This window comes from Ixodes scapularis, unplaced genomic scaffold, assembly GCF_016920785.2.
Source record: "Ixodes scapularis isolate PalLabHiFi unplaced genomic scaffold, ASM1692078v2 PGA_scaffold0__279_contigs__length_252992795, whole genome shotgun sequence".
NCBI classification, from domain to species: Eukaryota; Metazoa; Arthropoda; class Arachnida; order Ixodida; family Ixodidae; genus Ixodes; species Ixodes scapularis.
Window position 1 is genome coordinate 62,711,434 of NW_024609835.1, and position 144,179 is coordinate 62,855,612.

At 44.3% G+C, this 144,179-nt stretch overlaps 1 protein-coding gene across 1 annotated transcript; it reads left to right on the top strand.

Annotated features, from left to right (window-relative positions):
- The first annotated feature begins 19,831 nt into the window (after nucleotides 1-19,831).
- LOC8042734 lies at nucleotides 19,832-117,233 on the top strand. The gene is made up of 5 exons (XM_029972220.3): nucleotides 19,832-20,133; nucleotides 88,431-88,468; nucleotides 105,070-105,358; nucleotides 108,132-108,409; nucleotides 116,562-117,233. Exons 1-5 carry the CDS (start codon nucleotides 20,085-20,087, stop codon nucleotides 116,973-116,975), a joined length of 1,068 nt encoding a protein of 355 aa, XP_029828080.3. The 5' UTR covers nucleotides 19,832-20,084; the 3' UTR covers nucleotides 116,976-117,233.
- The last annotated feature ends 26,946 nt before the right edge of the window (nucleotides 117,234-144,179 follow it).

The following is a 144,179-nucleotide window of genomic DNA, read 5'->3' on the forward strand; positions in this document are numbered from 1 at the left end:
CATTGGTTGGACAAACTTTATTTAGATGGGGTGTGTGTCATTGAGCCTTGTGGTTTTTTATTATTTATTTTATTTATTAAACCTCAAATGCCCCAAATAAGGGGTATTACATGAGGGTAGTACGAAGCATCAAAAAATTTCTTCGATGAATGCCTTGAAATGGGCGGGGTTGGAGTGGAGCACGGCGTCGGTGGGCAGATTCTGTTGTTGTGCAGGGGCACAACAACAGAATCTAACCTTCATAAATTACACTTAATGCAAAAGAGAATGATACGCGTTATTGCCAATGTCTCATACACCGAACATACTGACTACCTTTTCAAGAAATATAACATTCCAAAAGTTCATGACATATACCGAAGGAGGCTTATGCGAGATTTTTATTATAGCATTAGGAAAAATACCTCTACACTCTTAGAAAAAAGGCAACCTTCGCATAAAACACGAACTCCAGAACCATGGATAGTTCCTCGTTCTCGGACAAATTATGGTGACCAAATGCTTAAGAATACTTTGCCTCGACTACTAAATTCATTTGAGGAGGCTGGCACCGATATATCCTCTATAACCCCTTCTGAACTGAGATATCTTTTATGTTCATTTTCTGATACCGGTGCCCTTAGAACTGCCTGAGATGAAAACGAGCTATTTCCTAGATGTGTTTTGTGTTCCTTACCCGACCTAATCATGTTAAATTGCAACTGTATACTAATGTGTGGAGCTGTATCGAATGAGTGAATCTGATTGACCAGGAAGTGTTTTGTTACTGTGTGTGAGTGTTTTGTGAGTCCAATGCTGCCATCATTTAAAGGGGGCCGAGGGCCCCACAAGCTGCGTTTGTAGCTTTTTTCCTCGGCCTCCTCCATTCTGTATGAAATGGAAACCAATAAAGAAAGAAAGAAAGAAAGAAAGAAAGATCGTTCCAATCCTTTGCTGTCTGGCAGAAAAATGAAAAAAGATGCGCAGTGCAGCGGGCATCGGGGGGATAGACAGCTTCCTGATGACTGATGCGGCATGAAACGCCGTGAGCTGGTGCGATAACAGAGCTGCCAAGTGATGAGTGATAAAACTTGTGAAAAAGGCAGAGCCTGGAAATTTTGCGCCGTGATTCGAGGTTAAGAAGATTAGCTTGAGATTTAAGCACTGTGACACTGCTATGATAAGAGTAGTCTGAGTAGATGAATCTTGCTGCGCGATTTTGCACGGCTTCGAGCGTTTTAGTAAGATTAGATTGATATAAGTCCCAAACAGCAGATGCATCGTCTAGTTTGGGTCGGACTAGTGAGTGGAAAGATAGTAGCTTTACCGATGGAGGGGCTAAGCGTAGGTCGCGACGTAGAAAGCCAAGGACGCGATTCGCGTCATTAGCTATGTTCGTTATGTGAGATGACCAAGTTAAATCGTTTGAAAAGGTAATGCCTAGGTATTTATATGGTGGTACAGGAGATATGAGTGAACTACAAATGACGTAGTTAGGAGATGGGTAAAATTGCCTACGATGAAAAGAAACAAGAGATGTTTTGTTAGCATTCAAAGACATTAGCCATCTAGCACACCAGGCCTCAATATGGTGAAGATCAGACTGCAGGGCGTGAACGTCAGTGCTGTTATTTATAAGACGATAAACAACGCAGTCGTCTGCGAATAAGCGTATATTAGATGAAATATTAGCAGGTAGGTCATTTATGTAAATTAAGAAAAGTAGGGGACCGAGAACAGTGCCCTGGGGCACTTCACAAGCAACCGGAGATCGGGGCGAAGTGTGGTTATTAGCTTGAACCAATTGTTGTCGGTTTGACAAGAAGTTACGAATCCAGTTACAGACTTGAGGGTCGAGGTTTAAACGCGAAAGTTTTAATAAGAGACGTTGGTGTGGAACTTTATCGAAAGCTTTTCCGAAATCTAGAAAGAGGGCATCCACAGGTATGTTATGATCAGCACTTAAACTTAGATCGTTAGTAAAAAGAGCAAGCTGGGTTTCACAAGAAAATCCCTTTAGGAAACCATGTTGGCTCGGATGAAAAAAATTAACAGATACTAAGAAATTTATAACATGCGAGTAAATTATATGCTCCATTAATTTTGATGAAACACTGGTAATGGAAATAGGACGATAACTGCTGCTTGAGGTTGGTGGACATTTTTTTTTTGGTATGGGAACGATCTTGCCCACCTTCCAGTCCAGTGGTACCACTCCAGATGAGAGAGATTGCTGAAAAATGTGTGACGAAAGGACGCTTGTTGCACTTTTTGTGTTTTTGAGTACCTTTGAATTAATGCCGTCAACACCTGCGGATGATGTTAGTTTCAAAGCTTCGATTGCTTTTAGGACTTCATTAGAATTAAAGACTATGTCGGGCATAGCCGGGTGATCAGAATAAGGAAATTCAGGGAGATCGCCGGCTGGTTCTTGCGTAAAAACAGAACAGAAGAAAGAGTTCAATGTTTGGGGAATGTCATGTTTGGGAATGGGCGAGTTGTTCTGATCACATAGTGATATGGGCTTTGATTGACCGGGGTTGATCATTTCCCAAAATTGCTTGGGATTGCTATGCAACATCGCGGGCAAAGTAGAAGAAAAAAAAACGTGCGTTTGGCTTGAGCAACAGGAGAGTTAAAATTTTTTTCGGTAGCATTGTGTTTATCCCATGCCCGCGTGCTGTTCGACAGTTTAGCTGATCTAAACTGTCGCTTTTTTTGTTGCTGATACGTTTCAGCACGTTATTGAACCACGGAGTTGATGTTTGTTCAATAACAGTGATAGTGGGAATATACGTTGTGATTAGATGTTCCATTTTGTTTTTAAAAAAATAACCATTTTTTTTTCAACAGAACGTTTTGCAAAGTCAGTGAGAAACCAGCTGCAGAAAGTGTCTAGTTCCTCGTTCATGCTTTTGTAGTCACCTTTATCTGACAGTGTTAAAGTTTTCTTCACTTCTTTGGGGTGCGGAAGTTGACACTGAAATGTGGCGTGTATCGTTACGTGATCACTGAAGCCGGGTAAATATGTAATTGACGACATGTTTTCTGGGTGCGAAGCAAGCGCAAGGTCAAGGATGTTTGAAGAATGATCAGTTTGCCTGGTTGGGGAAGAAACAAGTTGCGATAAACCAAATGTGAGGCACGTGTTAACGAAGTCGCTTTCTGTGTTGTGTTTGGATGTAGTATGTGCCAGGTCCGCCCAGGTTATCGCAGGAAAGTTAAAGTCACCGAGCAGAAGAATGGGAGCGTGCTGATATGACGTAGTTATCCATCAAAGGGCTTCATGAATATCAGCAATGAAAAAAGAATCGGCATCTGGTGGGCGGTAACAAGCACCAATAATAATGGGTGGGTAGGAAGCATTACAGGATATAAACATGATTTCTAAAGGGGAGGGGGTGCTAATAGCAACGCATTGCAGGTTGCGATGAGCAGCCAACAAAACGCCTCCGCCGCGTTTGTTCGCACGATCGCGACGAAAGATATCAAAGTTAGGAAAAGAAGATGACAATTCGGTATCACAAATAGATGAATTTAACCACGTTTCGGTGAGCACGACAATATTACACTCAGTGGTATCAATGAGACTGCGAAGTGATTCGCGTTTGGGCAGAATACTTCTAATGTTTGCGTAAATGAGAGATAAGCAGCTGTTGTTTGAACTCGCAGAAAAGTTTGTTGATAGCTATGAGGGACGTGGAATAACCTTTTGTGTAGTGGGATCGAATACGTAAGTCGTGTTGTTAATTATAAGTTTATCATGACGGAGCTTGAAGAGACTTCGTTGGTTTTTACCAAATTCAAGCAAATGCTTTCGAACAGTGCGTGTATTTGGCGAGTAGTCTTCGGAGATACTGTAGCTGGTACTCTTAAGCTTCTTAGCAAATGAAAGAACTTGCTCTCTGATTTTGAAATGTGCAAATTTTATAATAATAGGCCTATTTTTGCTAGGCTGGAAGGTTCCAATCCTGTGGGCTCGCTCGATATCTGTTGGTTGGATGGGCACGTTGAGCACCACGCTGCAATGCTCAATTATTAGGCTTTCTGACTGGGCCCATGTTTCGCGTTGATTATCTGCGTGTCCGAAAAAAATAGGATTTGTTCGACGAGCCCTGTCTTTGAAGTCGTCGAATCTGGCTGTTAAGTGAGCGATTTGTGCAGCGCTGTCCTTGGCGAGAGTCTGAACGCTTTCGACCTGTGACTTTATTGCAACTATAGACGAGCAGTCCTCTTCTATTTTCGTAAGTCTTTTTTTAATGTCGTTAAACGTTCTATCATGTTCTGATAGTTGTGAACAGATCGATTTCAATTCCTCTAAGAGTGACGTTTGCCCAGCTTTGATGTCCTTTAGGGCCGACATTATGTCACTAAAGTTTTCAGTGGTATTCAAACCTGCAGAGCGAGTGTTGGGACCAGGGTTCATTTCAACATCCCCAGATAAAAGCAGTAGTTTCAGTATTACGCATTCACAGTCATGAACAATAATATTACAATAGCCTGGGCTCGGCAGCACGAGCAACGCGGCGTAACTAGTGCGCGATGTGTGTAAAGAATAGCAAGTGATTACCTGCACAAAAAAACATGCGGCGCTGGTGAGCGAAACCCATCGCAGGCGTGCCGCCGAGCCCAGTGAAGTAGGTGCAGATCTCGCGCAGCCTTTTATCACAGAGACGGCGCTCGAGGAATGACGGTGTCGATGCCGTTGCCTCTTGCGACGGGGGCAGGGATACGGGCGATGACAGGCGGGGTGGCAGCTTGTTCAGAGGCATTGTAGAAGGGTTGTAAGTGGACGACCCTTCCGTAGTAGACAGCAGGCCTGACATCAGCACGGGAGCGTCCAGGTGATGCCGGGCCAGTGAGAGCAGACTTCCATCGGTGGCGTACGGGGACCCGTAAAACGGTGACCAAAGGCAAGCCAGGGCAACGGTCTGCACAAGAAACATGCGGCGCTGGTGAGCGAAACCCATCGCAGGCGTGCCGCCGAGCCCAGTGGATCCCCTAGTCCAGGGCCCCGCAGGCTCATGACCGGGCTCGCCTAGTTAAATCTGCCATGCACCGACAGATGTCGGAAGCGTCGAGGGCGCCGACAGTATGGTGCCTGGAACGCGTCTCTGAGTGGTGTTTATCGTGTCCAGAAAAGGTGTTCCCTCAATTTCCGCCTCATGTCGTCATAGAACTGTCATGCTGTCGCCCGTCGCGATCCTGGTGGCGTTCCAGCAGCGGTGAATGATCTGGCAGACGCCTTTTCTGCCGCAGGTCGCTCTCCATTGTGACTGTCCACTGAGACTTCGGCAATGAGAACTTGGGATGCCGTGACGACAGCGACACTTGCGTTCGCTAGTGCTTTTCGTCAGCATTTCGACTACCAACCGCCAGGATCACGACATGCAACAGCTTAACACTCCGGCTTCTGTGACGTCATTTGTTGCCACTTCGGGGCCACTTTTGATGTATGGGCAGCAGAGGACGCTAAACACACCAGTCGGAGACGCGCTCCCGGCACCATGCCGGCAGAGACGCGCGCCGCCACAGTGAAAATTTTCCGAAGATTGTCTGCTAAGCTCGGCGCCGGTGCTCTCGACGCTTCCGACATCTGTTGGCGGCAGATTTAACTAGGCGAGCCCGGTCATGACGTCTGCCAGGGATGGACAAAATACATGCAAATATGTATCGAAATACAAATACAAAATACTTCGTCAAAAAGTATTTAATTACAAATCTAATTACATTTCCAAAAAAGAATTTAAGTACAAGATACAAATACAACCAAAAGTATTTGGTCTCCTCCAAATACTTTTCCAAATACATTGCTCAAAATTTGCGTCAGCGACTTCAGGGCACCTGCAACGGGTTCCTGGGTATCTCATTTTAATTTTGCATCGCACACTCGGGAGTTAGTGTGCGAGGCTTTAGTAACGTAATAGAAATATAATAAAAAAAAATGTAATCAGCTTGGACGTAATAGGTGAAAAAAGTACAGAGCTTCAAGCAGCTTTTTTGTCGATTACATTTTGGTATAGACCAACAAAGAACTGAGACGACCAATACGCGCAGCACTAGCTAGATAATTTTTTATTGTTGCAACTCGCACCAGTTACGAAAATCTGGACGACCCGCGTATTTAGAATGTTCCAGGCAAAAATATGGATGGAAATCAGGCTGGAAAGCATCAAAAGTTGTCACAGGCACTTATTTAGCCCGTCTGCCTGTGAACGTCGATTTCGTCACTATTCTTGCCGTGGACTAGCACCCTAATCACAAAGTCACAACGCTTGTGCTTGATTGAGTGACGCTACATTCGGTGCAGAACGTAGTTTTCTTCCTGCTCTGGACACGTCTTCGGATGAGCAGAATGAGTCTTGACAATACATTTGAGGAATGTATTTTCGCCCACAAAATTGTATTTAATTACAATTGTATTTGAAATACCGACGTTTTAGTATTTAAATACACTTTAAATACATTACCCATTTTGTAATTAAATACAAATGCAAAATACACGAAGTATTTGAAATACTGCCCGTCCCCGACGTCTGCAAATGTAGCGGCAGATAGCCCAAAAAAGGTTTTGTTTCTTCTTTTTGTGAACAAGGCAATTCGTTGATATTTTCATCCCATGATCCTACGACGTGGTTATACCTCTGTAGTAAATCTCAGCACGATATGTTGAGAGTTTGAGCGCCGTTTAAATGCCTTAAAAACGTTAGTTTACATGCTGTACAGCAGTGATGGGACTGCTGCGCCATTTGTGTCAAACTGCGCCAAAGCGCTTACCCTGATACATCCTGCTAGATTGTGGCAATATGTGAGGAATTCGCGCCCACATTGCGCCAAAACGTATTTTTCCTTTATTAATACTGACACTACAAGGTGTTTTTGAGCGATGTTTGAGCGTAAAATGAACCGCGTAAATCAGCCCCTAGTGTGAGCGCAATGAAACTCTTCACAAAGCTGTCTTTAGGTGGTACATTTATCGTACTCAATTTTCGTGATTATAGGCTTCTTGAACTAAAACGGAGGGGAAAAAACATGCTATATCTCAATGCATGGGGAAAAAACGTAAACAAACGGTCTGCTTGATGCTGCCACTCACAGATGGTGCCACTATCGGCGCGGCACTGAGGCAACGCCTACAACATTGCGCCAACACTTACAACGTTTTGCGCGAATAACCTTTTCAGGTATGATGGCAGAAGAGGAAGGCAGACGAACTTTCCGCTGTGCCTTGTAAACCAACGTAGCTGAAGATATTTTCGCAGGAATTGCGACACTTAAATGGGCACTGAAGTCATTTTTGAGAAAAAAAGTCGGTTTTGATCTTATATTGTTTAAAATGTGTTAGTTCCCACATATACCAAGTCCTAAACTACAAAACTGCCTGTTCATATCAGGGCAATAGAAAAATATGTGGACTATTTTTTTCTCGCAGAGTACAGTGTCTGGACCAACGAAAGCCCTACAATACGCGCAGATTCCGAATGATTTTATTATAACTCGTTTCGAAGAGGGTCTGATAGGCACACATTTGGATAAGACTGCTCTTTTTCACCGCGGGCGAAGCCATCGCTTGCAACTCTTCCCAAAAAGGGCGTGCCGCGATCTTTGAACACGTTTTTAACGAAAAGATAAGCTACGCACGTTTGTAATTTCGGGTTTTTTGGGATGCTTAGAGCGTCTAGATTGGGTTGTCACCACAAAAGGACGATCTCAGAATTGACTTCAGTGCCCCTTTAACTGAGTCAAGCCGCCTCAGTGGCTCCGAGGCAAAGCGCCAGCCTGCAGATCCCCAGGTGGCGGGTTCGAATCCCGGCCGAGGTGCCCGCAATCAGAAGGAGGCCTATTGCGAAGAAGGCGCCGGGCTTTCGGTTGCACGTCAAAAGATCTCCAGGACGTCGAAATTAATCCTCAAAACTCCGCTGGGGCGTTCCAGACGCACGTCGTTGGTTTGGCAGGTAAAACCAGTGTTGGAATTAACGCGTTACAAGTAACGACCTTACTGGTAACGCGTTAGTTTTTTGACTAACGTACTCGTTAGAATTACAAATGAACAACGATTACAAGTAATGTTGTTATTTTACCATATCGCTTATCGAATTACGTTACCCGTTACTTCTTACTTTTAAATATAAATGGCCACATGATTGTTTTGAAACAAAATAAGTTTTCTTCTGGACATCAGAGAAAAGTGGCCAAGTGACCCCAACAAAGCTATATATAAATGGCGTCATTTCAAACTCCTTCGGAAGGCATTTTGACGTTCCCACGACCGGGCCTAAAAGGCGCGAGATTATCCCTGCGCCGAACCACTAAGCGTCCTTGGTGCAGTCTTTGTCTTTGTATAGAAGCTGCTAAGATCGCCGTCGTCGTACCCTGAAGGAGTAGCCATTTCGCTGAAGAGAGACATCCTTTCAGAAGGCAACAGTCTGCAGCCGCTCGACGGATTTTCCTTCAGCGTCCCTAGCTACTCCACCTGGTTATTCCTTCTTTTCAAAACATATAAATTCTCGTTCTGTCAACAACGAAAAGGATAAACTCTTAAGTTTGGAAGCGTTGACGTTCTCACGCTTTGAACCAAAACAAGTGGCAAGGTTATCGCAGCATTGAAGGGCAACCGTCTCCAGAAAGGTTATCGCAGCATTGAAGGGCAACCGCCTCCAGAAAGACGTCACCATCTTTGAGAATCCCTACCGCCATGGTACAAGGTACGGTCTCTCGCTGGAGAACGATTCCTCTTCAGAAGGTCGCCTCCCACTAAATCCTCTAGGCATTCTTTCTCCCATAGCGCCTAAGAGATTAGACGAAAGACAGCTGGGTCACCACCACGGACGGCACCTTCCTTGGTGCCGTCCGTGGTGGTGACCTACGGCATAAATACCGTAGTCTTCCACACGAAAGCATGCCCCCTACTCCCTGGCATTCAAAGACCGAATTATCTACGAGGGGCGTTCATAAAATTCGTAATATCAGTATAAAAAATTGAAAAAAGCGAAACGAAATAGGCATCAACGTGAGCGCGCCCCCATCTAGTTTCCGCACAGTATAAACATCGCGTGCTATAGTAGCGCGGAACACCGCTAGGGAGTCAAAAAAAAAAAAAAATGCATCATTTGAAGGGAAGCAATGCCAAGGATATTGATTCCAATCTGGGAGCGTTGTTCGGGGACAACGCCCCAGTTTATGACACTGTGGTTAAATGGCGCAGACGCTTCCAGTGTGGTCAAACAAGAGGAAAGCATTTAGGGACGACGACCAAGTGATTGTTGAAGTGGAGCGATTTTTGAACACTCAAAACGAGCAGTTCTATAACAATGGCTTCCGGCATGTTGTCCATCGCTGGAAAAAATGGGGTAACTTTTGGTGGCGAACATGTATAAAGAAAGTCTGAACTCCTACTTGAGTTTGATTGGTGAACCTATGTTCCTTCGTAACAATGATACGAACTGTATGAACGCCCCTCGTATTGTTGGAGCTGCACCCGCCTTTTTGCTTGTGGCAGTTCCTTGTTGTGTGTGAAGGCTACTGTTTCGTTCTTCTAGAGAGACACATTCGCCCTTACGTTGCTGCTGCCGGTGTGAAAAAAAGAGGAAAGGTTCTTTGCTGTGAAAGAGAAAATTAGGGTGAAGAGCTTATAAACGCTCGCCACCTTTTTTTAGTCATATAGGCACGTAAAGATACTACAAGTATACATGTGATTCTAATCAAAGTATGGCCGGCACTATACTGCGTTATTAATCACCCGTAATCATCTTCGGTTATAATTATTGGTTATAATAAGCGATCGGTGTCCTCCTTTTGTTGCATGTGTAGAATAAACCGGACCGTGACTACAACCGGCTTCGCTATGAGGTGTGTTGCTTGTAAGCAGTTCGTCTAGTGTACAGTTGTCTCTGTCATGCAACCTCTGACTCGAACCAACAAGGCCGTTTTGGAACGCTTGTTATAAAAGCCCCTTTTAATGCCATCCCCCACTCAGTTTTCGTGCAAGATGGCAACGGCTACCGAAATTCCGTTACTATGACCCGGGCTAAGTGTTATGTTTGAACTGAGGGAAACAAAGTCAGACAATTTGCTGTTTATATGTCTGCTCTGTATACCGAAACTCAAGCTGCTGACCACATCCAGGACGTCAAAATCTAATTTGAATAGGCACATCAAGGTAAGTTATTTTTGATTGTCACTGACTTTTCTTTTCCGCTAAAATGTCGTGGTTAAGTGTTGTTAGCCAAAAAAGAACGCACCTTTCTTTCGAGATCGTATTGTTAGTCGCATAGTTCTTCAGCTACATCTTATTACGCTCAATAATGCAAGCTTGCGAAACCTCTTTGAAAACGGCTTAATTTAGTTTACTTGTAGATCAATCATGGCAGTTATATATAAACACGCCTGTTTGCGATTCATATAGACAGTTTTGTCTATAATAATTCGTGATGCAGTTTAGTTAATATTTTGTTGTACCACACCACTGATCACTAAAAATTAACAGCGGCGCTTCAAATCAGTCCTAATTTTTTTTTTCTCTCCCGCCGGTCCCTCTATTCGCAGAATCTATCAGAGTTCGGGGGCTTCTAAGGAAACGAAAGACCGGGACTGCAACCAACTGTCTCGAGGCGTTCTTGCTGAAGCAGATGAGGATCGACCGTATGCATAAAGTTTCCGTTTGTCAAGAACGGTTCGACAAGCATGTGGAGACGTTTGTGGTTGTGACGCTACAGTCATATAACAAGTCATACACTAACAGCTCTCATATACTAACAGTGAAACACAAAATAACGAAAAACTAACGTAAACGTAACGTCCTTAGTCATGTCATGTAAGGACACCAGTATTTCGTCACATTTACAAAATGGTAACAGAGCTCTGTAACGCGTTAGCTTTTTTCCAAGCTAACGAGTAACGCTATTTCGTTGTTTATATTTGGTAACGGGCACAACTGCGTAAAACTCCCAAATTTGACTTGGTTGATCTAAGTCCTATTGTACTATAAACCTGCTGCAGTGTGGCTGTTTTTAATGTGATTCATAAAGTCGTAAGATGATGTAATTGCTTTTGATTTACTTAATTGAATAACAAATGCCAAAGGAAAATGTCCTGCATTTACCCTCCAGCAGGCAGGCAAAAAGTCGCAGGGCGAATGCCCATCGGCATTTGCTTTTCGACTTTTGATCTTTACAAGGCATCCAACACTGATTTTGTTTCCTCTTCAGCCCATGTCAGAAGTCGAAGAGCAACCTCAATTTAACAGTATCTCCTCGGTTCCAAGATTCTGCGACCTCCCCGGGGTTGGTCGCATCCTCCAGCACGATATGTCGAGCAGAGTCTGATATATTGATAAACCTTACCGACGCCAACCCGTCAAATCCGAGGCACCGTGCAACTTCCTTTCCTTTTTTTTTTTTTTTGCTTAAATCAAATCTTGAGCCACAACTTCCTCACTGGTGTATAGATACTGGAAGAGGATCTTGGCGAAGCAGTATAAAGAGAGGGGTCGATCTCGTCTTGGAATTGTGTGCCGGCATCGCTGCTCGAAATGAGCCGTTTCTTTTGAAGATGGCACGGCAGCAGCATCTTGGTCCTGCAGCATCTTGAGAATCCCGTTTTGGGTCGATAGGGGTTTCTATTCCGGGCAAGGTTCGGGCGTCACTCATCCATCGCGCTGAATCAGGGTCGTCCCGAGAGGAGTCCAGGTGCCTTCTCGCAAAGCGACAGATAAGGACGCAATGAAGTCGATCGATGCTCGAATCTCCAACGGCCGCCTTTTTTTTCTTTGTTTCGGCACTGCATCGCTTCCTTTTTGAGATATACTGAATGCTCGCCGATAAAAACTAAAAATAAAAAAAAAGACCGACAACCGTTTCTTGTGCGTTTGTGTAAGGGCATATCATTCGCTCCTAACGTTCTTATCGGGAGGCTGGTCGGTTTGATTGAAACCTAAGCCGTTTTTCCTTTTGGTGTGTGCGTGCTTGTGTGCGTGCGTACACGTGCGTGCGTGCGTGTGTGCGTGCGTCCGTGCGTGTACGCGCGCGCCTTGTCTCGTCGAAGAAAGGAGGGCTTGCGTAGGACCCGGGGCTCACGCAGGTGCACTCGGGTGCGTATGATCAGAAGGATCGCAAGTTTGAATTTAGTGGGCGAAGCGAACATTTGTGTACTCTTAGGCGTTTTTGTTGCTGGTGGCCTGCATTTCCTTCGTACTTTTCGGCGTATCTTTTATGTTTTTTGTTTCTTTTTTGTAGCGTCGGGGATAATCTAGGAATCCGGTCTAAATTACATTTTTGTTCCTTCTTTTCTATTGATGAACTATTTCGACGAGAGAAATTCAGATTATGTGGCAGAAGGAAAAAAAAAAAAAAAAACGAATCTCTCGAAACGTCTGGAGGGAGAAGGAGCAATGTCGTTAGCTGAAAGTATTAGTTGCTTTTGGTTAGGCGCCTAACCAGTTTTGAAGAAAGGAAATCGTGGAGATTGGAGAGTAACGAAGGGACAGGCCAAACGAGAGAAACAGTTAAGGAGAACAAGAGAAAGAAGGAGAGAGAAGTGCGCATGTTCAGGTTGTGCCTAGTTTATCGCGAGCATACAATTGCAGGTTTTTCTCGTTTCTTCACACGACTAAAAAATTTCCCACGCGCGCGGTGGAATGTCCTCATGTTTGGAAAGGAGCTGGGATTGCAACATTTGGTGTTCACCACCACCCTACCCTGTGTCTCAGAGTGGTCGCCAATTTTTCGCCAAAGGACCTATCTCCTGGCCCCGAAGAAGCCAAGTCCATCGGTGAACCCTTCTTTATTTTTTTTTTTTGTAAAATAAAAACGGCGATATAAAAAGACGGATTACTGAAAAGACCAAATGAACTGAACTAAATCTTCATCAGCCATTCTTTCATTCATCATTAGAGAGCAGCGAGCATATTTCCTTGACGCAGAATCTCACCCTCCTTAAGATGCCTGCCCCTTGTACGTGACCTGCCACTTACCTAGCCGCTCTGCATTGCTTTAGCGTGGACATTGAGGAGGCTCGTAATTTCGTTACTGATCTTCGATAAACACATTCCCGTTGGCTTACTTTCTAAACTCAGCTCGGCAACAGTTGTCCCATTTGTTAAAGTCAGCATGCTCATACCCAGACATGCACGCAACGCGTTACTAGTAACAAGTTACTTCTACCTAGCTAGTTTTTTCGGTAACGAGCAGTGTATTTGTTTACTTTTTTTTTTAGAAAATGAAGGAGTAACGTACTTCGTTACTTTTAAGGCCATGTAACGAGTAACGGTATTTCGTTACTTTTTAGGAGTAACATGTACAACACCGAGCCTCGTTTTAATTCTAACCTGAGTATGCGTCTATTGTGACGCAGGCAGATTGACAACCCGGAAAACGACTAAACAGTATGACAGTATAGTAACGTTTATCGCTGAACAGGTCAGTCGAACCCTACAGCTGGGAATGTCCTTCACCCAGCGTACACAATAAGGATCTTTGGCTGAACCTTCTAGAATCCTGTGCAGACCGAATGTAAATACGGAGGTTGCCAACATGGAAAGGCACAGAACCCCTTGTGAATTTCGAACTTTATAAGCATAGAGAACAAAAGAGAGAGGGGAATCCCAGATTCACCAGCTCTTCCTGAAGCACAGCACTACCGTTCCTTCGAGCGCGTCAGTAGAACGACTCTTCATTTTTGCCAGAAATGTATTCTCAAGGAAGCGGGGAAACATAACTATTGAAAGCTTCGAGAGGTAGCTAATGCTTGAGTGCAACGACTACTGAAAAGAAAACAAGAAACCATGAAACAAAAAAGCAGTTGTGTATTTGGTCGTCAAAGTAACGAGAAAAGTAACTCTCTAACTTTGAGGCAAACTAACGCGTTCCTTTTAAAAATCGGTAACGAGTAACCTATTTAGTTACTTTTCGAGCGAGTAACGAGTAGCAATATTTAGTTACTTTTTTGGGTCACGTGTACATATCTGCTCATAGCAAAGCTCCAGGGATACCGGCGCGGATTGTTTATCGCTTCCCGGCAAGTTCAGTCTCTCCGGCCGCTGGTATTATCACAGGTTTTTATCCCGTCACTAAAGCAAAACGTGCTATAAGCAAACTGGAATTCCCAATTAATTTTTATACCTACGTTAGCGGGACCATTAAATAATACGAATCAAAATAAAAACACGCGTACCTGCCTCTGTAATTACTTCTCTCTCAGAACATAGAGGACTGTCCAGGTGGCACCACCACCGCGTCAAACATCGCTTTGAGTTTCACTAAAAAAAATGCGATAGGTTTTGGCGTAGAATATAATGACGCTGGGTGTGGTGTGAAAAATGAAACTGCAGTGGGTAAACTCAGCGTAACGTGTACATAACGTACTTGATTTTAGCGGCTAATATTTGCAATCACTACTCAGATAGGTCACGACCTGGACGTAAATACACCATACTTGTTTCTTTAGGGTTTTAGCGAGACATTTGTTCCAAACCTCTCAGAAAGTGTCGCGCAAGTACTTTGATGCAGAATAGGCACAGCGACCCTTACTGGTTAGAGCCCAGCATGTCCGCAGTTAACGGGCCATATGCGGATAAAAATAAATAAAATTTGGCGAATTGCGGATCGGATGCGAAAGTCTGGGCCTCGGATGCGGATCGAATGCGGATATCCGCAAGTCAGGATCTACATTTTTTGCCACTGCGGCCCACGAACGTGTGCTACCGCACAGTGTAGAGTGAATAAGTGAGTTATACTATGAAGCGCATCATCGAATCTATTGTGGGAGAAAACTACCCTCTTTGATAAAAGGTGCCAATCGGGGACAAAATTGTTCTTTATGTCAAAAAAGATTTGGTTATCCCCGAAGATCGCTTTAAAACATTCTATTTCGCCAAAAAGGATGTCCCTAGAAAAAGTAAAGAATGCATGAGCCTCAGTCGTCCCGCTAATGCGTGTTCTTGTTTGGCAGGGAAAGAGCTGAAAACGTTCTTTGTGCAAATAAAACCCAAAACGTACAACCCACAAGAAAGTAGAAGGTGCCTGCAAGTTGCTTCTTCGCCAAGTAGATTGAGGAGACTGATTTCTATCCTCTGGAGTGGCGGAACTTGCGCCAGCACGAGTTTCTGCACTTCATTCTTGTAGCAGTTCGTGCATGCCACCTTAGCATCAAGCGCACCAACAGAGAGAGACCTCTCATTAGCGGGTATTAGTTTAAGAGGCGAACCAGACTGAATCCGTCCATGTTGACGATATTCTGTTTCTTCTGCAGAGCTACCTCGACAACTGAAACGTTGCGTGTGTGTGTGTGTGTGTTTTTCTCGACAGTTGGCACTGAGTTGTTTTTAAGTATATGGTTCTGAGCATGGAGTTGAGATTCGGTTTTAAAACTGAAACCGATAGGAGGTGTTGCCATTATTGAATATTGTGACATTTTCCCAGCGGTGTGTACTCGCGCCTTACCATATATACTCGAGTGTACTGTGTTGCAGTGAGGGAGCGCCTTTCCTCTCCCACGCTTTTATTGCTTGGCCTAAGTAAATTGCCACAATGTTATTAGACTGTCCTTTGTTAATTTTCATGTTTATAAAATATGCGTCTGCTTGAAGTTCCGGTATTTGAAAAGAAGCGTAGTGATCAATTATCCCGGTTGCGTACTCAAAGTGACGCCATGGGAGTCAGCTTCCCTAGACGTTTGGCTGTTTAAAAGTTTAGCCTTATACTCCAGAAATGAAGTGAACACCATTTACAACTTCCTGTAACGGCGAATTAGAGCGCAGCTCTTGAGGAGGAGGGAAGGGTACTGAGGGGGGTCATGTGACCTCGGGGGGGGGGGGGGGGGTCACGTCGTGACCTCGGGGAGGGGGGGGTCACGCGACCTCGGGAGGGGGGGGTCACGTGACCTCGGGCGGGGGGGGGGGTCACTTGACCTCGGGGGGGGGGGGGTCACTTGACCCCCCCCCCCTCCCCGAAGGCACCCGAGGTCCTCCCGAAGGAACCCGAGATCCTCCCGAGGTCCTCCCGAGGTCCTCGGGGGGGGGGGGGGGGGAGCTCGCGGTTAGCCGACAGCGACGCCGCTCAAGCCGGAAACGGGCGCCTAAGAGCTGCGCTCTGAAACTAACCAACCAACAAATGGCAAAAAAAGAACAACAACAATTTACCAGGTTTTTTGTGTTAAGCATGCCAACATATTAGGCGCTGGAGAAAATCAGTCATCTTCGTTAGGTACTTTTAATCCGTTAGCATTAGTACCCACACGACAGAAGAAAAAAAAATTAGCGCCGTTTGTTTGCGGACAAAACAGTGGAAAGGGATTTGCGCCGCATAGATACAACACCTAGGAGGTGTTGGTAGAGAAGAGGAGAGCAGTGAAAGACAAATGCGGGAGGGAGGCGACGTCACGGGGCGGAAGCCAATGCGCGCGCGGGACGAAGCGAGAGGGAGGTGACATCCTAGGCCGGAAGCTGATGCGTCTGCGGGAAACCGGTGAACAGCGAAAGCAGCGTCAGGCAGCGGATGCCGCTGCTAAGCGTGCAAGGCGGGCGAACGTGACAGACGAGCGGACGGCTGGCCGAAATGCGGCGCAAGAAGCGGCAAGCCGACGCGGGTCTGCGTGCGACAGAGGCTGGGGCAAAACCGCGGCTTGGCGCGTCGGCGGAAAAAAATAAAGGAAGATCCATTGGCGGATCATTGAGTAATGCGTTAGCATCACCGTTGGGAAACGCCACACACGTCCCCCTTTGGGAAACGCTAACACTGACCCCGCAACGAAGCCAGAAAAAGAGGCAGGAAAAAATAGAGGAAGCAAAAAGCGTGTCAGTGTTAGCGTTTCTCTAAGGGCGGCATGTGTGGCGTTTCCCAAGGGTCATGCTTACGTATTCCCTAAAGATACACTAATGGATCTTCTTTTCATTTTTTTTAACTCTTTTTGTTCACGTTGTGCCCATCAGGTGCGCAATTACGCACCTAATCTCGCCACACCAATGTGACCAAAAAAAAAATTCGAAATAAAGACTTAATGCAGATTGCTGATTTTCTCCAGCTCCTAATATATTGATGAGCCTTACATAAAAAGTGTGTATTTAGCTCGGAATTTGGACTACATTTTTTGTACTGCAACATGGGACTAAACTTATGATGTGCCGGCGTTCATGCTTTGCACAAGCGCGGGGCTGCTAGTTAGAGATACAACGTTACTAAAACAATTCAGGCATTCTAGACGTTCGGTAGACAACATGCTGATGCAAAATGTTTCCAACATATTTCCCGGAGTACAACAGAGGACTCATTCAGGCCACCCAGGGATCTCCGACGCGTATCTTAACATCAGCATACGGTGCCTGTTGCAATCAGCGTGTGGTCCAATTCCGGCACCTCGGCGGTTTATGCTCGTACCTGCCGAACCGGTTGGACTTGACACCTGAGTCGTAATCAGGCTGAAACTAAAATCTAACAGCTCGAAAATCACCGCGTTCTTACAAGTAAAATGCCCGTATTCCATTCTGTATTTCTGCCAAAGTTTTGTGCACCAATTGGAAGCTGTAAAGTGCGTGCAGCGAGACGCCGTTATGAAAAATTGAGGTAGCATACATGCAGTTGTAGCCCTGACACGTTTTCTTAATGCGCAGCCATAACGTAGTGTAAGCCTGTTTAGCACGAGCTGAGCAGAGGCACAGTGGTGGTCTGATGACCTGCTTACAGTTGTGATAAGCAGCCATTACATTGAACCACATGTTGCACATCACCCTGAGAATGGCTAGCAAAGTTAATATCGCGAAATAAGCCAAGCTTGTTTTTGGCAGTCTAAAAGTTTTCTAATACAAAAATACTGAAGATTAATTTTGTCTAGCCGCTTTTATTTTTGCTTTACAGTTTGTTTGAAGGAGTAAACAACAATAAAGAGAAAGAAAAATAAAGGAGCGGCAATTACGATGGACTGGTGGAATGGCACCTTATTGTCTTCGTTTTTAGTGCTATACGTATAACTGTCTAATGCCAATATGCGCCCTTGCGCTCGAAATAACTTTAACAGTTTCTTTTATCGTTAAATTGTGAATACAGCTCGATAGTTCATTTGTATTCATTGTTCGATACGTCTGTTCACTTTGCTGTTCACTACATGCCAAGAGCGAGCTTTCAGAATAAGAATTCCACACATATTTAGCTAGCTCGCGTCGATGACCATATACGAACTCCTTATTCTTTTAATACTTTTAATAGTAGTGGAGTTCATTCCAGCTCACGCGTAAATGTGGCGTATAAAAAGAAATACTTAGGGGATTTTAACAGCACGCAGCATACTTCTGGAATCAACTCAGGTCATTACGAATTTGTTGTGCAACTATTTTCAACCCATCATAAAAACAATTACACTATTCTTTACCTAATAGCACATCCTGTACTTTGCTATTTAACCTCAGTCACCTACCATTTCCTTCCTTTAACTATCGAGCCAAAGGGCAAACGTTGGTTCACTGGCAATTTTCAGAAAATCATGTTGGAACCAAGTACAAGATATAGCCATTATTTTGTTGCGTACATACCAGATGCTGCTTGAGTTTTTAAAATTGCTTGCGGTTCTCAGACGTTGCTTCTTCGGGTTAGGGTTATTACAATGGAATTGTCTCTCGAGGACCGAATCGGAAATATCTAATGTTACTTGCATGCCGCCACTCTTATACCACTGATGCTTAGCAGATGTTTAGGAATTCGCACGTTAAGCTTGCCCAAGAAACATTCATGACAGATCGAAGGCTGCCATAAGGTAGCTAACAATTCTTATGGCAGTCTTGATTTTTATATCAATTTAGCTTGTAATTAAACAATTATTTAAAAAATGCATAACTAATAAAGATAATTCGCATTTGCATGTGCCCTTCGATGGTTGCCCAGCGGGAGAATGCAGAAACGGTATGGCTCGATGAATGAATAAATGGATGAGTATATTATACGTTATACCATATCCGTATAGCACGGGGTACCTTCATAATTTTTGCGCTGTCTTTAAAAATGAAATGTTCGAAAATATGCAAAGAAATGAACCACACTTGATTGAATGGAACAAAAGTTACGAAGCCACCCTTTGGTGGCGCCGTGATTCCAACCCAGTGTCTCTTAATATCCGGTCGGGCGACTACACCACATACAGGCGTACAGTTTGTGCGTGTACTATAGCTGCACAGGAAAACCTATATATTTTACGTCACTCTGTGGCAGCGGCACATTTCTTGGAGTTTCACGCGCCAATTGTTGGCATTCGTCGCGCGCATTTTGTTTTTTTCATTCTCTGCCCACGTGCAGTGCCCAAAGTTATCACGTGAACACACGCTTGTTTGTAAGCAATAGGTCATTTGTGGATATAAAAGTCAAACATTAAGGAATAAGCGCGAAATCACCTCGTGCATCTTGCGGGAGTTGATCATGTGCAGGCCACTGAAAGACTTCGGCTGCTGACTTGTTGCGGCTTTGCGATATGCCTGCGCTTCTCAGAACATACCGCACTGAAAGTTCTGTGATGTCACAAGGCATGCCAAGGAAAACTTCGAAGAAGCTCAAGCTTCTATGTATCTCTAAATCGACAATCCGTACTACCAATTTTGTTTCGCTTCAGCCTATACTTCGTCATAAAGTTCGGCATGGAAACCTGAAAAGGCGCTATGCGTTCAGTCACAAAACCTTCGCCGCTATCCCGCGCTGTTGTACGGTGTTTTTGGACTCGGAAGAATTAGAAAACGGCATGTAAACATACCGTTTCACGCATTCAGTACCCTGGATTTTAGGCCTAACCCGGCCGGGCTAACCCTAACGCCGACGGAGTACGAAGAAGCCTGCCGCTGCGCCCATCTGCGCGGGCAGAGAGCGGTTCTGCCCGAAGCCGGAGCGACACGTCCTGCCTGGAAGGAGCAAAAAGTTGCGCTGCGCGCGACTGACGTAGGGGCCTCCCAAGTTTCTTTCCTTCGCTGCAGAAAGCCGTCCTTTTACCGGTCCCTGGAAATAGGTCAGACTCGCCCGCGCGCATGCGCACTGCGGCGTCTGGCCAGTCCGCTGCTGCTGGTACCTCCTCGGTGGCCCGTCAGTTGGCAAGGGTGTTTGTTCCCTTCTTGGCCCTGCTGTGGGTCTCTGCCGCTCACGATGAACATCTGGATAACCCTGCTCGCCCTGATCGCCAGCTTGTACACCGGTGAGTTGTCCGGCCGGTGTGCGTTGGAGACCAGCGTGGCTCTTGTGCACGGGCATCGCACGTGCGCGTGCAGTCCGATTGACCATATGGTGTGTCCGAACTTGGAGGGTGTCGCGTTGGACCGATGCAAATTAGGTCGAAAACCTCGTTCTTCGGATACGCCGTCGTTTTTTCGACTCGCAATCTGCGTGGTTGTTTGCGGAGACTATATGGATGCCCGTGTTTTGTGCAGTACCAGGAGGAAGACCGAGCTATTGTTTTCTAGTTGTTTTTGTGGATACACTTTTCCGCGTAAATAGGTTTCTTGTGCGTCCTGTTTTCCTTTAACGACCGTTTGATGCACGTCCTGGAGTTGAAAATGATGCGGTTACTCATAGTGGAAGTTGAGTTTTAATATAGCGATGGAGTATGTTAAAACAACAACAACAACAACAACAAAAAACAGACTACCGATTTTTGTGTTGTACGCTACTTTATGTATTATACCTTAAAAAAAAAGTAAAGTGTTGATTCGTTTTTAAAACTTCATTTAACCATTTTGCGAACATTGCGAAAGTCGAATGGGGGATTAAAGCAGGGTACTGAGGGGTTAATTCTTTACAGTTTAGTCCCTGCGTAGAATTTGTAGAATTCGGCCGTTGTGCAGGAGTTAGAGCATTTTAAGTGGTTTGAGTGACGACCGCGCAATTTGTAGGTTAGGGTCTGGCACCAACCGTGCTTGCAACTTTGTGGCTGCTGTGTATTGCGGGTCTCGATAGCGGTCACGTTCGTTCCGTAACTCCTTCTGTGTCAGGCTTTGGGGTCGTGCCGTTGCACACACCTCGCAGGTATGCGCAACACCGATAGCCTAACGTTAATCAAGCAAAGAATTTTCGCAGCGGTAAAAAAAAAAAGAAGAGATCAGAAAAATATTATCGTCGGTAGATATATTGTGTTTTTGTGATCCATAGACTGTCCTTTGAGCGCGGTTTCTTGCTCTGAGCTTCCAAGTACTTATTTACTTGCACGATATGTTTAAACGAGAAAACCGGTGAAGCACCGCTTTGTTGTAAGTGCACGAAAGTAGCGGTTTTAAAAATACCCAATATGCCGTTTTTTCTTTGTTCTTTGCCTCGAATAACCATTACGCTAAGGACCTGAGTATGCATTCCTTGCCTGGAAAGTTTGTTTCGTCTCCATGAATGTTTAAACAGCGGCGTGACAGGCCAGTAGTGTTTCGGTGATGGAGGATAGAGGGCAGCAGTGTGTGCTATTATATTTAATGTAATGGCATATAAAACCAATATACTAACGTGTTTTTGCACTAACGTAACCAGAAAATGAAAAAAACGTTGCCAACATTTCCGCATATGCATTAACTGGACATGGCTGTTGAATGGCGGCAGCGTTTTTGCCCCAGATTTCATTCTAATAGAGACTTAATCGTGTACATTTAGAGGTTCTCAGAATTCGTGGCATGGTAGCAATCTTGGGATTTCCGGTTGTCTGACGTGCGACCTTTGAAATAATATCATTACTTAAAAGCTGACTAATTAAAAGTTGATGCAAGTTGATAAAAAGTTACTTAAAGTTGATGAAAGTTTAATTTACCCTAATTTTAAAGAAAGAGTGTTGCGATTTTTTTGGCGCTTGGCAGTGTGAAGCTGTCCATTGCTAGAACTCGATTGCGAGAATTTTTCAGTACCAACAACGAGTTCTTGAACTTTCTAATATGAGAAGGCTTGGGTGTTCTTTCTTTTTTCTCCTCGATCGGTGATTTCTCCTCGTCTTTGGGACGGTAATATGGCACCGAAATAATCACAGTTGATTTCATTTGAAGATTTTTTTGTCGGTAATTGCAGTCGCAATTTTCGAGTGAAATATCCTAGTTATGTTTTCTATGATACTTTTTTTATGGTGCGAGCTAAGACGTTCAGCGAAAAGGGTGCACGACTTTACATTATTCTTGTATATCCGCGGAAGTTCTTGTTTGGATAGTGGCGTCGTATGCCTTCGTATTTTAGTGGCTTCGCTGGCTTCGCCCGTTGGCACGAGGCAGCCATGAAACTCGGGACGAAACACCTAATGGCTTCCTTTTTGTAAAAAAATGAAGAAAAAGAAAGTAATGAAATTTTCCTTTTACTAGGGGTTCTGAATGCTGTGCCTTCCGCGTTGCCGCAAAAAGCCAGGCACCGCTAGTTCCTGATGTCAAGGTTAATGGGCCGGTGTTAACTGTTTTAGTTCGCTTACCTAGGCTATGGTTTCTGCGTACCGCGGGGTTGCACCACCTCCGCACTCTGCCGACGCTAGTGTCGCCTGTCTGTTGGCAACCGCGCGCATCGTTGGCTCCGTCTTTGCCGTCTACTCTTGTAAACACGCTCCATCTGTGACTTGGACAGTTGTTTAATAAGCTTTGTGAGGGGCCGGTGATGCCAACTCAGGACGGTGGTATTCCTTGGCACTGAACTGAGGATGTGACGAAGGGAAACTTAGATTGATGACAGATAATTGGTGCAAGAGCCTCTTTCTGTTTAATGAGTAAACCTCGTATTTTCTGTGCTGTAAATTAGCGTAATTTTTCATTCCGTCATGGTACGCTTCAGGCTGATATTTAAGAACTCCGGTGCAAATATTTGAGCGTATATATGCTAATAGCCAACATGATCGTTTTCCGAAACATGTTTGAAGAATATTTGTAAATGTTTGTTTATTTTTATGTCTTCTCAGCTGAGGTTAGGGTGTGTCGACAAGAGCAGTGGGCGGAGTTAGCCTCGCTTAAAAGCCTGCGCTGATTGTCCTGCTGCCTCTATCAAATGGAACTTATGGAAATCATGCTACTTCTTTGTCATAAGGTATATTAGTTCGGTAAAGTAGTCACAATGGAAATGGGGGAAAAAGAAGGGGTTTCCGATTAAGCTAAAAAAACAGGATGTGACACGTCACGATACTAGCCAAACTGATGAGATGACGCCAGATGCAGTTTTCCCGCTGCAGTTTTCTTTGACATACAATGGGCAATTACTGGAACCTGGGACAAGGCAAAGTCAATGACAGCTTGTCGTTTTACATGAAGGTCAGCCACGAAGGAGGTTTCGTGGCTTCTGAGAAAGAGGAAGCCTTCACATGATCACGTAATTTAGGAGTGGTGATATTTAGATATTTTGTGAACTCAGTTGGCAAAATTCTTTAGCAGTCCACCTGTACTTTCCCTCAACTTTGTCTCATGATTGTGCTTCATTGGTTTGTGGTTATCCAACGTTATTTAAATTCTCCACTTCTTAGTTAACGTGTTTTTATTATTAACGAAGACAATCCGAGGCAGTGGCATGCTGTGCCCGTGTGTATTTTTCTTTTCTCTCATATCCAGCAGCCGTAATTTATTCCAGAATACTTACAGTATGTCAAGAATTTGTCAATATCTTGTCAGTAGAGTCCATGTACTGTTCCCACTTCGTGTTGCTCTTAGCGGCGTGCTACTTTTTACCGTTCCAATAAAGGGCTTTCGGTGGGGTGCCATTTTCGGTGTTCGTGCGTATGGCGCGAGCTTTGCTAGCTTTCGAAAGTCATGAATATTTGCACGCTGGCTGTGTAGAAACACGCTGGGCTGTGGATGTGTAAACATTTAAACGATGTATAGACTCTTCCCCGTGCTTGTTTAGCATAATTAATTATGTCGTTCGTTCCTGCGGTATTGGCCAGGTATGAACACCTCTCGATCGTACGGCTCAAACCTCTTTATGGTTCGACTACGTGAGAAAACGCCAACGCGCGAGCGTTCGCCAAAGTCAACTTCTCGAAATCGCTTGTTAGTGTAAGCCGGACCAGAAATATTCTCTCTGCGTTCTAAGGAAATTTCCTCTGCTCGCTCTATGTTTCAGCGTTTCGCTTCGCTTGTGGCTGAACACGGATATATTTTTATCAACCCACGTTTCTTTTTTTCAGGAACGCCTAATTTATATTTCTTCTAACAGTTGGCTGCTATTGTATCCTAACTAAATGAAAGGGCGTAATTGTGATGCAGCCAATCTTGGCAGGAATATGTGGTTTAAAACACTGTAGATGGCAATCAATAACTAAGAAGAAATGTATGACACAAGATGCATAGCGTAAAATATATAACACCTCTTTTTGCGTTTAAACGTACGTTTCTTTAAGGACTGCAAATTTTATAAAGTCGGTCTACCTTCACCTGCGTAATTTTAATGCTAGTGTACTTGGAGATTATAGAACTGAACAACAAAAACGTTTTACAAATTAAAAAACAAAAAACAAAAAAGAAAAAATGTTATCGCACAACGAGAACCAAAACATATTGTTCTATACAATCAATCCGTTTACCAAACCGTAAAATGGAAGCATGTAAACCTGATTACTTTCTTGTGAGTTTCTAGCAGTGAGTCACAAACCTTCCAAGTTCGTACTTGCGTATGCGTACTGGTTCGAGAGCTACTCTCTTTACATATAAGACTTTCCCAACACCTCCATTTGCGGCATCGTGCCCCTCCGCATTTTGTTTTGCCTCACGGTACCTGCAATAAAATCACTGATATTCAATAAATGCATCCTATATGGAAAATTATCAATAGGGTTTCACTAAAAGATATTTAGCGAACGTAATTTCAGAATAATGAAAAATGACCAAAGTAATTACATAAAAGTGGTCGGCTCGCATTCCTCATTTTTAAAATTCAGTAACTAACGCATGTTTATTTTTAAGACATATTTTAAATGTAACGACAGTAAATAAAATTTAATCATAATAAAAAACAATAAACAAAAGTTTAGCATCATGCCTTTGTTTTTAACTAGCTCTAGCAGTTGAATAAGGGGTTTTAAACGGAACAGGCTGAAACATTTTATATTTAAAGTTGTAAACTTAATGAACAGTGAATTCTACATATGCATCGAGAAGGTGAACTCAGTCTGAATGTTTGGTGAAGACGCATGCTTCCTGCTCAATTCATCAAGTATTGGTACTTGGATGTGTTTTGAACTAAAGTGTGTTCCTGAAGTGTATTTTAGCAAATGCTTAAGACACACTGTCTTTGAAGTGGAGTCGGGTGTACGGAACAACTGCCAAATATATTCGAAAAAATATCGAGCTTGGTTTTGTAAGCAGGTGAGCAAGTTTAGCAACTATTTGACGCCGTATAGCACAGTTATTATTGGGGGATATTTTAAATCTTTTTTTTTGTATTCAAATTTCATATTCGGTGCTACGTTTGTATTTGCGTACTGCTTGTCTTATGAGGGCGTTACTTCGCTTTTTAGAAGGTCAGCAATTCAGAGAGCGTCTTGCTTGTAATACACGAAATATAACTATAGTATGTGAGCGTTTGATCGCTGATTAAAGGCGTCCTCGCAAGCCAGTTGCTCGCGCTTGTGCTTGTAGCGCGTATTCGCTTTTTTGCTGCAAGTAAATGAGCCGACAATTCGGCAAGTGTAGGTGATAATAGAATGCATCGATTTGTTGTCGACATTTTATTACGTTGATTTGTGTATTTTATCACAGATTTCCGGCCCAAATTTTTGGGGATTATCTATAAATTCATTTTTCATGACCTTTCCGCCTTTCGAAATTTTCTTATCCTACAATAGTTATTTATTATTACTTATTTTATAAAAGAAAGATATTGTAGTGATATATTCAATGTAGAAAATAAGCACATACATTTTTAGCTTTATTTCCTACACGCTTTTGTGCCAGTGTAATAGCAAATTTAAAGCGGCGAAAACGGCGTGAAAAGGTGTGACGTCTGTCTTAGACACGTTAAGGTTTCATTCAGTAATGTAAAAATACACATGTGCGCCGCTGAAAGGACTTATGACGTGCTCTAGTGAAGCCTTTTGTATGTCTTCCGTATAGATATCTTAGAGGCAACTCCATCTCGGACAAGCAGGTTCCGTCCAAAGCCCTCGCGTTTAGTTCCTAGAAAAATGTTTTCGACATTAGGGCTGGTGCCTCGAGCCAGTTTGCCAACTCAGAAATCAAAAGCCCGCTGTAGGAATCTCAAAAACCCGGTACATTTTAGTCGCACACGCTTTATTGCTATAATTAGTCTAAAATATTACAATAAATAAAAGAACCATTAGAAGGGAGCTACGTTGTTTGATGCAGATTGCTTCCATGCGCAGAATAATGCTCATTGCATGATCTTACTGTTACCAGGTGTTACCAGGCGTTACCAGGTACCACTAGGTGCATTGTTTGACATTCCCGCCGACGTACACCTCCGTGTGTCGTTTCAATCTGGAGTGCAATAATTCGTGGCAGTACAAAGCTTCAGTGACCAAATTGACATGCTTTGGAAAAGCTATACTTTCCAGGGTATCTGAGTCGTCTAACGTCGCTTTGACCTTCCAGTAACCGGTCTCGAACCTTTAGACCTCTATTGCTCCCATATCCTTTTGCATTTTTGTGCATAGTTCACTGGTCCCATTTCACCTGGCAGACTTAGAAAACAAATTCATTAATTCACGCACAAATCAGTTGAAGGTATGTTTCAAGGTTTGTCAGTGTAATATCCCAATGGCATCGCAAGCGTTTCTCTCACCAAAAACACTTTTGCTGTCGGTAAGCAAAAATAACAACCCCATAACTGTAACTTTTCACGGAAATTAAGTTATTTATGATTCATAATTGTAGATTGGAGAATATTTAAGATCGCCAGAAAGAACACTAACACGACTTTAAAGCCGCTAGAAATCCCGCTGCCCGCAAAAAGGGCCATTTCTCCCGCTAGGCGATTCAGAAAACAGCTAGATTTAGCGAGAAAGCCCCTCAATTTGTGAAGATGCTTGGAGCTTGAAAAATGTCAAGAATTTAAGAATTCCAGAATAGTTGTCGCATATGTTTACCATGTTTTCGCCCGATTACGTTAGCCTCGCATTCAGCAAGACCAAGGGCGGAGTCCTGGAGGCCACATTCTTTCGTTCACGGTCACTTGGTAATCTAAACGATGTTTACGGCTATTATGGCTCGCGCAGTCCCTCGGATTCGAAAGAAGTGGTGGAAGCGACGTTCACAAAAACAGACGATGAAAGGCCAGACGGACTTTTAAAGCTCGGGCAGCTTGGTTGAACGTTCTGCACGCCCGATGAATGAGTTCAGCATGTTCCCAAATTCAGACTGGGAACCTAAGTGTGCAGCATATTCAATGAAAGTGTTTCCGTTTGAGGAGAAAGCGCATAAAAAAATATCAGGGTCTCTTATATTATCCCTAAAACGACTTGAAGGCGGAAGGCCAAGCGCCGATGCATTAAAGACAGACACCCTATTATTGTGTTGAGTCATCCTTCTTAATGTGCTGAGTCATCCTTCTCAGTGTGCTGAGTCATCCTTCTTAATATGCTGAGTTATCATCTTAATTAATAATAATAATAATAATAAATTTGTATTCCGGAACATTCATAAATTCATACAAGAGTGCGGGGGCAATCAAAGCCAACAGTGGCTTGTGTGACGCCCCCCTCCCCCCCAAAAAAAACAAAAACAAAAAAAAAAACAAAAAAAAACGAGGTGGAATGTCTAAGAACACAGTCAGTAAAAAATTTGCACAAATAAAGCAGAGAACGGGAAAGAAAACGATCATGAAGCAGTTATAAGACAACTAGACAGGATGACTAGTATATACACAAATGCAAATGTAGTCGATGACAATTTAGTCATCCACTTAATTCGCTTTAGTTCCTCTTAATTCACTTCAATTCCTCTTAATTCACTTTAATTCCTCTTAAATCACTTTAATTCTTCTTAATTAGCTTTTTCGTCCTTCATAATTAACTTTGATTACTCTTGCTTCTATCTAATGCCACTTAATTCACTTCAATTCCTCTTAATTCACGTTGATTCCTCTTAATTCACTTTGATTCCTCTTCATTCGTGTTGTCATCTTTCTTAATTTTATTGCCTCCATTTCGCCCGAGTGGTCACGTAAACCTTTTTGTACTTTTCGTGTCGCCGACGTGTTTTCACTCAAGGACATTGAAGGATGACTGAACGATGAGACATATGCTTTCTTTTCGCCTTAATAACTCAGATGAGAAAATCCGCGAGTGGAGTCGGAGTTATCCAAAAGCGCTTCTTGTTCACGCCTTTAGCGCGGCAAAAGCTAGTGCGGGTGCCTATATGAGCAAGAAGATACGAGCAAAACAGCGCTCCAAAACCACTCCCTATCCACAATATAAATCCTACATCAGTAAATGCGAGTATAGCAACAAGAGGGACTGCTTGCTCACCATCGACAATTGCGGTGTGTTAGTGAACACAGATTAAGCTAATGGACTTTGCTTGACCTCTTAATCTGGCCATGAACCCGCCTTCGAGGGAAAGTGCCGGCCTGTACGTTTGTGCAGTTGACGAGCTCAGAACTCAGCCGACGTCCTCACAATTTGACGAAAGCAATTACTCTTACGTTGGTACTTTATAATGTTGACTATCTAACTGGCACATCGACTGCACATTATAGACGGCAGGGAATGTCTCGAATCTCAACTAATTCTCAGCTCTTCTGAGATGTGGCGTATGCCCGTCGTTGGTTTAAAAAGTTAACACTCTAAATTTTGTTTTTCCGAGTTTAGAAGATAGCCGCGTAAGCACACAGACTCTGAAATAGACGATGCCCACTGTTATTCTTGTGTTTATTTTATTGACACCTGAAGCACTCGGACATGCGTTTTTTTAGGAAACTTGGTGTGTAAATAAAAACATAGCCAGCTTATAGGTTATAGCATTAAACATATTGGATGCACCGTTAGCAAGGGCAGAGCGATAAGGGCGGAACTTCACAATATTTTCTTGCGCAAGGTCTGTGCAAAGAACGCATTGTGTAAAATATCATTATCGTACCTCTGACTTTGCTGGCTTCTGAAAAAGTTAGGATATGGCATTTCTTTATAGGTCGTTTGTGAAGCGTAGCGTATAGGTATTTCCAAAGATATAGTTTAGCATTTGTTCAGTATCACCAAGGCTCGAAAACAATTATGTGCGCAGGGATGGGGATTTCCAAACTCGCATTGTGTAATAATCGCGAGTACTTGGCGGCTTCTGGTTTGGTAGTGTGGTAAAACAAACTAGTCTAAGTGAATATTTGAATATTACCTTAGCCTGTTCGGCAACTCTCGCAACTGCTTTTTTATTCGTGTCATTCTCTTATATCAGTGATATCTTCGTTATGCAATCAAGGCCTTTGTTGCTGCCTAATTGACGCTCGGCAGCATTTGAGCTACATATACTCTGGCAGTTGAACCGCATTCGCTTAGCAGTTGCTTTGTTGTTTAAATAGTTTGTCTAATTTCAAATGGATCTGATGATGAAATGAAGCATAACAGCTTTAGAGAGAGAAACACTTCGTTTGAAAGGCGACAAAATTGTCCTTATTGAATTTGTGGGCTGCCGACTTCTCGTTTTGGTGTATGTAAAATTAAGTAGGAAAACATAAGCGAACGATGACAAAAGTAATACACAAAGTTTTAGTTTAGTAGCGTTTCGTCAAATTTCGTCTTCTGGAACATTCGCAATGAACTCGTTGGCTTATCCTATTCCGATGTTAAAGTGTATAAGCCCAATAAGTTACCGAATGTGAAATTATGTTTTTTTAATGTTTTGGAGAGGGGAACTTATCATTTATTTCTTGTCTTATGTATAAGATACATTAGCAATGGTATTGATCAATCGTTTTTGTAAGTTGACAGTTTTGACAGAGAAGGGAGTCTAGCTCGCCAAACAGATTCACATAATATTCCTTTGAGGCTACGTTGAGTCGTAATCGGTGGAGAACGGTTTTCGTCCTACGGGATGTATAATTAAGATTACGAAGGGATGGAGGTTATGGAGGTGCCTTCGATGATACATAAAACTCGGTGGGCAGGAATTTAATATATAATTATTCACAGTAAGTTGTTTTAGTGTCTGAACGTGATAATGAATTGTTAAAACTGTATTTCTCTTCACCATAAGTGAGGGCGCCGCCAACAACACGAGCGGATGTGGCCAATCAAGCGCCGCCAAAAGCGCAACGCCGCGCTGTTTGCCGTCTTTTTGTGCGTGCGTTATTACCGACTGAGTTTTTATTTTATTTATTTCTTAATTTTATGATACCGCTAGCCATAAGGCCAAGGCGTTTGGTAAGCATTTTAGAAGTACGAGCACACTTGATCATTAAAAATATTATCAAGGGAACCAAACACATTTTCATTATTTACATTATCCATAGGAAGGCAGTTCCATTCGCCATTACATTTAACACAAAACAAGTTTCTATAAATGTACGTTGTTGAAGCGGTAAGTTTCGTTCTAGTTGCGCTATCGAAATTTGCATATTTATGAATATCAATAGTCATAACCATGTAATAATATATATATATATATATATATTTGAGTAAGCATCATTCTGGTAATAATGGGCAGAAGGTTGGCATCAAATATCAGTAGGGAGATAGAGTCTGCGGATCGATAACGATTGAAAATAAATCGGACAGCTTTCCTTTATATGCATTCTTTTCTGTAAATGTTTTGTTGCGTGGATGGTTCCCAAACTGGACTTGCACATTCAATCCTTTGTATTATCGGTGACTTATATGCTGTTATTTTGAGCTCTGATCCCCAAATTCTAACTTCCGTCTAAATGTTCATTGTTTTAGCGCTTTATTGCACACATTTTCTATATTTGCATCCCAGTTTAGATTCGATTTTAAAAGAACGTTTAGGTAATTGTACTCCTGTAAACGTTTTAAAAGCATCGCCCCTCCACTATGGGTGTTGGGGCGCCTTTTGTTTTATTTCTTCGTCTTAGTCCTTGCCTTTTTCGACACTTTTACATTTCAAAACTTTAGGTGTCCATGTAAACAGTTTTATTTTTGTTTATTTCCCTTGGGCGTTCGTCACACCACTTTGTCACTTTATGCAAATGCTAATTTAATTTATCGTTATCATCGGATGTTTCAATTTTTGAGTATATAATTGTATAATCGGCAAAATGTGTAATTTTGACACCAGCAGGAAATCCTCTGCTTATCTCATTTATATATAAGATGGATTCGGCTTATGTCACTTACATATGCGATTAATTGCAGCGGCTCAAGAACAGACCCCCGAGGCGCTCCTTATATAGCGAATAAGTTATCTTACATTGTGCTATTCAGCACTCAACGGCGTAAACGTTAGATAAATTTCAGGATCAGTAAATGCGTCATGAACTTTCGCTTTTAGTCTGTGCGTCTGTTTGTGCGTCTTCTACCAAGCACTCCGCTCTGACATATCGTTAAAACAAAGCATAGAACTAAAACGACAAGAATTCTAAGCAGCTAAGTCCGCACTTTTGTTGTCTTGAGCGCTATATACGATGCCTCGGAGCCCATTGTAAAAACAGTGTGTCCGTTTTACATCAATTCTTGGTGACTTCTTTAGGATGTGATGAGCAAGATGTATGATTATGTTGTTCTTTATTTCTTTTTGTCTCGGATGGAGTTTAAAATTTGATTAGCCGTCTTCAAACCGGCAAATTGACCTACACGTCTTAAGTATGGGCAGCACAGCACGTCTGGCGAACAAAATCGAATATTTGTCGGCCGCGTTTGAGTTGTGTGTTATTACGCTTTTTCACGTTGTTCGTGGACGCTGAGCTGGCAAAATTTTATTGGAGGACATAAATTTGGGAGGTGAAATATTAAGTACAAAAAAGGTTCAAGGTAAGCAGTATTTTCTTTTCTATAAGACACGGAAAGTGCGAGCTGCATTTTAGAGCGGAGCGCAGCTCTCAGGCGCCCTTTTCCGGCTTGAGCGCGGCGTCGCCGTCGGCGTAACCGCGCTGTGCATTAGGGGAAACGTCCCATAATGCAACGCGCGGGTCTCACTCGTGACCCGTGCTTTGCATTATGGGACGTTTCCCATACTGACGTCACTCATGACGTCACGAGGGTCCCGTGTGTTGCATTATGGGAAACGTCCCATGATGCAACGCGCGGGTCTCACTCGTGACCCGCGCGTTACAATATGGGACGTTTCCCATAATGACGTCACACATGACGTCACGAGGGCCCCGCGCTTTGCATTATGGGAAACATCCCGTGACGCAGCGCACGGGTCTCAAGGCCGTTCACACACTTACGACCTCTTAGAACCGAGTGCCTTGGAACCTCTTAATATATCTTACGACTAGAGGACACACTGGCGCCATCTATTGGGTAGCAGTGTACACTTCGCGGTCCGGCATATTTTCTATTTCTCTCGCCATTATCCTTTCTTTCTTGGCTCCAAAACCTTTTTCCAACGTTATAAACGAGCTTTTCTCGTATGCATTACGCACATGTGACTTCGGAAATCCCGCTAAACCTTCGCTCTTGTGAAATGCAGTTCCAGGGTCACCGCATAGGTGGCGCCTGCATGCCAGTGTGTTCTCTCGTCCTAAGAAATTTTAAGAGGTTTCAACAGGTTTTGTCTCTCTCGGTCGTACTCGGTTGCAAGTGTGTGAGCGGGCCTTCACTCGTGACCCGCGCGTTGTATTATGGGTCGTTTCCCACAATGACGTCATGAGTGACGTCACAGGGGTCCCGCCCGTTGCATTATGGGAAACGTTCCATAATGCAACGCGCGGGTCTCACTCGTGACCCGCGCGGTGCATTATTGGACGTTTCCCATATTGACGTCAAACGTGACGTCACGAGTGACGTCGCGAGGATCCCGCGCGTTGCATCATGGAACGTTTTCCATAATGACGTCACGCGTGATGCCATTATAGAAGGTCACGACAAAGGTATGCGTCCTCCTCCGCACCCTCCCTCCTTCTCCTCAAGAACTGCGCTGTAATTTAGCGTTACAGGGAATTGTAAACGTCGTTAAGTTTTCGTGTTGTTTATTTAAACATTTTGACTTCTTCCATCCGCTCTATTAAGGCGCGTAGACAGGTGCTGATACACGCTTGTAAACGACCGAGGATCGTGCGTGATCGAACGCTGCAGTGTCACTTCATGCTCGACCATAGCCTCCTCTATAGTGACAAGGCTTTGCAGATCGCCACGGGACGCGGCCGCCGAAATTGAAAAGGTAGAGCGGCAGACAACGGATGAGAGGAGAGCCAGGTGACGGATGCCCCGCTGCGGCGAGACGCCGAAACACACTTCAATCTGTGCGCTGACGTCCAGGTTCCCCAGAAAATGCTCTGTGCTACCAGATCCTCGCGCTCCAGATCTGCGACCGGGCACCCTATGGCTCCGTCGTCGGACTGTCGGACTTTGGGAGTATAGAGGAGGCTATGGCTCGAGGCAATCATTACAGGGTCGCGTCTTACGGACGCGCTCGAGTCCCCTGGCCGATAGAAACAGGCCTGTTATCTCGCTTCCTCGAAGAAATAAAGCAAACTGCTTTTCAAATTTCTACTACCTGTACAGCTGCCGACGATGTTAAAAAAGACTTTTGAAGTTTTTTTTTAATCGATTGTACAACGAAACTGTAGCTAGAATTCCACCGTGGCTAAAACGTTATATCGTTTATTTGTGGAGCTCCCACCAGTACACAGATGCTTTTGTGAAGCTACCCTTTGTCCTCACCATAAATAAAATAGAAAAAGAAAAGTGCGAAGCGAAAAACGGTATTAGGCTTTGCCACGCGTTGTCATTTTCTACCTGTCAGTGAGTACATGCAATCACACAAGGTAGAACCCACCCATACAATTTTATTTCCCGAGGTCGTTGGGCCACGAGACACGAAACTTCCTTTCTGAGGTTGCTTTCCTTTGAAATTTAAGATAAAACTATGATGCAGTCTACCCGTCGCTATTTGCACAGAGTAATCGCTCACAAAATGAAAGACACAATCTGCAATTCATAGCGATACGAGTAGACACCGTCGCCGTTCTCACGTATAAGTGTTTGTTCAGCTCGTGTGCTTGGGACAAACATCACTTTCATACGTAGCGCGACCGGAGAGAGGTCCACAATTGCCTGCTTGCTTTTTTGCTAATATTTGTTTGTTGGGCGCAGCGCTGCCAGCAAAATCTGCCACGCTTTTTGCGCGTCTTTGTGTGCGGTAATTTGGGCACAGCTTGTTGTATGAATAATATAGGCGGTCTCGCTAATGACCCAGCAACTAGCCCGGGGAAGATGGATGGAGGCTGGACAAGATCCTCATTTACTGCCACGTTCTTTACAGCCACCCCCCTCACACACGTACACTCTCCTCGAAGTAAGACGTGTGTGCTCATGAATATGATGGTTGCTAAACCTCCGTGCACCAAAGATAAGTTGGTTCTTGGTTTAATCTGCGTAAATTTTTGCTGTTATTCAAAGCGGTATCCTGCTCTGGTAAAGCTAGGACGTTACTATTGCCGGCCGTAGAAACACACACACTTCCTCACACGCGCGGAACTAATTAAAAAAAGCTAACAAAATTTTGTTTCTTTGTTCGCTTTTAAAAATTTTCTTCATTCGAGAAGAGTGTGGTGATAATTAAAAATGCAAATTCCGGACTGGATTAGCGAAAGCTTTGGTTTACAGAGATTAGCGGTTTTAATTTCGCGTTTTGAAAATATGCACAGTGTACATCGCGTTCCAAACATCTCTTACGCCGGAAAATCAGTCTGAAAAATTCGTAACCGACAACGATCGGGTAAAGGCTAAGCATGCACTACTACGACGTACTCTAAAAGAAAAAAAAGGTGTAGTTTTACACTCTTTTTTCCCATTGAATACACTTCAAAACTTCAATTTGACACAAAGAGCATTGATGTCGAACTGATGGCCCCAACTTTTACGAGGGGTTTGATAATGGTGCGATGTAACTTATTAAACGGCTAAAGTACGTTTTAAAAACTGCAGAAAAAAAAAAGAAAGCCGTTTACAACTCCCTGCAACACCGAATTCGAGCGCAGCTCTTGAGGAGGAGGAGGGGAGGGTACGGAGCGGACGGTATGCTCCTCCTCCTCATCCGTACCCTCTCCTCCTCCCTCCTCTCGCCGTCAGCACGCGCTTAACAGCCGCGCACACAAATATGGCCGCTTGTGAATGCTCCCTATTAATCGAGCCCAGGATTCCTGGGTTCTGCAGCGCGAGCTTTCGTTCCACGTGCTCCGAGCAGGTGTGCGCTAGCCCACTCGGCCACCGATCCCCCCATATTTCGTTTACGTTGTCAATATTAATCGATACTGATGACGAGGAGTGTATAATGAGGGGTGCAGTGAGGACTCTATAATTGGTCTAATTTCAATAACCCAGCTTAAAACATAATTAAGGACATATTAAATAAAGAAAATTAACTGTTTCGATACAGCGTGCTCTCGCTAAAATATTCTTGAATCTTTGCATGCATTTTTGAAATAGGAAAAGGAATAACGCGGATTTCCGCTGCCTTGTAGTTTTCTGCGAACTGGAAGCGCAGTTCTTGTCTGCTTTGTAATTTGATCGTGCTGTTGCTTCTCGACTTTTTTATGAACAAATTTGCTCGTCAAGGTTCCCACTGAACACGGGGGTTTTGTTTCCGAATGTTTCCCCAGGGAATTACGAGACGTCGTTACTTTTGATTATAAAAAAAGGCTTGAGCTACACCTAAGCACTTCTTATGGGTTGTGAATACGAAAGCACGCACGGGCGCTCTTCGCTCCCTTCTTTAACCTGCGGCGTACAACGCGCTGACTTTGGGTGTGGAACGGTGGAGCCACTGCCTCGCGGACACGCAGCGCCATCGGGTAAGCGATTGTTCAAACTGTCGTGTGCCTTGCGGCACGAGGAAGGAACAGACAGCAACGCAGTTCCCAGCAGAACGAACCCCTTGGTTTATTCCATGCGCCGTATATATTGCCACGCACCGTACAACCGATAAGAGGCGAGCAACCCGGTGATCAGTGATAACACTACAGTGTGATAACACAGTCAGGATAACACCACACAAGCTGACGCGGAGCGGCTTACTGGAACCTCGTCGACGCGCGCCAGCCTATAGGACCGAAGTGTAAATGATGCCGTTGGCTAGCTTTGCGCGTGGTTCCATTCCGTTGTGCATGGTTTCAATGCTGATGACGTCGGCTCGCTCCACGAGACCAGTTAATGCTTTCGCATTAAAGAAGTTAGCTGCCTCATGCACAACGCAGTTGACTTAGGCTGAGTGCACCGAGATTGATAGTCACGTGCTCGGAATACGACCGCGGAACTTGATGTAGGGCTTGAACATTTTTGGTCCTCGTCATTGTTTTTCTAATTCTGTGATCCGCTATAATTGACTCACTAAGGTTTTTACAGGAGGCTATATGAGTGGATTTTGTTCATTACAAACTTGACAATTAAATTTGAATAAGTGTAGTAGTTCAAAAGCAATAAGACAGAATGGGATCTTTGACGGCATAACGTAGACGATTGGGCTAGGCGGTGCATTTTTTAGAAGTACAAACAGCGCATCGACAAGGACACAGTAAAAGAAGACTCAATCTGTTTTATGTATTTCGAACTTTTACTTAGTCCTCGTCGTTGCGTGGTTTGAACTGATAAGGGCATAAGGGCATACTTTACCTAAAGGAAACTCAAGGCGTCGCCTACGTACATAGTTGTAAGTGGCTGAAAGGGAATGAGAAATTTGAGCATAAGAAATACGTGTTTGGCAAACAGGAAAAAAAAAAAAAGAAAAGAAAAGAGCCTTCCGCGTGTAAACAAAAAGTTAAGTTGTTCCGTACTAATTTGGAGAATTTCTTTTTATGACTAGATTTTAGCGTTTTCTGAAATTTTTGAACACAATTGGAGGGTGTTATTTGGAGTTGATTTGTTACTGAAAATTCAAAGTTTTTCGGAACTTTCGTTTAACGTACGAGAAATTCGGCGTTTTTATTATGTTTGGTGTCATTGATCTATAGGAAGAGAGTAGAAGCTTGTTAGGTTAGTAAATTATTCTTTTCGAGGACACATGCAACGAGAGGAGAGCTTTTGCACGGTATTTAAATAACTTGTTGGAACTAAGATTACAATTAATCATATACATTTATCTGTTTCGAGACGAGCTCTCTTCGCATGTAAATTTCAGTAGTGCCCTTTGCATCAGCCGTGCTGCAACTTATACGCAAAAAAAAAAAAAGGAGAATATAGTGGCGTCGCCACCATCACTTCATAATCATGATACTTTTTGGTCTAATTACCAGGAAGTTATGGCTTTCTGCTCATCGTGCGGAGGTAGTGAAAAGTTCGGCCGAATATTAAGAACCCCTGTTGTCATCGCCGGTGTTAGATGCATTCTATCTTCAACAAAATTAGGCCGGAGAACGAGGACGTCTAGGAAAGAGCCGTGCAGGAGGAACGCTATGAATAGAGCGGCATGAAAAAAAAGAGCCATGTTGAACTATTAGACAGTTTTAGTGGACCGTACGCTAAACCTTTGGTACGCAAAGAAATTGTGGATCGGAAGTGCGCATGCGCAGAACGCAACAGGAGGGCTAGCGTATTGCGTACGCACGCGCCGCTGGGGATTTTGCGCTGCGGGGTAGCGGGCTTTGCAGTACGCTTTCGAGAGATCTCGGGCCCAGAGAGAGCACCAGTTTCAAGATGGCGGTTACCTCGACTGACGCAGCATGGGAGACGTGGTGTTCGTGAAGTTCAGCGTTACGTGAAATTGCGTGGTGTTCAGCACGGTAATTCTTTCCGGGACATACCGCAGTCGAGTCAGGTCGCCTGTGCGGCTGAAGGAGTGCGTAGTGAAAATGTTGAATGCTCGGAATGTGCGTGAATGATGTGACCCGCTGAACGTTAAGCCTCTTCGTGCAGTTCATTGCCGACGGACGAACGGCTCTTTAAAAAATCGCCAAAGTTGACGCCGTGCAGTGGCCACCATTAAGTCATGGATCTCTTCCCGCGATATTATTGATAAAAGATGCCGTTTCCACGACACGATTGAAGGAGGCTCCGTGGTCGAATTTGTCTGCGCACTCGTACTCGTAGCCTACGTACCCCGCAGAAAAGCGCGCTTGACCAGGCAGCTGCGGAGTGGCTCAGTTTAAAATAAAATGATTGAAAACGTTTTTGAGGAGCCTGGGGGGGGGGGGGGGGGGGGGGTGACGCTGTAGCCACGCGCAATTCTACGGCTTTGGCAAATTGAATCAACAAGTTCGTGCGAGATGTTCACTCGATAGCGTTTACGGAACACACAATTAAGATCGGTCCAAGCACGTAGTTTTAGCGTACGTAAGAGCATGCAACGTTTTACTAAAACTGTATATTGTTGTAGGAATGTTACCGTATTTTTTGGGCTATCGTTGACGGACTATACATGCTTAAAAGTGGAAAAAAATTCTAGGTGCGGATAATCTACAGGTGCCGACTATGCAAGGACCTGTTTTTTTTTTTTAATTGGTCATTATTACGAGATTTCGCCGGAATTCGTGAATAACAGTGTATGGTAATGATGATTTATGGATGATAGAAGCTTCTTTGTAAGCTAATAAATCAGGCATTTGTTCAGGTGTCATCTGTATGAGAATGCTTTACATGCGGACCAGGCAGCTGGTGAAAACGAAATAGAAAAAAGCGTTTTTGCATCCGAGTTTTGTTTTTTGGACTATAGTCAAGGGAGGAATATTTGGTACCTTTTATTTCTGAAATAAAAGGTTGAAAATATATTTCGTTTTACACTATACAAGCAAAAATGAGCACAACAACATGGCAAAAGTTGTTCCAAGGTTTAAGAAAAAGATTAAAAAAAGAAGCGGTCCTGTTTTTGCGATTGGCAGTTAAAACATTTGGAGTTTTTTTGTTTACCGGTGTTTCTCAGATTTTAATAAATTTATATAAAAAAGCAACCTACGTACCAGTTTTAGTTAGTCATAATAAGACTAATTGCTTAATATGCGCGTAAAGCCGCGCTAAACAGATAACAACAAAGAAAATCAAATAAAAAAAGTAACCTCTAACACACAGCTGTTGAGTGGGTTAATATATATATGTATATATATTATTTTGGTTAAGTTTACACTTCACAAAACGTAACCTCGTAAAATGACTACCTCTTACGATTTTCGACACTGAACAAACGATGAGTGTGTCCTTTTACTATTTGAGTTCTTAATTACCGCACGAGAAAGGGGGAGTGCCATTCATTGTGCTTCGAATTAGTAGTTGTAACCTGGTTAGCGGGGACCTTGAGGGTCTTAACAAACTAAGTTACGTTGAGACGCAAGGTTCAGTGCAGCAGGTACGTAGGTACGCAGAACTCTTCGAAATACTGCGGAGAGCAGCTCTTTGCTCGAGTAGCCGGGAAAAAACTTCGCTTTTTAGATTATATACTTAAACTGCTGGCAGTTGAATGCTTGACTATGCAGCACTCAAAGGCTGGTAAATCCGTGTCTGCGCTACAAAAAAAAAAAGTTGCGAGACAAACGAATTTTCTTATGCGTTTTTTTTAAAACAAAACAGCATTAAGAACAAGGGACATAGAAAAAATCGGTGTTCGAAATGTAAAGACACGTACGCGCTCACGCTCCGGGGGACTTGTTGTAGAAGTGCACCTTGGTGTTAAAATTTCGTAAGACATAGTCTGCCCTGTTGGAATTAATCAGCACAAAATGATCAGCGTCTTCAAGCTTGTTTGGTCTTAATATATTTGCGATAATCGCCGTTACTTTCGAATCGCATTATTGAAAGTACGAATGCATACAAGTATTGACAAGTATCAAATGACAGAACAGTCCAAGCAATCGTAGAGCCCTTCCACTTCACGTGAAGATGGAGGACCAGCGAAGCTGTTATTTTTACGACGTCTAGGACGATGCCTAGAGGACGACGTCTAGGACGACCTCAAGGACGACCTCGAGAACAACGCCTAGAGGACGACGTCTGGGACGACCTCAAGGACGACTTCGAGGACGACGCCTGGACGATGGCGTCTAGGACGACCTCTAGGACAACCTCGATGACGACGTTTAGGACGACACCTAGAGGACGACACGTAAGACGACCTCTCGGACGACCTTAAGGATGACTTCTAGGACGACCTCGAGGACGACTCCTAGAACGATATCAAGGACGACGTCTAGGACGACATCGAGGACGGCGCCTAGAGGACGGCCTCACGGACGATCTCAATGACGACCTCGAGGACGACTTCTAGGACGACCTCGAGGACAACGCCTAAGACGACCTCTCGAACGACCTCAAGGGCGACTTCTAGAATGACCTCGAGGACGATGCCTAGAGGTAATAACAAGGGATCAGGACCTAGCTCACTCTAATAATGCCAAGGAAAGCGGTTGACCTTTTTTATTTTTATTTATTCATACATGCCATGACTAATGGGGAGTTTTCTGCCAATATCCGCGGAGGGATTTTCCCACAGATCCTATCGTATAACTCCTCTCGGACGCTGTAAAACATGATACTGTAAAACATGATGGGGAAATTAGAGTAAAGTATCGATATTGCAACTCAAGTTTTACCTACGCTCTCAACCCTATTTGGTAGAATTTGACCGTACAGTGCATAAACATCGTCCAAGCTAATGTTAGTTGGGAAGATGTTTATCTGTTAATTTTCAGTTTATTTACACAAATGAATAATTACGAGTTTGAGAACGCCCCAGAGTCGAAACATGAGGATGGGCGTCTTGAAATGGTTCAGGGAGCCAGCTCGGGATATCCCGAGACTTACACTCATCGCCTAGTCTACGCGTATCAGTCTGCACTAAAGATTGTTCCCACCAGGGTACGAGCAATACAGCGCGTGCTCTAATCGTCTTTTCTAACCAGGACTTACCATAGATAATGAAAACATAGCCGCGACCCGTCTTCGAGGGAATGATAGAAAAACGGCACCGTATCGGCTCCGCGCAGGGCCTCCCGCAAGTACGCTGAGTGCGACAGGGGAGAAACACGCAGACGGTAGCAGAAGGGTCTTCTTTTTCTCAGCACCAGGCGTAGAAACGGGGTCTTTGGAGCAGGTATTTTCACCGCGCCAAATAACGGTGACACAACATGTATCGAGCGATAGCGGCGCACTGTATACTCTCCCGCGGCTTCCATCCCTCTCTATTTTTCCGATGCGTTTTCTCTCCTTTCCCGGCGCGCAGAAAAACATTTTCGCGCGACCTTTTGGTTTTTGTTCCTAGTTTGCCGGTGGGCCAAACGGCAAAGATCAGAAAAGAAAAAAAAAAGAAAAAAAGAAGGGGGTCCTGTGTTACGTATACCGCCCGGCGCTCACTTCCCCGTGGCCCAGATTCCGCCTTGTCGGTTCGTGCAGCGCCCAGACGTGGCACGGCGTCTTCCTCGTTAACTCTCCCCGCATTCCTCGAAAGTGTCTTGGAGCTGCTCAGTGCGCAAAGGGGCGAGTAAAGACTCCGTGCACACATTTGCGTTCGGACGCTTGGGCTTTTTGCGGCGATGGTTTTTGCGAAGCGGACGCACGCGTACAGCTAACCTCTCGCAGAAAGAATTCTCGACAGTCTTCTGCGCTTTCGTTAGGGACGTAGAAGATGCTTTGAAGTGTGATGACTTTATAATAAAAAGGGGCTTTTGGTGTTGCTGGCGAAAATGCGTCGTAGTGATTGAGTCGACATCCTTATTGGCAGTTCTCTCTTGCGCGCAGTTGAGAGAAAAAATTGACATTCCTTAAGGCCTTACTACCGAGTGTCGGCGTCGGAAGATATCATCGATTTGTCTCCGTGACTGGCGTCGATGACGCTTTGTTAAACTTGGCAAAGCTCTGTGCTTATGCAAGAGCGTTTAGTTTGAAACCACCATGGAAATTGATGTTTCCGCCTTCGCTGTTGCAAAATCTTCTTCCTTTCTTATTTCTTTTTTACAGAAACGCTCAAGTCGAATGTTAATTAGCTATATAAAGGCCTACCCCTGCCGCACGAACAATTAAAACATATTGGCAAAGGAACGCATGCCGCGTAGGACGCGAAGGGCACGGAGAGCGAGCAGGCAAGCCGATCCCTCGGTTTGGGGCTGGGGGGTATTTGGTGAAATTTCATTTCAGATGTCCTGACGTCTGCGCTGGAGGTGACCTACTTGACCAGTGCTGTGTGACCGGAGATTTTGGGCCTTTATTGCCATTCAAGGCAGTGCTGGTTAGATGCATGCATGCGGTACTACTCCCTCATATTGAAACAGACTGGATTGGGACTTTGAATGTTTTGTTAGACGAGTAGTGTTCCCGTACAACCTATCCGCAGGAAAGGATTCCCTTCTGAAGCCTATAGCATGCCATTCCTGACCGGTACTTTAGTTTTGTGTGCCGGTTGCATGGAACCTCCCTGTAAATGTGTCCTGAAATACAAATAATATTGATACAAATGAAAACGAACAGCTCATACCTTTCATCATATTACACTCAGCGGAGGTTTCGTGATTGCGTGACGAATTTATTTGGTGGCGCGGATCATATTCATTTTGAATGAAATGAACCACCAAAGATGTAGCACTGAGGAAACCAGAAGAAAATATATTTCTGACACGAAAAGATGCGGAAGGAGCGCCGGTTGGCCCCAACGTCGCCCTGACCTTCTCCTTTCGTCGAGAATTGGTACGAAATGTTGCAGCTTGTTTCGGTGAGGTCGCGCTTTACTTTAGAAGAGTGTTTTACTCTCTGAAGAAGACTAACAGCGTCGAAATGTGTGTGTGTGTGTGTCTGTGCGCGCGCGCTTTACAAATGTGAAGCACACACACTCACACGCACGCACGCACAGACGCACACACACTCACAAACACATACACGCGCAATATGGATGGAGAGTTTCATTCTGAAGTTTCGTAAAACTTTTTAGCTGTCGTTTGTAGCTTTATTGTTGCAGGCGGCCACATCTATTTGGCACTTCGAAACCGATTAAGAATACCAGAACGAGCCTGACTGTGACTCGGGCTATATGAATTATATAGAATGGTATTGGAAAACAAACTTGTGCTTGAATAGGTTGCTAACATAGTTTTTATTTTTTTCTTTAAGATTTAATGAATGTATATCAACCTATGTTGTCAGATTTTATTGCGAGCATTTATCTAAATTCGTGACTATACGCATAAATGTATCTTGTTACAGAAAAGAAAACTAATATCTATATGAAACACAAGCTAGCAAATTGGAATTACAATATTATAATTAATGATGTTAATTTTTGAGAAATTATGTGCGGAAAGTAATTTTTAATTGATAAAGGTCTGGACAAAAAAAAAAGAAAATAATAAGATGCTGCTATGACGGTGGATTGCTACGGTTAGCCGGTGAACGGCGCACAACTTCACGTCAAATGGCAAAAAAAAAAAAAAGTTTAATTAAGTGTTAGGTCGCAGAGACTAATTTTATAAATCAGACATATAGTCATAGATTTTTCTCCGAAAAGGAAAGTTGACAATGTTAAATGCTTTCAGTAGGACATACAGGCCGTGCTGTGATAGTTTGAATTCATGAAGCAAGTGGTACAATTTTGAACATATTTTACTGAAGGCCGATATTACGAGGAGCTGAGACCTCCTAATTTATTTATTAAAAAGTATGTGCAATAAAAACGTGAAACATCGTCACTTCTCTAGAAAGTCACTGTGTAGTTCTATGCATCTTTGGCAATATCGACATCACGACCGCATGGCCGCTGGCGGAGGCTTGTTTGGGGATCTGTCGAGACCACTTGGATAATGCCGACGCGTTAGCGAAGCGCCTCGAAAACACTCGACCAGGCAGAGTGTCCTTTATTGTCAAAAACAGACGGAAATCCTTGGGAGAAAGGTCAGGAGAGGGGGGGGGGGGGCGAATGAGAAAATAATGTAGAATTGTTTTCGTCGTGAAATTTTTAAACAAGTGTCGCCGGATGAGCCCAAGCATTGTCGTGATACAAGATCACAACTGCGACCGGTTTCCTTCGTGTTTCCTCGGAAGCCGGGGAGACATTTTCTTTTTCTTCCGATAATGCCTCTGAAGGACGCAGCCGCCGCTGTCGTGCCCTTCGGGAAGCAGTAGGTGAGGATTACGCCTTCATTCTCCCAGAACAAGGTTACCGGCTTCTCCGCACTGGCGGCAGCGTAAAACTTTGGGGCTGGGCCGGGAAGTCGCAGGGCTCCCATTGTTGTTTCTGGCGTTTAGTTTCAAGATTGAAAAACGGCCTCCACCCCTCGTTCACTATGACCAATGAAGAAACCAATTATCACGCGACAAAATCGCCTGATTTCACTTGTTTGAAGAAAACAAATAATTACACGCTGCTCGCCGATGGTAAACGTTAACCTTTTTCGTGTTAAACATTGCTAAGGCTAGTGACACGATCGTTCGTCGACTTTAGAGTGATGTTGCCGTGTCTTGCACTTATTCCCAATAACATTCCGTGTACTTTAAATGTGCACTGACACCCCAAATGCCGTTTTGTTTTGTCTAATACGATGCAAGTTGTAGTCATAAACATGCAAAAAGATACCACAACTCAAAAACAACTTTCCCCACGCGCGCGTGGATCTTTTTTTTTTTATTTCTGACGGAATAGATTATGAAGTTTAGAAGCTTTATAAGCAACATTTCTATAATATTTAAGAACGGCATTCCTAAAACATGTTTTTTAACGCAATTGCGAACGGACTACGGCCCTTCATTTTGAAATGCCGACAATCCGAGTCCGGAGTGATGTCGCCTCCTGGCCCTTTTTCCTGCCTAGGATAACATGGCGGCGCCGCGGCGCTCGGCACATGTAACACTGAGGATGATCGGTGAGCCGGGGAATCGTACAGACTTCTCTTTTTTAGGTGCGCAATGACCTCTCAAACTTCAAAAAGGAAATCGCCAAACGGTCAAAACAGCCGGGAACAGTGTCTGTGTACCGTATTGAGGAGTTTCAGCGATGGTGTCACCGCCCTGGCGGCCGGTCGCCGAAAGAGAACGAGGGGGATAGGTTGGCTGGGCGGTGGCTGCGAACGTAGGCTTATAAACTTCGGCAACAAGAATATTACGCGGCTCTAGTGTTTCGGTACGAGCAACAGAGGTGACACGATCTGCTACGACCAGCTACGACCACCCGCCGCAGCGATGCAGGCGTCGAAGGAGCGCAACCTGTGTACTACGCAGTCAGCCGCCGTCGCGCGACGCAGATCGTTTGGCATTCAGGGCTTTCCGCCCCGGGTTCTTCGCTTGTACTTGGAACCGTGTATTATTTCCTGTGCTTGTGTATGTGCTCAGTGGCTGGATATGGACCTCATAGAGCAGTTCTTCAGACTCAACAGCGATTCAAAGTTGACGGCGGAAGGGCTTGCAGCAACGCTTTCGGTTGGTGCACGGCTGCGACGACTACACGGATAAAATTTAAGATTGCTGCTAGCAAGGTGGGCCATAGTCACTTTATGTTGACACGATTTTGAGTGTAAGTACTCCGTGCAAAGGCGAATCTATCGCGTTTCTAATCCACCTTTGTTTTTGTTGTTTTTAGCACGCACGACCGACTGCTAAGCAAATGCTTCTGTACCGATCACGGAGTGAATGTCTTCGGCCTTACATTGCGGAACGCCCAATAAAAAGTCCTATTCGTTCAGCGAGAAAACTTCCCTTTCGAGTGACCTTCTGATTGATAATTTCTCCCGTATTTAAGTGCTTTAATCAACACGATCGATTAAGTTTGCTTCCCTAGTTAGGACATTTTTGTGCTACATGCGGCACTAATGCTTGGCACGATGTATGCCACTGGTGGTATTGTGAATTGGTTTACTTCCAAAGCTAACAGTGTGACAGGTGGGACCATTCAATTTGCTAAAAATGTGATGATATGGGAATTTCGTTGCATAACTAGCGTTTTACGTTTAAGATTGATAAGAAACATGCTCATGTGATGATGGATGTCTACAGTATAAGCTTTGCAGGTCCAGAATAGATGTGCTATAGGCTACAGCCTCAAGATTTTTAATGGACCCAATTGGTGATTACATGGCAATAAATATTGTGGTGAAAAACTGCCCATTGACTCGGTGAGTTTTGATTGTGACCATTGGTGTGCTGTTGGCAAATTAGATAATGGCACACCTTTTCCCTGACCATCTGGCTTCAAGGGGCATTGCATCTAGATGTGCTCAAATATCTTTATTTCAAGGTTCAGTGGACCCCTCTGCATTATTACAGGAAGGCAGTCTCAAGCCACAACAAACAGCAGTGAATATACAATGCATAATAACAGGCACCAGTGTCCAGGAGTATAGTCCGCAGTAATCAGTTTGAGCCTAAAAATGTTTCTATTTTGTTTAGATAGTTTGCATTTGGTGTATAATCCGCAGGGCCCGATTTCCGCGCCCAGTGCATAGTCCGCCAAGCTGGTGCGTTGTGTCTTCGTGCTTTTTTTCCTGGGTGGCATTTTCTTCAGAAGTTCTTCGGTGAACGCTATTGAGCCTAAAGAACTGCTTTTGAGGCCCATATCTAGCCAAGGAGCACACACAAGCACAGAAAATAACACTCGGTGCCAAGTACAAACGAAGCACCTCGGCGGAAAGCCGTGAATGCCAAACGAGCAGCGTCGGGTGACGGCGACTGACTGCGTTGCGCCCCTTCGACGCCTGCATCGCTGCGGTGGGTGGCCGTAGCTAGTCGTAGCGAGATGATCTTCACTTGAAGCAAGAAATCTTGTTATACCATAGTCAAGATATGTGTGCAAGTGTTCGACGACGTGGGCTCTCTCACGTTGGTGCAGTTGTCATCAAGAAAGTTGCATATCAACAATGTTGCGTGTTTGAGGCTGAAACTGTGACGCATACCTATCTAAACCTAAATTTATCGGTCTGTGGCTACAAACATTTTCGTTGACGTTGCTTAGATGATGTAACCATTCAGGCCTCGCATTAAATGGTGTTGCGACTCTTCGGTTGTGTATGAAAACCTATTTTTGCCCTAATAAAAGACATTTTCAAAAGGACATATGTCTTCTGCTGATACATGTCTTCCAATTTACAATGCAGAGGCAAACAGAAAATCAACTGCATACATCTACCACTTAGCATAAGCACCTTTGGCATTCATTCTTGAGCACACTCAAATATCAGCTTAGTTTGGTCTTGTTTTAGAAGCTTTGCCCTGTTCTGTAAAAAGAAAACAGTTAAAAAAGCTTTACCTTCGTTCTCCTTCTCGCATTCAATACAGACTTGTTTGTCAGCAGATATCACCATGGCACATACAACTCGAATGACCGATGAGACTATTGCTATTACAATAAAGCTTTCCACAAGAGCCAAAACGAGGCTTGTAGGGGTGCACAAGCACATAGAAATGAGATTGGCGCTTCCGGGGCTTGTTTACATTACGCGTAAAAACAGGACGATCGGCGACCAGCTGATCGCTAGATAACACCAAGGATACCGATGTTTTGATACACAGAACGCAGGATAAAGGCCTCAATCGTCCCTTGTATGCTGTAGTTGTCATACTTTCTATCCAACCGCTTTTTAGCACAATTAACTAGAACAACCGAAGAGTTCGCGACACCTTTTAGTGCGAGGCCTGAATGGTTACATCATCTAAGCAACGTCAACGAAAATGTTAGTAGCCGCAGACCGATAAGTTTAGTCTTAGATAAAGTACGCGTCATAGTTTCAACGCGCGAACATTGTTGATATGTACCTTTCTTTGGACCCGCGTACATTCGGTTCAACTTGATGACAGCTGCACCAGAAGTGAGAGCTCACGTCGAACACTTGCACACATATCTTGACTCTGGCAAGATTTCTTGCCTTCAACTGGCTTGAAGACTTCATCTGTAGCATCACGGTAGGTCTTGGTTGAAACGATGATCGTCTCGCACACGGCAACAAACAGAGAACTACACGCTTTGTTTTATTTATACGCTACCGGTCTACGGGCGTCGCAAATCTATCCCCCTCTTGTCCGCCATGTTGGATCGATCGGAGCGCCCCTTATATTCGCTGAAACTCCTCAATAGTTTCGGTTGTGACTCCGCCGGGGCAGCCTTTCACTCACAACCGGAGCAACATGGCCGCTCATGTCGCTCACAAAAGTCTACTGCACGTTTTCTTCGACCTCACACCTTTTCAAATAATTCGAGATCGCTGAAAGGGCCCTAAAAGAACCTCAAACCCGAAAGTGAAGCGTCGTCTGCTCACAGCGATAGGCGGCACGCGCGGAGGAGAGCCGTTGTTCGCGGGACGCGGGTGAACACGACACTTCGGGTGGGGACGGTTCGGAGGCGTGAGAGAAACTCGAGTTGCAGAACGACTCAATCTTTGACGTCACTGCACTTGCGCGAATCGCGCGGGAGCTTAAAATTCGACGCTTGAAAATTGTTCTTTTTTCTTTTTACCTTTACAAATACTAAGTTCTCAAGTTTCTAATTTTGAGGCTAATTAATGTCCAGGCATCGTTTTCAATCGTTTCGGATAAAAAAAAAATATTTTGGCTTGTGCCCTTTTAAGATGCTCTTCATGCATCTACAATCTACTCATAATTCAGAGATTGTGAGTGGGTGGTAGAGGCATATGATATTGCGTTTACGTTTGCAAATTGGCATGTAAACGATGATACCTTAGAACTTTTATGCACCTTGTATAATCCCATGGCATATTCAGTGTCAGTACGAGCTAGTTTCATGACCAATACGTTTTAGTAAAATGAGGGCACCCGAAAAACTTATAGTGAGATATGTAATAGCCCTTTTAGTGACATATTCGAAAAGAAAAGAAAAATTTTGGTTGAACTCTTTACTTCTGTAAGTCAAAATAAGCAAATATTGATCGACACCTTCTTCAGTGAGCGCTAGTTTATTTGATAAGAAGTCGTAGAAGAACAGTGATGAATTTCAGAAGGGCTAATGCAAATCATTTGAATATCTTTCTGAAAATCAATTATATGGCCGGTCTGACATATGGCTTTCGATTGGTTCAAAATGTCTGTCGGCTTGTATACGTTGCAGAAAAGAAAGCTGGACTATAGGCCCACACCAGCCAACAGAGAGAACCACGATCAGGTGGCGCCACACAACGACACAACGCGGCGGTAGGCTACAACGGAAGAACCTGGGAAGTCGCTGCCACCGAGCGGACTGTAAAGGAGTTCGTTATACTAGGAACATTTCCTCCATCGAAATGACATATTTAATTTACTGGCAATATTTACCGATAATTCATAGAGTTTCTAAAATTTTAAATACAGCAATCTTTATTTCCACAAACAGAAGCTGCAGTCACTTGCATGGAATGCGATTCTTTTTCATAGTTTAGTTTTGTTTTTTGAGTTATTTTTTAGAGCAGGACTTATTTTTGACTGTTTGTTGTACCTAATTCCTCATATTATTTACGTTATGCCTCTTTTAAGTATTTGTTATTTTTTAACACTGAAAATTGCTCGGCAAAATGTTACCACCAGCATCGCCTGTAATTCGGGTGCGTCAGAGCCATTTTTACTGAGAGAGTTCGGCCAATGGCCGGAGCTTGTTACCCGCTAGAACCATCGGATTACGCGATAACACAATATGACGTTACTTCTTTCTCTTCTATATTCCTGAGAAATTATATAGAATTGCTACGAGTTCGAGCACAAAAATGGCGGACAGAAACAGTCATCCCCGGTTCTCAGACTACGCTACTGTGGTTGCCAGACTGTCAAAATCTCCTTAAGAAGGCCAAACTCTTTCAGTAGAAACGGCTCTGGGGTGCTTTTCATTCGCACCGCGATTTTACACGGGCGTTACGAGAGTGATTTACAGGTCACTGGGCACTTCATTTTAATATCGGATCGACTAAATCGACCGCCGTGGCAGCTCGCAACATTACGAGAAGCCCTCACTAGATAGCGCGACCTGTCCGACTCCATTGCATTGGGTGGCTTCTAGCCGATCTTTTCTACCCGAGTTGAAACGGGATGGCGCTTGGGGAGAAACTGCTTCTAGGGCAATTCTTTTTTTCCGACAGTCCTAATTTGAGGGTTTTTCCGAGTCTAAATCTAATAGTTCACAAATGTTTACATATTGTGAGGTAAGACAAAGTGGAAATAGGACAGGGGGTGATAAATGGCACCCGTAAATGTGTTTAGAAAAAAAAAAAAAAGATGAACACGAAAATACCGATGAGCAACAGTTTTCAGCGCTCAGCGTTGGTACTAAGCGGACACTGCAATATTTTGGATTTGAAATAGGAAGTATATGCACCTTCCATTGTAAATATAAAAAGAATACAATAACAAAAAGCAAGGACCAATAAATGTTATTTTTTTCTGCCTGTTCCTTTGCTGGCCTTTCTCGGCTACAGCCATGATCCGAACAAAAGGTACTCAGCAGCAAATATTTAATTTCAATTGCTCTGCTCGTATGTGAACGGTGGTCATCAATATTTCTTTTTGCGCGTCGTTCGAAAACAAGTTTGTTCTAACTGAGGCAAAGTCGTGTGCAACGCAAAAGTTTAAATTTAGACATGTTTTTGGTTAGGTCTGTAACGTACGTTAGTCCGGAAAATAGTGTAATTACGCGCGCATGCAGTTGTGGCCAGAACAAGCGTGAACCGTACGATCAGTATTTCTCTACGGAGTTGGCACTACTCGGTGCTTACAGAGTGAGGAGTAGCGATATGGGCGTGGGACTTTGTGGGTGAAGGCTAAAAAACCCTTTACGAGGTCTCCTTGAAGACTCCAAGAAGTAATTTGCGCTTACGCGAGGAGTTTTGTCTCGTTATTTAATGTTGCCTTTCTATTTCTTACTCGATTCCCCTTTCATTTATAGCACACCTCTCTTCTTTTTCCTTTGGTAGATCACTTTCATATCTCGAGTGCTTTGTTATATCCGTTTCTAACGTAGCACAGCTTGGAAAGTCAATTAATTTTGACATAGTGACCGCTCTTATGGGCTGCGTCTATAACAGCCAACTATACGGCTCTGTTGCGGTGACAGAGTTTACGATCTTAATTATATTTTATACTCCACATGTTTGAAGAGGCGAATTTGTTTATATTTTATTGCCGATAACTTTCGAAATTCTCTCAAGGCTCAAAACCTTGAAGTTATAATGTTTCAACATTTGAATCGATTACTTTGCACGATTACCACTGATGCCGGCAATGCATTGAAAACTGAACGGGGTTTCAAGTAGCCACATCTGGTCACGTGTCTTTCTAAATTCCCTACATTTTGGGGGAAAAACGCCGCCGACTACATTTAGTGGATTTCATTGTTTGTCATTTCTCTATCATTGGTTCGCCATTGCAGTAGGCACTACTGCCGCAGCAGGGCACTCTCGCGGGTGGGGCCTCACTCCCGTTGGCTGGCGTAAGGTCATGTGGTTATAGCGACAGCCGATAGCGTTCTCGGGCTATTCGAGCCTCTGTGCATGAAATATTGCACCGAGATTAACCGACCTAAAAACGTATCTGACGTGTGGTAATTCTGTGAGGTAATAACTTGGTGTTGCCGTAATGTTTTTATTCTAGTCTTACGGTGCCTTTGATTAGGCCGACAGAGATTATACATGTATAGTAGTCGTCTCCTCCTGATTAAATATGTCCGCCCTGGCTCAGGGTGCTTCACATCAGCCTCCTCACCTCCTCAAGTTGGAGCGTGCAACCAACCATCAAACGGACAGTTAGGCGCAATCTCGCAACTATCGAGCCGGACTTGCGCAACGGAATTTCTTGAGTAAACTGCATTATACGGTATCACAGCCCCCGCCTCCGTGGATTCTCGGATGCCTATCACACTTGCGCAACGCTCATTCGTGACCGATAAGTGCAGACCTGTCGAAGACTTCCGATGCCCTAGCATTTTGGAGGCCGAAGGATGGCCGTGTTTATGGCCTCGGACACCCGTGAAGATAACTCGGAGGCAGGGATCGCGATGGCGACGTTCGGATTGCGAGGAATTCGTTCGGTCGCCCGTCAATACACTTCGCTTCAATGTACGATGGACCGTGGCGGGCGTTACGAACCATCCCGGCCAATCCAGCTGTCGGGACGTGTCGCGGGACTGCGCGCGGGACTGCTCGTAGCTGCGTCTCCTTTCCGAAGATCACGTGACACTTACACGGCGTTGGATCGACTCCGACGGCTCGTATAGCTTCCCCCGCGGTCCATGGTAAGTTGAAAAGGAGTCTAGGTGGTCACGCCCTCCGACAGAGGACACTCGGCGAATTAAGCCGCCGGCTGCTTCCGGTTTGTCGAACAGCTGCCCCGAGGCGTCTCCCCGAGTTGCGAAAACGGAGCCTCCGTTCGGCCCACACGCTCCTGCAGGCGGCGTTTTCTAAGAGCTCCGGAAAGCTTCTGAGTTGGAGAACACGTTCGGTGCCCCCGCCGAGGTAAACGACCTTGGAACGTCACGTCGCTTACGAAGCAACAAACAACAGGTCGCGAAGGTTGTTTTCGCGACCTGGCTTCGCGTGTCGTCCTCTTGACAGCGTTCGCTGCTGGTGCGCGAAACGAGCGCTCCCACAAAACGTCAACTCGACAAACGCCTTTCACTTTCACTCACTTAGACGCGGAGGGGTCGTAGGAAGCGGAGGGAATGCCCAACAAACACCCTCGGTGGCCTGAAAAGGGTTAGACCGGGATTTGGCCACCAGTTTACAGTCTCGTTTGAAGCGACCTACGGGTGTTCAAATTCAAGGTAGGATCTAATGGTTGCCTCGGCGGTCCATTCTAGTTTCAATTAGAAATGACCGCAGGTAACGCCGCCTCTGCAGCTTGTATAGATTGTACGGTTGATGCTAGACACCTGTAATCGACATTTTCCGCCTCGCACTAACTTTCAGGTGGACGAACTCACCGCAAAACGAAGGTGTTTTTCTTTTATCAAGTCACGTGTCAAAAATTTTCTTTTTCCAGCCCACTCATGTGAGCATACATATACAACGCTACCTAGACTAGGGGGAAAACCTGCGTCATCGAATTAAGACGCTATCACGGAGGGTGGTTCCCGTTTTGACCCATTCCCAATACAACCTTCCCGTTTGTACCTTCCCGTTTCGACCCTGCTCAAAACGACCTTCTCGTTTCATCCTTTCCCATTTCGCCCTATCCCGAAACAACCTTCCCGCTTCGGCCATCGTTCGTTATCAGTTAAGTCGGTTCGTTTGTATTGTTCGTTAACAGTTCATCAGGTTCAAGTGTCCAGTGTCTGTTCTCCTTGCTCACCTTACTTATCCCTCTCCCGAAACAACCCCGTAAGATAAGCGCTGTGTCAGGGAGGGCTCACCCGAACATTCACAGCTTCATCAACCTGATCAAACGGGATCAGGCCTTGACACGGATATCTCTGAAGCAGCTTGCAAATGGTGGTGCCCGGTGCGGACCAGGTGACAGCCGGGAACTATCACAATTGGAGTGTCACCTTTCTGAGGGCGCGATTTTCCTGCTCGACTTTCTCAACCAAGGCGATAACATTTTGCGGTTTATGATTCATTCCTGTGTACGCGACGGTTCTGTGTTTGAACTCGTAAGATAATGAAGTCGCAATCATATGCCCGTCAACCTGTCTGATTTATCACTCTTCAAAATATCTCGTTCACTATAAGGAAGTTTCAGAATAATGTACGCAAGCGCTTTGGGTAAACTAAGAATAGCGTCGTGATATAAAACCTTCGTCAACGCTAATTTTTGCTTACCTGCGTTATTATAAGACTTCATTAGGAAGTTTTCGTAGACCGCGTTTTCCTTTCTGCTAAGCCCTCTGCAACGAAGAAGCCGCCACTGCGCCTGCGCACCGATTGTCTTGACTGTAGAGTTCCAGGTATCGTAGTGGGTTGCGAAGAGCGTCGCGCGACGGAAAAAACGGTCTACGAAAACTTCCTATTATTGAACAGAGCGCGACACTGTCAGTGCGAACAAGCGATTGTATGTTTTCGCTGTTTGTCTAAAAAAAATCAAAAGACTGCCATCCATATTACTACTGTGTTTGAAAGTGCTCATCTGGGCCACTAACCTACGCGATACAATTTGGTACCCTCTAATACAGTCTTAAGGAAAATTCGAAAATTCAAAAAATCGCCAACATCGTGTTCGTTGTAACGTTGTCGCGCAGTGTACATAGTCCGTTTCGTAGTTACACATTTTGGGGACCATCTTGAAAGAAACAGTTTAAGTGGTTCAAGTAGAAATATATTTCATTGAAGCTTGTTTGAAAGTGTTGCACATTTTAAGAATACGTTAACACGCAAACATATTTCACAACATAACTGAATAGCTCGCCTTCAATTTGCAATAATTGCATTTACATGATTTCGGGACATATCCTGAAGCAGAAAAACTGCGTAAGCCAGGGTTAGAACGATGGACAGTTTTCTTCGAAGAGGTTGAGATGTGCGGGGCTTTATTCCAACGGGTTCAAAGGGGACGAGTTCAAACGTAAAGGATGTTTCAACGACGGGTTCAAGTATGAAGGGCGTTTCGGGAATGGGTTGAAACGGGACAGGTTCAAACGGGAAGGTCGTTTCGAGAATGGGTCAAAACCGGACGGGTTCAAACGGGGCCCAATCGCTCAGTTAGCGCCGTCGCAATGTGATTATGTTTTAAATAATAAAAAACAAAGAAGGACGAGAAACTTCAAACGGATATTGTACTTACGAAAAGGTTTTTCATTTTTGGAAATCATTACACATTTTGTAGACACGGGTCAGCTAACTGGAGTATGGTTCGGTGAGTTCCATGTGAACCGATTTTACACTTTCATCGACACGGAATGCTCTGACGGCGAGGCGGGGCTTAGGGAAAACAACAGCAAGAATTACGACGTTGTTGCTCAGTTACCAGTAATTACTTTAGATGCGCATGGATAATCATATTTTTTTCTGCGAGCAAATTAGTATGTTCTCAAAGCTGTAACCTTTGTCCTTCTTTTTCTTTTTTTCGTCTCGCTTACCTGCGTGCTATTACGTGTAAATAAAACATCGTTTTGGCGAAGATGCGGACAAAAGGCTAAAATAAAACCGAAGGTTTTAGAACTGGAGTTTATACAGGTTAAAGGGGAAAGCAGCGGCACGCTTAAACGGCGTGGGGGAGGTCGCTTTATAACAATAGACACATTTAAAGCCGAAGTAATGAAAGCGTCAGAAGCCTTGTCCCAGCCACGCTAACACGCACGGACAAGGCAACATGACCCAGGGGATTGTTAGCGACACGCCATTATCAGTCGCTGATTTTTCGGGTCTGTCGACTCTTGTAAACACGGCAGTACGCCCCCTCGTGCGTAACGTCGTCTTCTCTTTTCAACCATTCTGTATTTATTCCTACTTTTTTATTTTTGCGATAGCACGGCAGCAAAAGGGAATTAACGAGAGCTTATTTTTTAAGCTTTATTTTTATGTTTCATTGCACAGCGAAAATCCATAGATGAGCCCATCGTTCATTAGTTTCTTGATTACTTGTTTTGTCTTACGGCGTCGAGTCTTCTGGTATTTTATTTTGTGTTCTCTGAATATTTGTTTTTATAGTTGAACTTTGTTTAACGTGAAAACTTTAAAAACTAGTATAAGCTGCTCGGCTTCATCATGAAGTTCGACGACAGAAGTCTGTACTTAGCTTTAATCCACATCAGCATGTATTAATTTCCTTTCCTTTCGTTTTTTTTTTATTTCTTTTTATTGCGAAAGTTTGTGTCAGTTATCCTCCAGAAATTAGGAAGTGGTGGATTGTGAAATTTTCTGAAACACACTTCTTAAAAATATTAGTGCTTATGATTTTTTTTTGTCACGTGTATCGTAATTCACTCATCGGAACGTAAGTTTGAAAGTCATATAATAGCTTGAAAAATATTCGCCACTAATCACTTCCTTCTATTTAGTTGATTATTCCTGCTTCACGAGTATTATCAGCTTGTAAATATACGCTCTATTATTTATTTTTGAGAAAGAGGCTGACTGTTCAATATCAGTTGCTTATGACATTTTGCCAGAACTTTCATCAGTCGATAGACCTAACGGATCCTAAGGGAAAAACTCCGTACAGGAGGCTACTGGCCACTGACCCAATCTGTCGAGGATACTTTGCAGGCATGGATAAGGTAGGAACTTGCGACCCTGCATACACTGAAAGTGAGTTGATGAATAATTCTACAACTATGCATCCTTCGCAAAACTGATGTACGAGGATATAGAGAAGAAAAGGAAGAAAAAAAGAAACGAGTTTGGCGTTCTTTTCATTTCAGCGCTACACTCGTTCTTACCTACGTTGAGCCCGCGACATCCAGAAAAGGTTGTGACAACCGCCATTCTTGCTTATCACAAATTAAATTAACTTTAGCTTTTCACCAATATAGTGCGCTTCAGTGATTTGAAATATGCGGATATTTATTGGCTAATGAGGCGGGGACTGCTTACTCGGGAGAGGCTGAGCTACTGCTCAGCCCTCCCGAGTGCTGCTTGCTAAAGTGGGAAGCAGTATGGCTGAGCTACTGCTTCCCACTTATAACTTAATCCCTGATTCACCAGTGAGTTCCCGATAAGATACTAATTTACTTATCTATCACCGGTCCGTGGAAGGTCCTCTGGGGGGCTGCATGGTGTGGATAAAATGAAGACAGCACTGTGCCGATCAGTAAAAACACATAGTAAAACTCTACAGAACGACACTCATGAAGGAAACAGCTGTACCTCGTTTCACCTCGTCCAGACGCAGCCGACACTAGAAGCTGATGGGAGCAGTCGTCAGCGTGAAAAGCGCAACATCATGGTGTTCGCCATTTTGTTGTTGTTGCACGCGTTCTATCATCGCTGATCCAATCATAAACAGAAAGCCTAGTGACTTGCACTCTTGGCGCTTTTTGATTGTTCCCATCATCTCATAGCGTCGGCTTCGTCTAGACTTCAGCTGAGAAAAAGTGTAGGAAAACTGTAGAAGAGTAGTAAGTTGGGCGAGTTGGTAAACATTGAACATGGTTAAAATCGCGCGCAAGGTGCGCGATTTTAACCATGTTCAACGTATAGGAAAACATTCGAAAATAATACAAGCATTATTGAGATTTCACAGGGAAAGACGTTGTTTTGTTTACTCCTCTTTTTTGGTGAAATACATAACATTAACAAGACACAGCATCGCATCGTTGCAAGCGATAACTTCTGAAGTACTCTGCCGTACCCCCAACCGCATGTCTGAGCTCTAAGAAGCGCACCTTGGCGGCACGCAGGCTGACAGCGCAAGATGTCAGCACACCGACCACTGAGGAACCAACTGCGAACCGATTTAGACTCCTCCCGGAAGAGCAAGGCGACTCTATTAAAAGGACCTGAAACCTTACTTGAAAGCAAACAAACAACAGTCACTGCAAACAACGCTGAGGCTCAAGACATTTCAACCAAGAAACCACGGGTGACATTATCACACACACTCATGATTACGCCAACGAACGGCCGTTCATCCGAAGCTGCTACTTCCACGTACGAACTAAATGAAGACATGACTGAAGATGACGACGCCAGATTCATCCGCGTGACTTACGAGAAGAGCAGGTCGACAGGAATACCAAGTATAAATCATACGACCTGCAAAAAGTTCTCGTTTGGGAAAGTAAATCCGAATCCACTGGCAAATAAAATGCTCGGGATCGCAAAAAAAAAAAATCTGTTTCACAAAATGATTAAGAATAGAAGTTTCGCCGTGAGTGTCACTTCACTACCTGCAGCTAATAAGTTGCTAGCGACTACTTCTCTCGTGAGGTTTGAAGTAAAGCCATCCACGCCGAAGTGATATTCAGAAACATGAAAAAAAAATAAAAGGAGTTCCGCTACAGTACAGAGACAAAGATCTTCTGGAGTACTTACATGATGCAGATGTTACGTACGTTCAAATGAAGGTTGCATACAGGAGACAAGAGTATGACAACTCAAAGCCTCGCTCCAAGGACAGCGTGATTCTTCATTTTATACTAGACTGCCCGATGCCAAATTGTGTGTATTTAGATTTCACGAGCAACCTAGTGGAGGAATACTTCGGCGCCCGAATTCAATGCTACCAATGCCAACGGTTTGGACATATCGCACAAAACTGCCGGAGTGCAAGACCTTGCAAGATTCGTGCCGGTCCACTTCACCACAAGGACTGCAGCTATCGCTATGAACCAATCTGCGCGAACTGCGGATGATCTCAGGCTGGAACATATGCCGGCTGCTCCAGCAAAAAAGCTTCCGCCGTGCTGAAGAAACGGGAAATCTTGAATGGTCACGCCCCATTCCTAACTCACCGCCTCCGAATGCAGAGACGGTACACCAGCCTGAAAAACCAAGTCAAAAAGATATTTTAACGCCAAAGAAAGAACGGACGTACTCGCGTGTTTTGCAACAACCTTCGAAGAAGCAGGCAAGTACCACAACTGTGAAAGCTCAACGTAATCGAATGACCCCTGCACCAATTTCACAGAGAACATCTCAACAGTCAGGGTAACTGGTGCCTTCTGCATCTGTCCCTCGCAGTGCTTCAAAACCTTCGACTTCCCATGTAATAATGTCGACCACTTGTGACACAGCCATCAGCGGTACAGGCACACTGGCCACCCCACCACACCAAGGAAATCGGTCAACAATTGCTTCCCCAGCGGGTCTTTCTGGCAGTGAAAGCAATCATCAAATCACTTCCCGATGCCCTGAACATCTCCGCGGTGGAAACGCTTCTAGCTATGGACATCTTATGGAATCTTGTGCGCAGCAAGGACAAGGACAAAAGGGGAAACAGCACGCAACAAGTGCGCCTTTTTGTGTCCTGTTCTCCCTTTAGTCCTCGTCCTTGCTGCGCACAAGATTGCATAACATGTCAAACCAACTCGCCCGAACAACCACTCTTCTTAGCTATGGACCATCTTTTTGTGGCTTTGAATATCTTGATGTAAATGAATGAAGAATATCGCTGAACAACATTTCAGTGGAACGCCAATTTTCTTCCTACAAAAAAATGTACGACTTCTGAAAGCTTGTCGCCGAAATTTACATCTGTTCAAGTGAATGATAATGAACAACTGGGTGATTCCACGAGAGATCGAACCAGCAGGCCGCAGCCGACGTGGGTCAGTGGAGGACGTCAAGCCTAGGAGCGGCGAGGCCCGGCGCAGCGCTGTAGCCTGTTGCCGAGCGCTCCTGCGCTCGGCGGTTTGTTAGGCGTAGCTGAATCGAGAGATAGAGACTCGGCGAGGCGGACTCGGGGGCCAGGGCGTGCCTCGCTCCCTTCAGCTTGACTCCGGCACGAACGTTCATGCGCTTCCTTCCTTGCATCTAAAAACGTAACAGCTACCTAAAGATGACGGCTCGTCAACGCTTCCCCTCGAAGGAAATTTGGAGAATCCACGAACTCTGATCGCATCAAGGTGGATTACTGTAACAGTTCATCTAGACTCTTTTAGAATGCGCGGTGGCAGAATTGATGTCTTCGCGGCAGTGATATCATCTGGACAGCTGTGTGTTGGTGCGTGTGTGCCCTGTGAAGGCAGACAAGATGAGCAGTGCGGTCATGTCATCTTGGTGGCGGGAACTGCTGCAACCGAGCTCACTGCAATTCAAACTTTTAAATCTGATAATAGCGAATGTGCCATCTTGACATTGGTTCGAACTCGCAAGGCCGCCGGGAAGGCTAACAACAATTTAATTTTATGTGTGCCCGTTCTAAGCGACATAAACATCGCTAACTTTTGTGGTGTTTCGGGTAGATACATACTATCAAACTGAACTTCTTGTATGGAGCGGTAAAGAAAGTAAACTTTTTTAAAGGGTGCAAAGAGAGGAAAGCGGCAGGAAGCGAAAGCGCCGGAGTCAAGACGTTTCGCAACCGCCACTTTGACCGGTTAGAAGTTTTCTACCAAGCAAATAGTGAAATGTTTTTATACGCTTCTTGCCTGGCCTGGAGGACAGTTGTACTCCAAAATTTTAATAGAATGAAAACCGGGTTCTTTTTTTTTTTTTTTTGATATGTGTATCTTTTAATATGTGTTGTTCAAAAAGTATTTCTTTAATGTTGATATTTTTACCAAAAAATCATATTTTGTAAATATATATTGGATGCCCTGGGCCTATATTGTGTATAGTTTTCAGGCTCGTTAACGTCATACATATTAGGGTAGAAGGCCACAAAGTTTGTGTACTTGTTTCGCCTAGTCTAACTTATACATTTTTTATATATTTTTATTTCATAGAAAACATAATAATTGCATGCAGTTGACTTAAACTTTGATGCATTATAAGAAACAAAAGCATTTTTGTCGTACCGCTTTTAGCCTGCCGTCCACAGCACCGCAGAGTTGGCAACTATTGCAGTCCGCGGTGGAAGCAGGGCCGTAGCGCACTCTTAATTAAAACATCTATTTTTCTCAAAGTGAAAACGCTCTCTCGATAAACAAAGTTGAGCTTCGTGTGATTCATTTGTGTGTACATCGCACATAAAAATAAAACAAAAATGCCGAGTGGACTTGCAAGTTTGATCTGTGGTGGAATCACCCACCGTAAACTTTCATGAGTGCCCGTTGACAGCCACAAGCAAAAAAAAAAGAAAAAAAAATCTGGAAAGACATTTTCTCTGACAGCAAGCTACAACACATACATTTTCTTATTTGAAACAAAAAAATTGTAATTTTTTAGAAAAAAAAGTTAGCGGCGGGGAGAAACAAAAAACGCCAAAGTCAAGACGCTTTACAACCGCCACTTTGACCGGTTACAATTTTTGTACCAAGCAAACGATGCAACATGTTTTTGCACTTTCTTTTTGCCTGGCCAAGAATGTACCCCAGAGTTTTAATGAAATCGGGACCGGCTTTTTTTATTTTGTTTTTTCAATATAGGTATTTTTTGAAAATGTATTTTTTCAAAATAATATTCTGTTATGTTTATATTTTTATCGGAAGCTCATATTTTCACGAATAATTTAAATGCCCTGGCCTATATTATGTGTCGCTTTCGAACTCGTTAATGCCACACAGATTGAGGTAGAAGGCCTGAAAGTTAGTGTGTTTTTTGCACCTGGTCTAAAGTTAGGAATTTTTTAATATTATTTTTTATTTTTATAAAGCACACACTATTTGCATGAAGTTGACTTAAACTTTGGTGTGTTACATGAAACAGGAAACAATTTCGGCGTACCACTCTTTGTCTGCCTTCCACAGGACCGGAAAGTTGACACCTAATGCAGTCCGCGGTGGGAGCGGGGCCGTCGCGCCATCTTGAAACATTTCTTGTTTCTCGTAGTGAAAACGCGGTTTCGAGACAAAAAGTTCCGTTTCGTGCGACTCATTTGTGTGCACATGAAATATAAAAGAAACAAAAAAATAAAGATGTTGAGTGGACCCGCTGGTTCGATCTCTCGTGGAATCACCCAAGTTCACATGCTCGGTAAGAATGGTGGTGTGATAAGAGATATGATATATGAAAGACCGAACTTGTCTGACTAATCGTGTGATTTTTTAAGTCACTGAGTGTCACTGGCAGCTTAAGAAACGTAGGGCGTAGCAATTTCTGAGCATCTTATTGCTCCTCCGTAGTCAATCGGATTGCGGCATTAGCCAATCACAACGGCAAGGAACCAATCGCTGAGCACGAAGCGTGAACAGAGTGAGCCACGCCTCACGTTTTCCTTTTTGCCTTATGTGACTCTAATAATTGTACTATAATGAGCAAGCTTCGTAAATTGTAAGTATGCTCGTAAGGAGGCGCCATACCTGACTACCTAGTGCTTCTAAAGCGGAAAGTACGAGTGAAGAAAACGCAGGGGGCGTACAGGAACTTTCGCTTAACTTACGAATATTCAGTTAAATAGCGAGACATGACTAACAACGCTTAGCATATGATTGCAAAACGTAAAAGCCTCGTAAAGAAGTATTTGCCCCCCCCCCCCCAAAACAAAAAAAAAAAAAGAATAAGTATTAGTACTCACGAGCAATATGCGACAGTGGTTTGCCATACAAATTCCTGATCGCAATCTAAAACGTTTCTTTAAGCGTCCTCGAAAAGTTTCAGACATTATCTTGGAACGCACGTACATTTGCGGAACTTTGAGGTATGCTCATCTCACGGATCACGGGAGAGGAAGGTGGACGTGTTGTTACCTCTCATTATTGCGGTCATTCCGGGAAGGGGGCGGGAGGGGGGGGGGGGGGAAGGGGGGGTCGCGGGACGAGGCGCTCACTGGATGCGCCGCACTCTTCCCAATGCACCTCGAGAAGAAGGGGCGGGCTCAGGGGTACATAACCGATCAGAAGCAGGGACAGGCTCACTGTGATTGTGCTCAATGTGCCAAAGGAACGGTGGCAAGGGGGGAGGGGGGTGGATAGAGATAGAGAAAGAAAAAGAGACCTTGTCGAAGGGATAGGGAAACAAGCCTTTATAGAAGGCAAGCAGTGCTATTGAACTTCAAGGTAATCTGCAGCGAAACACCACACAAACACAGTCCCGTTTTTTTTTGTTTTGTTTTTAAACACGAAGTTTTTGCATATGCTTGGCCCCAAAATTGGATTCTGTTTCTTCTTACTTTTTGCATAATAAATAATATTTCTTTTATACCGCGTAATTTGCATGGTACGCGGGCTCAAGAATAAGTGAAACGAATATGGTCAACGAGCAGGCGAGCTGGTGTGTATTAATCATGATGTTTAAACCCTGAGTCTGGAAAGGAAACTTGAAGATATATTAGAAGAAACTGAACACGAAGGGTGCCAGACAAATGGCTCGAGACGCTTGTCTCTCACTTTTTTTTTTCTCTCTAATATATCTTCAATTTTCCTTCCCACTCTCAGGGTTTAAAGGTCATAGTCAAGAAATGTTGTCTTTTCAGTCAGCAGTGTCAAATGTGTTGTCATAAATAAATGTAAAGCCATTTATTACGTTTTGGACTGGTGGCTGGCCGTCATTGAGCCTTAAAGATACCGGTGGAATACTAGACCAGCATTCAATGAAGTGAAGGTCTTGAGAGGTGTTATGACAAAATATTCATGAAATGGTTCAGCAATTAACATTCTTGTTTATGTGAAAGAATAGACGCAAAGGAAATTTATTAGACACGCGAATGAATATCGCTTAGCTAGCGGGGAAGATAATGTTTCCTTACATAATTATTAGAAAACGGGCCGACGAACGTTCATTAGAAAGATTGTTATGTTAGTTCGTTTTATTGATGTCCTCAGTCTATTTTACTACTTTTTTTAAAGGTGTGACTGGAATACAAATTAATACGAAACACAGTATAGTACCTACGAACTGGTTAGCTTTTCCAAAGGCACAAAAGCGTGGGGTCCAAAAGAGATATTCAATGGGGCTGTTAAGAATTATGATAACATGCATGGTCTGGAAAACAGTAATGTTCTTGGTGGAAAAGACTGCGTTTACAGTTAGGTATGATCGACAAATGTGAATCGACGCATTGTGTGTTTGTATTGTTTTGGTGTTAGGAGCGGCCTAGTGGTGCTATCGGTACACATTTTTGCGGGAAAAAAATTAAAGCTTTGATGAAGAGTTTTAATTGTATAATTCATTCTTCATGCTCACTTTCTGTTTTTGAAAAGTTATGCAGGAGTGGCGAAACACATGGTCATCCCTTTAACAGGATAAAAACGTATTTTTTATTAACCGTTGTATGTAAGGCAAATTAAAACACTATTAAAAAGAAAATTGTGTCTTATTTGTGCCAAGACATCAAGGTTGACCAAGGTTGTGTCTTATTTGTGCCAAGGTTGACAAAACGAAAAAAAGTTCGAAACTTCGTTCCGTGAGGCCTTGAGTACGCGAATAATTGAAACTTTCCTTTAGTGACGTGACCATAAAGGCGTAGTGCTGATATTTTTGAAGCCTCGGCACCTGGAACTCACAGCGACATTAGCAGAGTACGAACATTTTTTTTGCTCTAGCCTTTACTTATCCTGACGATGGAAGTGACAGTTATATTACCAGTTTTACCTCTACAGGTCAATGATACCTCTAGTAAGCTGTAATTATCATACCAAGGCAGACAGCCGACAACTACTAGAGGGAGTATAAACAGCGAACTGTGACCTGTCACCTATGAATGTATCACAACTCTTGGTAATGGCAGTTCCAAACAACGATTTCAGGAAATGAAAAAAAAAAAATAAGGTCGCCACAGACTGGTTGGAAGTAAGCGGAGCCAAGCATATATATAAAATAAAAAAGAGCGTGCATAAAAAGAAAAAAAACAAAAACAAAAACACTCGATCTGTTTTTTATAGCTATTCTAGTGTTTGGACATTCTAGATTGGGAATAATTTCTCGGGAACTCTTTCTTTCAGTTTTAGTTTTGTTATTTTTTACGATATATTTTTTCCTCGTGACAAAACAACTAGAAAGACAGCAAGAGAAACCGCAAGGACATTTTAGTTGTCTTTTCCGCCTTTGACTGAGAATAAAAACTACACATTCCATCACAAAAAATCACTACTATACATGGCTTGCAACGTGAACGTGAATGTGCCCCTCCTTCTGGTGGCCAGAAACCTTCTGATTAACGCAGCGGACGCTCTCGCGCGCCCTTTCCAGCCATAATGTCTGACCAAGTGACGTCAGTGCAAGCTACGTATGCGCAGCGCAAGTTCGTCTGCTTCTTGCGCAGGAGTGACGATGACGACAGAACGCCGCCAAGCTCTTATTGTCTGAATGAAAACAAAAAATAGTGAGTAGACCTCGAGGCATTTAGCAGCGAGGTCTACTCATTATCGTTTCGATCGAAGCCAATCAGAGCTCGATGTCGTTCTGACGTCACCGCCACTCCTGAGCAAGAAGCAGACGACTTGCTCTCCGCATAGTCCCGGATAGCCCGGCAGGGCACGGCTTATTATTTTTACCACTTCTGCTCGATGACTGGTTCTTCGGCTTTCTTATTGGCTAATGCAGACTTCTCATTGGCTGCGGAACGTTAATGAGATGCGCGGGACTCAAGACGCCACGCGTTGCTTGGCGACCAGTGATTATCGATACGTATGAGGAGATCATGTCGTCTGCGTCTTGTGCAGGAGTTGCTGTGACGTCAGAACGACGACCAGCTTTGAATGGCTTTGATTGACAGGATAGCGGGCAGACCTCAATGCTAGATGCCTCGAAGAGGTCTACCCACTATTTGTTTTTCACTCAGCCAATAACGGTTCGGCATTCTGACATCATTGCAACTCCTGTGCAAGAAGTAGACAAACTTGCGCTCCGCATAAGCATAAAAAGGTGCACTAATTTACGATTTGAGCCAGAACCCGCGAGACCTAGAAACTCTTTCGTGCTTGCGAAATAACGCGTATGCGGAACAAAGCGAGCTAACTATATGGAGGGAACTTGGGGCTTTTCATGTTCCCTATAGTACCGCTTCAGGCCCTTCAAAATGTTAGAAAAATTTCAGTGGCAATAAAAGTCGAGTTTAATTCTTTCTTTCCCTCCCTCCCTTTTTGATATGAGAAAAATATCAATTGTGGAACTCTTTCAAACTCCTACATGTATTGGGCACGAACGCAGGTCTGCGGTTCGTTAAATTTGTCATATTGTTTTTTATGCTATAGCTAACGATGCTGTTGGGTGAGGGTTATTGACTCAAGAAACATGCCTAGTAATTATTGCATGATTCATTGAGTAATGTTCTTTTCCTGTGTGAAAGCAATAACCTTTTCAAGAACTACTTTTCTGCTTTTGTGTGCAATATTTAGTAACGTCTATAATTTCTTGAACACATACCACTAATCATCTTTCAAGCCGTAAGAGCTTCTCTCTTCGTTGTCTATAATCATTTAGAAACTCGAAAAACGCAGAAATCCCTGTAACCTCATCGCATTGCAGATATTAAGTGCCATACAGCTCGCTTAACAACAAGCACTCACTTCTCGCCGAGTGAAGTGGCATCAGTCAAAACAAACGTCAGACGTTTGGGGTTAAAATAATATCGCTGTGTGAGAGCGGCTGAGAGAGAAGGACGAGAGCGAGAAGAAAATGGGTACCAAGTTAAGGAGAACATGGTTTCCCGAAATTCGCTCCAGTGCTCTTGCTCGATCCACGCGTCCGAGGGCCCCATTCCGGCCCGAGGCGTTATGCGGGACTTTCAAAGAATACCGCGATGAGAGCGAGCCTTGGGGCTCTCCGTTTGATGGCGGTCGAGTTTGCTTTTTGCCTTTGAAGGGGCCTTTGTGTTTATCGAGGAAGGACGTCGGGGTGAGGGTGGCGCCCCTAGAAGCCGGCACTTCTGTTAACGGCCTTGCAGTCGGGCCAGGCGGTTCCTTGTTTAGAGCTAGGCTAGTGGTCAAAATTTCTGCTTCTACAGCCATCAGTGTGCACTAAGAGGTTTTTCGACAGGAGCCTAGGCGAGCTACGCAAGTATGCCCACTGCAGGTCCCACGAAGGGGAAGGGGGGAAAGGGGCTGCCCAAGTAGGTCCTCCGTGGGTTCCGTGAGTGCAGCCCATGTGGGTTGCCCAAGTAGGCCCCATGTAGGTCCCACGGGGGAAGCCGAGGTAGGCTGCCCAAGTAGGCCCTCTGTTGGTCCCACCAGTTCGGTGGGCAGCCAAGGTCGGGCCGACTTCGTGCGCGAGTTGCAGAACCGATGTGGGACCCACGTGGGTTGCCCACATGGGACCCCCATCGGCCCCACTTTTGCAGCCCACTTTGTGCTACTTGATACATTACATTTTGATAAAAAAAAGAAGAGTTAGTGGGAAGTTTTTGAGTTAACAGTATCGAATTCGAATACACCGTGCTGCCACAGTGAAGTGTATATGTTATTGAGCGCGTGTCCAGTTTGATATCAGGGCCACAAAAAACGATCTGTTAAAATATATACAAGTAGTGTAAATTAGTGAATGGCTGGGCTAGTTGGCGATTGATAGACTTCACAAAGACAACGCCACTAGACCGGGCTAAGTTCTTTTGACTGTGCCCCGTCTATCTGCTCAATTTTGTTTTATTATACCTGCGGTCTTGCTTGAGGGCCATGTTTACTCCATCTTGGCAATGGACGTAGTCTGTGTACACCTAACACCTTCTGAAATATTGGAAGCCTGGGGAAAAGCATCCTGCATCTTGATGTAACGTCATCCCAATCGGATGACACAAAAGCAGCAATTTGCCCCGTAAGTGTGACGTCACCGCTCCAAAAAATAAACGTTGCTAGGGGCGTTCCAATGGACAAAGACACGAGACTGGATTCCGCTTCGAAGGAACGATTGCTCAAGAATCGGACGTGGAATTTAAACGTCTCTAATCAATGGATCAAAGAAGCCTGGATTACACACTTACCACGTCAGAAGTTCGCCGAGAATCGCTGTTTTTGAAATATTTGCGACGGCAACTTCCGGTCCTCGAGCCGCCTGAAGATGCCTGTTGCATACGACGAACGCATGACGAACGCACACGGAATGACTGAAGTATGCCGTCTGCAACAGTCTGACGCGTTTGCACAATGATATGATTTTGATTTTGTATTCATTTGGAACATGGCATACCTAAGAAAACTGATCAGGTTTATAAAAATGAAGTGCATTTACGTGTGATACGGAATACCGTTTGACGAAAATCATCACACGTATAGAGATCTGCTAAAAATACAGCGAGAAAAACATCGGGTTTGTAAGTGATATCACAGCAACGTCGGGCCCTCTTTCTGATTTTGCAATTAACGTGCATTGTAATGAAAGAGCAATTATTTTGTCTCTAACATGAGCGGTTTGAGACCCAAACTGCGTTTTTCAGGCTCGCATTATGGGTGTGTTTGCACCCTGCCTTGAAATAATTGAACTGAGAAAAAATCCTACTTATTCTTCGGTTGTAAGTAAGGCCCCAAGCGTGATGGCTGAGGAGGAACACTTCTCCCTCTATAAGATTCAAGTTTCCTCTTACCCCGAGTTTAAAATATAAAAAGGCCAGAATGACCTTGCCTCGTCAGTCCGGCCCTAGCTCACTAACGAACATTCCACGTCGAATGCTCGAGATAAGGAGTGCAGCTAGATAAGGAGATGAGCGATGCTTTGTCGGCTCACAGCCAGCCGTCACGCCGACGCATCGTCGCTCGCTGCCGCCGCCGTCGACAACCATCCTTTCTTTTGTATCTGGACACAAGTTCGCCGATTAAAACTTTGTTTCCTGTTTTACGCTTGTCGATGCGTTTCCATTTGCGACAATATACATACATACATATATATATATATACACAACACGGGCACTTCACACCATCGTACGTGGTCTCTGAGGAGGATATGAACGAATATGTGCAGATGAATGAACCGTACTTAATCCAATGAATCAAAGAATCAAAGTTTTCAGGAATCCACCGAAAGCCAAAAGTTGGCGGAGCCAGGATTTGAACTCTGGGCCTCCCAATGTCCGGTCGGGTGTGCTAACCTCTACACCACTCCACCTTGGCTTTCTAGCGTTTCCTACCTGTCTTATTAATGCACAAGAAACGAAATGTATCCAATCGGAGGTGTTCTGGAAACAAACGCCGCCGCGTGGAACGCGGTACGACGCTTAGTGTCACGTGGTACGTGCTCGTTTGTGCTCCAGAAATCCTCCCACTGTTTGTCTCGCCCCATGTACATCTAGTAGTATTCTTTGTTAATGAGCTTTTTAGAGACACGGTATCATCATCATCTGCGAGAATCAAGAGCCACGTTATTGAACATACAACACGGGCACTTCACACCATCGTACGTGGTCTTCACACCAACATACGATGGTGTGAAGTGCCCGTGTTGTATGTTCAATAACGTGGTTCCTGAAAACTTTGATTCTTTGATTCATTGGATTAAGTACGGTTCATTCATCTGCACATATTCGTTCATATCCTCCTCGGAGACCACGTACGATGGTGTGAAGTGCCCGTGTTGTATGTTCAATAACGTGGCTCTTGATTCTCGCAGATGATGATGATACCGTGTCTCTAAAAAGCTCATTAACAAAGAATACTACTACATGTACACGGGGCGAGACAAACAGTGGGAGGATTTCTGGAGCACAAACGAGCACGTACCACGTGACACTAAGCGTCGTACCGCGTTCCACGCGGCGGCGTGTGTTTTCAGAACACCTCCGATTGGATACATTTTGTTTGTTGTGCATTAATAAGACAGGTAGGAAACGCTAGAAAGCCAAGGTGGAGTGGTGTAGAGGTTAGAACACCCGACCGAACATTGGGAGGCCCAGAGTTCAAATTCTGGCTCCGCCAATTTTTGGCTTTCGGTGGGTTCCTGAAAACTTTGATTCTTTGATTCATTGGATTAAGTACGGTTCATTCATCTGCACATATTCGTTCATATATATATATATATATATATATATATACAACGGGCATGGTGGCGGCAGGCCGAAGGCGAGGGTAGATAACTGAGAAGAAAAAACCCTTAGTGAAAACAGCAATAACGGACGATTTAATCTTAGACGTTTCGGCCAGAGTCCGGCCTTCGTCAGGAAGGCCTGACGAAGGCCGGACTCCGGCCGAAACGTCGAAGATTACATCGTCCGTTGTTGCTGTTTTCACTAAGGGTTTTTTCTTCTCAGTTATATATATATATATATATATATATATATATATATATATATATATATATATATATATATATATATATATATATATATATATATAGGTGAAGTAAGGTAAATATTAAAAAAAAAAATGGACCGGGAAAAGCTAGTAAGTCAAAAAAGCGTACTGTCGGAGTTACTACTTCAAAGTTTATTCCGACGTTTCGAGCGGGGATCGCTCTTCATCAGGTCCCCGCTCGCTCTCTCTCTCTCTCCCTCTATCTCTCTCTCTCTCTCTCTCTATATATATATATATATATATATGTTATGGACAGTTCGTTTGATTACACAGATGTGCACCGAAGCAATTGCGCTGCGAGAAATCGTTGAATAATGATTGGGGTTGTGGGGATATTTATACAGCGTGTAGTTGGTCAGCCATTAAAGTAGCGACGAGTCACACGCTGTAGATGAGCAATTTAGCCAGTGCAGTACAACCGCTAGCCTGGGGTCTTTAACGTGCACCACGCAGTAGTGATACACGACCGCACGCCGATACGATGCTCATCCAGATCGAAACGGGCAGCGGTGGGGCTCGAACCCAGGATCCCTGGGTTCTGCAGCGCGAGCCTTTGCTCCACGCGCGTCGAGCTGGGTGTACGCTTTAGCCCATTCGGCCAAGCGTTCGCTGGCCTGCAGTTCGACTCTGATACGCTTCATGTCGTCGTCGTCATACGTTATTCGGCTTCACAGTGTTTTCACCTTGTCAAATATTGCAGAAGCGAGCTTCACAGGAAGACGTTCGCGCGCTCGCGGACCTCAAGCGTCGACCAAAGCTGTGCACGGGCACTCTGCGCTTCCGAAATCCCACAGAAAGTTGACTCCGAGAACTGAAGTCTCGTCGATCTTCACCAAGCTCATTCAACACGGTCGTGTACTCCCTCGGATAGAACCGCTGAACCCGCTAAACCACTGTGTCGTCTGCTAGCAAGGCAAGACCGGTTGTGAATCTTTATAACAGGTTTTTGTCATCGCTTTATGGCAATGAAACGAAAAAAAAAACTCTTGATAAGATATTGAGAAAACACAGTGCTTATAAAAATAGTTAATATTTTATCAGACAATATCTAACCTCACGTCGAGCCTCTATGCATTTGCTCATAACAACGGCCCTAGCAACGGTTTGTTTGGAGTGGAGCGCCATGTCGTAACGTCATCACTGACGGGGTCCATTGGTCCCGAGCCCGACGTCGAGCGTCCTCTTTGGCATTGGCTGAACACGAGGGCCGCTGACGCTGCACTCGTAACCTATCTGTGTCTGCGATCAATCTCCCTGGGACGACGTCGAAATATTAGTGCATGTGCTTTGATTGTTCTAGGTTGTGTTGGTACAGCCCGGTAGGTCACTATTACTATAAAAACTCACTGATTGTTGACCACGTACATTTATAGTTCGAAGCATCAGCTCGCATCTTCTGGGAGGTACCGCCTCATCTACTGCGGGGACGGTTATAACACTGAGGTCTATATTAGAAAATAAAACTGTTGTCACTTCATACGAATTCATCTCAAGTTTTCTTAACTTATTTAACCAAATGATGGGCTTCCCTACTTGCCACTATGATACTATTGTTTTATCATGAATCAAAAGCTACGAGACTGTCAAATCGAAAGCGGCTCGAAAAAACCTTCGTTTAAATGATATTTCGAATAAGCTTGATTTTCCCTCCCAAGACTAGGTCACCATTAACTGTTACCGCGCACCCGCGAAAACTATACGGAGTAGTTAATATAAAACAAATCAAATTCGATCATTAATGGAAGGAAGTGACACTGGAAAGAGTTTTATTTCTTGACGTTAATCTCAGGGGCAGATCGACGCGCTAAGGTTCGCGCACATTGGTTAGTGCTACACGGCGATTTAGCTACACACGAGCATACTACAGTATATACCTACGCACTAGAGAGCTCGGCGATCTAGCCTGCCTTCCGACGAAAAGCCTGCAGGTGTCACACGGTGCATGGCACCAGCGACGCACGACCGTCGAATGTTTTATGCCGGCCCCCTAAAAAACGGGTTGGGGCGCCTCGCGGGCCGTCGCCCAATCGATGCCTCCGATGAAGACGCCAGCGACGACGCCCGGCAGCCAGGGTCTCGACCGGAGCGTTTCTTCACGCCGCAGCGAGCGTTGACTTAATCACGGTCCCCGCTGTTCCGCAATGAGCCGCCCACAAAGCGCTCTCCACAGCGCCGAGGTGGCTTTCGGGTGCCGAAGCGACAGTTGCTCCTACGCGTCGCCCCCATAGTGTTCGGTCCCAACGCCCAAGTCTGGCGCTGGGCTAGGGCTCGCATCTGCTGCATTCTCATTCTGCGGGCGGCTATTGTGAGCGAGCTGGTCGCCCCCTCTCGGCCCCTGGTTCCGGGATTGCGGAGCCAGTGGCGCGCTTCCGATGGAACGGTCGCTTCAGAGGCCCCACGAACTGCTCTCTCGGGACGCCGGGCTGTCGGGACGCGGGAAAACGAGTGGAAGGGATATACGAAGTTCCTAAGCGAAACTCCATACGTCTGTCCGGCTTTGTGCTTACCAATGGGGCGGATGCTGCTTTTGTTGTTGTTGACGACGATGTTGCTTCTCGTGTGGTGCTTGACGTGATAGGGATTTGGCTGTTTATTGCGATGAGCGGCTATTGGTTTGCTAGCTCGTTCGATGCCCCGAGGTCTACTCGCCATCTCGGTGTTTGACGAGGGTTTTGCGATGTACGAACGGGTTAAGTGAATGGAGCGAATAGGGATGTTATACTGACGCAGGTCTATTGGATGCGTATAGACGAATCGATAGCGTTGCCCGCCTCTTATCTAGAAGAGCACTCGGTAGTGTTTTCTTTATTTGGACATTGTGGTTTTAAATCGCGATTACGACTCACCTATCTTTTTTTTTCGAGGTAAAGGGTTAGTTTAGTTGGCTCGGATATTCTAGTTACGATGTCAGTTTGGCGTATTTAAGATGTATACGTAAGAACTAGATGAACGTCGGTTCTTTTAACAAATATTTTAGGCACATTAACCAGATCATTTTATCTCATTGCCCCAACTTTTCATCAAGCGGTCACGTGCATCTCTCTGAAGAGTGCTTAAGTATCGTTAAATTTACCTGCTCGTAGACGCTGACAGATTAAGAAACGCGGGGCTTGGTCATATTCGTCTTGTTCCGCATCTATTGAGGTTGCGGAATTAGCCGATGAAAACGCCGGAGGAAAACTCGCGAAGCAAGAGGACGTGGACGTTATAAACCACGCTTCGCGTTTTTTTTTTTTTAGTTGGCAGTGACTATAAACGCGCTAATCATTTACAATTAAAAATAATGTGCGGCTTCCTTATACTAATATTGATGTTATAGTAACGGCATCGATGCTAACATGAAGCAATAGTAAAAAACAAGAAAACAACAACAAAAAAACAATGTTTTAATGGTCACGTAAACGAGCTGAATTTGTTTTGTTTGCTTTCAGACTTGCTCTACTACGAGCGACATTTGCTAGAAACCGCGGATTGTAGTTCTTTTTTTTTATCTTCTTCAGCAATAGGCGCACCAATATTTGTGAATGTTTTCCTTGTATTTTTTATTCTTTCACACTTGGCGCCTCTGCACCAGACCTGTACGGTACTTACCACAATTAATCCCATTAGTTGTGATCCGATACTTTTTAGATCAATTTTGCAATCATTTAATGCCCTTGATTAGGTAGTAATCAAAAATAGTAATCTGATTACTTTTGAAAGTAGTAAAATTTCTTGTAACCCTTACTACCCCCCTGCCTAATGGCGCCCTTTGTTTCCCCAACCCTTCTACCAAGGAATCCTCGAACCGTCACCAAGGCTCAAACCTCCAAACTTGAAACGGTTCTTCGCAAAGGCCACAGGCTTGTACTGGATATCCCACGATTCTCATCGAATTACCGTATCGAAACAACCGGCACCTTTAACACGCTGGAGGAACGGTGCGACATACAACGACGATCCCAATATTACCGCCTACTAACCTCGAGGCAAGGAAGACAGATCCTCATGCAGCAGGGTTACCTTACATCTCCCCCTGAAGAGATCCCAGACATCCCCCCACCGTGGGAATACATCCCGAGACTAACGGTTCTACCTATGCCTCGGAACATGAACAACGAAAAATACGCCACAAGGAGGGCGGCAAGAATCAATACGCAACGCACCTCTCCAATTCCGGCCCATGTCACATTATACTACACAGACGCCTCACACAAAGAAGAAATGAGCACCACATCAGCCGCCAGTCACAACCTCACTTGGCAGAACAAACGTGTACAAATTCCCACGCCAGAGGAATCAGAGATAACTGCTATCGGCCAGGCAATAACCCTACCCTACCACCCTACGGAAGACTTCCTCATCCGGACGGATAGCCAAGCTGCATACAGGCCTTTCTGAAACAACACGTTGCCTACACACATTAGGGTACATATCCAGGATTACCTGCATCTGCGAAGAAACATAACAGTCACGATACAATGGACACCAGGCCATGATGGCCTAGAGGGGAACGAGGAAACTCACCTCCTCACCCGAGAAACCTTACTATATGGCCGCCTGAGTACAACACACGCACCGAGAAAGCCATCTGCAGAACTACAAGGAAATTGACACTTAAGCAACTGAAGAAAAATGTCAGAACTCTGCCTTCTCCTCAACGCTCGCTTGGAGGGATGAAAGAAGTACTCCTAAGAAGAGCGCAGACATTATCGCTGCTTGCAGACAACTTCGTTCATTACATATCTAGAAATGCTGGACACCCAACCTGCAAAACCTGTGGTGGATACCCAGATAACCACCATACACTCTGGGCATGTCTCAATGCCAAATCTTTGAAACGCACGGCTTTATTTTGCATAGCACCTACTCTACCCGCCGAATTCAGAAACCTCGCTCAAAGTACACTCAAACTGAAGGGCCCCTCCACTTCCTCGAGGAAGGCGCGAGGGCCGGCGCTGGCCAATCGCGACGGCGGATCCGTCCTCGCGATTGGCCAGCGCCGGCCCTCGCGCCTTCCTCGAGAAAGTGGAGGGGCCCTTCAGTTTGAGTGTACTTTGAGCGAGGTTTCTGAATTCGGCGGTACGGCCCTCATCCTACGAAGAATGGCTCACTCCACCCAAACACCTCGCCACAGTGTGCCAGGAAACTCTCCTTCGACACATCGTAACCGTCCTCCCAGAAAAGAAATCGTATGCACCCCAGAACTTTCTTAACGAGCGCCGGACTAGGCGTGTAGAATTAAAGTTTATTCTCTCTCTCTCTCTCTCGAACCAAGTCTCCGTAAAGGGAAGCTCTACCAAAAGTGATTGATTTAGAAGATTAGTAACTTGTAATCAAACGATTCTAATCAAATAATAGACAGTACGAAGGGCCCGTTTTCAAACAGACAGAAAATAAAAATTGTCTTTAAAATCCGAGGTAATCGGAAAAGTAACGGTTACTTTTCAAGTAACGGTCAATTACTTTTCTCTTTAAGTAATCAAGTAATCTAATTGAATACGTTTTATTCGAGAGTAATAGTAATTGCAATCGATTACTTTTTCGGAGTATTGTGTACAAAACTGCCACTCTGAATCGAGATGAAAACGCGGTAGATACCGTACATGCTCCTAAGGTAAAGTAACTAAATGTAGTTACTCTGTGCTCGATCAAAAATAACTAACTTATCCGAATTGTTCCTGCTCTCCGAAAGCTGCTAAATCCTTACATTGCTATCCCAAAAGTAACGAGTAAGGCATTACATCTATAGAGGCCACGTACGTACAAGCCTGCTAAAACGCAAAGTTTAATGTCACCTTGATTTTTAATTTTTGATTACTTAATGATCTTTGAAGGCCGTTTATTCGTTGTTAATTTGGTTGTATTTGATAAAAAAACAAAGCTTAAAAAGAGAACGGAGATGAAAAAACAACAACAACAACGCGCACAATCCTCCGTTAATTTAAGCCCTAAACTTCGTTTGCACAAACAGTCTCTTCTATAAACGCGTAAATATCTCGACCTTCTTAAATGTATATTCATTTTCCAATATATTGGTGGATATTACCATTCTTGCATTCTTGGTTGGTGTCTTTTTTGTACACTTGTATCTCAGATTCCGGATCGGGCTTCCAGCCTTACATCTATAAAGGTTTAAGTCTGTATTCATTTACGAACCGTTGAAAATCACAGGCTCCTCCCTTATTCGTGTTTTTTTTTTTGTTATTCAGAAGTTCACACCAATGGCTAAGCACAGTAGCAAGATAACTAGAGTTAGTAGATTTTGGACACTAGATCAGCGGCGTAGACTTTGTAGACTTTCCATTTTCCCGGGGGAGGGGGGGGGGGGGGGGGGGGGAAGGGGGCAGGCTGAGAAGTTCTCTGGGAGGGGAGGGGGGGGGGGGTGCTGAGCGTTACCTTTTGGCCAGAACTATAGACATTGAAGCTAACGAAAGCATGCTGGGATTCTATTTCCCATGTATAGCTTGCCAATAAAGGCAACGTGGGCGTTATTTTGTTTACATGCCACTACTAGAAGCTCGTTACATGGCACGTAAACAGCTTCTCGGTAAGGATCATGGCCCAGGCCCCGGGGGGGGGGGGGGGGGGGGCTCTGCCCCCTCCCCCCTCTTTCCGAATTTCACCAGAGGGGGAAGGCACGAGCCCCAATGCCCCTCGAAGTCTACGCCTATGCGCTAGATTGATCTAACGAATTTGAGGGTGACTGGCCTCGTAGTGAGAAGTTAAGGTTTTCGTCAAATTTGTGCGTGCTCCCGATATATCGCAATCGAAGGGGGGGTAATTTTAATCTATTCAGTCGACGTTGGCGAAATTCAAGTATACAATAAGGATTAGTAAACAATGAAATGAGCATTCTCGTTTGAGAAACAGGACCCATTTTCTGCTCATTAAGAAAATAAATAAAATTCTTAAATGCTGTTATCGTCTTTATTAATGACCAACAAATACACCTGCGTCATAGTTAATCCTTTTCCGGTTCTGTCGAAGAAGCAGTCCAGAACGCGTGGCTTTACCAAGTGCTTTCATTAATAAGGTTTCCGTGCAAAGTTCGCTATACTTCGTTTCAGCTCAAGTCAAGACGTAGCCGACGCTACGAGGTAATGGGACCAATCGAGCAGCATCAAAAGCGCAAGTCATTAAGCCTCTTTCTGTTAATGATTGTTACAGCGATGATAGAACACGTACAAAAACATGACGAACACCATTACGGTACGTTTTTGCTGCTGTCTGATTGGTCCCATCGGCTCGTAGGGTCGGCTGCGTCTAGACTATAGTGGTGAAACGATGTATGGCACAGCCCGCTACGGGTGAGGTGAAGGTCAGTTCACACAGGGGTGTTTGTTTATGCCCGAGTCCCACCAGAGCGACAAACAGAAACAAACGACAGCGACAAGCCTCACACCAGAGTCTTTCGCGATTTGACAGGCTTTGTAGAATAAAGGAGGCTAAGCTCAAACACGAGCATCATGCACGCGAGGATATCTTTGGGAGGCGTGCAATCACTCTTGCTTACTTCACGAGCAGTGGGACTTCTACATTGCGATTTCTTGCGTTGCGGAATCACCGGGACATTCGTGTTTCGTATGTCGCGTGCAAATCTGCTCATTGAACCGGTCGCCAGGCTTCATTCGAAGCACGGATGTCTCGGTGACTCGCGACATCAGCGGTCGTAATGTAACGTAACGTAGGGAAACGCCTTGGTGTGAATCAACCGCAAGCTAGGAAATGTGCGAGTGTGTTTCTTGTACAAGCTCCATGACCCTTGCACTGTCGGGCGTTGAATCGATTCGCGTGTTTCTGCTGAGCAGGTGACCAGTGGGGCACTGCCGTTGCGACATTAGGCGGCGCTTCTGTGTGGCAATCGTGGGCGAACGAATATCCCAGAAGAACTGGCGAAGCTGAATTTACGTCGCCCCGGGGAACGGGTGGACGGGGGCTTAGGCCAGGATGCCAGTCCTGCCCAAGCCGATTATCCTTTTCATGAGGGCACGGCAATATGGTATTGAAAGGGGGGGATCCGGCTTAACGGGGATCACCCTGTTATATTACCGATTCTATCTTGGGGACAGCGCTCTCTATGACGATGCAGTTGACGGTTCGTGGATGGATTAGGGCTGACTCTGGGAAACTGTGTTCATTATTGTGTGAATCCATACGAATAAATGACTCCGTTCTTTCAATTTCTTTCTGAGTTCGTCTACGGACGATTTTGTTAGATTCGGGGAAAACAGCGGTGCTACCATGTCGTCGGTGTTACGAGATCGGTTTAGAGCGGATTGATTGGAAAGCTACGCGGGCGACGAATTTATAAGTTTATTTTTCGTTGCATCACGGCGCAGTGTTTTTGATACGAACTCCAGCGGTTGCAAAACCTCTGCCTCTAGTCATCCTTTATCGGCACCCCTTCTCATATGTAAGCTATATTATAGAACACATGTCCGCCCAAAATTAGGATTCGCCCCATCTATCTGGGCTCCTCACCAATGCTTGTGAATTAACTAAAGTGAATTTATTCGAAATTGAGCTGCCTTTTTTATGTCGTCATCATACTCATGTTCCGACAGTATGTCGCGACAATACAAAACTGCTCGTCTGGTTTGCAGAAATTGCAACGGCAACTTGATTTCAATGCTAATTCCAGAGAATATATAAGTTTCTATTGGAATAAACGCTTCGACCTTAGAACCAATTAATAAATAATCGTGTAGCATCAACACTCGTAACTTTGTAAGTATCTTTATGTCTACAATATTATTCAGAAACATATCTGTGCCCCAAGCGATCAAACTTAACAACGTTTCTGACATTGTTGTTACTTGTTACTATTGCCGATCAGAAACGCTTTCCCACAAAAATAAGAACCACCTCCGAAGGGTAATTTGCAATTCAAAACGTAGCGGTTTTTTTATCACATTGATTTAGGTATTATATGTGATTAATTGAGACGCTGTAAACTTTTTGTTTTATATATGTGTATACTAAATACATTTTTGTGTTAATTGTTCAAGGTCTGTTATCATTTATAGTTCTGAGTTTAAGTCAACGTGTCAACGAGTTTAAGTCAACGTGTCAACGAGTTTAAGTCAATGTGCTCCTCCATTTTTATACATGTGTATCACTTTACTTTCTCTCCGTGTTGATGTGTATATTTAAACTCAGTTTCTTCTCATATGCACAAAATGCCCTCGACGCATTATGAGTAAAATATAAATTATTCAATGAATTGTCATGCTGAAGATAGCTGTGCACTAGTTATTTTTTGACCACCTGGTCTGCCCAATTTTATTTAAAATAAACAGTTGGTTACGATGCTGATGTTGTGGTTTCTTTTTATAGACCCTTTAATTTAATAACACTAGACTGTGTTTGAAGAATCACTGCCGACGGATATTTGTTTACTGCGATAATCCCAGGTTCAACAGAGTAAAACCTGATTTATGAATACGTGAGGCAACGGTTTGAGACTTGGGAATATTTATACAGTCGGGATTGAAAATTATCTAAAAATGCAGAATTATTCGCATCTATAGATGACGCGGTCAGTCAGAACTACATGCGAGTGACGAAAGTTAAAGCGAACGATTGAACCATAATACATTTCCTTTGAGTCACCAAATATGTTGGCCGATGTGTAGCGTGTCACTGGATTTTTAGAGTAAAATGTTTCCGTTTTTCTATGTCTTTCCTTGATCGATCCTACACTTGCTGCACAGCGAAGTAAAATTAAGAAAATTTTTGAAATGGGGAGGAAAGAACCGGCATTGTTTCTAGATGAAATCAAGGCGGAAATTTCTAGAATAACTGGGATATGTTTTAGAACTAAGAAGCTTAATTTGCATAATTAGTGAAAAGATATAAAATTTTCTATTTTGTGAGCTGGTTAGTGAATCCGTGCTTCTCCTCACACCCGTGGTTAAATAAAAACACAGTGTTTAATTTTATTGTGCGGAGAATGACAAGATATTTATAAATATTAAGGGGGGACACTACCCAGAAAAACGAAATTCTGCAAAAAGGTTGATTTTGAAAAATGCCCTATTTACACCCGCCAACATCTAGAGAGTATTCCTAGAAGGTTTCATTTCTATACACTGCATAGTTATCTTTTTAAATTATTTTCAGTCTACCAATGTTAAATAAAAGGTAGAGGTTCGAGCACTTTGAATGCGTTTTTCTCCAATCCACTTTTTGGCATAAATCCCACCTTAATAAATCTATTGTTTCAGTGTGAAACTATTGAGAGAGCTAATATTTGCGGCTTATGTGCCGAAATTTTATGCAGCCGGTCACTATGAACTTAGATTTTGCATTTTCATGTTCCTTAATTTAAAAAAAATTGTAATTTGCAAAACTTGGTAAATGTGAAAAAATTAGTTTTTCCGTATATTTTTTATAAATTTGCAAATGCACATTTTCTGAAATTTCTTTTCATAGTAGCCAGAAACAGGTATTCCACGCCAGAAAAATATGTGGTTATCAACACCATTTCTCAACGATAGATTTACTAAGCAGATTCCATTCAAAGCTATGCCTTACTTCGTTCTGGGGGTATAAAAGTGGTTCGCAGGGCTGAAGCGTTGCATGCCCGTTCTTTATGGCTGCAAACACCACCTGAATATATCCCGCCGATTAAGTGAGCGGTTCAAAAGTCGACATTCCCAGGTGTCCCCTCTTAATATGGGAAAGGAACGTACATATATATATATATTTTTAATATTTAAGGACTTGCCGGCTGCCTGTGCAGAGACCAAGGCAAAACTCGAGTACTGATATAGTACAAAGAAAAACGAAAGATCATGAATTGAAGAGCTTTGTAGGTACGCAGTAACATAAAGTAGTACAGTCAAAAATCGAAACATCAGAAATTGAACAGCGTGATAAGTCGTCATGAGCATGAGAAAACAACCGTGTAACATGGCCGTAAAAGATAAAAAAAGAAGCAGTGGGATAATGAGTGCCTCGTAGCAGAGCGAGATGAAGACATTTTTGAGTCATGGTGGTAGTAGAGTTCGTGACCTTGACCCAGACGGTAATGGCTTCTTCTGCTCTGATCTCCAAACTAACGCTGCACAGGACTGATTGTGGTTAATACACATTCTTCACTCCGCATCACTTTGTTTCCTTAAAGACACCCTTTAGGGGGTATTACATAAGGGCTGAGATAAGTAAAATACATAAATGCCATAGACCTTCATTGTGAAAGGTGATCGGTTATATAGTCCTTGAATGGTGATGGACAGGTGATGGTAGCAATCTGGCGAGAAAGGCCATCCCCGTCCGAAGCTGCATGGGGAAAATAAAGTAAAAAGTGAGGGGGGGGGGGGGGGGAGGCGGGTGCGTGGGCGAGAAACTTGAAGGGGCCGAGCGGTGTGCTGGCATATTTATTTATTTATTTATTTATTTTTTGTACCCTCAGGGCCCGAGGGCATTACAGAGGGGAGTGGGTTACAAAGTAAAATCACTAAAAAACAAAATGACAACCTAAGAATAGAAACACGAACATAAGAAATTTTAACTTAGAGAAGTGGTTAAACAACGCTTAAACATGGTGGCATCTTGCATATGCATATAAGGTGCATGAGAAAGCGAAGCATAGTAACCCTCTTGAAAACAAACAGCACAACTTTGAGCCTGCGACTGCCACTTTTGATGCAATCCACGTTAATGTGAGATCAAGCTCAGCCCTCAACACTTTTCTTTGCAGACTGTATAAGTATTTCCGTAATATGGCGTGTGGAAAAAACCAAGCCCTTTCTTTCACCCTCAATCCTCCTGTTCTTGGCGTAAATCCACTCACACACATATAATTCCTGCTTATTTTATCGAACCTTGCCGTGAGCAATTAAATAAAATCGCCCTGTCCAGAAGGACGTAGGTGCACTGCGGCAAACTGCCAGACTTTCCAGATTCCGTGCTAGAAAAAGAACCGGGTTTGGCTGGATAGGGAGACCCAACATTGATACTAAGATCGCAAGGTCCAACATCACCAGTTTTACAACTTATATGTCTACAGTATATGGCTAGCGTCAGCATGTGGCCTATGCGAATGAAAAGGTATAAAAACACGGTTTTGGCATCGAAAGAATGGCACGCTATCCTCCAGACGATTGAAGGCGGATTGAGTTGTACATGTCGGCATCCGCGCCGATTTGTCAAGCGGGAAGGTATATTGATTTTGCGCTCAAACCTCGGGACACACGTTCGGCTTAGCTGTCAACAGAGACAACCGGCAGGGAGATCTTTTTGTATGTCGCTTGCGGATGCGTATCTTGTGTCTTAGTTATGTGATTTTTTTTTTGTATTGTTCTTCGCGTATTTCTTGGGAGCCCGTGGGTTGCTTGCGCGAGCGACATAGCTAGGAATGATGAGCTCACACCGAATGCCCTTCCGTGTAATACATTGTTTGGCTTCAGTAATGCGAGTCAAGGCTACCGGCTGCTGTATAATTGGACAGCGCCGGTCGCAGGATATTGCCACGTGGAAGGGTAAGTTTAGACGCTACCTCATCTCGATTGGATGGGAAGTCGAAGCACGAAAGGAAACCGGTTAAATATTTCTTTTCCTTCTACCGTGGCGCGCATTTAACTATGATTGTGTTGTTTCTTGAAAAAAAAGAAGAAGGAAGCACGGTTTGGGATCAGTCAATTACTGACGCTTTCGATATAGGTACACCTGCAACGTATTTCTTGAAACGCCGGTCAAGTGGTTCCTGCGTAGCGGGCGTATCGCACTGAAATAAAGTTAATGTCGTATATGAATCTGTCAAAGAGCGCATTTGGGAAAATGAGTTCGGTATATTTATAATATAATAAATTATATATTGGTTTGGTATGTGTAGTGTATGAATTACTTTCGAATAGTTAACTTTCTAACCAGGAACTTTGAAGGGATGACTTCAGTTAGCAACTTTCTAGACATCCTTAAAAACCACTAAATCAACTTTCTTTCAAAAAATGTATGTACAGCACTTACGGCATTTAAAAGAAAATACTCAATTTAAACGGGTTTTTACGTTTAGGTATCCTATCAGAGCGCAACTTTATGCCAGCGGTGCCGCCTCCTCGTGGCTGAAGCGCGCAGCTACATTGCCTCGCCTCCCTTGCAGGAGGGAAGGAAGTTTGGCGCACTTGTTGCGGGCCTCGGCCACTAGGGACAAGTCGCCGCCCGATTAAAAGAGTTCAGCTCAATTCATCCATCCATCCATCGAGATGCGCTCTGACAAAAAACCGGAACCGAAAAACGTGTCCAAATTGAGTGTTTTTCTTTTTTGAACGCCATAAATGCTGTTTGTACATAATATCTTTCAATATTGGATTATTTTATGGTTTCCTGTGATGCCAAGAACGTTTCTAATTGAAACCGTACCTTTCAGCTTACTTACTAAAGAGTTAAATACTCGAGATTAGTTATCAAACAAAGTATAATGAACGCTTCTGCTATTACCAATTGTGCCTTTAGTAGATACCAACGCGACACTAACTTTCTTTTCTGTACGAGTGTACTTTGCGCAGGAACAATTTGGTCCGCGTTTGAAGAAACATCCTTTATGATAAAACGGTTTTCACAATGTGCCGCTCAACAAAAATAATCGAAAGGGGATGCATTCGTGTTGCCAATATACCCAAGGATGAATAGCGATTAACCAAAACTAAGATTTAAACACTACAATTACTACCGAAATTAGCCAAAACTAACACTTGAACAATAAAATTACCACCGGCCTCGTGTCCACTTCCGTTTTCTTTATTTTCCTTTTGTCCTTCCAAGATTAAACAGACTAATGTGTTTTGAATTTCATTTCATTCTCACTTCTTGCTTTTATTTTTTGACGACGTTCCTTTTTCTTCTTTCATGAAACCGTCCGTTGGATACCTCTTAACGAGGACAAACTGCTTCTAAACACTTTCTCGAAGCCAAAAAGCCAAGCGAACAATTACTGCCACTTGTTAAGCCATACGTAAACACGACGAATTTCGAATAACGTGGCGCAAACGGTCTTCTTTGCATCGTATATAATGAAAACGATTTAACTATGGCGTCTGCTGCGATTTTAAATAGCATATTTTCGCGCATGTTTTCATACGAAGTTAAGGATGAGTACGGTGGTTTCAATTAAACGATACTGAAAATATAAACTGAGAGTAAATCCCCCCCCCCCCCCACACACACACACACACAGACAGAGACAGACAGACACAGAGACAGGCGGACTTTTTTCGTGATCGCTTATAAAGGAAAAGAAATGGGCCAGGACAGGCGTCAATGACAAGCAGCAGGAGCAGTTTGCCCGCCACGCTTTCTTAACTCACAGTTGCATTGCATGAAAGGTGTCACGCAGTCATTCGCAGAGAAGGCCTAACAAAAGCGACGACTTCCTTCCCGTCTTCTGGATCCTGCTGGAAGGTTTCATATTTGCGATTATTGCGTGAACTCGGGCGCAAAGAACGCGATCACTTCTGCTCAGTGCGCACCGCGAATTCACGCGCGTTGTGTCGAAAGCGAAATCGGAGATCGGACAACAGCATGTAATTTTGACGAGGCGTTGGGCAGCGCGCCCAGAATAAAATTGAGAAGCACATGTGCACGCGCCGTAACCACGACACGGAAGAGCACTGGAAAGCATGGCGGGTGGTGGCCTTGAATTTCGAGGTCTGCGACGAATGCTTTTTGCGTAGCGGCCCGGGGGCGCGAACTGTGTCAAGCGACGCCATACCGCCGAGGAAAATAAAATACATCAAAGTAAAACGTTCCGCTGTTGCATCGGCGAGTGAACTTCAGATGTTTTCAAACGCCCATTCGTCATGCTCTGGATGCGACAGCTGGAACACCAGAGGCTCCTCAGGTGTTGCCCTTGCTCGCGCAATTCGTCGAGCGTGTCGCCGGTTTGGAGGTTACGGCCGAGGTGTTGTGCGATCTGCACAAGAGAACGCGCTTGACCGAAACGGAAAGAGCTGCTTTGTGTGTGTGTGTTTTTTTTATATATATTTGGTCCTGGCCGAATATTGCGCGTAAGAGAGGCATCACTGGGGTTTTAGATGTTTGAGACGCAAACTCGAGGGAGGTATGTTTCAAGTTATTACGCGTTGAGTTGCAGGCCGATGTACTTGAATGAGCTACATGCGCTTAAAGGAGTCTTGTAGCCAACCAAATAACGCCTTCTTCTAAATAATAGTGAAATTACTCTACAAGTTACAATGCCTAAAAATCTTTATTGACTTTGATTAGTCTTTGAGATGGGCGTTTTGTTTTCAATGCCTAATTGGAATCTATCTACAAACTTCTGTAGGAGAGCCTTGTTTAAGATATCTGGAAAATTAGCAGAGACACATTCCATGGCTGGGGATCGCACCTGAAGCATCTGCAACATTATAAAGTTTTTTTTTTTATATCTCCCTTATATGGTTTGCAGGTGAAACGTCTTGATAGCGCTTTAGTGCCCGTGAACCCTGAGTCGCTTGAAATTGAGATCCTGGGCAACTAACTATGTTTGCAGCAAAGGTGGCGTGCACGTCCTGGGGGTGGGGTAAACATCGCAGATCTCACTTTCATAGTTTGAATCTTCACGACGCTGTAGATTGCGTACATTATTGGTGGGAATAATATTCTTCCCACCAATACATTTTTCGGCGTTAAAATGATTTCAAAGAGAGCTTGAAACGGAAGCTTCCGGTTGGGAATTGATCACCCTATTTCCACACGTACGAATATTTTACATGAGCGACACTGGCTTCTTTGAGCCACGTCTTAGGGAGACGAACAGGCTATTGACTGCAATGTTGTGTTTCCTTTTTGGATATTTCTTAGGCAGCCCCTTAGGGGACAACACCCGGCAGGCCCGACTACGCGTTCTGTTTGTCGCCAAAATATATCTCCTTTTTCTTTTTATTCAGGAGGCGTGACCATCCGGTTGGTCGAAAATGAGCTTCCCAGTGCGTGCTCTATCGGCTGAAAGGATGGTAATGAACGTTAGCCTTAACAAAATCATGTTATTATTCCACGCAGAAAACAGCACGTATAAAAAAATCGGATGATTCTTTTGGGATTCACGACGGAAAATTATTCTGCACATTCATTAACGAAGGCAAAAAAAAATATTTTAATATATCTTTGTACTGATGTACGTCAGAAACAAAATTCACCTTTAACTCATGTTGATTTATTCCTTAAAATTTCCATCAAGATTACACCAAACCATAAATTTGATGACATGTCTTCACCAGAAATTCAACAAGCGGTACACAACAATCATCAGGAAGTCCAGTTGGTCTAAATTCGAGATGTAATGTTCGAGAACGAGGAAAACTAAAGGATAACATTGGCAGCGACCCTTGTCTTGGAAGTCCTATAATATCACAAAATGCAGTATTTAATTATGGAACCGTCGGTGGAATTCGTTTAGAAGACGATTGTTTCGGGGAGTAAAGAAGAGCCTGTATTTTTTATCAGTTTCCTCGCTGAATGTAGCGAAAAACCTTTGTGCGTAGATCATGTGACGTTTACTTTCCCACTAAATTTAGCCCGGAAATTGTATTGGTGAAATCAATATTCCCGATAAATTTTGAGTGGAAACTGAATTAATGTTTAGGTCACGTGACGCCAATTTCTTCGTTACATTGAGGGGAAATCTGAAATGGCGTATCGGCCCCGTGACGTCGTCATTTGACGTACATTTCTCCGCTAAATCTAGCGGGAAGCACACGGACGGACGGCCGGACAGAATTTTGGGATGGAGGGTACCGTTAAAAAGCACTTCATGTCTAAAGAAATACTTCTGCCGTCGTCCGACCTTTTAGTTTTTCCTAAGTCACGAGTGTCATGATGCGGTACACCGATGGTGAAATGTGTATTAAATTCCTTATCGTGCAGTTCTTTTTGATGCCGAGTAAATTCTACTCTATGTCAATAAAAAGACAGACGTTAAAATGACATAGCTTTGTTGCAACAGAGATGATTCACGCTTATGGGCCTCTACGACCATTATGCAAAATTTTATGCATAATGGTCGCATAATGACTGACCTGTCCCCGCATAAATATATTCACAAAAACAGTTAAAACAGTTCTTCGTTATCCCAGGACAAATTGCGTCGTTTGTGCTTGTGCCCTACCCACTTTCTGTTGATAATGCCGGTTTGTTTCGAATATCTAAACGTGCCTCAACGTAGTATTGCGACTCCTACTTAAGATTTATTAATATTTAAAACAATTATGAGTCCAATTTGAAAATAATAATTTAACTGCAGAGTTAGAGGCCGGGCTGCCAACACGGACAGTCAAGATTTTCCTAGCGGACGCTTGAAATTTTCTCACATCTGCTGAAAGTTCCCTCGCTTGCACATATACTTATATAATACTAAATATTTCTCGTTTTGTCATCAATTCCATTTTTACTATGAAGAATACATGCGAAGCGCAAGTTCGTCTGCTTCTTGCACAAGGGTATTGATGATGTCAGAACGCCGAGCTTTTATTGGCTCATCGAAAAAAATAGTGGGTTGTCCTCACGGCATCTAGAATTCAGGCCTACCCTGGATCAAACTGTAGTTAGTCCAAAACAAAAGGTGTAACACAAGCGAGAGTTCTCAAACACGAACACACGAACACGACGGCACTTCACGAAATATTATTAGTCATGGTAAGCCTGTATCTCCAGACATTGCAGTATTTCTTCTCGCACTCAAGCTTTATTTCTTTGGAGATGGCACAGTGGCGCTCTCAGCATCTTCGACTTCGCTGGTACCTTCTTCCATAGTTTTCAGGGGGCGATGAAAACTGATTTTTCCGAAAAATGTTAGATGGATGGATGAATGCTAAATACTGTACCCTTTATAACGGGCGGTATCTTGCGCCACATAGCCTAGTACTCATCGGTGTTGCCAGATGGACGCACCACAGACCGCCAAACGGCTGGAGGAAACAACCCAAATGTAGCGGAAGCCGCTGAAATTTGATGTTATTTAGAAAAAAAAATCATAATTGACCTATAAAATTCCAGATATATAAGGTGCCCGAAATTTCTCTCGAACTAGCAAGGTTCCCCTTATTCCAACATAGGCATGAATATTATTTTAACATGGGAAGATTCCCTCGGGTCGGCAGCTTTGGTCAGAGGCCTCAAATATCTATGGCCAGAAATGCTGTAAAAGTTTGAAGGTTTGCACTGACGGCATATGCGACAGCAGGAAATTTGATTGACTGTTTACTCATTTTTTTGGTTATTCAATATGCACTTGATCACCGTTGCTGGTCGTCTTAGCGTTTGCCATTTTGCAATTGCCTAGGTCGAAATTGATGGAGCGCCTTCGGAATTGTCTAGTCGAGTCTATATCCGGTTTTCCGTCGAACTAGGTCCGATACATCGGTTTTTAAATAGTACATAGGTTACACAAGTATCGCTCTTTACAGCTGTGATAGTGAAGCAATTACAGAGCTTGCTCTGTTGTAGGATTTTTGTTTTGTCTACGTGCCCATTGTAGAATTCAGGTCGGTTTAAAAATAAACATTTTCCTTACTTAAATGAAGAACTTGCAGTGATAATGTAAAACACGCGACTACGCCAGAGCCAAGCGGGGATCTACGAGGTGCATGGTATAAAAAACGAAAAGAAAAACGCAAAAGTTTAAAGCTGTACGAGATACGTACCTGGTATAAAAAGAAAACAGAAAAGAAACGTAAAGGTATAATTCGCTGTAGATTTTAAAGCTTGGAGGTTGTATCTGAATTATTTAGTGTGTTACAGTAATTTTTTATGCGAAATTTTACACGAGTTATTTTATGACGACTTTTAATTTTGCCAGGTTAATCTGCATGCAGGTCCCAGTGAATAAAAATAAAATATTTCTGAGAGCTGGAAAAGAAAAAAAAAATATATAAACGATTTCACAAGAAATTGTTAGTCACGGTGTGTCTGTATCTCTTTTGTGTCGCTTCATAGTTGTTAACAAGTTATCTTTCTTTTCTTGCAGGGGTCCCACAACATGCCTTTGGAGCACATCACACATTGGTAAGTATACGTCAATATGAATTTGGTTTTGACACAAGTTTGTGAGCTGTTTGTTTATTTAAATATCCGTCTGTATGCGTAAGTGCTGCGGTATTCTTTTAATAATGAAACAAAATAATAAAGGAATAGTAGGTTTAATTTTGCCGGGAACTTTTCTCCTACCGTTAAACTGCGCTTCTGTGGCGCTACCAAATCGAAATTCCAGTTTATCTTGATAACCACGTTTCATTAATCCTCCGCAAGGACTCTTATTATTATACGTATAGCTATCGAGTGCGATTGAGTACCAAATAAAGGCCCCCCAAGTCGTTACATTAACCTTATATATAGCCACAGAATTAGTCATTACCACGATATTTACGGCGTTTTGGAAGGAATTGTTAGCGTCAACAAAGTTTCCCCCTATGCGTTGAAATCGAAACGAGCAATTCCTTATACACACGTTAAAAATAAATAGAAAGAAGTAATTTTAATGGCGTAGTATCTCAGTCCCAAAATGGAGGTGTCGCGTATTTTATAAAACAGCACTTTGTCCTCGAGCTTTATAACCAGCTGTATTTCAAGTCGGCCGCCTGGTCATCAGCGACAATGCCGAAGGATCAACGAACCTGCTTGCCGTTTCGCCCCACTCAATATTTTGGGGCGGCTTTCCCACATGACGTTTTAGGTCGTCCTGCTGCACCGCAGTGAAGTCAATCCCACCTCGGTCAAACACAATGGCGCCGCTCCCTCAGCAAGACGGGACAGAGAGAGAGAGAGAGAGAGAGAGAGAGAGAGAAAGAGAGAGAGAGAGAGAGAGAGAGAGTAGCGGCGTTCTATTGAGAGCACGCACGTACGCTTTGCCAGACCTAGACCCGAGCCCGTCCGAGGGACTCGGGCCTTCATTTCCAGAATGAAACCAGGGGGGGTTCTTCGAAGCTCGAGCCCAACGTCGATCGGGTTCCTCATCCCTCGTTTCGCGCCTAAATACCACGGCCCCAGGCCGCGATTCAGGTGCGTTCCCCCCGCTGCCGCATTCGAGATGGGGATTTGGGGACAAAGTCCTCCGAAAGCGGGTCTCTGCAGCTCTTAATCGCCCTATAAAACCGTGGAAACGAAAACAAAGGAGTAGAGGAGAGAAATAAATAAAATAAAGTAGGCTGAAAGGTTTTTGAAAGTCACCCTTTTTAAATGTTTTTCTCTCGACTGCCGTCGCTTGCCGCCGCCCCCTTATTTGTGTTTTTTTTTTCTTTTTGCAAAGCTCTTTTTACAAAACGATGAAGGGGAGAAAGTTGCTTTACGTTACGGTTATTTCCGTTCTTTTGTTCTCCGATACTAGGTCTTCTCCTCAGTTATCTGCTTTGGTATAATGCTTAAAAGACCTTTGAAAAAAAAAAAGCGTCCCTGGTCATGCCGGCGAGTCTGCTTTTTATTAATTCCGTTGCCCATTCGGACGAACGTTAAACTTAATGTGCGGCTAACACGTTGATAAAGGCGACGCTTCCCGTGAGCTTTCGTATTGAGCGGGACGAGGCTTCGGGAACCTAATTAAGTTGGGTGGGAAAAGTACAGAATCGTAGAGACGAGCCTAGTATTGCCAAGCGCCAAGATTGCGGACGTTCGCTCAATATTTTCGCCTTCAGTTTGCTGAACAGACTGCCCATTTGAAATGAAACATCACGAAGCAAACTATTTGCAGGATGTGAGTACAGTATTTCATTTCAGGTTTAGAGTTTATAACAACGGTGAAGCCGCTTCCGGTGTACATATACCAAAGCTTGTACATTTCTCCCTTGATGGCGAAAGCATTTATTATAACATCGGCTTAAGCTTATTTCAATTGGGTTTCTCTATTTTGTGCCTATGAACAGGTTGACTTGTAATGTGCGACAAATAAGAATAATGATAATAATAAAAAATAAAAAATGACGCTCAAAATGATTAAGGGTAAAAGTTTTGATGCATTGGGCAATGTTTCTTTCCAAGTTATTCACGGAACCTGGCCTTTAAATTATCCACGTTCATCCTATTTATCGGTAGACATTTTTGTTAAAATAATATTAACACACAGCATGGCTTTCTTCTCAAAACGATCATGTCAGTTTGCGTCAGGGGTTACTGGACATCACAGAGGAGGTAACTTCTTAATAATTATAATTTAAACCAAAATGTGTCTGCGGCCCATCCTCCCCCTTTCCACACACACACACACAATTACAGGGTTTTATAATCTCAATAACAAACTACGTATCGCCGAAAGCTTCCCCGCCGAAATGTAGAGCTAGCAGTCCGAATCAGATTCGGAAGTTTTAGTACTAACCGTCATCTTATTCGAAAGTTACAAGTGATTTTCTGTAAGTTTCGATGGGAAAATAGAGTTTATTTTCACCCGTTTTCAGTAACTGGCGCCACAGAACTCTATATGTACAAGAGCGCTGTGGGCCGCCATTTTCCCATTGAAAACGTCAGAAAAAACATAACTTTTGAATAAAATACCGGTTGGCGCTGAACCTTTGGCATCCGGTTCGGACCGCTAGCGCTATCACTCTAAAAAAAGCCCGTGCGGCTACTTTCCCACACAACACTGGGAGAGCCAATCACCGCAACTTGTGGAGGCAGCTCAGCGAATGACGATGCCGAAACATCTGTTTAGACCAAAAAGTGCAGTCTGAGTTGTGACATTAAGCAATGCAAAACGTCACGCTTGCATTGCTTAATGTCACAACTCAGACTGCGTTTGTTTGTCTAAACATATGTTTCGGCATCGTCATTCGCTGAGCTGCCTCCGTAAGTTGCGCTGATTGGTTCTCCGAGTGTTGTGCGTGAAAGTAGACGCAGAGACTTTTTTTAGAGTATACCTTTGGCAAAAGATGAGGATTCGAAGATGCGTAATTTGTTTTCGAAGTGAAAAAAACAAAAACATACGACACAAAATTATTTTTGGGACACCCTGTGCATTCTCATGTGCACGATGTTTCAAGTTACTTGTACCAAGACTTAAAAAAAAGAAAAGCTGGTACACGTTCCTTGTCTCAAGCCAACGCAGTATAAATAACACTACCATTGAGGAAATAAAAAAAAAATTACAACGTGCCATGCTGGTTAATGGGCACAAATTAATTATTGTTTTCTATTTGCGCATAAACCCTCAAATGCAAAAGTTGTAGTGTTGAGAGACATTCCCTTGTGTCGTTTCCATCAACTTAGCTTTTGTATTTGTAATCTTTTCTACCATTAATTAAAGCGCGCGGGATCAACTAAAGTCCGAGGACACCTACGCACTTCTTATGAGTTGTGAATGCGAAACCATGAATGTCGTTCTTCCGCTCTTTTATTTAGTTCGTCTGGGGCGTAGTGGTGTGGATGGCCAAGTTTCGACGGCCGACGGCCGAGCGCGCACTCTCGTAAGTGGCCCCGCCGGGCTAAAATCGGCCGTGCAGCCTTTCCGGAGTTTGCCCGGGCGGGCTCCGCCAGCTCTGCGGCTACCGCTCCCTCTTACCAGCGGCCGGGCCGCTGCGTGCGCTGCGCCGCCATGGAGAGAAGCTTTTCTCGTAGCTTTGTTTGGAACGACTCCGCACGAGAGCGAATGGGAGCCTCGTTCCTTGATGACGCGCGCCAGCCAATGGGAGCCTAGCCATCAGATTTCTGCTACAGACGACATCGAGACAGGGGAAGGCGCCGTTTAGCGCGGCTTCAAAGCTGATGACGTCGGTTCGCTCCATGGGATGATTAATTCCTTTTCTTTAAAAAAAATAATTCCACGCGATTATTTGTTAGGGAACTGCGATGGTTAGTACCATAAAGCGTGAAACACATGCGAGCGAAAATCGCGCCGCTGAGCGGCGTAACCATGACGACCGCGTCTGTCGTAGATTCGAAAAGCTCCAGAAAACAAGGACAACAGAAGGAATGGACGAAACGATGCGCTACTTTCAACTGAATTTTTATTCGGAAAAACAAACATATATACACACACCCACTCTGTCGTTGCTGGTTTCCAGACATGTACACGTAACGCCCCCCCCCCCCCCCCCCCCCGAAAAAAAAAAAAAGTGACTAAATATTGTTATTCGTTACTCGCTCAAAATGCAACTCAATAAATCACTCGTTACCGATTCTAAAAAAAACGAAAAAAAGAAAAAGAAGACGAGTTAGTTTACGCCAAATGTAACGAGTTACGTTCTTGTTACTTGGAGGACCAAATACACAACCATTTAAGTTTCATGGGTTATTGTTTTCTTTTCAGTAGTCGTTGCACTTAAGTATAGTTGCCTCTCAAAGTTGCCATCGGTCATGTTTTCCCGCTTCCCTGAGAATACATCTCCGGCTACGCAAAAGAGTCGTTCTACTGACGCGCTCAAAGGAATGGCAGTGTTGTGCTTCAGCAAGATCTGGTCAATCTGGGATTCCCGTCTCTCTTCTCTACTCTCTGCTTCTAAAGTTCCAAGTTGAGAATGGGTTCTGTGCCTTTAGCGTCGGCAACCAACGGCTTTACATTCGGTCTGTACCCGACCCTAGAAAGTTCAACCAACGATCCTTATTGTGTTCTCTGTGTGAAGTATGTTCCCATCTCTAGAGTTCGACTAGCGTGGTCAGCGATTATTTGTTTTTCCGGGTTACCCCTCCGCCTTTGTGGCAAAAGACGCATACTCAGCTTCGGATGAAACGGAGGCAGTTTAAGCGTTTTTGTACACGTTACTTCTCAAAAGTAACGAACTACCGTTACTCGTTACGTGACCTTAAGAGTAACTAAGCACGCTACTCGTTCCTTTTCAAAAAAAAAAAAAAATAACTAAAAAAGCTACTCGCTGCCGAAAAAAGTAACCAGGTAGAAGTAATTCGTGACTAACAACGCGTTACGCACATGTCTGCTCGTTTCTATAGTTACGCCGCGCGGCGCTGCGATGCGATGCGATATTTGCTCATATGTGTTTCGCGCTTTCGTCACTTCCAATTTTCATTAATTTCGCGCGCTTTATATAATGCTTAAAACAATTTAACACACGAAGGCTGCCTTAATTGAAACAACACGATGAGTGTTTTGAACACGCTCTACATCTTTAGTATTGGAGGGTTTGCGTACAAGGTAATACTTAAAAAGTTAGCAAAACAATTTGTGTTAAATTGGCGGTTTACATGAGTTACTGGCACTAGTGGGACCCATGTATACTCTCACGCAACGCCATTGACCAAGAAACTTCTTTGCGGCGGTGTAATTTCAAGAATAAAAGCGTTCGTTTTGTTTCTATCTCTCATGCGCAAAACTTGATGACTTAAGGGCTGTTTATACTCCGTCGTAACGTCAACGAGCTCACGCGCTCGTTCACGCTCGCTGACGCTGTCTGCGAACGGGGTGTCTAAACTCCAACGTCAAGTTGAACGCGGCGCCGCGCTGAGCAGCTCGACGCGCGACGTCGTAGCTTGCGACGGACTTGGACATGCTCTACGTTCGACGTTGGACGTCGGCGCCGCCGACGCAGGCTATCCCAGAAGCCCTCGCGCGAATGCCTCATTCGGGAATCGGGTTGGCGAGGTCGTCGGGGCCAGACTGTGCGAGATGCTCATTTCTGGGATCTGAAGCTGTCGTTCTTGCCGTGTGTCGTGTGCTGTTGTGTTCCCGTGTTGGTGTGCGTATTTAACGTTCGTGCGCTTGACTGAGCGAGTGTGTGCGTGGACGTGGACCGTTCCGAGTATGCACTACCCTCGAATCTCGATAGGCCTATCGGCCTTACGAGCCGGTGGTGGTGGGCCGTGGTGTTGGGGTGCCGGCAAGAGCTGGAAGCTCGATGACGCGCCAGAGGTAGGGTTAATTAGAACTAAGGATGACCTAATGTGTGTGCTATTTATTATCATGTGCCAGTCGCACTCACCGGCAGTTGTTCCTGATCGAAAAAGCGTCGTCGAATGTACGGGAACGGCGGTCACGGAAGCCTCTGAACTATTTAGCCGGCCAGAAATTTTCAATTGGGCTGTCCCAGCTTGTAAACGGTCTGAGACTCTGAGCTTGTAAACGATAGTAGCGATACGCGATGGCAATTGGACTGAATCTTGTATTATTTGTATAGGCTTTGTAAAGTGCGTTACAATTTCGAACGCGTACATGCGTGATTGAGGCATCGTCCGCTCCCTTCGGTGTCCGTTTGTTAAGTCAGCGTAAAAGTGTACTAGGATGATAACCTACCGGCTACCTGTCAGAAAGAGGTTTCTGTGGAATATCGAGTGCATAGATTTCATTGAAGCATTCCGGCGAAATCGCGGGAGTCGCTTGGCACGATTCCGGCGAACCTGCAAGCAGCTAAATTCAAAGGTTATCGGGCTTTTTCTTTCTTTTTTTTTTCGTTGACATTTGTGTGGCATGTAGGAGAAAATAAATGCTGGTTTTCACTCGTTATCACCATCATTTGCTTGCTTTTGAACTGCTAACCGCTACCCCGAATGGTTGTTTTGAAGCGTGACATGACAACATGAGGACGAACCACACTGACCGATTGCCTCTAGGCTAGATGGCGCAAGCTACCGCCCATTGTGTGCGTAGAGACGATGCGGTTGCCACGGAGACGCGCATGCGTAAAGTGGGGCAGATCGTCGGGGCGCGCTGGACCAGCGTTGGTCTGCGCTGGACTGTAAACACCATCGTTCGGGCGCTTCTCGGCGCAACGTAGTGGCCGACGAACGTCGGTCTGCGCCGGCGCGCGTTGCGTTTGTCGACGCTGGAGTATAAACAGCCCTTTAGTTTGGAGGTCGCGGCGTTCCCCAGTGTCCATTTATTGTCCCCAGTGACGATATTTGAATGCGGCCCATAGATTGAACCCGAGCATTGCGTGAGCACTCGATTTAGGCTGGCGATAATGAGTAGCTCGACAAGCATTCGGGTAGTGGCTCGTCCCCAATTGCTTCAATGACGACAATAGCCGAACTTTTGCAATGTCCGGAGCTCAGAGCGTGTCCTGTGCTTTCCCAACCCCAGTGCGTTATTATGATAAACATTGGCGGAATATAATCACAGATCTCCACTAGGGGGCTAAAGTGGCTGGATTGCGCCAGAACCGTTTATTCCGAGAGAGTTTGGCCTTCTTAAGGAGATTTTGACAGCCTGGCAACTGCATCACCGTAGCCTGACAACCGGGAGATGACTACTTCTGTCCGCCATTTTGTGGCTCTGACTCATAGGAGATCTATGCGATTTTTCAGGAATAAAAAGGACAAATAAGTAACGCCATTTTGTGTTATCACGAAATCCGCTGGTTCTAGTGGGCAACAAGCTCCGCCCCATTGGCCAAACTCTCCCCGTATAAACGGCTCTGAATGGCTCATTGAGGAAACAGTTATGAAGCCACCGGAAATGAGCGGCTTGTCCTGGAAGTGAGCGCTCTACAGGCTTTTCAACTCTTCCGAGTGCTGGTTAGAACAGCGTCCAGGACGCTGATTTTTTCTTGTCATCTCAATAAAACCTGCTTCTTGCGCAGCAACCGCGCGTGCAGACCCGAGAAGTCTCCTGGGAAGCCATTCGATGTACATATTTTGAGCTTCTAGTTGATCAGGTGTGCATATGTCCCACGTTCAAAGGCCTTATTTTCTGAATTTAATTCAAAATGGTATTATTAAAACCCATTCAAAGACTCAAGAAAAGCATAGATTACAGCATCGGCTGAATTACTAGGAAGCCCAGTAGACGCCCGGTTTCCGGGCCAAGCATTGAACTTCCGGTGGCTTCACTTGCGCCAGCTCAGAGAGCAGCCATGCGAGATCAGTGCATACAATCGGCTCCAAATTACGTGACCGCTTGTTTTGGCTGTGAGCTGTGGGGAAAACGCAGCTCGTTTTTTAAATTTTTATTTTGCGATTAATATTGCACGAGGAGGAGAACTAACCCGAGTTTCTATAGGATATAAAGGTCTGGGATTCATTCTAAGCGGCATTTACACGAAGTACAAAAGTCGTTGCACCACCCCTTCCATAAACTAGCTTTGCACGTTGCAAAACATATATATATATATATTAACCTGCTCAATATGACTGTGAACAATATAGAGTGTTGGTCAATTTGCATAGCCTCCACCAGTTTTATTTTAGAAGTCTTGCTACAAGTTAGTTGAAACACTTTGTTTGCTTTAAGAGTTAACGGATGAGAATATCACGACAAAAGTCAAGAAAGGTACGCATATTTCTTATATGTTTGTTTATACGTTTTGTTTTCCAACTTTCTTCCAGAAAATTCGAAGGTATTGGCCAGGACCTTTTTCCCGTTTTCAATATAGTCTGCAAGTAGAAGTAGGTTGCAGATGTTTTCGCACTTACACACACATTGCAACTCAAAAATATACACGTTTGCCGACTCGAGGGAAAAAAATAAAAAAAGACTGTGCTGGAGGCGTAGTATATACTCTCGGAATCTCACTTGTACATGCCCATAAGAGAAATAAAATCGTGCGCAATAGCGACTAACACCGTATACACACTGACTGCAGCAACACCGCTTTCAGAAAAGTTTAGTCCGGGTTACTTGGGAACTAACTTCCGCTCAGCAAACATAAACATAACGGTGAGACTGCTTCAGTACAAGGCCCGTGAGCGACCGGAACGAAAGAAACTAATAAAATACGGAGGCGCGCTGTACGCAGAGCATCATAAAGAACACAACGAGGCTACCCGAAGGATTCAGGCAGAGATGTGGATCCCGGGAAGTAAGTGATGTATGAAGATGAATCGTTTCATTCGTATTACAAAAAGGAAGTCCAGTACGCCTTTGCGCGTTCTTTAGTCTTGGGGTTTCTTAGCCAGGCTGGTGATGATAATTTTTCTCGACGTGCTCGCTCAAAGCTAAGCTAAAAAAAAAAAAAAAGTAGGGAAGAGTAAAAGTTGGAATAAATTAGAAAGGCGATAGTTTTATCGCGGACGTTACCGAATCAATTTTTCGGTTGGAAGACTCTGTTAATGAAACGGTTAAAATGTCCGCTCTTTGTGGGATTCGATCGACCGGCGAAAGCAATCACCTGCGTGAGGTGGCTGTCTTGAGGAGCGTTACAGTGCTCAGCACTTGACTACAGTTTATGTCGAGGTGCTTAGAGGATGCAACAAGAAGCCTGGACCGGGGATACTTAAACTGCCCTGGAAGCAAGCCCAGATAGAAAAACACCTAACTTGGCACAGGTTTGGCAATCGTAGTGACAGGTAATTTAGGCCTAATACAGTTATGCTCCGCCGTGCGTTAGTTGGTGTCAGAGTACCTTTCTATGGCTTTCCTCTGGTTTGCCACATAATTGCCATATTTCGAAACTTGCCACAATGATGCCACGTCTGAACCGAAGATGCAAAAGTGAAGACCAGCTTCTGCACTTGTTTGGCAAATTAAGCCCAACGTTACCACGTGAGAGCCAAACTACCAGCAGTGAACTCGAACTTTGACACTTGTTTGTCGAAATTAGGGCCGAGAGACCCAGACTTTGACCAGAAAAGGTCAAGCTTGACTCTACTTTGAAGCTATAGTTTTTAAAGCCCTATTTTCACAGACAAAAAAGAAGACAAAAACAATATACGTACCAAAAAAGTGTGCTAAATAAGGCACGACAGTTCTGGGAGCACGTAAGCGCGAGCCGTGCCGCGGGAAAACATTAGAGATCGAGGTAGTTAATCCTAGCTATTTCTGCTTTATACTGAGCCGCATGCGTAACGCATGCGGCTCAGTATAAAGCAGAAATAGCTAGGATTGACTACCTCGATCTCTGGTGTTTGAAATTGACGAGATATTGAAATTTCGGAAATCATGCCGGTTAGATACAACAACTTGCATTGATGAGAAATTAATATTTTCCAGGTGTTGAGTAGCGAAATGATATTTTTATTCTTTAGTATCACTTAACTATTTTTAGATTCCCATTCCTATTTCTCTAACTTCCTTAGTCTTCCTCTTATCCAGACCTGATAGCAGCTTGTTACATGAATGAGCACCACACTTTTTCCATCATCCCCTTTCATTTGGACCTAGAGATAAGAACAAAAGCAAGCAGAGTGAAAGTCAAAGGCAGCTTCTGAATTTCGTGACCTATAGGCTCTAAATCGCCCAGCAACCATTCTTCAGTCTTCTTTTTTCTCCAGTGCTTTCCTTTCCAGTTCTTTTTTTTTTAATTTGGCGAAGAACCACCTTAGTTGGATTCTGTCTAAACAGTAATTTTCTTATACCACATGCCTAACATATATCGCATTTTTTAAAAAATAAATAGAAGTATAATTTACAATTTTGCGATGTGCCATTCATTAACGGTCTGGAATTCTGAAGGCCATCGAGTGTTAAACACCAGCTTCGGACTACACTAATTGACCGTGCTAGGCTCAAACTAATGCGGATCTCTGCGGGGGTAATTAGACACTACGGCGAGGGAAACTAAACAATACAGTTATATTGCTCTGTGAATGTGCAATTCAGAAACCAGCAACAAGCTAACATATTACGAAGGATTCAAGGTTTTTGTTCGTCGCCTTATATTAGCGTTATTTGCGGAATACTTACGGCTGGCTACCAGGCCAATAAAGCACAATAAATTAGAATCGCCTGGATACAAATGGCCCTCTACATCGTTTGAATGCCTACCTTTATATTCTCTGCTTTCTGCGTTGCTCTTATGCTTTGAAGCTCCTTTACGCTTTTGGATCACATTTTATTTTTAGTGTTGAGTAAAATAATACATTTTAGGTGGAGTTTCAAAAATAAAAGGCTTCACAAACCGCCAGTTTCGGCGAATTTTTTTGTTCACAGAAACTGACTATAGAAGAGGCCACGTTGGAAACTGACGTTAGCCGCGACTGACCGGGTTGGCATGTCTAAGCTTTTCTGCTTTCGTCGCGCCCGATTTTACCGCGAAAGAAGTTTTTTAGCATCCACTTTGAAGATGTGTATTAGGCTTTTGCAATATAAAGAAAAAGTAATTTGGCTATTTTTGCTGATTGTGTTGCTCGCGCTGGGGGGGCCGATCTACAGCGTTCCTTGAAGTGCGCAAAGAGAGCGGTGCTGGTCTTGTGAAGACGGTTTGCGTACTATATTTATCAATGTTTTTCAAACTTAAATAAGAATGTTTTTCAACATTGTATCTAAAAATGCTCTACAATACCTCCGACAAAGATTTGGGTCGAGCTCGTGTTTAATCAGATGCAGTCGCAACAATGACCGACCCCAACAAAATCCTTACGCGGTCTGGTCATAGCCAACCCAGGCGGGTAATTGTGATGAACATCGCCGGGAGAAACCTGCAACCAGGTCACGTGGCGACCTGTTATAGACACGAGTTAAGACTGCTAATGCTTATCGGTTGTTTTCAACAAGTTTTTATCTTATTATTTTTCGGGTAAGAGGTGTGGTCGCATTTTAGCGGTATGTTTCAGCTGTAGGGACAATGCGCATAAATTAGTTGTCTGCTTGTATTGAAACAACGAAAGGCAAACATTTAAGGTTTACAAAGTGAACACTTCCTACATAAGAAAGCCCAAGTGCTGAATTTTCCTGCATCACTAAAGAAGGTGACCATAGGGCAGAGATTAGACACGATTATGGTGTCAGCGTTGTGCTAGAAGTGTTGTCCAATCTCTGCTGTATGGTCGCCTTCTTTAGTGCCACAAAAAAATTCAGCACTTTGGCTTTCTTATGTAGAAGGTGCGGGCAAAGTGCACTAAGTTGGTGGGCAAAGAATCCTGTGTACAAAGTACGCGCTCGCATCTACTTTATGCAAAGTGAGGTTCACAGTGTTTTTGTTTCTTTTCTTTTTTACATGGAACGTATTTAGTGGCTACGTTTACTGATGTAATTACCAACAAATATGATACGCATGCCGGATGATGCGTCTCCTGTTGTTGTGTCTTGTCGCATTTACTCTATTCCACATGCCTTGTGCGGAGTTTTGGGAGGCACAGGCGTGAGCGCGTAGTTCCTGCCAATGTTTTGTTCCCGCAAGCGCAAGAAAAGTTCCCCCGGACGCCATGCGCTCACCCTCGTGAGTTCCACAACGCCTAAAAGAACTCTCAAGAAGAAGCGGTCGAGTCAAAAATATGAAAGACGTTCACAAGTCTCTGTAATGCAAAAATAAAGCGCAGCTCTTGAGGTATTTTGATTTTGCGATATACCGTGCTAAAGAATTTTAGGAAGAAATATCTATATGTACAAATATAGACCTCGTACTCCTGCGTACATAATATAAATTATATATATATATTGTTGTTGTTACACTTTATTAAGAGTAGGATGGCGCGACGGCCTAGAGGGGACGGTTCACAGGGGGAATATAATATATAAATATATTATATCTATATATCTAAATTATTATTTATTATAATATTATTTATATAGGAGAAGGAGGGGAGGGTACGCAGGAGGAGTAGGAGGGAGAGTACGGAAGACGCTCCCCTTCTCCCCCTCTTTATCACCTGTCCCTCCCCTCCCCCTGCTTCTCCTCGACCCCTCCTCCTCCTCATCCTCTCTCTTCTCCATACTCTCCCCTCCTCCCACAGTTTCCCCGCTAAGTTTAGCTGGAAAATTGACGCCACGTGACCTCAACACCAATTCAGTTTCCCCGCTAAATTTAGCGCGGAAAGTGACGTCACATGACTTCGTGTCACGTCAGCTATGAACCAACACAGTTTTTCCGCTACATTTAGCGGGAAAATTGACGTCTTGTGATCTCAACACCAATTCGATTCTCCGCTAAATTTAGCGGGGAAAGTGAACTGGTGTTGGGGTCATGTGACGTTAGTTTTTGCTGCTAAATTTAGAGGGGAAACTGAATGCGTAGTGTTGCACTATGGAATGTCACAGACCTACACACCAATTCAGTTTTTTCGCTAAATTTAGCGGGGAATCGAATACCGTAGGTGTATAGGTCTGTGACGTCCCATAATGCAGTGCGCGTGGTTACGCCGACGGCGACGGCGACGCCGCGAAACACGGGAACGAGCGCCTAAGAGCTGCGCTCTAAAACTAATGAACATGTCGTTTACGAAACTCGTACCGAATAGACGTAATTCTTACTTCTAGACGTGACGATGCTTATTATAGGCTTTACGCTCTTTATAACCTGTTCAAGAAAACTTTAGAGCGTGGTGGCTGAAGCATTAAACTTTCAAGTGGTGACCTGATGCTGCTAGTTTAAAAGCGAGAATAATACGGGCAGGAACGATTCATTCACTCTAAAGCGTAACTCCAAAGATTCTTTCATGGCCTTTTTAGTAAATTTTCCGAGTAACGTATTAAAAAGAAAAAAAAAATTTCTACCACTTCTGAGAACACTGAATGAGCTATATTTCTAAGAGGCTCGTCTTTTTCACTTGTGATATATAGCCGAACTTTAGCTTAAAACTCAAATGCCGCCACTGACAGATACGACCCTGCCCTCTCTACAGGGGCCACTAATGTGTAGAGTCAGCGAGGGCAAGAGTAAGGCACTACATATGCCTTCTGTATACCAAAGTTTTCTTGCGATGCCCACTTGGCAACACATGTTTACTGAAAGAAAACTTTCACGTGCAGAAACGTGGATGGTCGCTTAACGAACCGGTTCTTCATTAACGGAGACTCTGCAAGGTCGTTAAATTCTGCCTCTTCAGCCCCCTCGAGGACTTACTTTCCCGCTTAGGCGCTAACCGGCGTTCATCCCCGATGTACATAGTTTCCTGCGCACCGCAAAACGCTAAACACGGCGCACAACAAGCAGTCGTCCTGCGTCGTTAGCGACTATACATGCGAGCGCCTTCCAGCAGGCAGGACGCTCCGAACGGGCTGCCTTGGCCGGGACAAGCAGCGAAACACAAACAGCGAAGTCGTTATGCACGTCCGCCTTTCGAACTAATCCCTGGGCACACCGGGCGAACTCTTTTTCAGCAAAACGCGGGCCGTGCAAGAGCGAGGGCTCATTTGCCGTTCAAGTTTTCTCAGAGCAAGCAGAGTCAATATTGTGATTTGGAGGCGGAGTTTGGCGACGACCCCGCTGCCCGCTTCTCAGAGACCATCTTTTGTTCCCCGCCCTAGAAGAGCAGCAGCGTGCTTGGCGAGAGACGTTTTCCGCTGTATCTTGGCTCAAATTAGAGAGTCTGCTGACTGGCAATGGGACACGCGTCAGGTATGCGCGTCTGTTCGAGGCATCCTGCAAACCCCTATACCGGTTCCTAAATAAACTTCACGAGGCACCGATCCCCGCGTGGAGCTTTGCTTAAAAAGACGATCTGAGACCCCCGCGAGGATTCCCTTTACGGCGTGTTTGGATAAGACCGGCAGTGATCCTCAGAAATGTTTCTTGCTTGTTATTTTTATTCCGCGAGATGGAAACCCGTAGGATGGAGCACAAACATTTGTTTAATATACTTTTTCTTCTTCTCCCTGAGTCGTGGCCACGGTGTAGTCGTGGCCATGCACGTGTTTGTTTCTGGGTGCGTGGGACACGACTCAAAACAAAAGTTTGTTTGTAGAGCGCTCCAGGATAGCCTCTCACGGCGTTTGTTGAACGAGGCCTCGATGAGTAAATGTCGCAATGTGTTGGGAGGAGAAGCTGACAGTAAGCGACTTTTTCCTGGCCCGCGTCACCCATAACTACGTGGTGTATATACAGGGTGTTCCACGTAACGTTAGTCAAGCTATGAATATATTTTGGTGGCTTTTAGGAACTCAAGAGCAGAGAAATAAGTTCATTCATTGTTTGGAGCTAGTCAAACTATTTTTTTTTGTATTTTTCCCAATTAACTAATTATGTAAGAGTCATGAATAAACTTTGGAAATAATCAATTTAGAGCAATAGTTCCAACGATAAAGTTGTAGAGCGTCCTCAGAAACATACAATTCAGTAAGTTTTATGAAGAAACCTCTACCATTGTTATTTTTTTCGAAGCTTCAAGAAAACCCACGATTTACGAAAAAAAACCCACAAAAAACATGACTTTGCGCTTCAGAGCCTTTGTATTGCAGCGGTCTCAGCCGTGGCTTGAATCACCTAGGCCCGCATGCTGAATAGAACACTATTGACTGGGCGTTGTTGAAATTTTCTTGTTTTTTCGCGTTTTTACTGCGGAGCTGTTAAGGGCTAGTTTCCCCAGGATCGTGTACGTCCTCAAACGACCTGATGACACAGAACTCTGGACAGCTACCGCCATCTCTGAGCGACAGCGGCAACCAGACAACCGGCTTGGTGGTTTTCTGGTTGCCGCCGTCGCTTATAGATGGCTGCAACCTTTCGAGCCTTTCCATTCTGGCTTGCCGACGTGCGGCCGACCATTACTTCATTCCCACCATAGTACAGCTTCGCTGGTCTTCCTTCTTCACCAGAGTGGAAAAGCTGAACGTTTTTTTTTTTTTGCATAATTGGCTAGCTTCTTTCGATGCCCTGAAAAACGAACCGTGTTAGAGGTTTTCTGATGAAAACCATTGATTCGGACGTTTCTGAGGATGCTCTACAAGTTTGTCATTGAAGCGTTTGCTCTAAATAAAATAATTCAAAAGTTTATTAATTTATTTTATTAATTAGTTAACTGGACGAAGTACGAAAAATAGCCTTACTTGCTCTTGACAATGAACAACCTTATTCGTTTGGTTTCGTCTTCCTGAAATATACCAAAATACTTTTAAACCTTGGCTAAATTTACGTGGAACACCCTGTTTATATATAGTTACAGTGATTACACAAACGAAATAAGCAGACGCTCCGAAATATCACTAGCACTAGTCCCTGGAAGCACTCTTGGGTTGTGTTCCAAAATTTACTCGACCTTACTCGAGGGTAAGGGTTTTGATCCTTGGCGTTCCGAAATCTACCCGCGTCCAGCGTTTTTCGATCTATGTTGTCACGTGACACGACCCGCCGGAGTAACTGGGATTCATTTGGGTAAGATTTGGAACACAGCCTTGGTCTCAGCTTCCACTTTCCACCCTCATTTACGCCCTTGGCCGTCGTGTGCGCTGCGAACGCGCATGCGCAGTCAAACGACTGTAGGTTGCGCCGACATGATTTGGGCTACCAAGGTGGCGTTTTACATTCTATGGGCGTAGTTTCGGCCGCGGTAATTTTTTACACTTCCTAACTGCATCTTCGAAATGTGCAGTATGTGGGAATAACAACCGGGAATATGGACGGACGACCCGCTCTAAAAAAAGATAAATTATATGTCTACTCAATTTTACATTTATTGTTGAGTAGAATCGCTTCTTTTTTGGTTGGCCTAATTGTCTGTGCGGATTCCTCTTCACGTGGCCTTCGTTCAAGTGCGCTCTTGGGGGGGGGGGGGGGGGGGAATTGGTAATACATCACAGAAAAGACAGTGTGCACACACTGTCTGAGGCGTGTTTTTCATAGGCTAGGTGGCGCAAGCTACCGCCCGTTAGAAAGGGTATAGCTATGAACATCCGTCCATCCATACGTACATTCTTCCTTCCTTATATAATGCTCCTGTCGCATTAGCCATGCAGAAAAGCTGTCTGTAGACATGTTTGAAGCGTACCATTCGTACGAAGAAAACATGCTTCGAACCCACTTGAGGCCGGTCCCTAGGTCATTTTGTCCTAGTGTCTGCAGCCAACACCGCGTCTTTTGTGTGATCACGAGCGATGTGACGTTCGCTTAAAGAGGTTCCCCGCTGATTCCTTTTTTCCGACGCAGGATCGTCGGCAGGCTCCGGGCCAGGCACCGAGAGCGCGCCCGGGATTCCGCCTCGTTCGAGCCCGGTTGAGGTCGTCAACGACGTCGACGACGGCTGCTCCCGACGACTACTACTACTACGAGGTGCCCGAGGAGAGCCAGACGGCACCGCCGCCGCCCCCTTCCAGGTTCCGGGGTCGGGTGGTGGCTCGGACTCGGGGCAGGCCTCCGCAGAAGAGTCCCGGTGCCAACCCGATCCCGCCGCCCCCCTCGTACGAGGAAGAGCTCGCACACTACGGATACAACTTTGGTGCGTCTCATCCCGGCGGCCAATCCTGCAGGGGGTTCTTCCACGCCTTCCGCACACTGTTTGCAGTGATCATCGTACTTACATGAAAACCCCACCCCTGCCCGTTTAGATCTGGATAAGCATCGTACGGGCGTGCGGTCGTGTATCACTACTGCGTGATGCACGTAAAAAAACCCCAGGCTAGCGGTAGTACTGCATGGCTAAATTTCTCATCTACAGTGAGTGACTCGTCGCACCTTTGAAATGGCTGACCTACTACACGCTCTCTAAATATCCCCACAACCCCAATTAATTAATCGTACTTAAAGGGGCCCTGCAACGACTTTTTGACTGGTTTTTAATATGCACCGAACCTGAGCGCAATGGACGTAGTAACTTAGTGAAGCGTTTTTCGAATTTCGCCTTATTATAAAAGTTATAGGCAAATTAAAATTACAAGAAAGAGCAAAAAATAACCTCCTTCATGACGTCCTTGGCCCAGGCTTGAGTGACCGTGAACTAGAGGAGGGGTACTGAGCTCAGAAGGCGCTCACGGGTGCCGCACTCCGTGTCGACGGCTCGAGAGGACGCCACTAAAGCATATGTTGCTAGGCTGGATGAGGCAGGCGGCAAGGGCGGCTCGCACTGCATTTGCTGCGCGTCTAAGCACTAATTCGGCATGACACTTCTTTGGCCACGGAAGACAGCAAACACGGGTTAGAGATCAGTTCAGAACGGGAGCCGCTTCATGCTGCCAAACCGCCAAACGGCCAAACCGCAAGTTAAACCTGCTCGCCGAAGGCCTTCGGAACGCTCGGAACCGGTCGGATCCTCGAGCCCATACGACCGCAGCGCCGCTGCGCACAGCCGGGACCTTTCTACGCTCGCCGCTCGTCGGCGCCTGATCTCACTACCCCTTTTTAGAAAGTATGCGCCGCCTTTTCCACTGCTTGGTGGCGGGTATGTCGACGGGTTCTTTCTGGTTTCTGTACTTTCTAAACTGTATTTCTTTCTTTTCTGACCTAAAATACTGAACAAAAACTTCTTTCATAAATAATTGAAACGGTTCGCGCCACTAATGTTATGTACTGCGACAAAAAAGAATAAAAAGTTTTTAGCGGCTCTGATTTGTAGTAAGGCCAGGACAAAAAACGTCACGTCAAGACGCTTAAATATGATCGTAGGGTATGTGCGACCATATTGTGTGGTAAAGTAGTATGTGCTTCGTGCCTTCGACGGCTTCAAATATCGGTTACTAAAAAGAAAACAATTTCATCTTTGCTTGAGAGAAAAGAAAAAGAAAAAGAGAGATTCAATGTTGAAGGATAATAAGGGCGCTCGGAAGCTGATGAGCATTGAACATATTGATGAACACGAAATGAAAGAATTATCTGTTTCGTTGGTGTCCGAATATTTCCAGGCTTACTAAAATAATAAAAAAAAGTTTTCTTTGGTGGCAAATTTTTAGAACATGTTGGAGGATCCTTGACACTATATATTGGGTGGGCATATTGCCGCGCGCCAAGTAGGCAGCGCGGCCGTAGCCTAACGGTTATTGCGCTTGCCTCCCACGCGAAGGGCCAGGGTTCGATTCCTGGCCGCGGCTACGCATTTTGTTGACACTGTAATGAGATGTTCTGGTGAATTCGAGAACCGTCTAGCCGATTCGAGTTTAGAATGTTCTACGCGTCAAACCTTCTACGTCGAATGCTCCAGAAGCCAACGCTTGTACAAAAGCGGCTAAGGCTTGCCACGCGGAGCCGCTTTTGTACACAGTTTGGCTTCTGGAGCGTTCGACGTAGAAGGTTCGACGCGTAGAACATTCTAAACTCGAATCGGCTAGACGGTTCTCGAATTCACCAGAGCATCTCATTACAGTGTCAACAAAATGCGTAGCCGCGGCCAGGAATCGAACCCTGGCCCTTCGCGTGGGAGGCAAGCGCGATAACCGTTAGGCTACGGCCGCGCTGCCTACTTGGCGCGCGGCAATATTATTACCTACGCGCGTTACCTAATAATATTGAGAGAAAAAGAGAGCTTTTCTTTCAGTGTCTATATAGAATTTTGTCATTTCAGACTGTCGCAGTGCCGCGATGTGGAGAGACAAACTACGGGAAAGACGCAGCAATTTCCGCGTTGCACAGGTTTATTCGATTCACTGACTTCTTCACTTTAATGCAGAAGTCCGTAAACAGTTTTGCATTTAAATTATAAATGGAAGACATACTGAAGAAACGTCAAAAGGAGAAATGTGTTGTTTATTGGAAGAAAGTGATATAGCTCAAAGCTAAATAAAACCTCTTCTTTTGCGTTTAATTTGCAAATGCAGGTTTTATCCAAGTTTCCTGGTTAAAACATGATGGTGCGTAAAAGTACAAATTTTAACCCATAGACAGAAAAATTAGATTAACGTTTTTTTAAGGTTTAGATTATGATGGTTCTTGGCCAGCTTGCCTGATTTCCGTGTTTCAATAGACCTTTTTCAAAAGCCCATCCAGCACCACTGGCGGTCGTGATTTTTTTGGCGTCTCTTCTTGAGCGAAGCGTGTCACCGAGAGCACGCCGACCTCTGACGCAGCACTCGTGTCGAACACATATGGACCCGAGCACGTGCCGAAGGCGGACGCAGCGCTCACGTTCTACGCATGCTCGGGGTGCATGCCCAAAACAAGGTGGCCTCAGATAACCGGCACAGTGGACATTGGAGGACGCACATTTTTTTAAAAGGGCATATTGACAAAACCCTGTTGTTGGAGCGACCTTTCGTTTGAGATGCAATGTGGTGACTGCGCAGGTCCGCCGAAGCAGGGAAATAAACCACCAACGTCGACGACGACGACGACGACCACGACCGCCGCGCCGACGGATCCCCCGCGGACGCTTTCGCCCAACTACAAGCAGCGCGCCGACGGCCGCATCATCGACTTCTTGGCGGACCCCAACTTCCCCCGAGAGCTGAAGGGCTCCGACTTGACCGACTACCCGTTCTACGAGAACCTTCCGGAAGACATCGACTTTGACTGCGGCAAGTGGCACGACGGTTTCTACGCCAGCATCAAGCACAAATGTCAGGTGGGTGGCTCCCGACATTCTGCACCTATTAAGCCCCGAAGCGGGAAGAATGTAATTGAAAATACGACGCTACGTAGTTTCAGCAAGTTTAAGAGGAGAGCACGCTGGTGGAATTATACGTTACCTACAGAAACGGATGAGACGATTTGAAAAACCTGTTGACTTGTCCGTCCCTGTGTTTTTCATTCAGTAACCTATAACGCGAAGCATTTTTTGTTTTGTTTTATTTTTAGTTACCACACGTCAGGACGTATATACGGCGCCGTTCCCCACCAGGTCGCCATTATGCTTTGGTCTTACATTTCTTACATTTCGGCAGAAGTTAAAAAATAACATTGCCATTCGTAATTCTTATTTTATCAAGCCTGCAGCTCGCATCGCTTGATGGGCAATAAGTTTTTGGTTTGATTACTTGAAATCGAAACACGCGAGTAGGCTACGTACCGATAAGGAAGGCGACGAGCAATTTACCTTAAGTTGTAATAGTAGAATGAGAGTCAGGGGAGAAGTGAGAAATTCTCATAATATCGCTATCAAACTTTGCGGGGAATACGCCAGTGGTACTTTTAAAGCATTCCATGACTTCAATTGATAAGCATGGACAATGAAAATATCAACTATAATTGGTACTCCAATTGCAAATACGTTTATTGGTCAAGAGGCATATGAATGAGGCTGATATGTGAGGCAGATTTATTTGGCGGATAATTATGCTAAATGTATTTTTTAGAAAGCGGTCAAGTAAATTTAATAGTATAAAATAAAGTGTAAAGATTGGAGATTTTGGTTATTGCAATTATGAAAAATTCTGCAGCCTTAACTCTGGCGAAGAAATAACGAAAAGTTTCCGCAATAAAGGTGAAAAAACTCTATACACCCATAATGAAAGTAAACTTGTACTGCTTCTCAACTCCACGTTCCTTGTACGTGCAAATTATATTTGAACATTTTTTTTTGTTTTTTTATTAACGTTTAAATTTCATCAATAAAATGTATCCATAGAATATCTCCTCACACACACGCAAATAAAAAAGCGGGCTTTGGAATAACTTTTTGTTTAAACTTCAATCAACTTAGTTCCTCAGGTACTCTCTGAAAGAAATTATTTGTTGCAGGAGGCGAAGCTCAATGCAATCACTGATTGAGCCGTCTCTGTGCTTGAACCTACATGAAGTACGTTGTTGAAGCTCGTGATCAGTTCTTGGTCTATCAAACATCCCAACGAGCCGACATATGGCTATGTTTGAGGAAACATGTTTGTGAGTCGTAGACAAGGTTTGATTCTGCGGCGAAGTTTGTTCACGTCTTTTAAACACGCGATGTTTACGCGTGAATTCATCACAGCTGTTCCTCATTTCTTAAGTGTGGGCATTTATTAACAACATGATCGTGAATTTTCCTGAGAACAGGGGTAAGAAGCTGAGAGGACGGTCAATATTTCTTTTCAGGCATTAGGGATACAATTCTGCGAAAAGTGTAGGCGTCAGTGCGTAGTCGTCCGCCTACCAGTTTATATGCGCGACAGCTGGTTTGGATAAAAATGTATACAAAGATCTAGCGCCGAATTTTTTTCTGCGTTGTATATCATACAAGAAATGGCGTATTGGACTTGCTCAGAGAACGAAGCGAGGTACACGTAATCTTCAAACTGGTTTAATAATACGTTCTGTTTTGCAAATCTTCGAAATCGGAACACTACACATTTCCGAAAAGGAGATCGTTTTCCCAAATGCATCTACCCACTCTCGCCGCACGACGCGAAACTCCTTCCCTAGAGGCAACGGATCTCAGCTATCGACCGTGACAAGTGTATTTCTTTCATCCTGGTCCCTTTCATCTACTTGATCATGTATTACTTGCGCTTTATATTTTTATGTATATTATTACTCTTTCATCTTTGTCTTCTGTGTACCACTCAATATTTTGTCGTTTTGTCTTTTCTATCGAGAAAATTAGTTTAGCACACCCGTCAAAGCAAGTTTTCTTTATTTTTTATTTTGACGACGTTTCCCGTCCCTTTTCCCGAGAAGACTAGGGCACGTACTTACATTTCTTAGGATCGCTAAATTCGCGCACAGTTTCTCGAGATTGCGTACAGGCAAGCGCCGTACGGTGAGTGTGCTACAACAACGAAATCGATACGCTCTAGTGCATTAGACAGAACGTCCCAAGACTCCGTTTTTGGAAGCGAGCCAAATCCAGTTAAAGCCGTGGAAAGAAAGAGCCGTGGGTTTTAAGCGCGGAAACCCGAAGCGCATGAGAGGCTGCGGAACATGTGGCAAGAGGGGAACATGTATCGGCAGCAGTTCATTTGCTCGGGCGACGGCGTTCTGTCAGTGTTCCGCCGAAAGCCCGTGTTGCCTCAACTGATCTGGCTATTGACCTTGTCTGCCGCGGACCTCGTGTGGTCCCTCCCCGGGCAATGGCACAGGAGCCCGCGGGAGAGCCCGGCCGAGCCGAGGCAACCGTGACGCGGGGAGGGAGCACTTTCGTGGTACGCGTACAGCGTGGGCCGCGCGCTCGCTCTTGTTTGGATGACGGTCACGTGAACGAGAGCTTCCGCAATCAGAGAAGTGACTTTTGGTTTTGAGACCACGTGCCGGGTGAAGACACACAGACGGGACCGAAAACGAGGCAGGCGACTCCCCTCCATCGCTTTTCGGTCAGGCCTCTTCTTCTGTCGTTGACAGCGCCTTCTCCGCCTAACAGGATTGGGGAAATACTAATCTAATTTCAAGCTCCGCCTCGCCAAGTAGCTTCCGCGAGCGTTTGGGTTAGTCCTCCCCTCTGAAAGGTTCCGCAAAAGCCCTGTCCCGCTCTGGAGCGAGAGAACAAAGTGCGGCGGAGGGACCACTTTGGGGGTTGCCTCCGGGGCCGGGAGAGGGCAGGCAAGCTCGTTCCGTTACGCACTTGCGGCGGGCCTTTTGTTTCGACGAGTAGAAGCTTATCAAAGAGAAAGCTTCTGCCTCTGTCACAGAGTGGTTTATGTCGCGTCGAGGTGCTTGGGTGGCGTCTCCAGAAAGGTCCATGGGGCGCTCAAATACCTGCTGACTGCCGGGATTTGTGCGTAATTCGCAAAGTATCGGAGGACGAAAAACGTCGAACAGGGGGAAACGTGACTCATGTTGCGCGTGTTATTGATTTGTGCTTGCTGTGGGATACGCACATCAGGGCCGTACCCCATTGCGCTAGCTCCGTCGTCGAGTACTGAGTGGTTCGTTCGCTTGAGGTGTTCGTCCTACGTCGCCGTGTTTTGAATGGGTGAGAGGGACGGGGCACTTATCGATCAAACGTTGCCTTACACGACGTAAGGCAACATTTGATCGACACCGGTAGCTCGGAAAGAGGTTGCTTGCTTACCATTTCTGCAGTCGCTCTAAAAAAATGTGGCGCACTTCGTATGCTCTGGCCGGAACAAAAACTATTTTCCGTTTCGTTTTTTAGAGGAAGTGGACGTGAGAATATCAAAGCACAAAATCTCTTCACAGCTCTGGCAGTCCCTCCCGTTTACGCAGATGAAAGAGATTAACTTGTTCTCATAGCCCTTTCTTCACTTCCACTTCAGGCGGAAGGTAGAGGATGTCAAATGTGACTGCGGACAAGTGTCGGTACTCCTTCACACCCGTAGGAATACTAGTAGACGGGATGATAAGGAGGGCACGGGTGTATGGCTCAATAATGGTTCCGAACAAAATGACCCCGAACAAAATAATGCCGGTCAAGAAGCTCCCGGCAAAAAAAGTTGTCGCAAGCGCAAACCAGCGGATAAAATGCTCGAAAATGATACGTTGACACTTTGGGTGCTCTTTGATATAGTTGTAGTGAACTGCTACTCCGAAGCTTATTTCAACACGCGTATAATTGCCTCATGTATGTAAGCTTTTCGCGATATTTGTTACAAAGCAACTAAAGAAGCCGAATAGTTAATTAAAGGTATATTATCACGCACTCGGCTTCGTGGCTCCTATTAGCATACGTCAGAGTAATGTACAGAGCGGGATCCCGGAAGTCACTACGCAAGTACACACGCGCACCCTATATATGTATATATATATGTATATATATAGGTGAGGCAGAGTAGCTTGAGAACAATGGACCGGGAAAATGTAATAAGGAAGAGATCCGTACTTGCGGAGTTGCTATGCTGGGAGTTTATTGCATGTATTACGACAGTTTCGCCGAGAGGCTCGGCTTCGTCAAGAGATCCTGACGAAGCCGAGCCTCTCGGCGAAACTGTCGAACAAGACGGCTGATGCACGAACTGCAACCATACACATCGGTAAATAAAAAAAATAAAAAATAAACGCAGGAAAGCTGGTGAACTAACTCCTTAATCATAAACCCGAGGCCGGGAACAAATAATACTAACAATTAAAAAAAAGGTACAACCACAGACTCCGTCTCCAATCACAGCTACTGATTTTACTTAATATCGTCACATTTATGAAATCGGCCACATCGCCCGAAGGTTACCAAACTTTCTCCTAAAACACTACGAATAAAAACAAACAAACAATAACAGGCAACCAGCTGTCCTGGGTGATCCCAAATCACGAGCTCGACAAAGGAATGGACCCTCCCTACACTGACCTTTCACTGAACTCCATTACGCATCCATTGAAATTTTCTCATTTATTTCGCCAACGACAAGGACGGCTGACTTTGAGAATGGCAGCAAGTAACAATCCCAATCGTTCTCTTCCCAATTCTCGTATTAAACATTTTTTTATATTTCTTTTACGACCACTATTTGCTCCCAATCCGGTTTACACCCATTACACTCTTCAACATGCTTTTCTATATCGGACGTTTGCGCGTTGCTTTAAACCGCCCTTTTATGTTTTGAAATTCTATCGTTTAAACAACAACCGGTCTGCCCGATATAAGTAAACTCACAACCCAAGGATATGCTATAAGCACCTTCCTCTTCACAAGAAATCGCTGGATTCCTACGTTTGAAGCATGAAATGCTTTTTTATTTTATTAATAATTGAAAAAAATAACCGATTATAATTACAATTATTTATGGTTAAAAGGTGTTCAGTTATATTACTTGATCACTCGAAAGAAAATTAATGCGGAGTGCAAGTTCACCTTCCTCTTGTGCAGGGGTTGCGATGATATCAGAAGGTGGAGCTCTTATTGGCTGATCGAAACAAATGGTTGGTAGACCTCGAGGCATCTAGCATTGAGGTCTACCCACTATCCTTTCAATCAAAGCCAATCAGAGCTCGGCGTCGTTGTGACGTCACCGCAACACCTACGCAAGAAGCAGACGAATTGATCTTCCGCATAGGCCGGTACTTGAAGAAAGTAAGTGTTACTTATCTGATTACTTCGGATTCTTAAACCGACAGATTTTTTTCTGTCCGTCTTCTGTACTGTCCATTATTGGATTAAGATCACCGAATTATGAACTATACTTATCTTCTTTATCCACGCATTTTCGTAAACCGTGCTCCTGCCGGTGACTTGGTTCGTGGATTCCTCAACAGGAGACTTGTAGAAGCAGAGGCCGCCATTAAATAAAAGGGAAGGAAAAAATAGTAACGGTTACCAGTAAGTTTAGTACTTCAAAAAGTAATCGGATAACTCTCGTGATTACTTTCTAATAAATGTATTGAAATTATTACGAAATAACTCTTAAAAGTAATGAGATTACAAGAGATTTGATTGCTTGGAATCAGTACTGTACAAGTATGCTATCGCGCACTCTTGTAACTATATCCGGAGCCCTGCTCGTCGGTGGTCTTCCGGAAGTGTGCTCACTTTTGGCGCTTTCGCTTCCTTTGTTTCAATGTCGCTGCTTTGCTGCTTGCCCTGAAGTATCACAATGGTGCGTTTGTAAGTGACAAATGGCAGGCACTAAAGGCCGGTCCACACAGTACCCTTTGCTTATATTGCTTTATAGTGCGGGAGCTTACTCTTGATTACGTCAAGAGTTACTAAAAAATTTCAAGGAGTAGCTTTGCACGCGACATTCGAAGCACGGATGTCTTTGCGATTCGTAATGTAACTTAAAACCGTGAACAAAGGGTTTTCTGTGAATGGGCTTTAATATTTTTTCTTTTTCTTGCTGATATGGAAGCCAATGCACCGAAGAGGGCGTTTTACGTATTCGCTTGTTTACTCAATTTCATTAAATTTATGGCTAGCATGGCATCAGAATAGTTGAAGTTACATACAAATTTAGGGCGAAAAGTTGCGCAAAGTTGACAAATTGAAACACTGCCACAGCTGTCCAGCATGTCCTGGTGCAATCCCAATCCTTCCTCGTAGAACCATGGAATGTGAGTTGCAATTGAGGGATTGGTGGCCAAGTGTGTTAACCAAAATAAAAAAAATAAACAATATGATGTAGAAAATATATATATAAATAATATTTAAATGATTTAAATAAGCTTAATTTAATTTAGATCACTCTAGATAGAAAATACTGATTTTTATCACTGGATGTATTTTTAAACATGGAAGATTGATTGATCAATTCGTACGATCACTGAGAGTCACACAAACATCTGGAAGAAAGAGTTACTGTTACCTTTTTTCCTACAGTTTAATTAGCAACTTTTTTATGTAAACCCAGCCATACTAAAAGAATAACAGTTAGATATTTAGCTAGAAAAAATCTTAATTTGCTTTTTATTTTTCGTTTTGATTTGCTTGCAATGGGATGTTACGTAACTGACGAACGAAGAGTAAACTACAAGGAGAGCTCAGCGCTGTAATTTGCTCAGAGAGCACTGCTTTTTGCTTGTGTTCAGCCTGATATAAATCTTCGTTGCTTGATGATTCTTTGATTGAAATACAAATCAATTGCACACAGAAGGCATCAAATATCACACAAAGAGTGAACAAAAAGTATTTCCGGGAATATATTTTGTGGGAATGGTTTTATTTAAATCAGCATTATAAATTGTCTGAGTTTAATCACGATTTAAATCGTGATTTAAATAATTATTTAAATCATCTTGATGTTTATTCTCCACCCTGGTGTTAACGCACGGAAGCTCGGAGCACGTGGAGCGAAAGCTCGCGCTGCAGAACCTAGGATAGTGGCGAAAGTGGGTTCAATCCCCCCCCCCCCCCCCCCCCCCCCCGTTTCGATATGGATGGATGACCATCGTGCCGGCGCGCGATCGTGTATCACTAATGCGCGATACACGTTAAATACTCCAGGCTAGCAGTCGTAATGCACTGCCTAGGTTTCTCATCTGCTGTTCAAACCAGTGTCGCCATAACTCAAAAGCAGACCTACCTTGCGCTTTGTAAACACGAACATCGAAATTTGGTTTGTGATGATAATGCAATTAATGAAAAGGTGCAAGCTGGCTGAACAAGAACAACATTATAATCCCTGGAGAAGGAGAACAAGAGGGACAAAGGTCAAATACAAATCTCCAAACACAGCGTTTGTCCTTTGTCCCCTTTGTTTTCCCTCTCCAGGATTTTATTATCGTTATTCTTGTCGTTATTCTTGTCCAGCTCGCTTAATTACATATTACATTATTAGCATTATCATTATGACCTTAAAGTGCAGGCCGTTCACCCTTGTTTGGATTAGACTGGTTGCAGCTGTTAAAACATGTTTACTCTATTGATGTCTAACTCCGGGTTAGCTCAGTATGAGAGCGCTCCTTTGAAAATGAGAGGTCCCTGGTTCGATAGCAGGACCAGGAAGATTTTTCAGTCACGCACCAGTCACTTAACTGTATTTGTAGATTTGTGTTTGTTTGTTGTCCCCATTCTTTCCGCTGTCTAGGGATTAATGTCGTTATTTTTGGTTAGCCAGTTGCAACTGAAGGTAAAATGTTAGTTTTGTCACATATTTGCATAATAAGGAGGTAGCAAAACTGTTGTACTAGCCATTCAGTGCAGCTTGTGGAACTTTGAACATCAAATTGCAGTTCCAATAAGTTTTCTTAAAACATTTTATTTAAGCCTCAGTGCACAAAAACAACAACAACAAGAAATTGTTTGAGCATAAAAACTAACACTGAATCTGTGAGGCTCGACAAACCTAATGTATTTTTAGCAAAGCATGTTGCTGAGGTAGTTGTGCATTTAAATTCAAAAAGTGCAGATACGACATGGACAGGCGAGTAATATAGGGCAAGTGCCAAGCACTCTAACGCCGTTCGTTTCCTCGCAGCTGTTTCACTACTGCTTCGGGTCCTTGCGGTACGACTTCCTGTGCCCCAACTACACCCTGTACGACCAGACTACCTTCACGTGCCGCTTTATCAACACTGTCGAGTGCGAGAAGTCGGAGAAGCATTACGACCGGAACGAAGCCCTCTACAAGGAAACGACCACGGTGCCACCGAGCACCAAGGCACCTCCGCCGCCGCCGCCTCCGAGGAAGAAGCCGCCCAAGAAGAAGATAGTCACCACGACCCCAGCTTCGGAAGAGTACGACGAGTACGAGTATGAAGACGAAACGACGACGACGTCGACGACGACGACAACGACGACGGCCAAGCCGAAGCGCAGAAGGCTGAGGCCTCGGCTGAGGACTCCGGGGAGCAGAGGGCCTCAACAGTCATCGGGGGAAGGAACCAAGTAGACGAGGACAAAGTCTTCGTCTCGCTGACCGGCCCGACAGCGCCGATCGTTACTGTGCAAAAGGAACAAACAGCTCGCCTCTGGTCCATTGTTTCACGGTGAATGCTTGCAGCCCGACCGTACGAAGACACCTGCCGTGACCCAGAGATGACGCGACCAAGATGGCGCCTAAGAGACAGTGGTGGCCTTTGTAGGTGTACGGATAGGTAGGCTTTTTGCTTTCGTCTGCCTAATAAAAACTGACGTTTTTGAGTTTTCAGGCGGTGAAATGGTTTCCCGTTGCTATCGACAGAATTGCGGCGGTATAGTCGTGGGAGAGCAGATTTGATTAGTTGGCGGACCATATGGCTTTGAAGCGCGCATTTGTCATTTATACGAACTAAAAGGAAGCCATCGAATCGTCAGACTTTTTTTTTTTTGTTCCGTTTTTCTTTCATATTAACATCCGTCAGTTTTGGTAATTATGACGGGAAAAGGGGGGGGGGGGGCTTGATAAGAACGTGAGATATTACCACTAACTTTTTATCTAGTTTTCTTTTTTAAGTAAATTTTTCTATCCAACTTGTCACATGTAGTGCTGATAATCAGAGACATGTCGAGGCGTGGGTATTTACCAATACTTACATTCAAACTGATAAAAGAAGGATCCGTGTACTACGTTCACTCTGGTTCTCTAACGGTTTAATAGAAAAAGCGCTGCAATGGGGCTATCACAGGCTCATAATGACTCAAACATAATTCCGATTAAAAGCACTTTGCAGTAGGTACCCACTTGCGGAGTCAAAACATCATGTAAATTCACGTGGACTTCACGATGGAATGATTGTATGAAGGAGGCCAAAATCAACTGGTTCCCAACCACCAGCATAATACTCATGATCTCGCACACACGCTCATTCAGAGGCAGAAAACGTAGGGTCGCTGACATGCAATAAGCGAAGTGAATTGTTTATTGGAAGTTTGACATTCGAAAAAATGTGTGGGGTAAGTTCTTAATTTTCTGAAAAGTAACCCTTAAATATAAAGATCAAATAAAATTTGTTTTGTTTTTGGTACATATGTGCGAATCCTTCTCACATATCCCACTCAAGGTGTGCACTAACATTTTTGGGCTCAGTAATACATCTGATTTTTTTACGCTTCACAGCCCGTAAAAACCTTAAAATAAAAATAGACACAATTTTGTGTTTTCCTCATTTTGTACATTGATGCGAATCTTTCTTGCATATTCCACTCACGCTGGGCATTTACATTTTCGGCCCTCGTAAAACACCCCATCCCTTTAAAAATGAAACGCTTTACAGCCCGTGAAAATTAAGAACGACACACGTACATTCGCGGCAATATTGAACTTAAGAATAAAATATTTTTTCTCATAGGGATTGACTTGTTTGTATAATGCGGGCCAGTCTCTTCAACAAAACGTGCCTGGTTGCTTTCGCAACACGCCAAAAATGGGCAATGATAATGTGAATGCACTAAGATTGACATTTTCAAATCTTGTGTTACGTTTGTTTTGTAAACTAATTAAATTAATGCCCAAAGTTCAATATGTCAGCCTAAGATGGCTGATCTCGTGAATTAATTCAGCAGCGGCAGAGAAATTACGAAACAACATGCGCTGCCTGAAATATGTTTACCTAGGCTTTTTACAACTATAGAAATCGTTGTCATGTTTGTGGTCCCATAGATAGGCATTTCCTTATGACAGTATTTGCGGAATGACTTACAACATTTGCTACCTTGCTTGCCCAAAGTATATGTATGTTTTATGCAGATGTCCAGTATTTTTCGCAACTGTTTAAAGTTACGAAAGTAAGTTTATAGCAAAGCGATGTTCGAAATTTACTGTCCCCTTCCTTACACATAGAAAAACAACAAAACAACCCACTTGTGGGAAAAAAAGGAACTCTATTTGTCGAATGTGAAATGGCGTAAAAGAGAGAGGCAGAGAGCGAAGGTATATGTTGTGGAGGGAGTAAATATTGGACGTTTGGTACGCAACCATATTATGCGAGGCAACACACAAACACTGCCTGTACAACAAGGCTCACTCATTCGTCAGCCAGTGAATTGGTTAAACGCTGACGTCTACTGGCGACACTGAAGTCCAGACGTGCTCAAAGCTTACACCGCGACAGACTGTTTTTTTCCCCGCGCTTCTCAAGTTATTAGGATCCATACAACAAAGGCTCCAGGGCGAGGAAAGAGGATACAACGGAAAGGGGAGCGCACGTGGCGCCTGAACGCCTGTCTCAAATCTCGCAGCTTTCACAAACCACGCGATGAAAAGAGCCCAGATAGCGCGCCAATTTATGCAAATAACGTCTGGCATTCCTCTTTCTTCGCGACGCCTTCTTAACAATAACGACGAGTGAAGCAGCGAGGCGACCGGAGGAAGGAGAAGCGAGGGAAAAGTAAAAGGCGGTCGAGCGGTAGGCGCGAGTTCATTGTGAATAAGTTTCTCTCGCCCTTTTCTCTTCCTTACGCTCCCTGCACTCTCGCAAAAAAAACAAAAAAGCAAAAAAAAAAAAAAAAAGGAAACTTTATTAGGCGATAAAGAGGGCAGCTAAGGCCGAGAGAGGAATAAAGGGAAGTCAAAAAATCAAACTTAGAGCTGTTGGATTTTACGTTTTGTTCTGGAGGCCGCGTTCTCGCAAAAGTTTAGAATACGCGGGTCTGAAAAATGGACCCGCTATTTTATCTGGATCTTTCTGCCGCTTTGCCTTCGTGACTGCTGCTGCTGCTGCTGCTGCTGCCGCCGCCGCTGCCGTTGGTTGAAATAGCCTCTTCTACGTCGCTACAAACACCAGATAAAGATAAAAGAATCGAAGCAAGCTAGGAAGAAAACAACCCATGCCCAACTGAGGGAGAAAAGGCCCCCGAAAGCTCGGATGGCGCAGATACAGTCCCTCACACACAGACGAAGAGGGCGATACTTTTGTGCCCTTCACATCCTTGGGCCTTCTTGCCTTGTTTTTGTTTTGTTTGTATTTTTGGTGAGCGAGTTTTCGGGTGGAGTTGAGGCCTTTTCATTGAAGCCCGGGGAAAAGGGGGGGGGGGGGGGGGGGGGGGGCACCTAGGCTTTTTTTTTAGAGAGCGGTGGCAGCTCCTCGTCTCACTGAGCTCGTGGCCTGCCGCCTCCTCGAGCCTGGCTGGCTGCTTGCTCGGCTGCGTGCTTTGACGCCTTGGCCCCTTTTCTCTCTCGAGCGTCATTAATCCTAGTTCCGTCGAAATTAGAAAAGGAGTTTGAGCCCGGATTGAGAGGGGCCCAAGGAAGCGGATCATGGTCCCTGGCTCCGACTTCGGCAGAAGTGCAAATTGTTTTCTACAGGAGTGCGGCGCAATGAAGAAGCTCCAACAACGGGAAAGGGTCGGGCCGTAAACAGATCCCTTCTGCTCTGCTGTTGTCGTCATCGCTCTCGGTATTTTTTTTTTTCTCGGTATTAGTATATCGTATTGTGGAGCGAAGTTAGTGGCACGGTCGGATGTTATGTTCTGTGAGAGTCGAGAAAAAAGAAGAAAACGCGAGGATAAGAGAACTTCCTTTCGAGTACAGATCCCGGAAATTTAAAGGTTCTTCTTTCCGCCAAGAGGAATAGGAACCGAGGACGTACTGTTTTAAGGCGGGTGTCATTTCCTCCGCAAGCCACGGGTGACTTCGTTGTGCAAGAACCAGCGAGCACGGCACGCCACTTTCGAAATTTGCATCTCGCTGCGAGCACATTGTCTTGTGTTTGACTCAAAGTTTCTGCGTAAAAGAGCAGTTTCTGATGCGTGCCTCAGACGTTGTAGGGAAGTAGCCGTGTTTTATCGCATTTATTGTCGAGCCATTAGCAAATCAATCCGTGTCTAAATACGAAACGGACGTGTGTTAAATTGTCAGTGGGCACATTGATAAGAGTTCATCTCAAAGAAGTTGCTACGTCCTCTGTGTTGTTTTAATCAAATTCGAATTAAAAAAAAGAAGAATAAACGCATAAAGAGAGTTGTTATAATTTTGGCTTTACAGTGAGCAGTCACTACATAAGAGGTAGGCACATTTTAATTTTTACTTGGCTTAATTGTTGTCTACTTTCTTTTGGGGGATAAATATCTCAACGCAACTGGCAGACACCTAGATAAATAAAACTTTCCCGAACTGTTCTTTTTTTAGTCTTATGGTAGAAACAAGTACAATGGGATAGAAATGTATAATTTATAATTCTAGAGGTCGACGCTCTTCCAAAATGTGTTCTCTTATGAAAGCTCTGGAGATCCAGCACAATGTCGTGCATAAAAAAAAACACCATCAGCGTTAGAAAAACAAGCCACACACGTGCTACAGATTCCACTGCATCGTTGGAATATGTTATAGATACAGTGAATATTTTCGTCCATCTACTGTCGTCACTTCTCGTCTTGGCCGGTGCTATGAATTTCTAACGCGGATAAAAATGATTGACTGCGCTCACCTCCAGAATTTAGTTGCACCCGTTTTGCTGCAATCGCTCCGTGCCCGTGAAATTGCAAATAGAGCTGCTTACTTGCAGCAGTGGAACGCTTTCCCAGCAGCTAAAAGACAACATATGATTCACTTAAAGGGATGCTGAACCGAAATTTTGATTCAACAAAACACGCGGTAAAAGCGTGCAACGGGATGCTACAAACACCAAAACATCACTCATACAGCGATATCTCGAACGGATGACCAAATTTTTCAAGAAAAGGGGGCGCATTTGACAGAGATGATGTCGTCATGTTTCTCCGAGAAGGAGAGGGAACGGCCTCGCGTCTTCTCCGCCTCGCGGCCTTGAGGGAGCGAAGCGAAGAGAGGACGAAACTCGGTATATTGACGTCACGCGCCTCGTCGGCCTGGTTCAATCTCGACCTCTTTTTCCAAAAATACGGCCATCCATTCGAGATATCGCCTTAGTAGGGATTGTAGCGTCCCGCCTACATTTCCTGCACTGTTTTTTCTGAAATCCAAATTTCGGTTCACCATCCCTTTAAAGAAGGTTGAATAAATGTTTTAAAATTTATTTATTGAAGGGCTTCTGGTTTTGCTTCATAAAATACTTCACTAGCGATGAATATTGGACACTGCCCGATTCCGATTACCGTGTACCCCGGGAAACGGCAGGGGCAGCCGCTGAAGGCCGCCAGCATCGAGAGCCCTTCTTCAGGCCGACGTTTATACGTCAACAAACGCCGAACGAATGACCGTTTCCTGATAGGCATCGGTGCTGAGGTGAGCGTTGTACCTCTTATAATGGAGGACCGACAGCAACGCCAAGAATCTCCACCCCTGAGCGATGTAAACGTACATCGGGCTCCGTAGTACGTTTCACTGGCTTTTCATAACCGCGGACATCTCTCAAGCCATCATCGGACCAGATGTTCTACGTTCTACGGACGTTCGCACTAACCGTGAACTTGAGGAGAAACAAGTTCATCAACATTGAGACGCGACTTAGCGTCCAAGTCCTTGTGTTGAAGACGCCCACCCTGAGTCCTCTCTCCCTCGAGCAGAAACGGGCACTTGCTAAACGAACATTGTCAATGAGATTTCCTTGGCATTTTACCCGCGTCACCTACCACATCAATACGAAGGGCGCTCTGGTATTCGGAAGACCACGACGACTGACACCCGGTCGCCTTCACGTTGCCAAAGGCCAGTTAGAGCACATCCTCGAACTCGGTTGCATTCGGCCATTATCAAGTTCCTAGTCCAAACCTTTTCATATAGTATTAAAACAACAACAACAACAACGGAGATTAGCAATTATGTAAAGATTATCGCGCAATAAGCAAATCTACGGTGCCTGTTCGCCACCCGATTTCACATATCCAAGATTTCGTGGAATATTTAAGGCTTCCCAGCAAATCTCCATCGAACCAGCTGATATTCCATAGGTCGCCATTGTTATGCCACTTGGTTTGTTTGAGTTCTTACGGATGCTCTTTGGACTACGCAACGCCGCTCAAACTTTCGAAAGGTTCGTTGACCCTGTTCATTGTGGCTTGACATTCACGTTTGCTCATATTGACGACATCTTGTTGTTCAGCCATACCACCAAAGAACACGCCGAACACCTACGCCAGTTAGTTTCTCAGTTGCAGGAATATACGGATTGGTCGTCAAAGCTGCCAAATGCGCGTTCGGCGTCAAATCATATTTCTTTCGAAATCACCTTGACAGCCGCGGGATTAGACCGTTACAAGAGGTGATTAGAAGCTTCCCAAGGCCGACGACGGTTACTAAACTTCGCGAATTCCTTGGGTTCTTCAATTTTTATGGACGATTCTTCCCAAACTGCTTTCGCGTCTATCAACCTCTCTACGACTTACAGCGGGGAACCAAAACAAAGATGACGTCCCTGTAGATGACAGCGGCTGCCCACCAAGTTTTCAAGGCAGCTAAAGAAGCCCTCATGCATCCCAGAACCAGCGCACCTATCTCCATCATGGTCGATGCCTCAGATAATGCACTGGGAGCTGTTTGTTCTACAGAAACAAATGGAAGGTGACTGGCATCCCCTTTAATTGTTTTTAGGAAACTGTCTCGAACAGATTTTCGATACATCACCTTTGGAAGGGAGCTCCTGGCAATCTACTTTGCCACCAAGCACTTTCGTCACTTCCTTGAGGGACGAAAGATTTTCGGTGTGACTGACCACAAGTTACTGACATTTGCGCTGACCTCCGACAGTGCGGCGCATACTCCACGAGAGGTACGACAGATGGCGTATGATTTCAGAATTTACAACCGATATTCGCGTTGTCAAGGGCACAGACAAAGCTGTGACCGGTGCGCTCTCCAGACTTGGCGTGAACCGGTGTTTTCCGGAGCACCCAGCGGTCCCCTACGCGGAGCTTGCAGCAACCCTGTGGATCGACTATGAACTTGAACACCTCAGAAGGTACTCAACTATCCTCATATTCGAAGACGTGCAGGTGCCCGGCATTGATAACACAATTGCATGTGACGTGTCAACTGGCCAAGCTCGTCCTTTGACCCAATTTCATTTACGTATACAGTTTTAGATTCCCTACATTGCCTATCCCACCCTGGATTACGAGCTACGCAATGTCTATTTGTGTCAATATTCATCTGGTCACGTATCGAAGCCGATGTTCGGGCGTAGGCTAAGACCCGAGTACATCAGCGCTCGAAGACCATCGGCATACCATTACACCGCTGGGGACATTCACTCTACCAGAATCTCGCTTCGCCCAAATTTGCGTGGACGTCGTAAGGCCACTTCCTTCGTCGCAAAAATGCCGATAATTCTTGAAGGCCGTTGATTCTTTTACGCGGTGGCCCGAGGTTTGCCCCAATGAAGGACATTATACAGCACAAACAATGGCTCGCACACTAATTGAAATCTGGGACAGTCGCTTCGAAGTGACCCCTAATAATCCCCGCTGACCAAGGAGGACGATTCGAGTCGTCGGTGTTTCGGAGCTCGTCCTGACTTTTAGGAATTCACCATATGTATACCACTGCATTCCCACTCGAAGCATCTACCAAGGCACAACCGAACAGCATAGCATGGACAGAAGCTTTTCTCCTAAGCGTGCTAGGAGTCCGAACGTCCTTCAAGTTGGATATCAACTGCAGTGCGGCGGAGCTAATGTATGGCTCGCCACTTCGTCTGCCAGGAGATTTCTTCCACTCCACGGCTAACAACGTGCTAGACGATGCCGGAAACTACGTTCATCGAGGGCGCATCATGGTGCCGGGACCACCAACCTACCTACACAGGGGCACCCTTTACTCGATACACTTCAATAGCCAGTGATACCTTACGTTGTAAACACGTGTCCCTGAGACATGACGGTGTTAGGAAACCGCTACAGCCCCCATAGGATGGACCCTACCATTATCTAAAACACAGTGACAAAACTATGACACTGCTGATCAACAGTAACGAAAAAGTAATTTCGTTAAATCGAATGAAGCCTGCCCATCTTGACATTGATTCTTATGTGCCCGAAACAACACCTGGTTGAAATACCTCGTCGCGTGGGACAGCTAGACAACGGCAGGCCCGAGTATTGGCACACGGTAACTTTTCACAACAACCCCCACCTCAGCTACTAAAGAAAAACACTCGCCATCTTCGCTTCCTCCTAGGTGGGAAGTAATCGTAGCCCCCCCCCCCCCCCCCCCTAAAGGACGTAAGACGAAGAGGTTACCACAAGTGCGCTGGTTACGAAGAAGCATCGATGCCAGATGTCTTTGAACATTGGAGTTGTTCATTTGTAAATATCGTAAATAAAACGTTATGTAGGGAAACGAGCCTCTACAGTAAACTAATTCATTAGTTACTTTTTCTTTAATATATATGCTGGTATCATCAGTGTAGACAATAAATGCTACATCGGAGTCACCATCAACAACGTCATTTATCTATACATATATTAATTTCAAACGGAGCCAGAATGCTTCCCTGTGCTAGGACGCAGAGGATAGGAAATGAATCGGAGATATTCTCTTCGATAAGACTGTCTGTATACTATGACTTGAAAACAAAAACAAAAAATATAAAGATTTAGCCTTTCCATAAAACCCGTAGCGTTCAAGCTTCTGAATCGACGAAGACTTTAAGAACCAGTTTTCCTCCCTGAAGTGCAATCTGGGTTAGTTAAATTTGCGTGAGCAGAGCAGATTTTGTGCCGAGTACTTTACAAAGACTAAATTGGGATTAAGTTAGGCGGTAATATTTCTACTCAAAGGCACTAAACCGGTTTAACGCAGCTCTTTCCACCGCTTCGTAACAAAGCTTGGAGTATTTATATGGGACGATAATTGACCACATAATTTTTATCACCTTCTGTATACAACATAGTTACACGGGCAACTTGCATTTTAGAGAAGAAACAGCTAAAGACGAAGGTTATAGATATGCGTTATAGAGAGCTCAAGAAGGTCAGCATCGGGCTTAATAGGTTTCAACTGAATGCAATCAACGCCCTTAGCAGTGCTGTTGCTTCAATTTACAGTCGTAGTTAAAACAATTCATGTTCATTTACAGGGTTAAGAAGGTGTTTTAGCTTTGCTTTAGCTGTCTAGGTGTTCTGAGGTAAAGTAGACACGCTCACACCTTCAGATATTAGAATACAAAATATGAGTGGTGAGGTTCACTTTTCTGAATTGGCAGTTTTAATGCGTTCAATTGAAAGTGTCCCTACTACTCTATTCATTTGGCTTCATATATTTTCTTTTGCTATAAATAATGATAGGAATATCGCGGCTTTCCCTTTTCAGTATTACACGCGTGCAAGTGGCCACATGAATGTCTTTCGTCAAACCTACGCTTGCGAATTATTTGATCTCATTATTAGATCGTACGGTCAACAAAATGCGTGAATGGGCATGTTTAGTCTAAACGTTGAAAGCAGCCTCAATTCTACTGAAAAAAAAGATTACCGTCTTTTACGTTGTGCCAATCTAGGCTATACTCAAGAATGTCATTCAGTCAAAGTCCAGCTTGCTAATGAGTAGGTGTGCACCTACAGTACATTTCTGCAGCGCGTAGTATGCGTCAAAGTACCTCTATCATGACTGACAAACAATGGCTCAAATTGTTTTCTCAGCTGTTGTCACGATTTCTTGATGTAAAAACAGATCATTCATCAATGGTTGCCGCAGTACTTTAAACGAAAATATAAAAGCTTATACATATTTTTTAAAGTTAAACTAAAAGGCCTTCCATCTCGCCATATTATAATACGGATGCTATTCAAATAAATACTGAGACGCTGCTGACTAAACAATGCTATTTGCATGCCCGTTTGGCAGGGATATATTACTACGATTCTTACACGAGCTTCACCCATATATGAAAACCAATTATGCAGTGGTCTGCTACAAGAATTAAAAAATATGCAATGGTGACAAGACGGTGGCAGAAAAGCGTTTATACAAATGGGTATTTATTAAAGATTGAACTATATACAAACTTAAATGTTTGAAAACTTTTTTTAGTTATCTTACGTGTCGAGTGCATTCAAATAAACATAACGCCTATAAAACTGCAACGAACATATGTGACGACCTTACATTTCCAACTTTAAAAGCTGTTTGTGTCATGGCCTGGAAAACAACATCATATATCCCTTAAATAGTTATTAAAATTTCTCAACCGTAAGCAATTGTTAACAACTCTCAGAATTATTTAGAGTAATTAAAAACTTGTTTCACTTAACCTCCCTCTCATAGTTTTTGCCATTTACCGTTTCTGACATTTCACCATATCAACGTTGTTCAAGCTTTTCCGCTTCTTGATTAGTGTACCCGTCTAAATATCCGGCATCAGAAGATAAGCCTCTGTTTCATAAACCTTTTCAGTGTTTCAGAGTGCAAAGGCGGGACAAGAATGTGGTAAACCTTTAGCACCGCCATAAACAAACATCCATAGAGTGGAAGAGAGAGAGAGAGAAAGAGGGTGAAGAATGAGACAGGAGCTCTAGACAACACTTTTGAGACGGCAAGATGCAAAAAATAACAACAACAACAACAACAACATCACGTCAACGGAACATTCGGTACCAAATAATGTTTTCATTATTATTTATTAAAAAAAGTTTTAGTTTTATTAAAAATTTTCATTTGACGCATTTTGGAACGGTGAAATTTTATGCTTACAGTATATTACAGCATAATACAAATGATCAAGTGCTTTTGCTTTACGTAAATTTTTTACGCTACAGCGCTATGAGAGGTTAAGAAACTCGAGGGCTGACGAGTCCCGAATATTTTGTTAGCACTCGCAGCCAACGAGATTGCGGCATTAGAACGCCGAATGGCGAGTCGCGAAGCGCGGACAAAGCAAGTCACGCCCTGCGTTCCTTAAGCTGTCAATAACTAGATTAAAGTTTAATTTTGTTTTTGTCATGGTCTTTATTTGTGAGTTCAGAAGGCTTGGGAGTATCCTTTAACTAGTGAGTATTGAAAACTGTGCTGGCTCAAGATATATGCTTCATTTGTGACTATATATACGAAAATGAAACTTTCAATGCTGCAACATCTCAGGTGTCACATTGCACCATAAAATGGCGGATGTCTTCTTTAAAATGAGGACTTCATGACCTATAGGCTCTCTCTCTCTCTATCTCTCTCACAGTCTTTCGTGAGTGGATACGAATGAGCGCCTGTGCGGAGAACACCCAAAGCCCTTGAGGTTCCAGGTAACAAGAACTAACTGCGGCGCAATGATAAAAGACTAAACCGTATCAATTCCCCAAAAGTATTGAGTCTTGAGAGTGCCAAACATTTTCCAAATATATGGTGCACAAGATACTGAAACACTAGGACAGCGGTTCTAAAACTGTGGTCCGCGAACATAAGACATTGGTGGATCGGGGACAGTGCCGATACCAGCCGATATGGTTTCGTCACATCTTTAGTATGCGCAGTTACAGATGACACTCGCTTCCATGCTTTGGTCGCTGGGAATACGAAATATTACTGAAATGGTGTGTTTTTCTTTGCTTGGTTTATCTTGTTTAACATTCAAAGTGTGTTCTCGTTATAGTACGTTTTCCCCCTGTACCACTACTGCATTGTTCCACGCACAAGCCTTCTTAGATTATGTGGGAATTGGGCTGTAAGTTGTAAAAATAAACGTAATAAATTGTTTGTATTGTATATATAGTATTGTATTGCATTGTGGTATAAAAAACAGCCGAATAGAGGCAAAAATGAGTTTGTTTCCTCAAAAAGTTTGGAACCTGGCGTGAGCTCTTGTACACAGAGTCTCACTCAACATGAAGCGCTAACCCCTGTGCAAGAAGCAGACGAACTTGCGCTCCACATTGAGATCAAGCGCTGTGTTTGCACTCAGTTGGACGCATAAAATTTGTGTGTTTGCAGTGGTTCACTGCAAAACACAAATTTTATGCGTCGAACTGAGTGCAAACACAGCGCTTGATCTCAATGTAGAGTGCAAATTAGTCTGCGCAAGAAGACTACTTGCTCTTCGCAAATACCTTTTGCCGAATTACGCAAACAGCAATAAGAATGCCGGGAGCGTAGCAAAACGCCCAGCACGCTTGCTGGCGTCTTTAGCTCCTACTGTTCGTACGCAACAATCTAAAACAGATGGCACTTCGCACGCGCGTTCCACGGACGCTTTACTTTGGTTATTTACTTCGAACCTTTTCTGCAGGGAAGGGGAGCACGTGGAGCGTGTGTACCTATACGTTCCCGACATTCTCTTTGATGATTGGGTAATTTAGCGAAATGTCTATTGGTGCGCGTTGACCTTGGTCAACGCTACGCTTTACGTCTAGGCGGCCTTTGCTGTTTTTTTGTTCTTCTTCTTTTGTTATTAAAGCAGTGGTGAGGTTTCTTACTGAAACAAGAGCTTTCATGCCATTGTTTTCTAAAAAGCGGATAATGGTAGATATGGCAGTCAATTCAGTGACACGCCAATGCCATGAATGTTTCTTATCTGACAAAGTAATAGCGGGCGAACATAAAGATCTCGGGCAAAATCGTTGGTTTTCTAGAGACTCTGGATGCTTGCGGCATCCCCTAATAATTGTTCTCAGCGAAAAATAATTTATTATTAAAAAGAAAAATCAGTGATATACGTTTCGGAAGCTCCTCCAAAATTTGATGCGAAGCATAAAGAGATATACCGTAAAAATTTTGTTTTTTTTAGTTAAAATGCTGTATTTTCAGTTAAAAAGTATGTTATCTTGTGGAGTGGATTAGTTCTGTTTCTCATTATACCCACCACAAAATATGTTATAACGTAGAGCATTGATTTTCTGACATACTGACGACCAATAGTTTGGGCCTTGCCTGCGCACCGAGCGACGGAATCTGCCTGACCCGCGTAGGAGGCCCCTCCTGTCGATGCCTGTCGAAGAGTCGGCGGCCGCACCAGCTGGCGCACTCTTTATCCGCTCTTTGTCTCTTTTTCGAAGCGAGGTCCGAGCTTTTTAAACGGGCCGCCGCTCCGGGTTCGGGGGGCCACTCCTGCAGCACAGGATCGATTGTTTCACGCTAGAAAGGGCGCCTGTTTGTAACAGCCCCTAGAGAAGAGAAGAAAGCTCGCTGGTCGCTCCTCGCTCGTGGCGGCCTTATTCATCCCGAGGAGCAGGGGCCCCCCCCCCCTTTTTTTTTCTTCCCCACACGGCGCCTTTCAGAGAAACCAAGAAAATGAGCGAAGATGAAGAGGGTACATCAAGAACGGGACCAACCCCAGTTCACTCGTCTACAAAGCCTAAAAGAAAGAAAAAGAAAGGCACGACCTAAACGGAGTAATGCGACGGGACACACAGTGAAAGAGCTTCCGCGGATGGGAAGATTGAGGCCCAAGGAGGTTCCCAGTTAGGTGCCGGGGATGTTCCTATCGAAATTCGATAATGAATTCTCTCCGGGAAACGCGGAAGCGACATGATTTTTAGCGAGCTCGCTCCGCTCGCTTCGCTAGCTTCATAGGCAGTTTTCTGGCTCGCGGACTAGCGCGGACCATGGGGGCGAACTGGGCGTCCCCTCCGCCTTCGAGCCGGAGCAGGGTTTCCGCCGGGTGGGTGTGGCAGGCACCAGCGACCCCGCCGCTCGGCTGCTCGGGGTGTCGTTGACGGCACGCTCTTTCAGGGGGCCCCGAGCCTATGCGCGAGTCTTTTGGCGTGCAGTCGGTCTCAGAGGCCGTGAATGAGAAATGAGGTCTCTCCGGAGCGCAAACCGGTCATTATAGGTGGCGTTTCGGCAAGGGGTTGTCCCCGGATGGAGCTGCGTTCCCTGTGCCCTGAACGGTCTGCTTCGCGCACAGATGCTTGCTTCGTTAAAAAAAAAGGGAAGGCGCGAGGGAGGATGCTATTTAGATGGTGATTCCTGGAAGCTTTTATTATATACGGGTAATGTATTCATGATATTACTCAGTGAGGCAACGATTGCGTAGATCGTTTTGGTGTGGTTAAGGTGTATTCACACAACGAGGCTTTTCCATGGGCAAGTTTCTACGAAATTTGTGTCGTCGCCTTTTCTTGAGTTCGAAATCCGCTATGCTCATGGCGAAATGTGCAGGCAGACCTCAGGAACCTGCCCGCGGACCCGACGACTCTAGTGTATTACGTGGGCAAACGTTTTAAAATAGGTTGAGGGACATGCCTGACTATAGTTTTTGTTATTTTAAACAAAATGTATTGTAACTTTTTCGGCAGTTTGATTCTGATACTTTAGATCTATGTTCCACGAAAACCAAATTCGGACGCCGGATGACCAAAAACTCGCTTTTAAATAAGGCTCGTCAACATATTGCACGCCGTAGAACACCAGCCATCTCCGTTAAGCCCTTAATTCAAACTCCTTTTGGACACTTTCCGCCCATTTATAGTTCGGCAAAAAAGCCCAAGTACGCACCATATCTTGGCACACCGTTCGCTCCTTTCGCGCAATAAGGTTCGTCTGCCATGGTCACCACCACCATGGGGACAAAGCGTCTGCTAAATAGACGCGCATGCGAGCGCGGAGTTTGAAGCCAGCACTGAGTGGGCACGGCGGCACTGCTACCATGAGGTCGCCTATCATGCCGATGCTTTTCACAATACATCTGCTGCTGACACTGGATACTGGCTTGCCAGGCTTTTCGTGCTTGCCTTACGTGATCCCAGAGGCCAGACAAAATCATCGTGGAACGGCTCTCGCTGACGCAGCTTTCGGCGAAGAAGACGCGGCCTCGGTCTATCTGCCGTTCTACAAACTACATGGCAGAGAAGTACCAGGGGCATCAACATCAACCCGGCTGCGCCCTAGAATAGGAGCGACACCACTACACCGGGACAGTGGGCACGGCGGCCACTGCTACCATGAGGTCTCCTAACATACCCATTCTTTTCACTATACAATTTGGTGCAAGCGTACAACATCCCTCTGTGAAAAGTGATATTTTAATTTTAGCAGTGCTGCCGTGCCTAACAGCAGCTTTAACGCGTGTTATAGGCCTGTTAATGCTTTGTGGTGATGTTGTAGAGAATCCCGGTCCGACTAATATGGCACTAAATGCGTCACTAACCGCCCTTCAGACTACCGTTGAGCAATTGAGAACCGGGCATGATGAACTGAAACAAAAACTGGAAGAACTTTCTGAACAGTCATCAGATAATGATGAAAAGGTAATCGAAGTAACAGAACGTGTGTGCACGCTCGAAGCAGAAATTGCTGCATCCGGGTCGGATTCGCAAACAACACAAAACTATTCCAAATTGAATGCAGCTCACGCCGAGCTCACTATTCTAAAAACGTTGAGCAGTGATGCCAAAAGCCACTCTCGAAGATTGGACTTGTTTTTTTAGGTCTAGCAGATAAAAAGATAAGGAAACGTGGGCGGAATCCGAAACCCTTATCGCCAAGCTTTGCGCTGAAAAAATGAACATCATTTTTGATCCAGCAAATATTGATATAGCTCATCGCACTAACGACTACAATGAAAATAAGAGAAGGCCTATTGGAGTCAAGTTTTGTTTCTTCAAGCAGAAAGAAGTGATACTGTCTTCCGGTAAACAAGCTTAAAGATACTAGTATCACAGTAGGCAAGGATTTTTGTAGACCTGTTCAGTTGGCAAAAAAAAAGCTGGTCTCATTTGCAAAAACCCAAACTGTTGTTCAGGTTGAAAATGAACAGACTGCACATAAATGACAAATGTTTTATGTTTGAGCATGAACCTGAAGGTCGACATGTAACAATCACTGAACCTTGCTAAACTCCCCTTAGCATTTTATCTAGCATCTGGCCTACAAAAAGTTAATGCACCGAATTACTCCACAAAACCTTGTGTGCGATCCGGATACCTCGGTTCTCGTGGTAGGCCTAAAACCAAGTTAAAAACCACGTAACATTTTAACATGAGAAAAGTTTGGTGTTTATTTTTCGTGCGAGGGGGGGGGGGGGGGGGGGTTCTTTGTGTATGTAGAAGCTTGCATTGCCCGCAAACAAAGGAAGCGTGTTTGAGTGTACTTGAACGATGAAAAATCTAGGAAATATGTCACGTTTTTTGCTAAGCTTTGAACCTGAAGTTTTTTTTTTTTTTTATGCGGTGATTGGTTGGCGATGTTTGAGGTATTGGTATATATGGAAGTGTTACTAAATAAACTTTTAGCTGAGTGGGAGACGACGCCTTCTGTCTTTCTGTTCCTGTCTCTTTCACTTTTAGTCCTAAATTCTCCACCCAGCCTCAGGTGGCTCAAGAAAATGGTAAATCTTCACCAGCTCGCCTGCGCCATCACAGTCTTAAAAATAAGGTTGACGAATTTTTGGGCCTACTTGAAACTGTCAAACCCGCGATTGTATTAGGCACTAAGTCTTGGTTGGATGATACTGTAGGCTCAGGCAAAATGTTTTCAGTTAATTATACAGTATATAGATAAGATGGAAACCTACATAGCGGAGGAGTTTTTATTTCTGTAGATAAAAATACAGAAAGTACGTCGGTCCAAATGCAGTATATTAGTACAAAAAGAGTGTGGTGCCAAAGGTGTCTTAATGGTAAACATATTTCAGTAGGTGTCTTTTATCGTCCCCAGGCAGGGAGAGCCAATCTTTCGAAGAACTAACCGACATTATCCTCGCTACCGCCCCAGAGTATGTTTTGTAAGGGGGGGAGTTTAACCTCCCTGACTTAATTTGGGAGGACCGCAAAGCCGTTGGCTCGGGAAACTCGCTTCATGTAAAATTTAATGCTATTGTTGAAATGTGTAACTAACGCAGTACGTTACGGATAGAACGCGATTTTCAAGCACCTTAGATTTATTACTGTATAGCTCACCGGGTGCCATTGATAATGTTTGTGTGATCGCTGACATTTCGCACCTTAAGACTAAGACAGCGACATTGGTCCATTCACGGTTACCGACAACAAACTTCGAAGGTAGAAGAGTGTTTCATTATAAGGGGAACTATGACGATATAAAAGAGGAATTGGCACGTTTCTGTCTGTATTTCTTAGAGCTGGCAGATAATATAAGCATTGATGACCTCTGGAGAATCTTCAAATCCAATGTTCAAGTCATTGTTGACAAACATGTTCTATCTAAGACTTAGTCTTCAAAAAAAAAAAAAAAACAAGCCTTGGGTGACAAAAGAGGTGAGGAAGATAATTAAAAAGAAACAAAGCACGTACCTCCACGTGTAGTAAAAAACCACGTGTGGTAAAAAAAATATCAGGGGGAGCTTTTAACAAGGCGAAGTTAGAAAAAAAAGTAATACTCTTTTTACAACAACAGTACAAGGTACCAAGGCCAGGTATTACGAATTGTTGGTTTCAAAACTAAAAATGAACCCTAAAGAAGGTGCGTACGACAAAACCTAAGAACAAATTTTAATACGCGAAGCGAAACGATCGGAAGTTGTGGGTAAGTCACGATGGCATCTTACGATAACTTTATGGCTGCGTTCAAAGATGTAGCCAACTGCTCGTTGGCTACACCTTAGGACGCTGCTCCCGACGACATCTATGAATACGAACGCCAAATACACCCCGCTACCCGACTTGGTCGTCGGCGTCGCCACCCGCCGTAGACTCTGGCAAATGTTTTGACCCTATTTTTTTACAGAAAGAGAGCTACGCTTTGTAATTTCACAATACAAAAGCGACTTGTGAAATATACCTTTGACGAAAAGGTTAGATTGCTACGAGCAGGCGTCGATTTTTTTGGTCCATTTTAGGTCGAGCGTGGTGACTTGGGTCACCCTAGATATTTGGTTTCAAAATATTTTCTTTTTGTTTTCAAAATTTAAATAACGATTAAATTTTTTACTGGTTGTTTTATTGCAACGAGATTTGAAATGACTAGTGAAGTTATTAAACACAGTTCAGTTACTGCTTCGCGTCAAGGGGGAGCAGGAGGCATCTTCAGGAACGACCGAGCTGTTATACGCCGGTCGTCTCAGAGATGGCGGCACCTTTTCTCTGCGGCGCCGATCTAGTGAAGCGGAGAAATTTAATTAACCACCACACCATCTTTCGCAACAAATCTGCCGCACAGGACAAAGGAGTCGTGAAACAATTTTTCAACTTTCGCTGCATGCTACTGAGAATCACTTCCTGACGTTAATAACCAAATTAACTTCCCTTCATGTTTTCTTGATGGGCAATGGCAGCCACCAAAAGCATTCGATAAATATGAGCGTCGTCCATTCCCTCAACTCGGAGCCAGAACAAGCGGTCAGGTGGTCTGGTGCCTATCCTATAAGGAGTGTTCACTGGACGACATATTTGTGGTGCTGTTTAGAGCGCATTCTCAGAACGAACTCACATTACTAGGTTGCTAATACCGGCAATCTTGATGGTGTGGAATGCACGTTGCAAAAGAGCTGTGGAAGCTCGCCATGAGCACGCGCTCAGCAGTCGCACACACGGATATGGCCGCCAGTGAATACACCCTATACCGCCAACGTTAATCATAGCCACGCGATGGGATCGGCAAAGTAGAAAACGCGCGCTGAGCTCAAACATTGTTAGAGTTCGGCTATTCTCATCACCGCAGTGGTTGGATACGAGCCACTACCTGGGTGTCCGCCGAGGCATTGACTGTTTCCAGTCGAAGTCGAGTGCTCACGCAGTTCCCGTGTCCAATCCATGAGCCGCGCTCGACTGTCGTCAGGCGGGTGGTTTCGATCCCACAATTACGTCATCAAGCTTTGCGAAGGCAAGACTGAAAGAAATTATCGACTTTTATCTTAGCAATTTCACCACGACAAAGACAATTCTGAAACAGTACCATTGGTCAGCGTGTTTTAACTAACTGCTCTTCTGGTTTTTTTACAGAGTTAATTCCCAATAAACAATATGTAAGGTTGCGGAGAGATGCAACGTCACAGACGGAGTCCACATAATTTTGCCGCTACATTTAACGAACCATTTGTCGGTTAACACGGTTTTGGGGGGCAGTGAATGTTTCATAGGGTCACTGTGTTGCCTCGTCTGGTACTTTGGTGTCCCAATATTTGAAGTGTAGTTCACTCAAGTGCGTTTCCGAGCCTGGACGAACTTGACACACGGGAACTTGACGCATTGAACCACTTAATAAACGATATATTAAACTTAATTTTACGTGATCCCATGCGCGCATCTTGCGATATAGCTATGTCCCATTTTACAAGAAGGGCTTTGAACACGCAAAAAGTAGTACAAAACATGTATTAATTTATTGTACATGTTTTGTACAAAACACGTACTATATTTTTATTTGCTTAGGAATACTACTATCCCTGGACAGTGGTACAGTATGGGAATGAGCTGAAGCAACTATCGGGTAATTGTTAACTGAAGTGCACATGAAGAAAAAATCATCCACGGCGGTCATTTATTTAACGGACAGTTTGCACAGAAAACTGTAAAGAGGATCGGCCCGACTGATGCTACAGTAACTGGGGTGGCCAGGCTGACCCGGCATAAGAGCCGCAAACAAAACCACGGAACTTCCAAGAGCCGCGGGGGGGGGGGGGGGGGGGGGGGGGGGTCGGGTAATACTTTTGTTTAGAGCAATAAACGAAACTGAAACTACTTTCAATCTATCCGAGTCAAAAGCAGCACAACTGCTCGTAAGGTAGCCAGCAGCAGCTGAAGACTACCGAACTGCTATCTGTCTTTCGATTTAAAGCGCGTTCCATTTCTGTTTTTGGGGACGTCCTCGTGTGACCGGGAGGGTGGCCCGGAGAAGGGGGGGGGGGGGGGGGTTTAGGGGAGGGAGTCACGAGCCGCACTTTAACACGCGAAGAGCCGCATGTGGCTCGCGAGCCGCAGCTTGGTTACCCCTGGTATAGTTACTGATATGATATGAGAATGGCATGGAGGAGTTGCAGTGGCCCCGCCTCCAGCACGGGAATTCTACCTTCGATAACAATTATGGTATCTCGTAAACCTCAAACGTGCCAGCGCAGAAAAAAAGAAGGAAAACACGACAAAAGGCAGGAGCGCATGCTAGAGGTCGAGCATTCGGAAAAGATGCCCTGTCCTTCTAAACCTGTCAGTAAATATAGCGGGTAGCAGCGAGGTTCCCCAGATGCCCAGCGTGAATATCTGCACGATTTTTAAGAATAAAAGCTGGGGTACGTTTATTTGCGCCTAATTTTAGTGTGACATTCCAATTCAGGTGGCAGCAATATATTGAAGGCTGCTCCGAACTCATTTGTTTTAAAAATTACAAATTAAATTTAATCTAGCACCTATGGGACTGCTGCCTTATATTGCGTACAACTGTTTAACTGACGATTAAGAATCTCCGAGAAACGGCGAACCAGCGCAAGCCAAGTGACAGATCGCGAGCTGACTCACCAACTCTGTAAATTCCTTACTTCTAAAGGTCCTTTCCTTTAAAGCATGGGTGTTATGTGACTTTTGTCTAAAGGCGTATGAAATGTCCGTGCGGCGAAGGCTTTTAAAAACCTCATAACAACAGCCTGGTGAAAAGGAAAAGAAAAATCTTCAATTCGCATTGTTGGCGTTGTCAACAGTGCGATCCCCACGTTTTCAACATCAAGCTTTGAGATCTCCGCTGTGACAATATTTAAATGCGTCTCAGACCGTTGACACTAACACTGCGTGAGCATTTCGTGATAATCAAGGCCTCGACATGAATTCTGGTGTCCAATAACCGCGATGGCTGAAATAGCCAAACCTCTACGATGTGTGGAACTTTGCGCGTGCCCCGTGCTTTGACAACCCCAGAGCGTGGGTTTGGTAAACATTGGTGGTATATATTAATCTCCAGATCACGCGGCCGCTTCTGGCTGTGAAGTGAGGGAGAGGACTCTGCTCGTTTTAGAGCGCAGCTCTTAGGCGCACGTTTCCGCAAATAGTGTCGTCGTCGTCGTCATAACCGCCCTGCTACATTTAGCGGGAAATTGAATTGGTGTTGAGGTCATATGACGTCAATTTTCCCAATACATCTAGCGAAGAAACTGAATATCTTCTTGGGTGACGTGACACGAAGTTATGTGACGTTATTTTCCCTGCTAAATTTAGGGGGGAAACTGAATTGGCGTTTAGGTCCCGTGGCGTCAATTTTCCAGCTAAATTTAGCGGGATACTGTTAGAGGAGGGGAGGGTATGAAAGAGGAGGAGGGGAGGGTACGTAGGAGGAGGAGGGGCATACCCTCCCCTCCGTACCCTCCCCTCCTCTTCCTCAAGAGCTGCGCTCTAATTTTGCATAAGAGCGATTTGTAAACGTCATTCATTTTCCCTCAAATTGTTTCTGCAACTGCCATTGCTCGGAGGACTAAACTAACGCGTGTCTTATACAGGGTGCGGCCGTAAAAACTTTCACATTTGGCACGCCTAGCAAAAATCGAATTTCAAACGTACATACCTGAAAGTGGGCACACGAACGTCGTTTATTCCAAAGTTTTTTGCCTATTTTTTTCAGACGTCAACTCGGGAGTAGCGAATTATTAGAAAGATGACAAAAATGGCAGACATGCATTTCCTATGGCCTATACTCGCCCGTTCGCCGTCTGCTATCTAATTCGCGACGCCGCTCCCAGGTGGCGCACTGAACGCCAAAACGCGGAAAACGCCGCACGAAAGGCTGGTGTCGAGCAAGATAATCGTGATAAAAAGTGATTTTACCAAAATATGTGAATGATTATGCCATTTTACTTTAAATTTAGAAACTGGCGGACGCCCTCGTTTAATAAAAATATGTTCTAAAGCAGACGAACGTGCGTCTTCCTTTGTCGTCTGCTTATCTGTTGACGGGTCCGTTCCCGGTGAAAGCTCAACTTGGGAATCAAGAGTGCCGCTGCTGAGGCATCTTGATTGTTCCCATTTATTGTTTTTGTTGCACTATCTTCTGCAGTTATTATCAAAATATTTTCCGCGCCGCCCTGCGATGCCGCAATACTCGGCAAGTGAGTGTGCCCAGGCAGTCAAGTGGTACGTGGAGCGGAACTCGGTGACCACAGCACAGCGAAAATTTCGCACTGCATTTCATAAACGCCCGCCTTCACGCCCGACTATTTTGACTTGGGCGAATCGTTTTATTAGTGGAGAAGACTTTAAAAAGAAGAATCCAGTCAGTGAACGTGAGAGCCTGCTGAAAAATGAGGAGCTCATTGAAGCGGTGCTTGCTGTCTTCGAGAGCGACCCGCAATTGTCAACAAGACGAGCAGCCAGGTTGTTTTGAATTTCGGAAAAAAGCGTACGACGGATTCTGCGGAAAAATAATTTGCGCCCGTACAAGATGCAAGTTGTCCAAGCCCTGCACGACGGCGACAATGTCCGACGTTTAGAATTTTGCAAGGCGGAGTTGTTGCGAATTAAGAGCAACCCCGGGCACCTGCAATTTTTTTTATTTAGTGACGAAGCAAACTTTCACCTAGATGGACGTGTGAACCGCCAGAACAGCAGGATATGGGCTCGCGATAACCCTCATACAGTGGACGAACGGCATCTCCATTCACCGAAGGTGACAGTGTGGAGTGGGATTTGGCGTGAAGGCATAGTGGGCCCCTTTTTTTTCGATGGCACCGTTAACGCAGATGCCTACTTGGACATGCTGAAGACGGAAATGCTCCCTGAGCTTGAAAGGTACCACATGACAAAAGAAAACTGTATATTCATGCAGGATGGGGCGGCTCCCCATTACGCAAAGAGTGTGAGGGCATGGCTCAATAACACGTTCCCTCGGCAGTGGATGGGTCGGGGATCAGATTATATGGACTGGCCTCCACGATCTCCCGACTTAAATATGTGCGACTTTTTCGTATGGGGATTTATAAAAGGACTTGTCTACAAGAAGAGGATCCCCAGCATCGAAGAGCTGAAAGAAAAAATTGAGGGCGCGTTCCTCGAGATCGACGATGGGATGCGCGAAAGGGCTTTCCTGGCGTACGAAGCTCGACTTCGACTTTGCGTGTCTGTAACCGGCGGGCACATCGAATCGGCCGAACCCTAGTCGTTTAAAGGGCCGCTGCAGCATCAACATTATTTCAAATCGCCGTGACAGAAGTGGCGCATCAGAAGATGTATTTTTCATGAATAAACAATTGAATGAACCCACAACTTCCACTTCCTGACGGAATTTAAACTATTAGTTTCCCTCTTACTTTCTCTCGTGCTGCTTGCCGAACGCGAAGAGCAAAGTAGAGGTTGCTGAAAAAGGTACCAATGGGAAACCAGCAAAAAGACGACTATCTCTCTCAAATACCAGCCATTTTATCACCGGTCATCCGGAATGACTCCAGCGCCGTAAATATTGCTCCAATTAATATGATTTATTTTTTTTCACAAAAATGTCTTGCGACATGTGTGTTAATTATACCCAAGCTGTATGAAAAAAAAAATACTTTATGTGTTACAGCGGCCCTGTAAAAATCAGAAGGAAATGATAACTCAAAACGAACCTGTCCGCAACGGTAGCAGCACCACTTGCTATTCCAGGCTGTAAATAAATGATCTTGTCGCATCCTGGTGTCTTCTTGTTTGCATGACGATCTGTAAAAACTTGACTTGAAACAGGTAATTTTAATAATCGTTCATATATTTCGTTTAAATCACTTTTTATCGCGATTATCTCGCCCGACACCAGTCTTTCGTGTGGCGTTTCTCGCGTTTTTGCGTTCAGTGCGCCACCTGGGAGCGGCGTCGCGAACCACATAGCAGACGGCGAACGGGCGAGTATAGGCCATAGGAATTGCACGTCTGCCATTTTTGTTATCTTTCTAATAATTCGCTGCTTCCAAGTTGACGTCTGAAAAAAATAGGCAAAAGACTTTGGTATAAACGACGTTCGTGTGCTCAATTTCAGGTATGTATGTTTGAAATTCGATTTTTGCTAGGCGTGCCAAATGTGAAAGTTTTTACGGCCGCACCCTGTAGGTTATGAACGCCGAGGAATAATTCTAAGCGGTATTTACTGAAAGTACAAAAATTGTTGCATTGCCCATTTACCTGAACACCTGAAATTTAGAATATTTTTGAATAAGACGCGCGGTATTCTCTGGATCCGCGCAAACTGTTACCAAAAATGTCGGGAAAAATCAAGCAGTGTTAATCTTATCTTGTCGTGGGCGGAAAGAGCGGTCACATTCTCGTCGCCAAATTCCATTCGTGGCATGGCATGTAGTCAAATGCTCCAAATGGTATATGGCTACATGTCACGTGTTTAATTGCTACTTTTTAATTGTACGTGTTTAATTGCAGATTTTGGTAATGTTTTATATATTTATAATTCAATACCTTATGAAGTATCAGCTTGTTTAAAAGTGAAAACACATTTTTTCTTCGCGTGATTCACAGCCTTTTCAACCGCGTTGTACTCAAAGTGTTATTTACCTCTTTATTATTTCGCTGCGCTTGCAGGTTATACAGGGTGGTGCGACTACTGTTTAAATGCTTTGCGCTGGAATCTAATGAAGTCAGCTGCTATTGTTTCCTCTCAAGTTAAATTCCGACATTCCAGATATGTTCCCGCCAAGCGTAAATGTTTTTTTCTTCTAAATTTTATATCTCAGCTTTTCACGTTCATCTCGCGGTCAGGAAAGACGTATACTAAAACTTTAAAGTGGGTGGTTTCCTTATTTATTTTGGTTGAAGAGTAGCGAGAAAGAAAGAGGGGCGAGATTGGGAATGAGGTTGGTCCTTTCTGCTAGCATGTGGACCCTTAGATGTCAAATTATTCGGGCAGTAATTGGAACTCCCAATGGCGTCATCACTACTCTCCTTGAAGGAAAACGTCCTTCTTAACGTTGCCATACTTACCTGGCACTGTCGTGGCAGTAAAATTTCAACGCAGACACATAGAAAAGAAGAAGAAAAAAAAATACCAGGAAAGTTCCTCGTTATCTCTGCTAAAGCACGCGGGCAGTTCGTTTCTCCCGCTTTTGAGCGGCATTGCGAACGAAGAAAGAGAAAACGATTTCTCCTCTTTATCGCAGCGAAAACACGCAAGAAGGTACGGGCAGTTTCAAAATCGAAACTGGCTTTGACTACGTGCGAAGAAGGGCACACGAAAAGATGACCGAAGAAATTGAAATCGCGCGCAGTTTTGCAAAAGTAGCTTTCGTCGCTTAATCCCTCTAATTATCGGGGGCTTATTGGGACAGTAGGTTTGGGTATGCGGAGTGGTCATTGCATCCCTTCGTCGACTAATCCCCAATTTGAGGGACTTTTTTCACGCTGGTCGATGTCCCCGAAAACAGAAGACAGACGCTCATATGCGGGAATTCTTCACTTTCCTCGCTGAAGTATTAAATACGCTACTCATTTTAAAATACCCTAGACAGTGATTAGATCGCTAATTATTGAAAATGATTTACTTATTTCAGCGAAACATCATGGTAAGCAGTAACTTGCGGTGTTAATTATCAACGAACGTACAGCTCTGAGAGGCACAAAGGAAGAACGCGTATTCTTGACAAATTTTAACACAAGTGACGGTACATTCGTCATCTATGTCGTATTTAAGTACTACCTCTTGATTATCGGATACAACATACCCCTGTAAAATGATCATAAAGGTACCCATAACATAGGTACTTGTGTATGGTCGGTGGCGAATCAGTTTGCGGTCCTCCACGGCTGCCATGTGCTTGCTACCCAAGAGCGCGGGCTGATTCGCCGATTGCGAAGGGAGCTATGTCATAAGTACGTACCTATACAAGCTGGCCATGTGAAGGGGGCTAATATACAGATATACAAGCACAAAGTTCCAAATGCGAAATTGTCTGAGGTTCTTCCCGTCTTCAGTCTAGTAAAGCAAACTCGTTTACGGTGGATACAACGCAAAATGACCCGCGAGTGTAGTCTGACAGCTTAAGACACGTCGAGATGCGGCATCAGTTGATAAGAATGCGAAATAACGAATCACAAAGCAAGAAACGTGAGCGAAATAGTCCTCGGCCTGCGTTTTTTAAGTTGTCAAAGAGCCAAGAAACTGAGGGAGAAGAGAAGACGAAGAGCGCGCGGAAACGTCGTAGACCGAGATATGAAAGGTATGATTAGTGGGTAGACGCAAAGCTATAGCTTCTTTTGTGTCTACTCACACATTGAAAGCGTTCGGTTGCCAAACGCCGGCGTTCAGAGATTCGCGTTCGAACGCGTTCGAAGAGTAGAGACAAAGGCACCTAGCTTTTACGTCTACTCCTCGTTAATGGGTCAGTGTTAGCGTTTTCCAAAGGGGGGCGTGTGTGGCGTTGCACAAGGGTCATGATAACGCATTTTTTTTTGCTTCGTTCAGCCTTAAAAGTGCCCCAAGGGGTTTTCTTGAGGTCACCTAAATATGGAAATAACTGACTTTGTTGGCTCTAAGCATCCTAGCAATTCCTAAATCAGGACGATACGCTGTAGATTTCCCAATTAAGAAAGCAGTCAAAGACCGCAACACGTCGAGGTCCTCTCCGGCGATGGGAGGAGCATGCACGTTCCAGAAGCAGGACTGCTGTCACCCAGCAGCAAGTGAAGGATCCTCGCGCCTTCGACCGAGGGATCCGCGGAGTCAAATCTCGAGTGCGCGCGGCTCGTTGCCCATACAGCCCGGGCTACGATTCAACCCGGCGAGCGCTCGCTCGAGAGCTGACGATCGGACACATCACTCCCGCGGAAGAAACAAAAAATAGTTTGTTGTTGTTGAAACGATTATTGCAGCATTATGTTCCCCCTCCGCGAAGAAAGAATTTTTTTTCGATTACTCTGTACTTCTTTCATCATCTACAAAAGCATACATATGTTAAAACAACAGCGTTTGCAATCTCAACAAAATGTCGCATTTTCATTGGTCTCTTGTCGTCCTGGTTGCCTAAACAATGCTCCTTCCATCGCCAGAAACAACCATGATGTGTTTGACCTTGGATTGTATTTTTAATAGGGAAGTCGGTTGCGCATTGTTATGATGCTTACAGCCAGAGTACGTCGACGCCCTTGGATATGGATACTGTCATCCATCCGTGGAAAGAACCACATCCATCCACTCGTAAAAGGAACCGCATCAATATCGCTCGTGGAGGGAAACGGATCCATTGTTTTAATTACACACAGACATCAAAGCCCACGCACCGTTACTACAGAAACACAGTGCGAAGAACAATCGGTGGAGGCAGAGCGCCAACTGAGCACGCCAGCATTCTACCGCTCCTTGGCGTCCCCTCCTCCTCTCTGTCTCCGCGCCAGTTGTTTGACACTCCTTTGACGAAAACGTAAAACATCGTTTCGAAGAAAACCCTGCGGTGTCTGTCAGTTTCTCAGCGCCGGAGGAAGAGAAAGACAGAGG

Excerpts from the sequence above, each read along its gene's own strand:
- LOC8042734 (XM_029972220.3), top strand. The coding sequence starts at position 20,085 with ATGAACATCTGGATAACCCTGCTCGCCCTGATCGCCAGCTTGTACACC. Across the intron at positions 20,134-88,430 it reads GATCGCCAGCTTGTACACCG|GGGTCCCACAACATGCCTTT; the intron begins GTGAGTTGTCCG and ends CTTTTCTTGCAG. Across the intron at positions 105,359-108,131 it reads ACACTACGGATACAACTTTG|GTCCGCCGAAGCAGGGAAAT; the intron begins GTGCGTCTCATC and ends GTGACTGCGCAG.